At 46.9% G+C, this 141,642-nt stretch overlaps 5 protein-coding genes and 1 long non-coding RNA gene across 13 annotated transcripts in view; 2 read left to right on the forward strand and 4 right to left on the reverse strand.

Moving 5' to 3' along the window:
• Positions 41,594–54,081, reverse strand: LOC110395647. Of its 2 annotated transcripts, none has more exons than XR_002436541.1 (2): positions 52,829–54,081; positions 41,594–42,587 (listed from the first exon to the last, which is right to left on the reverse strand). It is a non-coding gene; the product is annotated as an uncharacterized LOC110395647 (long non-coding RNA). The 2 variants fall into 2 exon arrangements; XR_002436542.1 differs by lacking the exon at positions 52,829–54,081 and adding an exon at positions 52,276–52,384.
• On the forward strand, positions 52,479–61,142 carry CCDC167 (coiled-coil domain containing 167). The gene is made up of 4 exons (XM_021390284.1): positions 52,479–52,636; positions 55,732–55,826; positions 58,204–58,256; positions 60,278–61,142. Exons 1-4 carry the CDS (start codon positions 52,598–52,600, stop codon positions 60,379–60,381), a joined length of 291 nt encoding a protein of 96 aa, XP_021245959.1. The 5' UTR covers positions 52,479–52,597; the 3' UTR covers positions 60,382–61,142.
• On the reverse strand, positions 61,144–86,941 carry CMTR1 (cap methyltransferase 1). 4 transcript variants are annotated; one of them, XM_021390281.1, is made up of 25 exons: positions 86,755–86,940; positions 86,224–86,319; positions 85,580–85,721; positions 83,006–83,148; positions 80,641–80,799; positions 79,284–79,376; positions 78,477–78,548; positions 77,739–77,833; positions 77,563–77,635; positions 77,168–77,366; positions 75,033–75,151; positions 74,701–74,797; positions 73,349–73,481; positions 72,634–72,813; positions 72,166–72,222; positions 71,140–71,197; positions 70,460–70,528; positions 70,155–70,286; positions 69,513–69,635; positions 68,700–68,791; positions 67,998–68,066; positions 67,410–67,457; positions 66,739–66,851; positions 66,091–66,199; positions 61,144–64,412 (listed from the first exon to the last, which is right to left on the reverse strand). In XM_021390281.1, the coding sequence occupies exons 3-25, from the start codon at positions 85,707–85,709 to the stop codon at positions 64,280–64,282; spliced, it is 2,496 nt and encodes an 831-aa protein (XP_021245956.1). In that variant the 5' UTR covers positions 85,710–85,721; positions 86,224–86,319; positions 86,755–86,940; the 3' UTR covers positions 61,144–64,279. The 4 variants fall into 4 exon arrangements, 3 of the variants coding, with proteins under 3 accessions (XP_021245956.1, XP_021245957.1, XP_021245958.1); XM_021390282.1 differs by having other exon boundaries at positions 86,224–86,941; XM_021390283.1 differs by lacking the exon at positions 86,224–86,319 and having other exon boundaries at positions 85,580–85,719.
• RNF8 (ring finger protein 8) lies at positions 89,880–103,515 on the reverse strand. Of its 3 annotated transcripts, none has more exons than XM_021390369.1 (8): positions 103,308–103,463; positions 101,973–102,101; positions 99,651–100,391; positions 98,618–98,680; positions 96,645–96,734; positions 96,083–96,190; positions 94,868–95,072; positions 89,880–92,983 (listed from the first exon to the last, which is right to left on the reverse strand). In XM_021390369.1, the coding sequence occupies exons 1-8, from the start codon at positions 103,395–103,397 to the stop codon at positions 92,838–92,840; spliced, it is 1,572 nt and encodes a 523-aa protein (XP_021246044.1). In that variant the 5' UTR covers positions 103,398–103,463; the 3' UTR covers positions 89,880–92,837. The 3 variants fall into 3 exon arrangements, with proteins under 3 accessions (XP_021246044.1, XP_021246042.1, XP_021246043.1); XM_021390367.1 differs by having other exon boundaries at positions 90,941–92,983; positions 103,282–103,515; XM_021390368.1 differs by having other exon boundaries at positions 90,941–92,983; positions 94,861–95,072; positions 103,282–103,515.
• Positions 103,468–120,578, forward strand: AARS2 (alanyl-tRNA synthetase 2, mitochondrial). 2 transcript variants are annotated; one of them, XM_021390365.1, is made up of 22 exons: positions 103,469–103,721; positions 103,854–104,042; positions 104,331–104,476; positions 105,250–105,444; positions 105,990–106,134; positions 106,579–106,724; positions 107,016–107,124; positions 107,714–107,752; positions 108,500–108,611; positions 109,166–109,293; positions 110,011–110,164; positions 111,962–112,131; positions 113,116–113,229; positions 113,627–113,767; positions 113,979–114,116; positions 114,664–114,773; positions 115,966–116,074; positions 117,496–117,621; positions 118,033–118,143; positions 118,980–119,063; positions 119,184–119,294; positions 119,669–120,578. In XM_021390365.1, the coding sequence occupies exons 1-22, from the start codon at positions 103,503–103,505 to the stop codon at positions 119,831–119,833; spliced, it is 2,961 nt and encodes a 986-aa protein (XP_021246040.1). In that variant the 5' UTR covers positions 103,469–103,502; the 3' UTR covers positions 119,834–120,578. The 2 variants fall into 2 exon arrangements, with proteins under 2 accessions (XP_021246041.1, XP_021246040.1); XM_021390366.1 differs by lacking the exons at positions 119,184–119,294; positions 119,669–120,578 and having other exon boundaries at positions 103,468–103,721; positions 118,928–119,060.
• Positions 131,804–141,642, reverse strand: part of TMEM151B (transmembrane protein 151B) — a 13,306-nt gene continuing 3,467 nt past the window's right edge. The window contains exon 1 of the mRNA XM_021390370.1: positions 131,804–141,642. This exon is cut by the window's right edge and continues 3,467 nt beyond it. Coding sequence (XP_021246045.1) covers positions 138,798–140,465 — 1,668 coding nt within the window. The 5' untranslated portion in view covers positions 140,466–141,642 and the 3' untranslated portion in view covers positions 131,804–138,797.

The raw sequence follows: 141,642 nt of genomic DNA on the forward strand, positions 1-141,642 counted from the left end.
CTGTGTATCTGAAACTCCTGTCCCTTTTGATGTAATAATATTTGAAGTTAAAGCATTCAATAACTCACCAGGGCAAAGGCAAAGAGTTTTGGGGGCTGAGAAAACAGCCTATGGGGGATAAGAAACAGAAGGAAGGAGCCCATGTGAGGAGCAGAACTCTGGGGATAGCTTTGCCTCTTTGTGCACACACATATAATCCACTCTGTTGTGACTACCGTTTTGCAGATCATACTTGGCAGTTAACTGTTTTTACACCCAAGCTGAAATTTCTCAGGAGTTCCAAATGGATATATGCTACTTAATATTTGACACATACTACTCTTCCCCTCAGGAGCAAGTTGCATTCAGAACAGCAGTGCAAGCAGACTGCTCATAGTCTAACACCCAGGGTATGGGTGCCCAGGGAGGCCTGCAGCATGGTGACATTGTCTCTGAGCTTGGTTGGATCCTTCTGCTCATCGTAGATTCCATTCTCCGATTTCTTCCCTGGTGACATTTTGGGTGTCATTCAGCACACAAGATGGAAGGTGTTCAACACGATTCTGTTTTATCCACATCTTTCCAAGTGCAGCTCCATATCTTATTTGCTGTGTTTCAGCTAAACCCAGATGGGTTTCCTCAAAGCCTTTTCTAAGCTCTGCTCATGATAGCATTCGAGTGCCACAGGTATTAATGAATTGTTCATCAGCAGCTTCCCAGCTGAATTAGGTGTTTTTATTATCTTCATAACTGAGGAACTGAGGGACAGAAACAAAGCCAAATTTATTCAAAATCCTCATTAATTTGGCAAGCTGGGTTTGCAATGATCTTAAAGTCTGATTTTTCAGGGTTTACATGAGATTTTATGTGTCCAAATCACCAGTCCATCTGGGTATAAGGGATAGCACAAATAAGGCTTGTTCCTCAGAAGAGGAAAAATGAGTTGCTACCTCACACAGCCTGTCTGCTGACACCAAAGAGCTCTTTCACACCCTTCCCTATGTGCAGCTCTCAGAGAGGGAGCAACCTCCCGCAGAGGGCAGAGATCTTTTAGCGACAGTGCAGCACAGTGCTCTGTGGGCTGAAAACTCCATCATGATATGGCACTGTAAGAGCTGCTCAAAACTTCCTCCGTAGATGCTGGAAGCAACACCAGACTGGACTGCAGGAGCCATGGGATCACAGAGCAGTCCAGTTGCAGATGGTCTCTACGGAATATACATGGGCTGGGGAGTGCTCAGAAGTGCACATTTTTTCAGTGGGGCAGCTTTAGCTAAGCAGGGTGGTATTTTACAAAAATTGAATCCTCTCTCCAACACATAAGCTTGCACTTTCCAGACACTCATCTGTCAGAATTTTGTTCTGTGTGGTCAAAACAGTGGTGTTTATTCTTCCCCTAATCTTCTCTTCAGAAATGAATGGCCCACTTTAGTTGAAACATTAAAACAGCCTGAGGCATATTTCCAGCTCTGAATACCCCAGCTTGCACAGTTAACATATGGATCAACTTTGGAGCAGGCACAGAGGAATCAAGGTTTGGAAACTAATGGCTCTAGTGCAGCAATGAGAACAGGTTTAAGCAGAGTCAGGCTGGCAGTGAAGCTATAAGCTTTCTAGCTTCATTCTATTTTGGGTTTCATAAAAGTGACATTGTGCTGCTGTTGGAAAGCCCAGAGATGACACCAGACCTGTACTGAACCAGAAGGCTTTGCTGATATAGCACAAAGATCCCCAAACAATATTCCCTTAATTCCTCCCTCTCCCAAGGCTAAGGCAGGCTCAGTCACTCTTGTACTTCATTTCCAGACCAGCTTTTATTTCTTCCTTTTGGAGAAGACTTGAACACGTGGAAGAGACCTTACCAAGGAGGCTTCTGCGCTCACTGGGAAGCACAGCTCTGCCACCTGCCTTACAAGTTGGGAGGACAAAGGAAATTGAATGCTGCAGACAGCTTTCTTTGTGCTCCAGGGATGGTTCCTTCGTCTGGAGGTTCTCCACACACCCCTACCTTCTTCTTTGCTTCAGTTTCTGCCAATTTTCACTCCATTTGAATTCATTTTAAAGACACTCTGTAAAGCCTCTCACAAAGGGTTTCAGAATGTGTTCCAACAGGGGCCATCAAAAAAAAATCCCCTCCTTTATTATCCCAGCTGGAGAAAGCTCTGTTTCAGTGCTCTATAAAACAGTTGTGTATCATGCCCAGAGGGTCTTTGCTGTGCATTAAAGCCCAGGGTGGGTGAAATGTCAGCTACAGTTCAGCCAAGATGGGGTCCCTTAGGCTTTGAAATGCAGTCAGAGGCTCCCTTAATGTCACCCTGTCCTCCTAGTGGGTATAAAAAGGACACAGGGGGCACCAAATGATGAGAAATTAACATAGAGGCTGTGTTCATTCTTCCTCAGCCTGGAATGTCATCACTCCTAAAGCGTTACAAACTGGCAGGCAAGCCAGATACAGAGGCCAACTCTGTTAGTAGAAGCCTGGAAAGCACATGGAGAGGACACGTATCATTGCCCCCACGTCTGCTGGAAGTTCGTTTATTAGGAAATCTCAGAGGAATTTACAAGCATAAACTGGTTATACCTAAAAGTTGATGACTGGGACCAAATCCTCCCACGGTCCCCCTAACCACAGACCTCAGCCACTCCACTTCCCAAGCAGGATTGTTCTCTGAGGACCACATAGAGAACACAAAGCACATTGAAGGGAGGTAACTTCTCCAGACAGCCAACAGCAGAGAAGAAATGCCAGGACTGACACGAGCCGAGTTCTTGTACTCAGCGCTTAGACTGTGGCCAAATCAGAGCCTAGGATCTCAGTCCCCTGAGTCTGGCCCTGACGTCGTCCTGTGCAAAGCTTTGTCCAGTGCATTGCCTTGGACGTGTGCCTGGTTAATGGATAAGACCCACCTTCCTCTGATGACAGCAGACAGACTTGAGAGATGAACCTCACATGGCTAATCCTCTACCTTTCATGTGAATAAAAAGCTCTGTCAACAGTCCTCAAACAAAAGGAAAAAATAAAAGGATGGTTTATATTTAGCTGATGCTGTGTAACCTGCGGGCTGCATGCTAATTAGCTGCGGAAAGTAATGAGCTTAACCTGAAGCATGGGGGAGAAAGGTGTCTAAAAACAAAGATTTTATCCTAATTGTTGAGACCGCAGAAAATTATTTCTGCTGGGATATTTGTTTGTTTTCTTGTTTTTATGGGGAAAATCATATGGGGAACTCCAGTAGATAATGTCAGTCTGGTAAATATCCAGTCTCCAAAGAGCTGCTGCATTTAACACTCAGTGTTCCTGTCTGGGATTGCCGGAGAAGCTAGGGCATGAACTAGTGTTACTGCTTGTGACCCATGAAACTCCATATCAAGGTCTACTGAAAACAACTTTCTCCCCTTAATTAGGAAGGACAGACGGACAGCAAGACATCCGACTCCAGTCAGGGTCAGTGAGGAGTTTGAAAGGATGTTACTCAGTGGGATGGGAAATTGATTTTCAGCTTTTGGTCCTATCCAAAACGTCATTCAATTTTCAGGCTTTAGCTTTTCTCTTCTAAGCTTTTTTCTCAAAGCATCCAAAATAGTGGATAATCTTCATGAATCCGTCTCTGACAAAGTTCTTTCATTTCTCCTCTCCTCCACTTCTCCTAGCCACGGGGTGCACAGTCTACCCTCATCCATTTGAAGAATATGAGAAGCAAATGAATCCTAATCAAGTCTCTCAGGACTTCAAGTTTTCTGCCACGTCTTGGGGAGTTTCTGATAGCTTTTCCATGGTATCAAGCCCTCTGCTAAAATACAGAGACCCTAAAAGTCCCAAGAGTTCCATCTACAGTCGGAACCGCTTGGGCATCCCAAGCTGTCAGGGTTCAAGAGTTCCCAGTTGTCCCACTTGGCCTTTAAAGCTCCTGCCAGAAAGAACAGCTAGGCAAATACTTCGCAGCAGAGGATCTGAAAGGGCTGGTGTTGCTCATTTCTGGGAAACCAGAAAGGCGAATGCTGGGAGCTGTGGGCATGGGAAATGCTATCTCCATGGCATCAACATGGCAACATTGTCCAGGAAACTCTCCCCAGCTCTATTACACTCTTTTCTTTTCCAGTTTGATGTTGTTGAGGAGTGTTGAGTCTTCACAGATTTCAATGAATGAGGCAGTTTCAAGTGGCCTGTTTTACCTGCTTATGCAATCATTTTTTTGCCTTGGATATTGGGTGGCAAGCAGCTAGGAAGGTATAACACAATATCTTAGAACTTGGGTCTGTGTCCTGGTGTTCAGGGTGAATTTCAATAAACAGAAACCCTTATTCCTCTTCCATCTTCCAAACATGCTATGCAGCATGTGGGTGCTCAAATGCAACAGCTTAAGGACTTGGATAACTCCAAAGTTCACAAAGTCACTGTTTGAACTGTGTGAACATGAGCCACATCATACAAACACATGCTGAGGAGCCTGGATTGCAGCGACATTGCTGGCCATGAGACCAGAGCCCCAGCTCAATTTGAGATGTTCTGGCACTTTGTCCATTGGACCAAAGGAAAGGGAATTGCATCTAATTGCATCCCATTCCAAATGGGATGGTGCTTAAGGAGGGAGTAGGCAAAGGAAGTTCTGACAGCAAAAGACAGAGGTGTAAATAGGAAGAACAGTAAGGCAAAGTGACCTGTTACTACCCCGGATAACAAAGGGACAAGGAATGGAAGATGCAGGAATAGTGCTATCAAGGTTAATATAAACAGGGTAATGCCTGTTTATATTAAATATACAGATAGCACGGTTAAAACCAAACGAGCAGCTCTAGAAATCTCCATGATGCTGAAATGAGAGGCACTGTGGTGCAGAAGAGGCTGCTGAGCAGGCTGCATTATGCTCCTCTTGGTGCTATAATCTCTGCTGGATGCTCTGCAGATGAAGGAATGGGTACACAGCCACTACTTCAGGTGTCCCCCCAGAAGACAGTACTAAATATATGGGCCAAAGAGGGAGTGCTAAACCCACCAGGCAAGTGTACTGAGTCCAGACATACCATGAGGGCCTTCTGCAGCACAGCAAGGCTGAGGGGGCAAGGGGACCACCCAGGAGCTGGGATAACTGTCAGAGTGGGACTGGCAGAGATCTCACTGTCAGTGCAAAGAACTGAGGTGTGAATGGAACGGTTTGGGTGAGACAAGTGACAAGCACGTTTGGGATGGGGGCTGCACTCATGGGACACAGGATCCACTCTGCTGCCATCTCTGGCTCCTGCAATCCCAAAGTCTCCTTCCCAGTCATCGTGGGCCAGCAGGACCCAGAGGGGCATTTTGTCATAGCAGATCTTGTCTGAAACAGCACCCGACCCTGGGGAGCCTCATCTGGCCTGTGACTGTCCCTGCGGGCCTTCTCCTTCCCTCCACACTGCTCCTCCAGTCAGCGCTCGCTGCCTCGCTCCTTTCCTGAACTAATCATTTTCTTGAGCAAACACAATTTACGGGGGAGGTAAGGGAGGGCTGCGGAAGGGAAGGCTATTACTGTTCTCTCTGGGTAAAGTGGGCCTCATTACGAGCTCTCTCCATGGCTGGTCAATACTGTTTCCCCGGAGGCTGAGGGACATTTCATTATTCTTCACATTACCTTGTTCATCTCTTCCACGTTTCAGGGGGTATTTATCGAACGCTTTGCATAAGCAGCTTTGGAGCAGAACAACACAGGGGGAACATGGACAGAAAACACCGCTGTCTAACGTTCAGCACCAGTGGGTTCTCCCGGCCCCAGCCCCCCCGCCAGCAGCCACCTCCTCCTGCTGCAGTGCCACCATTCTTCTGAGACATCAATGGGGGAACTGGAGGCCTCAACCCTCTGCCCCAGTGCTGCGCACAGAGACAAAGGTGGCAGTGAGGGTGAGGGAGGGGGATCTGCTTCTGGCTTCACTCCCAGCTGCAGAAAAAGTGTTTTGTCTATTGTATAGACAATGCACCACAAGTCCCGAGGTGGAGCCAAACACAAACTCATAAAGCAACTTCTGGTCAAATTACAATAAAATGTGTTAAACTGCTGCTCACCATGATTATTTTCCAATTATGTTCAGTTTAGCTCAATTACTTTCCCAGTGCTGCTCAGTGAATCTTCTCCATTTTTTTCCTCCTAAACAACTGCTGCACGTTTTTCTCTCCCTGAGGCCAGCCCCAACCCTCTGACAGGGCAGCAGATACTCCCTCCCACGCAGCCCATGGCTATTCAGAGGGACTTGGGTGCCATACAAACAGCCTTCCTGGAGAGGGAGCTTCCTTTGTTCACCCCCACACAGACCCTAAGACCCTGTTCTGGGTCCCTCCTTTCCCTGGCATTGCACCCACTGGGATGGCTCTTTACCCCAAGGGGGTCCCAGCAGCCCTTCCCCTCGCAATGCAGCAGCAGGGCTCAGGGGACATTAATCCCTGACTCCTTTTGCTTAATAACCCTCACTTCTGGCCTTGCTTTTGCACAGGCCTGGGAGACACTGGGATCTCTCTTTGTTTTGGATGCATCCCTTTTCAGAAGGTTAATTATGAACACTGTTATTCTATGGCCCTCCTAATGTTAAATGGAACAAAGGTTAATTGATGTGATTACAGCTCACGAGCTGAATTGCAGTCCTTTGTGGGATGGATGATTTCAGGCATATGGGCTGCAATTATTTCTCCCACTTGGCTCATCTAGGTTTTGTGAAACCCATACTAGGGACCAAATGATACTTAATGGCATGAAGATAAAGCAGTTAATAGTTACAGAACTCCGTAAAGTTTAGTGTTCCTAAAGCTGAACTGACTGCCAAAGGATGTATTTTGAGCAGTGGACATGAACGTGCAGTAATGGCCACAAAGAGTAAGACCAAAGGCTCATCTATTTGAACTGCCTGCCTCCAAATAGCAGCATAGAACAGGGCAGGCACATTGAGGGATTCCCTCAGATTACTCTCCCAGCCACATTTGCCTGAGAGATGTCCTGTGTTGCACATGGCATTCCCGTGCTTCATGCTTCACAATGGAGCAATGGAGTTTTCCTTCCCAGGGCTGTCTGGTTGCATTCAGGTGCCACAGGCTTTCACAGCTCAGCAATGTCCCTGAGTGTGGAGCCACCTCCTCTGCTCTCCTCAGAACCCTCAGTCCCAATGCCAGGAAAGAAGAGTCATTCCTTGTTCTCCTGCTCCACAGCACTCATGATTTCATAAATTCCTCTCCTCACCTGTCTCTTCTAGGCAGGGGAGTACAGCTTCTATCAATCATTTCCCGAACTCAAGCCACCCCACACCTCTGGCCATCCTTGCCGCCCTGCTCGGAGCCAGTTCAGCTCTACTGTATAAAATGCACTTGAGCTGGAGAAACCAGAACTGTGTCCCCTGCTCAGAACATGGGCGGTGACACAATGATGTGCTGTGCTTTGCTTCGTTTTCCTTCATGTGAGCTTCCTTCACCTCCCAGCCATCCCACTGAACTTCCGTGCAACAGGCTCAGAAGATCACAGCGGGTTTGTGGCAGATATACAGCCTGCTGTGGCCTGAGGCACGGATGAAGTGCTTCAAGAAACCTAACAGACCCTCCAAGTACTGAGATGAAAAGACACTCCTGCACTCAGGACTTCCAAGTCGCTTAATAGTGTCCTCACAAACAGCTCATTCGTTACTGTCAAGTCTCCATAAGGGCTACAAAACAGCTTGAATTAGAACAAAATACTCCTGAGTAGTGCGGAGTTTTGCCTGCATGTCATTCTTACCACGTACATGAAGCACAGTTACAGAAAAACCTACAGATTTTCCTCGGTCCCTTCCTCCTCACTTTAGAAATCCTCTCTGAGCAGAGAACAAGCACAGGGACCGTGAGCCGTGAAGGGAGAACTAGGAACGATTAAGAAATTGTACTTTCTCAAACGGTGGGCATCCTCCGGCCTTACAATGGAAGTCAGTGATCCTTCTATTAAAGGAACCCATGTACTCATTCGGGATACACAAGTATTGAAATTCCACACCGTATTTCCCTGGGTTGCTGGAAAGACCATTTCCTCCAGCCATGCACTAGGATTTCAGACGTGTTCTCTGAATTTCAATGGTGACCATGCAGATGAACGAAATAATGCACATTTTTGATGGCACATTTGGCTAGAATGACATTAAATTTACAAGAATAAATTCAATTAGGAGAACCATTCATGCCCCAACATTTAACTTATTTACACTGAATAAACACATCAGACAAACCGCTCTCCAGAGATTATTCACAAATGCTTGGCAATGGGAATGTACTCCTTGGTGCGTGTGAGTATAATAAAAGGAAATGAATAATTGTTGCAAAATAATAATTATTTTGCATTTATATCAAATGTTCTACTTGAGGATCTCAAAGCACTTAGGTGAAAATTGATATGATGCTGCCTTCTTTAATATTAAGCACTTATCTATATCAATTTACATGTACAGCATCACTGTGTCATCAATTATACTGTGGGCATCGGGATACCCTCTCAGGATCCAGCCTCACTGCCCAAGCAAAGGCAAAGCATAGCCTCAGATGCCACTGAAAGAGCAAGAGGACCTGAAGGCACGCATTGGGTGTTTGCTAGAGGCTTTGTACAATGAAATGGAACTGCCAGAACTCATTTCACAAATGGCTGTGGCAGGGTGGCTGACTGTTCTACGGTGCTGCTCAGCACAGGACAGCTTTTCCCTCACCGCCCTCCACCACAGCTCCTTTTGTTTTCAGCATCACAGGCCTCCACTCTGCTTCCAGCTAAGGGCTCCTCCAGCAAGTCGCTTCAATAGGCTGCTCTAAAGCACAGCCCTGCAGCAGCAGAGAGAGGATGAGATCAAATGATGGGGAGAGGCAGAAGAGAGGACAAGGAAGGAAGGAGGAGATCAGCAGAGATGGTGAGGAGAGATAGGGAGTGAAATAGGTTCAGGATGGATATTAGGAAAAAATTCTTCTCAGAAGGAGCAGTGATGCATTGGAAGTGATGCTGCCCAGGGAAGTGCTCAAGAACAGTGTGGATGTAGCACTGAGGGATGTAGTCTAAGGCGGTCAGGCATGGACAGGTGGTTGGACTAGATGACCTTAGTGGTCTTTCCAACCATAATGATTCTATGATTCTACGATGGAAGGATTGTTTGTATGCTGATAACAGCATAGTCTGAGCATATCCTCCTCACCATGCCCACCCACACGAGGACTTTGCCATCTCCGCCATAACCAGAGGAGGGGGCAGGTGGACAAGCCGTAGTCCCAGAGGCTGGACAAGAGGAGCCACCCACAGAGAAGCCCTTCTCATTCCTGCCAGGAAGATGCCAACTCGTCCGTGCTCTGGCCCCCTGAATGTGGACTCCCTTCCTCCTCCCAATTCTCTGCCTACATGCCCAGCCTACCACAGGAGGGTGCCTGGGAACACCTGCTCCCCCGTAGGGCCTTGCTCAATGGGAAAGATGTCCAAGCACCCGCTCCCTCAGATTCCAGCAGCATTTGGAGGGAGGATGGCCAACACAGAGCAAATCCCTGGCCTTTTCTGTTCTCTGTCTGAAGGTTCATTTGCTCAATCAAGCCTTGGCCACGGCTCAGCAGAGATGCCCAGGGTCACTTTATCTTGCCTGTTTGTTTGGGCAGCCAGTCAAGCAGCTAGCAGCAGAAACAATGGGATTTTCTCCTTTGTGTGTGCAGGCAAAATTAAATGTGATTTGAACTCGCTGTTGGCTCTGCACCAAATGAGCCCCCCAGGGCACGAGTTGTCAGGCAGCTGAGGCGAGCAGCACTTCCCAGTACAGTGAAAACTTTTCCCCGCCACGGCAACATGGGGAGCACGGCCAGGAGATTGCCCTGCACTTTGAGATCACCTGCTCATGGGAAGAGGGAGGCCGGAGCGAAGGCTGGCTGCCTCCATCCCGTTGCTCCTCCACCTGTAACCACAGCAGGAAGCACAAATGCCCACCTCCAGGTGCTCAGAGATGCACCTCCAACAAGGTTCCCATGTGTTTGGGTGTCCTCCCCAAAACTCACTGGACTCAGATGCTTACAGTGATCTGCTTTGGGCAGCTCCCAGCAGCAAGAAGGTGTCCTTGGTGCTCTCCATCATTGTCCAAATATAACATCCACCCTGCAAAGAGGCTGGTGGTGGCTTCCAGGAGCCTGAAGCTCTTGCCTTTCACCAGCTGCCCTGGGAAATCCAGTCCCTGGCTGTCTCAGCAGATAGCTGATGCCTTGCAGTGCTGCACCTTGAAATCTGCAGCAAAGGGAAGTGACTAAATACAGACATCATTCACACTCCAGTGGGATCATTCTGGTCTTTGCATGTGCTCAAGACTCACTTAGCCAGCTGCTTTCCCCCACTGCTGCCCTTCCTATCCATCCACATTTCTGCCAGGCCTGCTGAACGTTACCATGAAGATAATGCGATCTGGTCCAACTGTTAAAATCACTGCCTGCACACAAATTTCCTGTTCAAAATGCCACCAGCAGGTACCAGAGCTTGCCCTTTCCAAGTCAGGCTTGGTCCAGCAAGCGATCACTCTTCATCCCTCTCCTTCCTGCTCTGCTGGCTCAGATACAGAAGCCTGGGACTAACATTCACAGGGCCAGGCTCACCATTTGCAGACGAAGACTGCAGACAGGAAGTGCCCTAAGCTCTCAGCTGAGGGTTGTTACCTTAATTTTGTAGCTGGAGTATCTTGTGGTCAAGTAACAACACAGACATGCTGCATCCATTCCTACAGGAAACACTTGCTCCGTAACCCCAGCCTCATGGCTGTCCCATGCCCATAGGGCTACCAAAGTCCTGCATCAGGTGCTGGCCAGGGACACTGAGGCCACCTCAGTTTCTGGAAGTGCTGGCCAGAAATCAAAAATTGGCCAACTTGATGGCTTGGCAGGGAGAGGAGTGTGCATAGAGAGCTCCATCACCCAGAGAAGCATCCCCCTCCCCCTGGCCAAGAAGGACCCCATCAAAGTGGCCTTGGGCCTTGAGATCTTTCCTTCCTCCCAGAGCCATCCACAGGAGGGGTTTGTGGGGGAGCAGCACTTCGCAGAGGGAGAGAGGGAGAGAGAGAGCTCATTAGGAGAGAAAATCAAAGCCGAGTGTATGCTAATGGGAGGATTAGGTGAGGAAGGCAGCATCCCAGGCAGCCGGGACGCCCCTCCTGCCGGTCCCTGGGGTGTTCATTATACACTGGTATTTGCGAGGCTGCACAGCTATCCCATTAGGTGTCACTCCCCACCACCCTTCTCATCGACGAATCCCCTCCCACGGGAGCCCAGCTAATTTGCTCGCCGTCTATTGATCCCGGTGGCAAGTCACCATTAGCGGCAGCTCCGCCTGCCTCCTCCTCCTCACCCACACCCAGGAGCGAGGGGAGCGGTGGGCTCATTACTGGCGTTATGGGCAACCAGAGATGAAAGGTGCCCAACTCTCCCTGAGCCCGCTCCCCATCGCAGAGGGACCCTCCTTAGCCACCAGGCTGTCAGCGTCCCCCTGATTAGTGAATGTTTTCAGGCTCCTTCTCCCCCGCACTCAGCATATTGATTAGCCTTTGTTTGCTGCTTTATGAACCCGTGCATTAATGGGATGGGAGCTTGTAAACGAGCATTGGATTTCCTTTTAAATCTGGCCAAATGAAGGAAGAGCAAAGTGCTCACAAGGGGGAGGGTTCCAGCCCCTGCCCCATTCTCACCACTGGTGCTAGGAGAAGGCACTAGTCCCCATGAGGAAGGCAGAAGGGAGCCCTCCCGGCTGGCAGGCAGTTTTCTAAGCAGAAAGCATTTGCTGCAAGGCAGGTACTTAACATGACCTGGCAGTGCTATGCTCCCCTGAGCGCAGTGGGAGAAGTTCTGGGGGAATGCTGGAGCCTGGCCACAAACCATGGCAGATCAGACCCTTGTGGTTGATCCTTTTGCTGTCACTTATAATAAATGTGCTTATCTCTCAGTTTTCCAAACCACTCCCATTATTCTGAATGCGAAGTGGATTCGGTGAAATGGTGGAGTGCTGCCATTCTCCCCAGGAGGAAAAGAGGTTGAATCGCATGAGATATATGGCGCATTCAGTCCTATTTGCTCAGCTGTAGATCTGCCTGTCTTAGCCTTTCCTCAGCCATCCATCATCCTGCTATCAAACACAGCCAGGACATCCCTTACTCCTACAAACTGGACAGACCTGACACCCATGCAAAGGCCTAAGGTGGTCCTTCCATTGGCTAAACCTCCCAGTTTCAGTTCTGCATCCCCCTCTTGCTTTCTTACTGCAGTTTGATTTATGAAGCTGTGAGGCTGCATTTCAATGTCACTGAGGAGGATGTTTTGGGGTCATCTTGTTTGCAGATTTCCAGTTGGAAGATACATGTGGGAGTGTCCTCATGAAGCTCACAGCAGCCGCTGGTGTTGGGAACACCCTTACCCACAGATACACCTCTGTTGTTCAATCTAAGAGTCATTCTTTCAGCAGAAAGTCAGGAGAAAGCTATTAGAGTCGCTGGAGCTAGCTATTACAGGGAAATATTACTGCTTGTACTAAACTAATGAATTGCTTTTCCTTGCAATACTCTAATGTATTGCTTTTGCTTGCAGCTCACTGGGGCTTCTCAGGGAGCTGCAAGTCTAAAGTAAAATTGCAAATACACCTTCCCTCATGCCCAAAGCCTGCTAAGAGTCCCAGCTCACCCTGAAGCCCAACAAGAAAATCTGACTTCAAGAAGCTTTGTTGATCAGCATAAAATTAAGTCTTGAGGAGGCATTCTGCTGGACCAGCAGTGATCAAGAGGACATCACGAAGACCGATTTTCCAGAGATAGACCTTTGGAGCTGGTAACCTCACTGAGGGATTTTTCATCTTCCCATCTGGACAGATAGCAATAGAGTAGAGAAGCGCAATGCCAATTAATATAAAGCTGGGGCAGAAATCGCCAGCCGTCTGTACCAGACCCAAAGACTCGTAGAGGAAGAAAGAGAATGGACTGGTGGCTTTCACCAGTGAAGTTTTCCTGTGTTTTCCTGACTTGAGAAGTCCAGAGATCACAAAAGCAGCTGCCACCCAAATTTTCCTTCTCAGTGAATAAGACATGAGGAAGGGGCATATTTGTGCATACAATCCACAGATAACCCAAAGCGTCCGGTGATGCTTTCCACGGGGTTCCTGGCTGCAACCCAAATGCATCTCTGAGACAGGAGGCTTTACCTCCTGAGACTTTATAAACTTGCTGTATTCCCTCAAGGGTAACTCCTTCCCTTGAAACTGCAGCACAGCTTCTGGAATGAGCTCCGTCAACGAAACACTGTTATTAGTCAGTGTCTTCCTTCCTGTTCGTAGCCTGTCCTGCTGCAGCATCCTAATCCATCCACCCACATATCTAGACACAGCAAGGCAGTAAAAAAATTACACAAGTTCAGGGGACCTTTGGAGATGACTTTCTGAGAAAATAACTTATTTTTATTATTATTATTCCTGTTGTTGTTATCTATTTCTTCGTCTGCTGCAGAGCTTTTCCCCATCCTGCAGTAAATCTGTCATCAGCCTCAATATTGCGCACTTGTTATCTGTGCAGTGACACAGGCAGACCTCAGACCCAAGCCAGGACTCCAGTGCTTTGTGCCATACCTACATGAGGCACAGGGATACAGCTCGGCGCGTCCCTTCCCGCAGCACTCCCTGCCTCCGACTCCAGCAGCTGGTTCCAGTGCTCCAAACCTGTCTGTGCCATTACATCCAATCCAGGAACAACCAAGGAGATAAGGGGTAGCAAAGAAGTATGTGAAGAGGATCAGAGCAGAGCACAAGTCAGGCTGAGGTAACACAGAGGCACTCTGAGTGCTGTAACACACTGCAGGTGGGAAGGCAGCCACATAAATGCAGCCGCAGCACAGAAATCAAAGCCTGGCACTAATGCCTGTGATCTTTTTTAATCTATCGATTAACTCAGTGATCCTTTCCATCCCTAAACACTGCTAATCTGTTACTCTGCGAATAAACGGGGAGCAGGGAAGAAAGAAGTTTTCCTCTCGGGAACGCTTCTCAAGGTTTTATTGTTTTTATTATGCCGAAGCAGACTTTTGAACTGTCTCATGAAAGAAAAAAGTATAAAAGAAAATAAAAGGAAAAAGCCCATAGAGAAAGTGTCACTCCTCTAACAGCCACGGGATCCAAGTACGTAAGGGGAACAGTATGTGCCAGGTTTCAAATCCCTGAATCTGATAGGTCAGAAAGCTCCACTTGGTGATGATGTATTACTGAGGCAGTCTTAACTTATGGGGACAACTTTGACGTACCACTTCTTACTGTGCGTGCAGCTGCCACTTCCAAGTGGCTGCTGGGAGGATTTGTCACCTATTACAATGGCACTTCATACTCAGCCTGCATATCGGGGGCACCGGTCACCTTCATGGCAGCACCAGATGCGAGTCTGGGGCTGCAGAGGACCATAACCCGCCTGAATGGCTCATCTCACCCAGCCAGAGCCATCGTAACATCTGCACATCGGGAGGAAAGAGACTGGAGGCAGCTAGGAACAGCGCTGGGACCTGAGTTCCCATTCCCACTGGGATCGCCCTTCTGGGTGTCAGCACTGCTGGCCATGCCCCACAGCACAAAACACATGCAGGAGATGTTCAGCCCCAAGTCACCTTCTGCTTCCTCATTCCCTCTGAATCCACCCTACATGCCCAAGTTTCCTCTCTCCCCCTCCTCCTTGCTCCCTTTGAAGTCTCCAGTCGGCCCAGCTCCCTTCTTCCCCTCACGCCAGGGCCAATTTATAGTGTTAATTAGTGATGAATTAGCAGCGCAAATCCCATTCGAAGCCCCAGACCCACTACGATGAATTCCTACGAGGGACCTGACAAATCTTATGTTAATATCTTCCTTTCCTTCATCAAGCAATTACTTCTCACTTCATTTGCCTGCAAAGGCTGAGCCCACACCCTCAGCTCATGTGCTGGAATGTGAGGCTTGACTTTGTCAATTAATTATTGGATGGCCTATATCATGCTGTTAGAATATTAAAAAAAATAATACATGTGTAAGTAGCTCCCTAATTATTAAATTTCAACACATTGGCCATTAAAGTTCTTAGAGGGAATACTGACACCAGCTTTTCCCTTCCTGAAACTTCCTGCCATTCCCACCACTGCTGAGTCTCTGCCTGCTGATTCATGGCGATATTGCACCCTGCCATGAGGAATCACAGAATCATTACAGTGGGAAAAGACCTCTATGATCATCTCATCCAACCACCAGCCCATCCCCACCATGCCCACTGACCATGTCCCTCAGTGCCACATCCACATGGTTCTTGAACACCTCCAGGGATGGTGACTCCCTCACCTCTCTGGACAGCCTGTGCCAGTGCCTCACCACCCTTTCTGAAGAGTTTTTCCTAATACCAAATCTGAACCTCACTCCGTGCAACTTGAGGCCATTACTTCTTGTCCTATCACTGTTACCTAGAAGAAGAGGCCGACCTCCACCTCACCACGACCTCCTTTCAGGTAGTTGTAGAGAGCAATAAGGTCTCCCCTGAGCCTCCTCTTCAGACTGAACAACCCCATCTTCCTCAGCTGCTTCCCACAGGACTTGTGCTCCAGACCCCTCACAACTTTGCTGCCTTCCTCAGGACCTGATCCAGGGCCTCCGTGTCTTTCTTGTAGTGGGAGGCCCAGAACACAGCACTTGAGGTGCAACTTCACCAGTTCTGAGTTCAGAGGGACGATCACCTCCATAGATCCAAAGCCTTCTGAAGTCAAGGAAAAGATTTATATTGCTTTCTGTGGGATTTGAGTTCTTCCCAAGGACTGTTGTGCTGCTAAGACATAGGTGCTTTAGGGATCTACTGGTTTTAGAATAAAAAACTTTAGGAGACAAACTAACACAATGGAGACCAAAGATCCTCCTGCCACCGGAGTGATGGATGGAGTTTCAGGGCAGAAGAAACAGCCTTTTATCATTGCCCTTTCTCATAGCATGGCTTGCCAAACTGCAGTCAGCAGCCCACAACCTGGCATCTAGACCAGTTTTGTTGATCAAAGAGCTGCATCCCAACCTCAGTGCTATGAATTGTCCATATCCAAAGGGAAAACAATTTTCTTCTCTGCCCAAGCTGCCTGAGGACAGGATTCAGTTGCAAACAGCCTCCCACTCCCTTTCCCCAAACGAGAGTCTGCAGCCTCTCTTGCCTATTCCATGGGGTGCCTCTCCAATGGGGGAGCTCTTGGCTGATAGCTTGCATCACCAAAGAAGCCAGTACATCTCTGCAGCTCCCAGTGATGGTCCCCTGTCCTGTGAACTCCTTTGTATCTCTCTTGGATCAGCAAGTAAGATCTCCTGGTGCTTTGTTGGCTCTACGAGCTGCCTATGTGACTGATGTCAGGGTGTTTTCTGTGACATCAGAATATCCCTCAGGAGGGCAGGGCTTTGAGGGCACCCCCAGCTATTCTTCTTCTGCCAGCATTCAGAATGAAGCTGAGCTCAAAGCCTCCAACCCAGCAGCACCTGCATCCTGGCCCCACACCATGCATCACAGAATCATAGAATCCCTAGAGTTGGAAGGGACCTTTAAAGGACATCTAGTCCAACTCCCCTCCAGTGAACAGGGACATCCACAGCTAGATCAGGTTGCCCAGGGCCTGATCCAGCCTCACCTTGAAAGTCTCCAGGGACAGGGCATCAACCACATCCCTGCGCAGCCCGTTCCGGTGACTCACTGCCCTCACTGTAAAAGACTTTTTCCTTATATCCAACCTCAAAATCTACCCTCAGGGCTCAGGTCTTGGAGAAATAGTCTGGAATGAAGCAAAAGCAGTCTCAGCTTCAGAAATACCCCTATTCCTCTCCTTCTCAAAGGATTAAGGACTCTGGAGCTGACTGCCCTGTAAGCAAGGAGCACCCATCACGGGCACCCAGAGACTGCAGGGCCCACTTTGGCTGCAATATATGGAGCTCGGGGATCCTTTTCTTCCACTCACTTCCAGTCTGGAGCAATAAAAATGCCCCTCTGTTCTCTGCCGCTGACTTACAAACCACAGCTTGGCATGTCAAAGAGAAGTGAGCAATTAAAGAGACAAAGTGCTGAAAAATACATAACAAAAGCCCCGCAAATGGATACTGGGAGCCTGGAGAACAAAGGCAATGCTCGTTAATGACGAACATGGTTTAGTTAATTTTTAATAGTCCATAACAGAAGAAAGGGATGGGAGAAGCATGCCGGTGTCAGGCAGGAAACTCTCCTCCCTGCGACAGTGAACAGGGCTCCAAGCGCTCACTCTGCAAACTTGTGAAGCCGATTTTCCACACTAAATCCCCAGGTGAAAATCCCAGATAAACTGAAGCAAACCATATCCTACACACCTAAACCCCTACCCCTAGCAGCACCCCATGCCACCAGCCCCTGCTGCAGTGCATGAAGAATACAGATTTGCTCTGTGTGCATGGACCATGCTGGTGCGGGCATCCCAGAGAGCCAAGAAATTCAGAATCATCGCAGAGCCATCAACAGCATCACAGCTATCGCAGGGTTCGTCAGGGAGAGGAGCAATCACACAGCATTAGGACAGCACCAAGCACGCCCCACTCCTGTCCCCAGTGCTCCAAAGGCTTGGTCCCACAAAAGCAGAGTGGTCTCCATCCCACCTCCCCGGTCCAGCCTCCAACCTCTGCAACAGGGAAGCGGGCACGGCAGGTCCCAGGCAAGGGATAGCAGAGGGAGGGAACGGTTTCTCCCAGGAGCAGCAGATTGCTAAGGCGCCGGAGAAAGAACTGTCAAAAACTAATTTAAAAACGTAGCGTTCCGCTTGATTTCATGTCTCAACATGTCGCTTAACAGCAATTTAGTCGTCCCCCCCCTTCCTTTCACAGAGACACTGACACTTTTTTAATAAAAAAGCATAGAGGAGCTTCAGGCACTTTATTAAGTGCACAGCAAGGGTGCGGGCACCCATGCCTCTGCCCTGTGCTCCCTATTAGTGTAATGAGGATTTCAGGAGCATGGCAGCCAGCGGAGCCCCCTCCCCGCCTCCAGCCGACCTGATTTCCCATAGCACATGCTTGGCTTCCTCTGGAAATCGCATCTGCAACTGGTGCCCAGGGGTGGGCCTGCCTGGGTGAGAGGCATTCAGCACACCAGATCTGCCGGCAAGCTTAGAGAATTATTAGAATTTCTAATTTTTTCCCTTTACTTTTTTTCCTTCTTTTCTTTTTTTGGTCCTTTTCCTTTTTCTCATGTCCCCAAGCCACGCCGTGATGCAGGAGCTGCTGCTGCTGCCATGGTTACAAACCCAGCTCTCAGCCAGAGTTTCCAGAGGGTGCAGAGCCCTCGGAGCCGTGTGCCTCACTGACCCCATACAGGAGGATGGGCTGCCTGCCACTGTCCCCAGCCAGCCGATTCCCTGGCTACCCCTGTGTTGAGTCTCCCTTTCTCAAACTTCATGGCTTGGAGTTCTACAGGATGCTTTTGCAGCAAAAAGCAAAAGCTAAGCACACTAGCTGTGGTGCTGGTGGGAGAGCTGTGACATCCCAGTGGTGGGCACAAAGCATAGCTGGAGTTTGGGTGTTTGCTTTGGGACTGGGGACCTCAAGAGCACACAGAAAACCCGTACAGCAAGGGGCAAACAGCCTTTGGGATCCTTCAAGCAGCTCCTCCCATGGCCCTAAGAAGATCTGAATGCAGTTCCCAACTGGACTAGGAGCAGGCAGTCATCCTGGAAATCCCAACCTGATCCCACCACAGGAATCTCAAGGGAAGCCCTCTTTTCGCACAAGCATCCCAGAGCCATATCTACACTACAAGCAGCCCCACCAAGTCTGCCTCCAACCTCTGGATGCTCTTTGCACTCCTGCAGCTTAGCCCATCCCTCAGCACAACCCCAGCCTCCGCAAAGGCAGCAGGCTGTGGAGCTGCAACCACCACTCCAGGCTGCCAGCTGTGGGGAGGCAGGGGTGCTCTCCTCGCCCAGATGAGGCCACAGCAGCTGCCTGTGCTCGGGGTACCAGAGCAGCATCTCCTCCAGGCAGGGATGCGAGTAACTATAGTAACTGGCTCGAGCTGCATCCCAGCTCCATGTTTGCCTTGCCCTGATGCTGCTTGTGTTCATCTTCAATGCTCCTTTTGTGGCTCACTCTGTCTTTCTCCCGACAGAAGGTGGAAAGCATGGTTTTGCAATGGTGAGAGTGCTCAGAAAGCGCAGTGCAAGGGCTCACGGCTGCCCCCCAGCACACACCAATGAGCCACTCGGTTGTTCCCAGAGCCATCTAATAACGCAGCCCGGGCACCACGCTTAATCTCCGGATAATTTAATTCCTCACCCATGCAGTCAGGTGATTGCGCTTCCCCCAGCACCTTTTGCAGCATTCATCCAACCCTTCGGGGCACAGCGGCTGCTCAGCACTGCGGCACCGGGCACCAAGCGGCCCTGCTCCCTGCTCAGCTGGGACTGCTCAGGTAACACATTGCAAAAGCATCCAAACGACTCACACGCTGATAATCGGATTTGAGAAGCACTTCTGAGGAGGGATCTTGGGCTCTTGACACTTTTGAAATGTTCCTCGCAATAATTTAAGAATGTCTAAACTACCAATTACGGCTTGATTAACAGTGGTAAATAGGAGCCCTGCATTCTGCCATCCTTCTTTCTGCATCAGCTAATAATGACAACTGCACCATGGGCTGCCAGGGGAAGCGTTTAATATTGGAAGACATGATTTATTTATTTTTTTCCTTTTGTGCTTTAAAAACAAAATGATGACACTTCTTTCTCTCCAGTTTTGGCTTTGTCATGCCAAGTGGCATGTCTGACACCAGCTGAAAACACCTGGAACAGTTCTGATAGGAGCAGAGCCAGCTGCCTTTTCCTATTTCTCCGGGACTGGGAAGTGTATATTGGATGTGAGTGTCTCTCCTCACTAATAATGTTATCTGAATAAATAACCGGTGGTGGCTCTGACCTGGCTGAAGTGTTTGCTCTCTGCCTTCTTTTGCAGCATTTGATTTACAGGGTCTTCCCTTGCTTCACACTGATTCTTATTTTACTTTAGCCTTTTTTTTAATTCAATCATTTCTTTTCTCCTCCCCCTTTCCCTTCCCTCCTCTACCCAGACATTCAATCACAGCTGCAGCTGGGGGGCTGCGGCCGAGATTTTCACCTGCTTGCACTGGAAGCAGAGGAAAACTGAGAAGCAGCAATGAACATATAAAAATCCACGTGCCCAGATCCCACCTCACCCTTACTGTGCATTGGGAGAGGTGGAAAGTGAAGCAGCACCATGCAGGGGATGCTTTGGGCTGGGTGATGGTGAGGTGTGGTGTGTTGATGCTGGGCCCTCCTAACTCCAGCATTCTCCAGGCCCAGCCCCCTTCCTCTCTCAAGTCACTCTTTTGTCCCATGATGAAGGTCAAGGCTGTGTCGCAAGCAGATGGCAGTGATGGATCCCTCTTCTTGAGGCACTGGGTGTGCTGCAGAGCTATGGCAGCACCCATCTCCATCGGGCCATCACGGAGGCCCTCCATCGTCTCCTCATCGTCAGTGAGGGGAGAGCACACCTTGGGATGCCAAGGGCGTTCCTGGCAGCGGCAGCGAGGAAAGCGAGCTGTGTGACAGTGATGAAATGTGAAAGCAGCTGCTTTTAAGGCCTTTCATCCATCATCCTTGTGAGCCCGCGACAGTGACAACGAGAGGGCGGGTGGGACAGAGGGGGAACTGAGAAAGACGCATGGAGTGGGGAGTTGGCTCTGAAGGCTTGGCACAAATTAAAAACAAACAGCTCTTCCCTCTGCCTGTGCATTTCAGCATCCCCTCCTGCCTGCACAAATAACCTGTCTTTGGCCAGCAGCGGGGCCTGGTGCTGGTGGCTGCCAAAGAGGTGACTGTGGGTCCATCCCCGCCACCAATCCAGGCCTCAGACCCACAGACAGACGCACACCACAGCAGAACGAAGCCCACACTGCACCTGCTGGGAAGCAAGGCCTGCTGACAGTGCAGGCCAGGAGCTCTGAGCGCCATGGTGGCTTGGGTGGCTCCTCAGCCCCAGGGGCCTCTGCAGGGTTTGTCTGGGTGCAATGTGGCAGTGACATTTTGGAAGAGGAGCTGGTTTCTGTTGCACTAAGCGTGCTTCACAGAGGTGGGGTGTTCATCTCCAATCAACAGCTTTTTCTGGTAGTTGTTAGAAAATACGGGTAAATCAGGTTCTGCTTTTCCCTACAGGAAGAAACTCCTAGCTTTGCGATACGGCCACTCTCAAGCTTCTTCCAATTGCTTGGAAATGGGAATCTGCTGTGGAAGAACTTATCTGCTCCCAAGGATCAGATATCTGAGGATATCCCAGCCATGCCATGTACAGAGAACTACCATGGTAAGGAAGCGTCACACAGCAGGTGAGAGTGCTGGGGCAGCCAGTGATGTGAATGGGTCACTGGATGAGATCACACTCAGTGCCCCTTAATGAGCTTTTGCTGGAAGAACTGGAAGAGCAGGAGCTTGAGAGCAGAAGCTATTTTCTTCACTCCCCAGAGAGCAGGGAACAGCCAGGCAAGGGGCAGCCTGCTAGATCCTGGTAAAAGGCTGCGGATGAAAAGCAACAGCGAAGTTGTCGTGCAACTGTTTGCATTATTTTGGGCTCAGATGTTTGCAAATACATTGCTCAAAATTGATCTATTTCTTTTTTTTCTTAGACAGCGTGTGATAAATGTGTTAATTTTGCATTCAGCTCTGGGAGCCGAGAGGGGGCTGAGAGGAAGAGCAGCCAGGAGAAGTGACTCGCTCTGTTAGTGTGGAACTGGGTGAGCGAGCACCCAGCTTCCCATGAGCGTGGGGGTGTGTGCAAGTGACTAATCCACACCTCAGGGTCCCCAGGGTCTTCCCACCTGCATCTCCAGGCTTCTGGCAGACACTAATGAACTCAGCCCTGCAGCCCCCAAGGAAGATCAGCTGCTCTCTCTGCACTCCACTCACAAAAGATGGAACCAAGGCACAGATGGAGGAAATCCCTTTCCCAAGGATGCATGACCCATCTGTGGCAGAGTGTAAGGAAATCTTGCTCTGCCCTGTCTCTTTTTCCCACACTGAGCAGGGCTCAGCATTCACCCTGTGGAGCTGGGGTGGAAATTTCCCTTGCCCATGTGCCGCTTCTCAGTGGACCTCCACATCCACAAAACCCCACAAGTGTCCAGGAGCCACGCTCTCCTTTCTTCAAGCAGCCATCCTGGGGGCCTGCAGCAATGAGGTCCTCAGTACAGGAGGACCATTGGAGCATGTCCAGAGAAGGGCCACGAAAATGATCCATGAGATGGAACACCTCTCCTATGAGGACAGGCTGAGAGAGCTGAGGCTGTTCAGCCTGGAGAAGAGAAGGGTGCAGGGAGACCTGACAGTGGTCTTTCTAAAGAGGAGCCACAGGAAAGAAGGGGACAGACTCTTTAGCAGGATCTGTGGTCATAGAACGACGGGAAATGGTTTCAAACTCAAAGAAGGTAGCTTTAGGTTGGATATAAGGAAAAAATCTTTTACAGTGAGGGTGGTGAGGCTCTGGAACAGGTTGCCCACTGATGTGGTGGATGCCCCATCCCTGGAAACTTTCAAGACGAGGCTGGATCAGGCCCTGGGCAACCTGATCTTGCTTTGGTGTCTCTGTTCATTGCAGGGGAGTTGGACTAGATGGCCTTTAAAGGTCCCTTCCAACTCTAAGGATTTTATGATTCTATGATTCTATGACCTCAGGCCAGATGATGCACATGCCATAATCCCTCCTGAGCAACACGGTGTTCTTCAGGATTTCCACAGCTCCTGCTGTTCTTGCTTTTTTTGCAGTGTCACTTTCCATGCCAGAAAGAAAGACAAGGACCATGGCAAGCGCTGGGCTCTTCATGGTGATGTGGACAGCTGAAAGTGCTTCTGAAGTCCCAATCACTTCAGAAGCAAAGCCAGAAAGACCCTTGGGGGGAAGATTAAAGTGAGGCAGACAACCCTGCAAGGGCTTTTTTTCAGAAGACCTTCATCCAGGGAAGCTCAGGGATGAGCTGGAGAGCTCATCAGTGGCAAGGGCAACACTGCAGCAGCAGCAATTGAAAATCAGAGTGGCAGGAGAAGGAGTGCATTTCAGGAGTGGTCCTGAGCAGGAGAAGGAGACAATTTTCAGGGTCACTGTCTCTCACTGAAATATTCGTTTTGGGGTTGACCAAGCCGAGTCATTGAACACTGTGAAAATCAGGAAATGATTTCAGCTGAGGGGAAAAAACTGAGGAGTTCAAAAGCTCTATTTCAACATTTTCTGAATTACTTGTTTCAGGTTTTCTTGCTGAAATAACCATTTATTTTTACAGATCTCTAATAGTCCATTAGACTTTTTATTTTTAAATCCCTAAGCAGAACATTTGCTTTCAAACTAAGTCACTTACTCAACACAAGATGATTTTTCTGCTTTTCATTTCAGCAGGAAACCAAAAAATAATGAATTTCACAATGACCCCCAGTTTTTCTTTTTGTTCTTTTTTTTCTTTTTTTTTTTTTTTTTTTGAATGCTGCTATTCCAGTAGCAAACCAAAGGAGTGCTTATTTGCACAGCTATAGTCAAATGTCACATTCCTCAAATTCTCTATTGACCAGCTAAGGGCAAAAGACGACACAGCTGCTTAGGAAAGCATGCAGCATGTGGTCCTGTCAAACACAGAAACCCAAGCTGCTCATTGTCTTAGCTAATTGCCAGGCGGAAGACTGTTGCAGATCTTTTGTTAGTAGTTTTGGAGTGGAATGAGTTTTGCGGGGAGGACAACACCATTCCTTCCATAACAGACATTTGCACAGGATCCTCCAGCATCCCTGGATCTTGTCCCTTCGGTGGCCAAAGTAGAATAGGGCAGGCATGCACAAACCCTGCTCTTAATCCCATTTCTCTCCAATCATTTTCAGCGCAGGGACTTCCCGAAACAGAGGTAATTTCTCTGTGTTTAGTAACTACCAGTGGATTTTCCTCTTTTAGACTTAATGGAAACTTTAGCATAATGTCCTGAAGCAAAGAGTGTAGCAGAGTAATTACCTTTCCCAGGAAGAGGCATGTCTTTTTGCTTCTTTCAGACCCAGCTGTTGCTATATTTGTTTGATGGCTCTTGAATCTGGAAAACAAGCTGATATCTGATGGCACTGTCATCCTTAAGGCATCTTGGAGAATGCTGTGACCTGATTCTCAGATCAGCAAATCCCCTTCTGGGACACCAGGTTGGAAAAAAGGAGTTCTTATCTGCACTGAAGCAAAGTGTAGGGTGAATGATAGAATCATAGAATCATTGAGGTTGGAAAAGACCTCTGAGATGATCTCATCCAACCGCCAACCCATCACACCACACTCACTGACCATGTCCCTCAAGTGCCACATCCACGTGGCTCTTGAACACCTACAGGGACAGTGAATCCACCACCTCCCTGGGCACCCTGTGCCAGTGCATCACCACTCTTTCTAAGAAGTTATTCCTAATATCCAAACTGAATCTCTCCTGGTGCAACTTGAGGCCATAACCTCCCATCCTATCGCTACTGCATTCAGGAGACCAAAATTTAGGCAGGATCCTAAGAACAATTCTGCTCCATTTTTTTGCAATGACTGTTTTGACAGTCGAAGTCTCCTCGCTTCTCCAGACTCCTCTCACACGCCATGTCCCCACCCTACAGCTATCCCAGCATCCCTCATCTTGCCTTATGGAAATTGATTTGTGTCTCCCCCCAGACTGACCCAGTACTCTAGATGCAGATTCACAAGTGCCAAAGAGCAGACTGGAGAGTGTGCACCTTCCCTGGGTTTGCAAATTTTATCTTTGCTCTTACATGAACTTCCTGTTGTAGTTATTGCGGGTATCAGCTTGGCAGCTCTACACTTGCTCTGCCCATTTCCTGAGCTCTACACAAGCCAGCTCTAGTCCAGAAGTCAAGTTGCCAGGTTGACAATGTGTGAGACTGAAATCACCAAGCCATGCTGAGGAGATGGGGGCACGACAGCTGAAGCTCGGTGCTAACAGTGGAAATTTAGCACATGTGTGACCAGAGGGGAGAACTGAAAGCAGGGGCTCACATCCATCTGCAAGAGAATGCACAAAGCCCCCTGTCCTGTGGGTGTGCAGTGGGATAAAGATCTCATCCTGCCTCACTCGGGGCCTTTCACCCTCTCAGTGCTGGAGATCAGAATATAATGCAAGAGTAAAGCTTCTCACAGGGGAACTGGGTGTTTTAATGAGTCACTTGAGATGCAGAACCATGAATGTCCAGGCATTCCTGGAGATGTTTTAATAAATAACAATGAAGATAACAATTTAAACACTGTGAGCAGGAAATGCATTATTGAACATGCATAACACAGTACAAACTTAGAGCCTATTCAAAGCCTTCAAAAAGCAGCCAAGCAAAATTCAGATAAACAGAAGCAGGCGGGCACATTCGTGCTTTAAAGGCTGTCTGTGGGTTCCAGAAAATGAGAACCGCAACTTTGACCTGCAGCAACCTACAATATCCCTGCGCCTGCCTGCTCTCCCCATCTTTCTGCTGGAGCTGACTTGCTCCCAGCAGGGAAGGGAGGAGGATGTGTGCGCATGGAGCAGTTCCTGGTGTCTGTGGGTCTGTATTGCTGTCCAGGCTGCAGCCTCTGAGCCAACAGAGGTGCTCTCCCAGCAGCTCTTCACTGCTTTGGGTCCGCTTAGAGAACAGATGTTTTCCCATTTTTCCTGATGGTGTAGGATCTCTGCACCTCAGATGGGTGTTCCTGAGTCATTCTCAAAAGGAAGGAGGGTTTGATATCAAAATTCAGGAAGGTTGGAGGACTACTAACTGCATGTAAACATCTACGGGACATGCTGGTTCTGGAGGTTGTCACTTGGATTGTGCAGCCTCCTAGGAGAGGAAAGGATCCAATGAATGGTGTTCAAAAGAGCCACAGCCAAAGCAGAGAGCTCTGCTGCTCCTATAACCAGCCTAGGATTACAGGGAGAATTCAAGGATTGCAAAGAGTGCCAAGGGAGCCGCATTACTGTGCAACAGCCATGCCAAATTAGAGCGTGATCCTTAGCTTAAGGTCTCAGTTTTAACATCCAAAGATCAGTGCAAAGCACAGAGCGAGATAATTAAAATTTTACAGTAACACAAAGGGAGGGGAAATCTTGAAAATGTCTTTAGATGTATTTCTTTTTTTTTTTTAAATGACTATAAAGCATGACCTGAGTGATTTAACTCAATACCTGTTGTTGGCTTAGAGCTAAAGGCATTTACGAAACTGAGCCAGGCACATGATCTTTGCAGCTTTTCTTGTTTGCATCTGCTATGACAGGAACAAACTCTTCTCCTTCCAGCCTTTACTTTTGATCCCATCATGCTGCTCCCTGCCCAGAGGGGGCAGAGCACAGAAGGGATGGTTTCTCCCAGGAGAAGCAGCGGCTGAGGGAGTTCAGAGGTGAGGGACAAGCCAGCGGCTGGGTGATTGCAGGACATGGGAAGCAGATGCTGGTAGCCCCAAGACAGAAGTGAACAACAGGGTTTTCCAGCAACAGCACAGTGTGCACAAGGCATTGTGCACAAGCCTGCCCAGTGTTTGAAGCCCAACACTGCTGGGTTTCTCAGTTTTCTGCTGAATAGCTGAGGAAGTTTTTATTTAAACTTGGTTTCTGTTGCCAAAGGCCCTGCTGTCTGGGTTGACAGAGAGTATTCCTCAAGTAGCTACTGAAGCAGCAATCTCCGACATGCTCCCAAGACCTTATCTGTGCCAATTCTGTTTAGATGGGGCTTGATTTTCCTCTCACTTACACCTGCTTCACAGCAGGGTAACTCCACTAAAAAGCCTCCTCATTTACGCCCGCAAGAGGAAGAGTCAAGGCCATCCCCTGCAGGAAGGATGCACACAAAATACAGAATGCACGATGTGCTATAAAAAACAATCCCTCAGCTGCCTCCACCATCTCAGCACAGAAGCTCCTCTCTCCAATGCTGTTTTTAATAAAAATCTTGCGGAGAGGAAACTGCCTTCCTGAGCCATCACGCACAGAGACTCATGAGAACTGTTGGGTTGGATCATGACAGTATAAACTGGTTTATTGCCAGAATAAGCAACAGATGCCAGCAGCGTGACACGGAGCGAGTATTTGGCAGTTTGTTCAAATACTCTGACAGCGGCAGGCATTTTAGACTCCGACAGATAAGAAATTGGCCAGCAAAATGCATTGATTGAGTATGTGGGCTGTGGAGTCTGTCCTGCCACCTCCCTGAAATAATGCAGGACTGGTTCCAGGAGCGTGTGCAGCTCCTGCAGGGCAGAGCTACTGCTGGATGCCATACAGCCAGTAACTTCACTTCTGGCCATTCTTTAGAGAGATGGCATTTGTTGTGGGCTTGTTTGGGGGGTTTCAGAGAGAGAAAGTGGTTTACTGCCATATTTCACTGTCTGAGCCTTTTCTTTTGCAGATAGACAGTGCCTTTTTTGTGATGATTGCCACCATGGAAACACCACCCAGAGAGGGAGATGTCACCATCAGGCAGTATAATGGAGCATCCCTCTGCTAGAGAGAGATGGATGAAGTGGTGCAAGTGTAGAGTAAAGAAGGCTGGGGTGAGAAATTGATAGGTAGGTAGATAGTCAAGTAGATAGATAGGCAGATAAGTAGGTAGACAGATGGGTAGGTAGATAGGTAGGTAGGTAGACAGATAGATAGAAAGCCATGCTGGTTGGCCAGCACCAGCACCACCTTAGTAACATCTGTCTCATTTTCACAGCTGGGTACCTACCAGCAGGGCCAGGGGATGGAGTGCAGATGGCTCATTCTGTGTGTGCTTCTCTGTGAATGGAGAGCCAGGTGGGGTTTGTAGGTGAGGCTTCAGATCCCCTCTGAGAGGCTGAATCCCCTCCACCTGTGAGTTGTAGGATCTCATGGGGACACAAGGATTGGGCAACACCCATCTGGGGTGCTGGATCGTAGAATCATGGAATCATTTGAGTTGGAAGGGACTTTTAAAAGACCAACTAGTCCAACTTCCCTGGAATGAACAGGGATATCTACAGCTAGATTGGGGTGCTCAGAGCCTTGTCCAGCTCGACCCTGAATGTCTTCAGGATCATTAGAGAACAAGAACAGCAAATTCTTGAACTACATCTCCACAGAGCAAGGAAGCTGGGTGGAAAAATGCAATATCCTGCTGAACAGAACTGTGCTGGGGAGGGAGAGTAATCAGGCAGAACGAGAAAAGCTCCCTTCTGCCTCCAGGCATGGATGTGATCAATGATCCTCGTGGAGCAGGGCACCGCAGGAGGGAGGTTTGGGTGCTGCTGGGGGAGAAATGCAGGCTGCCATGACACAAGGCTACAGCCGAGGGCACGAGCACAGGAGCAAAGAGTATCCCCTGTCAATGTGGACAACACAGATGTCATGTGGAACAATTCTGGATGGTGCCACCACCCCCTCACTGTCACCACCGCCTGCCCCAGCCCCTGCAGGAGCCACATGCCACATTTGCCATGTGGGGGTTTCCATTTCAGACACTGTGATTCAACTTTTCTCTCCGGATAAAGTTATTAAGGCAAATTTGATCACAATGACACATGGATTACAGTGTGTGTTGCAGACTCTAATTCTGTTTACTGTTCTGGGGGAATGGGCAATTATTACAAAAGCCGGGACAGAGTGTTTTTAATAACATTTCTTGTTAAGATTTAATTACAGGAAATTGTATTTTCTTAATCACTGAAAACTCAACTGCCTGGGAAAATTTTTTATATAATTTCGTTTGCAGTTTATTAAATCCTTAGGTTATTTCTTTTCTGCGGCTTTGTTTTAGTCACTCACTAAGTGCTCCTTAACATGTGTAGGAGCAGATTGCTCAGAAGCACAAAGAAACGGAAGGGAGCAGAGTTGGGGAGGGTGGGCTGGCCTTTGACAAAGCAGATTTCTGAGCAGGATTTTCAGGTCCTAAGGTGTTCTTCAAAACAAAATCCAATTCAACCACTTTTCTGCCCAGTCCCTTCCTACCCAACATGGTGCCTGGGATGCTCCTCATCCTCCTCCTCACCTCACCAGCTGAGCTGTCACTTCCCAGAGTATCCAGGGAACTGCCCTACAGAAAGCATCTCCATCCTGTTGGGCAGCCACCTCATCCCATCCATGCTCATGGATGGTCTGAATGTCTACCTCCACCTCTCTGCTACTGATGTGCTCACCCGTCTATCTCCCTTTCTCCAACTGTGCTTTAAGGTGCTGGTTTTCTAAATCTTTGAGGTACAGAAGAGACAGCTGGGCATTTCTCCTCTGCTCTTTGATGCGCTCTTCTGGTGGCCTTTGTTTTCTATTCCCAAGCAGTAGTAAGCCAACTAGAGAAGCAGGGATGTAGAGAGTGCTGAAAGCACAGGGGCCCAGCACTGTTCCATCAGTGTGCCCTGGTCTCGGCCCAGCTGGAATTCTGGTAGACTGGCACAGGGATCTCCCCCAGCCCTGGAGACAAGAACCTGCTGAGCAGCCTGTGCCCAGCATTTCAAGAGAGAAGAGTACATAGCTGTTGAGGTCTCCTCTGTGAAAGATGAAGCTGCAGGGTGATGTTTGAGTCCAGAAAACCTGCAAATCCTAAAAGGCAATGCACATCCCACATGCTGAACGTGGCATCCCCTGGCACCTGTCTCAGAGCACTCTGAGCACCATTAGCTCAGCACTCACAGCTCTGTCCCTGCTCCGTGGCGATGACAAGCAGTGATGTGACAGCTTTCCCAAAGCACTGTACCTTGTATTTCAGGACATAAATGTTGAAAAGCAGCACCACATACAAACACACAAGTCAAACCCTCGTGCTAAGCCTCTCTTGTAATGTTGTTCAGCCCCAGCAGATCCCAGTGCACTCCGCTCTTCCAGCTCTGGCTATGTGGATTTCAGTCAGGGCTGTTTCTTCCAATTCATCGTCACCTTTCTTTGTCTGGTTTCTTAAATCAGAGCAAGTAATTTCCCCCATGAGAAACTTCTGTGTTCACAGATCAGAGACCTGTATTAATTAAACAAGGTGGGCTTAGGTGGGAAGAGCATGGGGAAAGAAGGAGGTAGAGTCCTCATCCCCATTGCTTGCTGCAGGTGATAGGAGAGAGAAAAGCTGTCAGCAGAACAGATCCTCACCATCATCTTGCTGCCCATGTCCTTCCTGTCCACCTCATCGGGCTAAGAAGCCCAATGATGCATGACACGGGGAGCGCTGATGCAGGAGCTTCTCCAGTGGCTGTGTGTGTGAGCCTGGCACAGGTCATATCTCAGGGTGATTGCCTTTGAAGGATCCTTGCTACTAAGGTCTTGCATCTGTCACAAGGAGTATTTCCTATCTGCTGGGATTTACTCTGGGTTCCTGGACCCAGCTGAATCCTTCCTACCCTATCTCAAGCAGTCACATCAATCTCTAACCTGGCTTCCAGCAATATCCGCAGGGCAGGACCTGTCAGTGGGAGCGCGTGGGCTTGCACATCATGAATTTCAGCTGGGAACTCGGCAGATTACTTTGCAGAGCTACAGCATCTGAGGTCAGAGGTATCCCCTCTCAGGTCACCCAGGAGTACACGCAGTGCTGGCCCCAGGGCTCACTCTTGAGGGTGCACCCTTCAGGGGATGCAATGGACTTGCAGGCTTCCCTCTGTGAGAGCTGTGCTGGGAGACTGCAGGCATGCAGCAACATCTACAGAAAATCAGGGTGTACTGCAGGCCTGACAGAGGAGCAGAGCCAGCAGGAGCTAGGAGCCAATCAGTACTCTTCTAATATACATCAGCCTTCCACATCACCACCTTCCCATGGCAGCCAGAAATGTGAGAGACACATCTCAAGCGCCAAGCAGTAATTAGAAAAGGCGAAACGCGAGCTTGTTTCCATATCTTCGTATCACAGCTCTGAAGTGAGGGAGGCTGTGGTGCAGTGAGTCTGGAAACGTTCCCTGCAGTCTTCTGAGCCGTAGGAAGCTGCAGCTTTGCCTGCTTCCACAAGGGAGAAGGACACAACGGGCTTGGTGTGACCTGTCTTCGGCACTGGTCAGTTCCAGACTCTTCCAAGAGAGACAGAAAGAGAGCTGAAGGCATAACCTCCTCCCAGGGAAGCTTCCCCCATACCAGAGCAGACAGCGGGCCACCCTGAAGCCACCTGAGGCCACAACTAAGCAAGGGCACAGTCAACCTCCACACTCCCAGCAACCAGGCCTACTGAAAGGTGATGCCCCTGCATGTGAGCAACTTGGCCACCATCACTGGTACTGCTCTGCTGTGGGGTGCACTGCCCTTTCTGGCTCTGGGTGCTCCCGCCAGCACTGGTAGGCTGAGCCAAGGCCAACATCTCAGCCTGGCTGAGTGCCTATCACAGCCAGGAAAGCCAACGCATGCAGCATATTCACGGAAAGGAGAATAGCTTTGAGTAATAGCCACAAGTGCAATGGCATCATTACTCTAAGCCGCAGCCTCGGGGCTGCTGCTGCGGTGGCTCTTTGTTTGGCTGGGGAGATGCGCTGTGACACTGCTGTTTATCTGTGATGCAGGGAGCAGAGGAGCATGGATCCCCCCATGTCACGGATTCTTGTCTCTTAGCACAGACATCTTTCTGTTGTTCTTTTACTGCTGAAACTGTCAGTAAAATACACACCTCTGTACCAAAGGAAAAGAAAAGAAAGAGATGACACTTCTCATCAGACAGATACATCGGTGTTTTGTTGTTCCCTTCGGCTTGTGATTAAGTGTATGCCACAGCTTCTCCATTAACTCAAAATGAGATGTAATAGTGACCAGCATGGGCACATTGGGCTGAGCATCTTGCCTGGATGAAGGCACCTGAACATCCTCTGCCTCCATCCTGTGTTCATACACTTCCAGCAGTGTGAGCTGGGCAGCAGTGGCTGGTCCAGTGTTCATAGCAGAGGTTGGGGTGGGTATGTCCAGGCCTGACATGGACCACTTTCTCAGTCAGAAACCTCAGTTCTGCAGAGGCACCAGCCAGGACAAAGGAGGAACAACACATCCTGCTCCTCAGGCTAGTGACAGCTCCAGGAGAGCTGAGCAAGGCTGAGGCAGAGTGACCCACAAAGGCTGTGAGCCGCCATGCCACGTTTTCTGGTCCAGTATGAAGAATGGCTTTGGCCCACTGTCTGTGCCATCAGAGGGCTGTATTTCTCAGCTGATTGCCCAGCGGTGTGGAACTGCCAAATGGAGACATTTTCCCAGAGAGCACAGTTAAAGATATTTGGTATATTATGGGGAAAGATAACTCTCCAACAGCAGGAAATACTGCACAAATCCCCAGCAGTGAGAAGGGAGCATCAGGGAGGCAGCCCAGGCCAATTATAGTGACACATTTGATTTCCCGAAACCTAGATTTACAGCAACTTAGAAAAGTAGGGAAGATTGTATTATAAGTCTGCTATGCCTGTGCTTCTTTTCCAATTTGGGAAGCCAATAGGAAAAGGTGAACTTTCAGCAAGGGCTTAAAAATGATGATTTAGAAAAGGAAAGGATATAAAACAGAACAGTGACTTGCTAATACCAAGAGACCTTCTCTGAATCTTGGGGTTTGGAGAAATACCCTAAAAGCTGGATTTGTCCTTGGCAGTTTAACAATACAGGACTGCAGCTGAAACACCTGAGCCCAATTCCCTGCTGCCTCTGGCAAGCAAATGACCATATCCTATCACATGTTGACAAGCTCCTTCTTAAATCCCACTAGAGTTTCTTCTCTCTGTTATATCCACTGGGAAACTACTGCAGAACCTCACAGCTTTCCGATGCTTACAAAGCCTTTTCCAGCTTATTGCTATTTGAAAGTACTCCTTCCAATGGCAGTAGCAGTTCCCAGTCTTTGCTGGAAATGCCTGATTTGAAAGGACTAGCATTTGACTTTCTCCTGGCTGAGTCATTTTCACAGAGAAACACAGGTTGGCTGAGGCCGGCAGGGACCTCTGGTCCATCAGGCCCAGCCCCTGCTGCAACAGGGACACCCAGAGCAGGGTGCCCAGGGCCGTGTCCAGGTGGTCTCTGAAGATCTCGAAGGAGAAGACTCCACAGCCTCTGGGCAGCTTGTGCAAGTGCTCCGTCAGCCACACAGTGCAGAAGTGCTCCTGGTGTTCTCTCTGAACTTCTCCTGTGCGCCAGTTTAGCCCATAGCTTCTTGTACTGGCACTGGGCACCACTGAGAAAGGCCTGGCTCTGACCTCTTGGCATCCTCCCTTCAGGTTTCTGGGCACACTGCTGAGAAATTAATCAGCTTTCCAGCCAATACGTAGGACCCCCAAGGTCTCTCTCTTCCTGACCATTTCAAAGACATGGGCACCCAGATTATCACTGAGCTTTTCATAAGCAGTTCCTAAGTATCAGACTTTACTACCACTCTACTGTTCCACTCATCAGAATGATCCATTCGTTCTGCATGATATTCTGATTCTCTTGTGTCCTGTTGATGTCTCCTGCCTTTGTGTGAATACCAAACTCCAGGAGAGGACAGCTATGCTTTCATTAATGAAAATACTAGATCAGTCTTCAGATTCATCTCTAAGAAACATCACTAGACCTTTAAGCCTTGTCAGTACACTCCTGTGAAACACACTCTGCTGTCATATCTCTCTCAAGACAGTGTTTTTTACTCCACTTGTCATCTCTGCTGATCTCAAAATCCTTCAGCTCCACTGATTTCTCAGTGGCACCCTATCAAAAACATATTTGAAGTGTACAAAGATCTCCCACGTCTCTTTTGTCTAGAAAATCAGCTGCTTTCTCAAAGAAAGATATCAAATTGCTCTGCCATCATCTGCCCAGGACAAAACCAATGCTTCATTGTATGACCTTTTCCGTTTACTTCCACTAATTTGTCCATCCTTCACAAGTTGCTCAAAAGCTTTAAATATTGCTGAGGTCAGACACGGGCATGTGCATGCCCAGAGCACATTTATTGCCTTTATTAACTAGAGATATTACCTGTGCTAATCTCTAATCAGGTATTATTCGCAGTTTGAAAGACGTATCAGAGCTCCATGCCAGCTGCTCGCCATTTGCATGCGAGTCCTCCTAGCATCTGGAAATGCTAATTACCTGTGCCTCCCAAACTGACTGCATCCAGCACACGAAGTTGGCTTCCACCCTGGCTGTGATCTGGTACCTGATGCTCTCAGCTGGCCATCAAAGGGAGAAAACACAGTGATAATTTAACACAGCCGCCTCCAGCCAAAAAGCAAACTGAGAAAGTCTGGGGTGGGAATGAGAAAGTAGCCGCAGTGGTATCTTGTGCCTCGTGGGTGCAGGAGGCTCAAGGGCTCTCATGGGTGGCACTGGGACTGCTTTTCCATAGGCATCATCCCTAGGCTTGGTCTAGGGCTGTGGGGAGTTCCAGGACAGAAGGAGATGTTTTATTTTATGCCCTGCTTTAAGAAAGGCTGTTCAGCTGGCAGATGGGTAACTGTTGTGGCGAAAGGTTGTGTTAGAAATTAAGTAGGTTAGGAGTAGCAGATCAAATTAAGAGAAAAGCACGCTAGTAGCTTGGCTGAGGAACAAATGAGGACAGCATGTAGCATCGACAGTTAAAATTAAACATGCTGTCCTCATTTGTCCCTTAGCTACCGAGGCAGGGCTTTGTAAATGTTGCTGTTAGATTATCTTCTGTGCGCACATAGAAAGAAAGTCCAGAAAGTATGCGTGTGATGGCCTAACTCTCCAGAAGCTGTGTCATCAGTTTATTTCCTCAGGATGCTGGCTGTGTGTAGGCATTAGGTAGATGGGTATAAAAGAGGTGTCTGGCATCATACTGGGGATATCAGAATATGCCTTCGTCTTTATGTCTATTTCTTTCCCTCTCTTCCTCTGCTAGAAATCCTGTTGTAAAAAGAAGCAGTTTCTTGTGCATATTCAGTGCCTATCACAATGGCTGTTTCTAATGACATCCATAAGGACTCTCATTTTTAAGTTTGACAGCTCTCTACAATTTTTATTTTTTATTTTTTTCCCTCTCTACACTTAAGCCAAATAGATATCATGCAGCAGGGTGAAGATGTTCAGACACCATTGTCCGAGTTCATACCCTTAGATCACAGCAGTGCTTTCTAAGCAATGTCTGTGACCACTAAATACTCAACATTAATTATTCTCCCATTTCAAACTTCCAAATCAGGCTGAACCCTGCATAAGAGTTCAGTGCTTCCCATGCAGCACAAGACATCTGTATCTAGGCAGACAAATCCCACCTTTGCCAGTGCAGGCTGCAGAGCTGCACAGCTCACTCTAACATAGGCACTCCCCTCTGTGTTGCCCCCCAGGCTGTGCTGTCTGCCTTGACTCCATCTCTTCTGGCTGTTGTAGGAAGACTGGCTCAGCACTGAACTTTCGATGCCTCCTCAATCCCATCCCAAACCACAGACAATCCAAGCTGGATGAGCTGGGCACTTCTTGTGGAGTACAGCACATTTCATGAAACCATCTTAGCCCCATCTCCAGACAGGTTTGAACACAAAGGTATGTATCTATGACGCTGCTGATGAACAGGGGTTGATTAGGTGTGATTAGCCATTATAGATTATCTAGTGCCAGCAAGACAGAATGTATGTTTAAGTGCAATACTCAGATCCATATATTAAAGTCCCTAGGTGCAACATTAACAGGAAAAAACAGGAGAGAATTCTGCTGGGGGTTACGAGAGTCGCTGTTAAGAAACCACTGTTGGATTTCTGATATAGCAGCCTACAGGTATGGAGAAGGCTGCTGAAAGGCAGATACATACACATACAAAATCAGTATATTAAGAGGCAAAAGACTCATTTGACAGATAGCGAGCTTGAGAAAATGAAAAGGAAATGGGATGCTAAAATGTTTTACGTTACATACTCATCACAGAGAAGGGGAGTTGTGTTTTTAATGAGCAAAGATGTATCATTTCACTTACCGACCCTTCCAGCCGATGATAAAGAGACTTGCTTTAGAGCAGCAGGATTAAACAAGGTGCAGATATGGATTATAAATTGCTATGTACCAAATGTGAACAGATTGCCCTTAAATGTCATTCTTACATAGATAAATCAATCCTAGTTGAGAAGAGCAATTCAGCATGGGAGGAGATGAAGGAAAAGGCAATGTACCTGGATCCTCTTATACCTCATGCAGGATGCAGTTTAACTCAGAAATCTGCCCCAGGCTTTACCCACCCATGAGGTCATTTGTAAGGCCCTGGCACATGCGTTACCCTCTCCATGGTGCAGAAGGAAGCTGGACAATATGAGGGTCTTGTGCTAGCCCCCTGCACAGACCACACTAAGCTGCTTCTGCCTCCTGCATCTGGGCTTGAACCACACACCATGCACTAGAAAAGATGGCAGCATACCCTGAAAACAATTTCACGCAGTTTACCCAGTTCATGCAGAGCTCCCCAAGTCTGAAATGTACTCTTGCCTGGGCACCAGCCCACAGCAGCTCTGCCACCCTGGGGGAGCTGCCCTGGGAATACAGAAACCCAAAACCCCTCTCAGAGCACCATTCATGGTGAGAGAGATGAGACACAGCCTTGAGTAAAAGAGCTTTGCAAAGAAGTGGTTTCACCCCACAGCTCTTGCGTCTTCTATGGAGGTGCAAAGGGCAGTGAGGGATGCATACATGAAGGCTTACCTCTGGTTAGCATGGTTTGTGCCACACCTGGGGGCCCACAGCAGCTGGTCTGTGTGTGCATTGAAAGGGTTGGGAAACCTCTGTTTGAGGCATTGCCAAGAGTGGAAAGCATTGCCAAGAGTCAGCTGTGAGGGACTGTCTGAGCAAGTAACGACACTGCAAGGAGAGAAGACTCCTTCTGAGCACCCATATGAGCACACCTGGGTGGCAGAGGAGTATGAGAAGGCAGCTGGCTCTTTTCAGGCAAAAAGGTGAAGAGATCTTAAAGGGCTACGAGAAAAAGCGCAGGAACAACTTAATGAGTTCACAGATCAGGAAGGAGAGCCTTAGTGGCTTACCCAGGTCTTCTAATTCTTATAATATTTCATTAATATAAGCAACTGTACTGAAGGAGGATTAGAGGGCAGTAAAAACACATCCGTCTTTAAAATTGGCATTAGTGGTGATCCTGGGAATTACAGACCAATGAGCTTTACTCTGAACTAGGCAAATTAGCTGAAAAGATAATTAAAGTGCAAAGAATAAAACATCTAGATGACAGTGATGATATAACAGGAACAAACCAACACCACTTCAGCAAAAGTATTCACGCCTCACACGTGTAATAGGATGCTTTGTGCATGTCAGCAAAACAGCAGATAAAGGGAGAGTGAGGTGGTGGCTTATCTGCGTGTTCAGAAAGCCTCCATCCACACTCTTTCCTCTGACTGACGCTGTCTGAAAGCAAAGCAGTCAAAAGTAAGATGTAAGCAGCTATTGAAGATCAAAACCAGGTTCAAAGAAGTGCTAAAACACAATCAGTGGTCAATCTGGTGAGGGATTTCAAATGCACCAGCACCTGTATGGGTAATAGAATTAACAAATGATCAAAGAAGTAAGAGTTTAGCAATCTCTTCTTTCTGCAGCTTTAATATCAGAGTACCTCTGTCAGCTCTTCAGATCACATAAGAGTGATCTGTCTTGGAGAAACGAGTTATCCATAGACTTTATGTGTTTCTACCATAGACTTAATGCTACTCAACGGATAGGAAAATGGGAGTCTCAAATCCTCACCTCCTGGAGGTACCTTATTTCATGAGCATCTCAACTTGCTTTGTCCCTTAAATTCTCAAACCACCTGATTAGAAAAGGAAAAAAGCTGGAAGCTGCATATGCTAAGTATTTAAAAAAAAAAAAAAAAAAAAAAGCAGTTAAAATGAATTTCAATCCAAAAAAAGTCTTACCAGCAATATGACTTCAGAGACAAGTTTACATTGGAACTGCCTCCTAACTTATGGTATGTTAGGGGACTACAGCCACATAAGAATGAGCAGGTCCTAACGCAGCAAGCAATGCCAATGGGCAGCACACCATTCCTTGCTAGATGCGGCATCTCAAAAGGTGTCCATAAGGCCAGTGCCACCCAGGCCGTGTGCCGCCAACATCAGCACAGTGTCTGGATTCATAAAGGATGGGATTTAAAAAAATATTTTAAAAAAACCTTAAAATGGCCTTTCCTCCGTTCATCGCTTTGTCATTTCAGTGCAACCCTGTCTGATCCTGCTAGACTGAAGCCTAGGACATGGTGAGTTCCATCTCCTGGGTTTGACTATGACAGCTCAGTCGCCAGGATGCCACAGCAGAAATAGAGCAGGTAACAAAAACAATTAGGAGGAGCAAGTACGACCTCCTGAATGGGGAGAGAGAGAGACTGAGGCAAGGTGATGTAGAGAAGGATGAATAAAAGTGATGTGAAAACCAGGTATGAAATACCTGGAAGGGCAGAAGTAAATAATCCCCTCACACAGACTGTCCAATACAAGAACAGAGGACAGAGGCTTAGCAGCATTCAGAACAGGAAAAGCCATTGATATGAATAATGAAAATATCCACCGTTACACTTGACAGAATAAAATCTTTCTGTAAGGGGTTTTAACTCATCACTGCCCAGTGTAAGCCCTCCGCTGCCTGACTGGCAGGAGGGAGAGTAGATGTCTGCTGGGTGCTGATGGAGGCTGCCATGTCTGCCTCTGCAGCTCTTGGTGCTGGCAGGAGAAAGGGGATGGAAACCAGGCAGAGGGAGAGCGGAACCGCTCTCATATGGTAATTCTAATGCACTGGTAGAAGGGATTTTAGCTGCTTTTCATTTCTGTCTCCGCTTTGTTCAGCCATCTGCTGGTTCCTGCAGCCTGAGAAGCCTAAGGTCTCTGGAGGAAAGGAGACTGCAGCCTGCTATCTGCCAGATGAGGCTGTTGCTTTATCTCCTGCGAATTTGACCAAAGCATCCCTCTCTGACAGAAGAGTTGGCCAGTTTTCAGCTAATCGTCTTGACCTCATCTGTGCCCCTTAGCGTTTTCAAAGGAAAGCCAAAGTTATAAAATACTTCAGTTGTCTGAAGATAGAGAGCAAAATGGTGCAAACGATCATTTAATGGATTTACAGAGGAGACTGGACTTGTTTCTGTGCCATTTTGCATCCAGCTTTTATCCTACCGCTATCCTACTACTGCTCAGCAAAGATGGCTCCCAGTGAGATGAGGTGCATTCTCCCTCCTGTTCAGGACAGAGCATGCCAGAGGGACGTGGCCCACCTGTCCCAAAGAGGAGAGCCACTATGGATCTTGTAGGCCTTCATGCAAAGGCCACAACTCCCTGTCAATAATATGTCAGCTCTTGCCTCTGTGGATCATCTTCCATCCCAAGAACACAAAACATTTCATTTAGATTACCTACGCAGCGCAACATGCCGAGGAAGCAGGTGGGTGAATACCATCTCCATTTGGAACCGAAAAATTAACCATGTGAATTAAGCAGCATGGGTGAGCACAAAATACACATCCTTAAAACATCCCTATAGAGCCTGCAGGCTGCAATTACTGCTCCATAAGCCGCTAAAAGCATTGCAATATATAAACCAGGCATCCCTCCACCTGCATCCTTCCCCCTGCAAGGCTTCTTCAGCACATACTGCCAAAGCACAGCTGGGCAAATGGTGCTGCTACCCCACAGTGCCATAGCTCAGCAGGTAACAGGCACAGCCCAGTTGTGGCTTCTGCCCCAGCACAAGGACTGGGGAATGGCCTATTGCCACCAGCTCTGGTGTTCTGCTTGGGGGCTCCAGTGAGATGTGGGTTTGACTCCTGGGAGCTCAACTTATTTCCCCTAGCTGAGGTGAGGACACGCACAACTGCACCCTGATGCCTCTGCTCCCAGACACCTTTGTTCCCAGGTATTGCTGAGGGATATACTGTAGCATCAAGCCTACGCGGCACAAGGGAGTGAAAATGGGCAGGACCTAAAAGCATAATGCAAAGCAAATAAAAAGCAATTGTTTGCAATGGAGTGTTATTACAGCATTAGAAGAGGTGCTGAATTTTGCCTCAAAGAACCATGTAGTATGTACCAGGCATGGGGAATAGTCCAACACCCACAGGGGTTGTGATAAACCCAGGAAATTATTAATCTGTTTAAAGAAAAAGGAAGAAAGAGATAAAAACATTCTTCCTACAGAGGATAAAGTGGATTTCTGTAACTCAAGTAGCAAGGTATCAGTGCTGTTTTTGTGGATTACTACAGGAGATTATGTACACGGCTAAGTAGGATGAAGTCAGACAAGGGTTGACTGTCTTCTGGGAAGACATGAATTAAAGAGATTTTGGAAGATGAACAAAGAACTCCAGATAAGACTCTAATGGATCAGAGAAGACCACAGCCATGCTGTTGCTGCTTTAGAGTAAGAGCTACCTGGGGGAGGCTTTTCATCAGCAATTAACCCTTTTGTCAGTAAACCTCTCTAAAATGGGTTGCAAAGCATGGTGCTATTGCACTGCCTACAGATTGTGCCTTGCAATGCCTCTTCTCATGCTTTCTTGTGTTGCCGAGACAAAGGTAGCCAGCTGAAACTTCAAGGAAGGCCATGATTTGTCCCCAAGAAAGTTGGGGAAGAGCACTGCTAGTGTCCCTCTCTCTGCCTTGCTTTGCATTGGATCTGGCTTCAGCTCTTAGTGTCCCACTTTCCAAAGGATGCTGGATTCCTTGCTGGCCACAGCCAGAAAAGAGATAAATTCCTGTTTTTTGATACCTGTACCTACATCCTATGGTGTGAACTGAGGCCTTACCCAGCTCACTTCACACAGGAGCTGCCATGCATTTGCCAGGCCTGAATAATATTTGCTGACAAAGATTTGGCTATGTAGAAAACCATCTTTTTCAATAGAAGCTAGAAGACCTGAATCTCTTCCCACCTGAATATAGCAGAGGACAATTAACTATTTTTTGCATGAAAAGTGTCCTTTACTGAACTTCAACAGGATGGGAAAAAGTTAAAGTAAATAACCTCCAGGATCCCTCCACTTTGCAGCAGGACTTGGCCAGGTCTCAGAGTGGCTATCTGAGCAGGGTCCCTGGGTAACAGATCCTGAGGAAGTCGTGCTCCACAGAAATGCCCATTCTTGTGGAGGGGAAGACACTGAGAACCAAAGGCCAGGAACATTTCTGCAGGACAGACAAAGCCTCCTGCTTGGTGCTGAGGAACTGAGCTCAGTGGAGAGGGGAAGGGAGAGCAGTCTGTGATGGCTGATGTGTATGACTGTTCCCTCAGCTGGGAACAGCACAAAGTCCTATGGCTTGTTTTATGCAGGCAGGATGAGCTAATGCTTTGTCTAGTCCACAAATCATTGGCTGGGCCTTCAAGTCTCAGAAAGAGCCATCTTTAGAGTGGCCACAGAAGAGTCATCATCTGCCTCCCATCCATGCATGCCCGTCCCAGTCAGGCTGGAGCATGACAGGGGTCATATCCAGCCAAGGACGCTCCAGCATCCTCTGAAGACCACTGCTTGGTCACCTGCAGAGCACGATCCTTCTGCCAGACCTCTGACAATTAGAAGCACCAATATCACTGAGAGTATTGTGGTGCATCACATAGGCATCAAGTAGGAAATACACTGCACTTGTGCCTCAGTCTCCCTAGGCACAAAAGACCAATTTTTTTGCCATGTTTCCCAAGCAGTTGCAACCCATTACTAATTAGTGTCTGCAAAATGCTATCAAGCTTCTCAAAGGGAAGGTGCAAAAGAAGGACTAAATATCATTAACAGCTTTATTTCACACGCAGCAGAAATTTAATGAGGTGTTCGCTCCTTGTGAACTGCAACTCCTGCCCTGCTGAGACAATTCTGCTTTCATTGCAGGTATGGCCCACATCTCTGTTCCTGGAGCACTATTGTTTGGGATGTTACCCTGCAAACAGAACCATACTAGCTCATGGTGGTTGCTCCCTCGCCAAGGCTGTGGAGCTGCCATTCACAGCTCTTCTGCTCATTTCTCTGGAATTCCTGGGGTGCTGCTGACAGGAGATGGAAACTGGAGGGGGAGAGTCAGGAGATATTTCAAAGGAAGTGAGGTGTCTGCTTCCAGGCTCCTAATAATAAACTGCAATGGGAGTCAGAAATCAGCTAGTATCAGTGTCTGAGTTGAATGGCTCTGAAGACTTCTCCAAGCAGTTCATCCAGACTGTTTCTGTTGCCAGTCCTCTCTTGCCAGAGCTTTCAAACGGCAGCTTTGGGTCCCTGCCATTTACAAGTGCTGGCAGCCATTCAGGTCTGCAAGAAAAGTCATTAAAAAAAAAATTGCTCTTGATAATTTAAAAGTCAAGTCTCCCGTTGAACACCTTTGTAGTTGGAAGGAGACTTGCCTCAATGCACAAAGTTCACAGAGTGGGTCTTACTTCTGCTGGCATACCTACCGCCTTTGTATGCCAAACATGTGCCTGCTGGGGACAAGGACACAGTAGGTCCCATCCAGTCCCCAGGCCATTCCAGGACAGTGCATCCAGGGCTGGGTTTTGGGGACTACTCCTGAAGCTGGGCTCTGCTGCACCCTCTACACCCCAGGGCCTCCCTATCCTCTCATTTACCTCAGGGCTGCAGCTGCCACACACTGGACTCCCAATCATGTCATCTTTTCCTGCTCGGACACGGGGCATCATTGGAAGCAGAGGGGTTGGACAAAGCTGCCAGGGCTGCTTGAAGCCAAGGTAGTCTACCAAGGAAAGTGTTGCCTTCAGTGCATCCAGTGGATCTGCATATGAAAAATCCCAGCAGAATGAGGATCACTCCCTGGGTCCTTGTCTATAATCCACTGTGAGTTCCGTTGCTTGCAGGGACCTCCAGAGGCTTCTGAGGCATGCTTTTTCAGGGAAAGAACTAAATGACAGTCATCTGCAAATTTCCCTACATCACACATGCAATGTGGCGGGAGGGTGTCCCTGTCTGGATGTGCTCTGGGAAAAAGACCCAGACTGGGTCCTTCTTCTTTAAAAGAAGTTACGGCAACCCTAATGCAGCAGAGATTGGTGCTTTGGGCCAAAGTTTCGAGATTTTCCAGTGAGATACAAGACATTTTATTTATAAAGCCCTCAAAAGGGCATTTGTCAGTGCAGATGAGGTCAGTAAGGTACGATGTTGGCCAGTCTGCATGTGAACGAAGGGAAAGCAATCCCCTTCAAGATAAACTGCAGAGACAAATGCATGGAAAACGCTCAAGAGCTCTCCACCTGAAAGCAAGACGTGGCTAGGTCGTGTTTGTCAGTCTTAGCAGCAGCTGGTACGCAAAAGGGCTCTCTGTCTGTCTAATTGCTTCCTTTTTCAGAGCATTCCCCTGTTTTGTGGCACTTCTCCAGTCTCTCCCAAGCCCCCGACAATGTTTCTGAAGCAGTATGCTTGATGTCATTTCAAGGACTGGCCATTGGAGGTTGCAGCTAAGTAGTCTGGCTTATTTCCTCCTTCCTCCAGGTTGCGAAACCTGGGAACAGTTGAGTCCTTTTGTAAAGTCATCAAAAAGCATTAAATCCCACCAGCATGTGCCACACATGCTTCAAATCCCAAATTAGAAGAGAAAATGTGTGCCTTGTGCTGCAGCCACCTTCCCCTACTGTTTTCCTTCATATTCTGGCCTGCCAATGCTGCTCCCATGGCCAAGGCACTGGCTGCGAGACACAGCCCAGGGCAGCACAGCAGCCACTGGTATCTGGCTGCATCCTAAAGATGTGCATTCTGCCCCAGTTTCACAGCCGTCAGAGGAGCACGGAGCAGTCATATTCTTCCTGGGAGATAAATGAGCCAGCCAGGGTAGCTGCCTTATCCCTAATGCGTGAGGCGGGAGAATTGCTTTTCCAGATGCTCTAGCTGCTCTACCAGGAAAAGACAGATGAACTTTTGGGCATTTAAACCCTTTCTCAGGTCTGAGATACATGTAGAGAGAACATCAGGCAGAGGATGGAATGGAGAAAATGGTACTGATTTTTAACTTATTTCATTAATCACCCAGATAATCTGAGACGAAAAGGCAGTGAGGCTATTAGCTTGCCTCACACAGCCACTGCCCCTGCTGTCCTCAGAAGGAAAACCCTGTAGAAAAGAGAACTCCTCTTTCACACCAGCATTCTGAGAGCTGAGATTCCACCCCTGAAATAAGCCAGGGGTCCATCAAATTGTGCCTGAAGCACCTCCCAGCTCAGCTAAAAAGTGGCTCAGACTGTATTCACACTGCTCTGTCAGAGCAGCCTCCAAAATCTGCAATAAAAGGAAAGGGTACATCCTGCACCCAACCAGCATAGGTTGTACACAGGGCTGTCAGCCCTCAAGTACTGTTGAGAGACTAGCTGCAGGGGTGAGCTGGAACGGGTTCCCAGTGTGGGCAGAGAACCTGTAAGCATTGCATCTGAGCTGGGTTCAATTCCTGCTCCCACAGTCAGGGCTGTTCTGGACCAAGAACTGGACCATCATTGCCCCAGTGCAGCAGCCCACAGCTGGTGGCCTGAGCCCAGCTCCTCCAAAGGGACAGGAGTATGGCTGATGCTTTTTGAAGTTGAACCCCATCTTTGGGGTTCACACACAGCTGGTGCACTTGAGCAGGAAAGGAAAAACACTCAGTTCTTAGCACTGATTTTAGGAAGATGCTTATCTTGGGAGGCACATCCAGCAGTCTTGCTTAGGGGAGAGAAATGGGGGTGCTTGACCATGGGATCCTCTGACACCTCCTGTTAGGGACCTGCAAAAGCTGAAGAGGTGCAAAGCATCTCTGAAACAAGGACAATGTCACATTGCCAGCAGGCGGAAGGAAGTGGAAACACAGCCCTATCTTGCTAGCAATTTGACAAGAAGTGTGCTCATGCTGTGCCGGAAGAATCCCAGCAGCAATTGACAGGGAGGATTTCAATCAGAAATCCATCTCCTATAAGGACTGCTCTTGGGGCCAAATGAAGAAAGCAACCTGCAATCTACTTTGTATTGCTAAGCAATAATGTGGCCGGCTGAGATGGAAAGCACAGCTGAGAGAAAGTGAAGAAGTCTCCCAAACACTGGGGAGAGTGGAAACCGTCAGAGCACTGACTGCTGTAAAATAGGCCAACGCCACTTCAACCAACTCTGCAGTAATCAGAGCCCAGCTCTCTCCCCCTCTACATTTGCCTTGTGACATTCAGCTAGTGAGCAAACGTTTTCCCGACCACAGACTAGATTTAAAACCACTTTGGCTGCAGTTTATCCCAACAAATAAAAGAGCAGGAGTTGGTCTGAGTGCATGACTTGGCTCAGCAATACCGGCAGCCAGTTCAGTGCAGAGCTGCTTCTGGTCTTAGCAGGATTAGCACCCAGCAAACCCACAACGTGATGGATGAGGCACTGCCCAACCATTGCTCTGCGTGGTTCCTAAACCACAGGAGGACTTCTGGCCAAACCAACAGAGACACAGACCCTGATTCTGCCATGTATCACCAGGGAGGAAGAAGCACCCTGCTCTCCTCACCTTTCCTTCTCCATCCCCATTAAGCATGATGCTTGCCACAGCATCCCCTCAAAGCCAGGGCATGGTCAGAACAGACTCCCAGTCTGCCTCAGGACCTCTGCTCTTCCCGAGGAGCCTTGGTAGCCCCAGTTACACCTCTGTATAGGCGGGTAAAGTCTCAGAAAGTTTTATATAACAGTGGAACCAGTTCCCAGGAAGCAGTATTTGTGCCATCTTTTTATATTTCAAGCCTGTTCCAGCTCTCTTATCTTCTTTTTTTTTTTTCTTTTTCAACACTAGCAGCAGCAGTGTACTTAGCCTGGTAAATAATGCATACTGCTCTCGCTGCTATGCAGACAGACAAAGGCAGGTAGTGTATCAAAGAATAAAATTGTACAGCGAATTGCAGTGTAATAGCTGTAATTTAGTGCCCTGTGGGTGATCAGAGATTCAGAAAGTATCAGAGACCCATGCTCTGCGCTGACTGGCAAGGTGACTGGAGATACAGCATAGTGTTTGACCCCTGGATTGTTTCCAGCCTAAGTGAAGCCATAAAAAATTCAGGAGACCATGCTGTCTCCCAGCAAAATGGTTTGTGGGGTGGATAAATAGATGGATTTTGTGTGTACGCACACACAGTATTTTTATGTGGGCGCACAGAGATAATCAAAGAAACACTGATCAAGACCCAGACTACTTATATAACAGAAATGCCTGGGGATGCTGGGGGTGTATCTGGGTTGGTTTTTATTTTCTGCTTACAAGAACGAAGGGAAGTCTTCGTTAGGGCGCCAGCTGGATCCCAGATCAGGAAATCTCAATTCATTTCACATACGGGCTAGAGGCTAATGATGTATGTGTGTGTCTCTCTCTGATTTCGGCTCTTTGGCCATCTCACTCTTGGGGGCATCCAGATTTCTTGCCAGGTTCCAATTTCTGGAGCATTTGTCTCCACCAATAAGCCAGGAAAGTCATCTGAGGAAGCAGAAATGATGGTAGGAGACATAATGCTATTTTCAGACTCGCTAGTAGCCCCTTGATCAGAGGCAGCGAGCTGCATGTTCTCTTGGAGCCCAGCAGATACCTGGAAGAATGTAATCAAGCTCCGTCTACCTGAAGAAACCACAAGCATGCAGGGATGCAAAGTCACCTCCCATTTGTAAACATCTCAGTATAGGAGCAAACTTCTTCCTTGTGCCTGTTTGGGGCACCTCTGTCTTCACAAGTCTCTGTTCCATTGCCCAGGGGAATCAAAAAGCAAGGGATCAGCACATCCTCCTAGGAGCACGGGGTCTGCCTACACGCAGTGAGCATCAAGCTGAGCAACGGGACATCAAGGCAGGACCACGGACAGTAGTTAGCACAGTTACCATGCCCTTTCTTTTCAAACATCCATCCGGAAAACCACGGAATACATTACAGGGCAGGTCCCTCATCAGTCCCGCAGGTGAGGACATACTCAGCCTTACTTACACACAGCAGGTGGCTGAGCCAGGGAATACATCCTATGTAGTTGTCCTCTGTCATAACAATTGACAGCTCTGTTTGCATCAGCCGTGGCACTCAGCAGCCTTTTCACCACATGACAGGCTCACAGAAGAGACCATGTAGTAAGAGGCACAGATTTGGCTTCTCTCGCCTCTGACAGCAATGCTACAAAATCCTTGCGCATTCTGCTACTCCAGCAGGATCTAGAATCTTGTAGGACAAATTCCCCATAGGACCTGAACAGAATGCAGTGCTGCTGATGAACAGCTGATGTGGTTCAGCTTCCTCACGCCTTTCACAGCATCATCAACCAAGATCTGAGGTAGGGCAGGTGAAAACGGGGTGGTGGGAGCCAAGAATGGAGGTTGTGGGCACCAGGTCACTGAGCTAGAAACCAGTTTCCCAAGACCAGAAATGTTGTTGCTACCTCTGATGCCGAGACACGTGTGAGCTGCACCTCACCAGGCCATGCTCAGCAGCCTAAGTCACTGCAGCCCATTTGCCTAATAAGCAATTTTCGATTTTCTTGAGCCCCTTCAAGTGAATAAATCTCCAAGAAAAGCTTAGAACCTTGTGCAGGATCCCCCCTGTAAAACATGGCTATAAAGTCAGTCACCCAGTTTTGAACTGGCATGGATGCCAACAGGGGTCTCCTCAAATGACCCTCCAAGCTTCCCCACACATCAGAAGCAAACTCATCCTGAGGAGCTGTGACAGTCACGTTTTTCCTCATCTGATGCTTGCCAAATGTTAAAAGCAGGGCAGGCTGTTCCACTCAGCCATGCCCTGATTCAGAAATACACAGCTCCCCGTGACTTCCTGGGCAATCAGTGAGGCCCTGTACTGTGTCTGCACCATGGCACGCGTCTCTGTGATGGATGCACCTCTGCTGGCTGCAGAATAAACTCAAGTCACAGGGTTGTGGCCCCAATAACACAGTACTTCATAAAGCTGCTTAGGTCTCTCTCTCTGTTCTCAGATATTTGTAAGGAACCCATCCCCACAATATATCTAAGCACTTCACAGTCTATCATATATTTCTTCCTGTTACTGTGCTCTTATCCATGCTCAATAGATAGGAACTATGGCTGCACGGCTTTTCAGACTCGTGAGGTGCTGCAGCACGCTCATCAGAGGACAGCAATGCTTCCATAGTACAAATAACACGAGTGGCTGGGGCAGGCTCAGAAAAATGCCTGCAAACTAGCACCTGGCATAAGAAAACCAGGGCTGGTACATCCTGAGTGAACAGACAGAGACTAAAGCAGAAGGGCATCTCCAATTTTCAATAATGCATTTGGGCAAATGGGTACCCCAGTTCTCAGGTTTTCAGAATGGGACCCACCAAGTGGACACCATGAATCCCTCTCGGATCGCATCTCTAACAGCCACTGTTCCAGTTCTCCTGCATTCTCCAGACTAACACAGCATGACTTGGAGTTCAGCTTCATTCAGTATCAAACTGAGATCTATGATTACATGCTGTGTCTGGCTCTGCGAAAAGCAGGACTCCATCTGTTCCCTGCTGCAATCACTGCACTGTGTGGATAGTCAAGATCTTGCATGAGGCGCACAACTCCTCAGAGCTCCGCATGTTTGACCGAGCCATGTAGGACACAGGATTTCATCCAAACAGAATCTACTGATGAGGGCAGACATCATCCCTGGCTACAGAATCCTTTCTTGGCCCCACTCTGTATTTCACCAATGCCAGTTTTGTCTCCGGGTAGGTTGTTTTGATTAATTTCATTTAATTAATTCCATAATCTCAAGCTGTTCCCAGGATCTGTGTGGAGCTCATCAAGGTGGAAGCAGAGAATATGATGCACAAAAACGAAAGATACACTCGACTGGTTTCTCTATATATATCTTCCAAGAGGAAAAAAACCACTCCACAGTAGAGGAGCATCTTTCAGCCTGCAGAAGCCTAGTGGTGCTATCTGTCACTCTTCTGTTACCTGGTGGCACTTAATTCTGCTGTTGTCCCCACAAGGGGCAGACATTTCTGCACTGGAATTCACCACCTGGTCATTATTAGAAAATTGCAATTTCATCCCTGCTTATAGGGCCTGGGGAGAAAGGAGTGGAGAATATATGAGTTGGTCCTATAGGAGGGAGATGGGAGAAAAGCAAAGCCCTTGTTGACGCAAGCATCTCCAAGGACAGGGTATTTGCCCAGTTTCAGCTCAGCATGGCTTAGCAGCCATTCATCAGCTGTTCCCGAGCTCTTTATCATCCTGCTCCCCATATATCAGATCCAGATCACAGCATCTCTGCTTGTTTTCTCCCTCCTGCTCACTCAGTCCTTCCTTCCTCCAGAAGGTCAACACACATCTCTACTCCAGCCCTGGTGACATTTTCTGCCAATTCCTTTGTGATGGGTATCCCGTCCCAGTGATCAGCTGCATTTGACACAGCAGGGCTGCAATGGGAGAGGAGCAAAGGCACTGGACTAGGCACCTGCTGTGCTGGGGGAATCTGTTCTCAGAAGTTTCGGGAGATCCCCTCCAGTTCCACAGTTCACAAGGCACTGCCTGACAAGATGAGAAAGGAGATGCTGGAGGAGTGGAGGACTGCTCTCCATAGCACAGTCAAAGATAAGAGGCCAAGGCCCTGGACTCAGGGCTAGCTCAGCTACGTAGTTGCTGTGGAGACTGGGCCAGATATTGTATCGCTCTTCACATCTAAAAAGTGAGGTGCCGGTCTCAGCTTCCTCTCAGACCTGTCAGAGGACTGATCCATTTGTGCTTAGAGAGCACAGTGAATCTTGCAGATGGAGAAGGCAAAAAGAGGTAGGAAGGCTGTAAATCAGGAGTGCCCAGGAACATTCTCCTAGACACATCCTGCAAACTAGCACTGAATGGCTCACATCCACATTATTAAACTCCCTTCACCTCTGAAACAAAGTGACCTCATGCAAAAGCCTATTGGGAATGGTAAATCCTGATAAAATCCATATCATGGCTGAACGTTGTTTCAGATAGTCCTAGTGGGACCAAGCCAAATCATGCTGAGGGTGTGCTGACACTTAATACAGATGATTGAGTTTGTATTCTGGGAACATTCCCTGACGTTGTTTGATTTACTAGTAAAGTCTTAATTAGTAGTGAAGACTTAATGCCTGTTCTATTAAATTACCCTCAAAGTCAGCACTGCCCTGATAAAAATCAAGCGTCCCTAAACCTTCATGGAAATATTGTTTCTTCAGCTCTCAGTCATTACCTTTCCAACGCCTGAATGAATGTGGAACAAATTATTAAATAACCCAGGGATAAAAAAAAAAAAAGGCAGCTGAATGAAAACCAAGAACAAATCATGTCAAATCAGTTAACTTTCTTTCTTTGCTGCAGTAACTGGAATAGTGGATATAGCAGGAGCAGCACTGAAAACTACTTTGATGCATAGTAAGGCTTTTTGAAAGAATCCAGTATTATATTTGTTACGGGTATGAACTCTGAAAGTAGTTACCAGTATTCTACAGTTAGAACAAGAGGACTTACTGAGATCAGTTCCAGAGATGCCACACTAGAAATATTGAGTATTTTCTTCAATAACTTACATAATGAAATACAGGGATGTACCAGTCCTATGTCTGGAAGAGCTTGCAAGATTCAGCACTGCAAATCAAAAGATCTTGACAAACTGGAGAAACATCTCACAATCAGTCAGCTAAAATTCTGTAAGAGTGGCATAAAATACTGCATTGAGATGAATGAAAATTAAATGCACCAGTAAAAAAAAAGGGAGAAGAGGTGATTAGACCACAGCACTGAGGAAATGGATCAAGGAGTAACACAGATCAAGAACTGAATGCCATCATTGTGAAAATGTTGCATAAACAGGCAAACTTCATTCTTGGGTATGTTAGTAGGCAATACTTTATAGAAGACAAGTGAATATTTTTTTCTTTTTTACTTTTTGAATACCAGCAAGGTCTCAGTTAGAAAGGATTAGCGCAGATCGGGACAGGAAGAAGGTAACAAATGCTGATTAATTGTTCCTCATCTCCTGAGAACAGGTCAAGATGCAACAAGCTTAATTATGTTATAAACAGGAGGGAAACCTTCCTGGCCAAAGAGCAGTAGAATGGGTACCAAAGAAGTGGTAGCATCCCTGGTGTACAGTAAGGGAAGGTAAAGCAAACGTTCTCTTGGGGGGCATCAGTACATCTGATCCTGCCTCTTGGTACATAGATGGAATGTCCCATCAATGTTTCTTTCAAAAGCTGACTGAAAACTATCTCATCCTTTTCTCTTTTCTTTTTTATCTTTTTTTTTTATCTTTTTCTCTTGCAGCAAGCGTGCTACATAATCTGATGGCTCTCACAGCTAGAAACTTCTGATTTCCAGTTTAAATATGTGTGTGGCTTGTCAGCAGCCACCTGATATGGAATCATTCAAATTCATACTCATATATGTATATATTTTTTAAGAAAACCAAAAGATTATATTATTGTATGTGAAAAAAAAATCCAGAACTGTTCTTCAGGTTTCAAGAAGAAAAAGATTTTTTTAAAAAAGGAAGTTTCTTTCTTTCTTGTGTTAACGTGTGGATGATCTGAATGATATTACAAAGGAAATGAAGATGTAACAGAGGAAAAGGCTAAAGAGAGGGCGCCTGCTCAGGGCAGAACAAGGAGATCCAAGACCACGAGACTGGCATAATGAGGTTATCAGCCTGATGGATTCAGAAAGGCCAGGAGGAACAAGACATGAATTAAAATCTACAGCTTGTTCGTGGAGAAGGAACCACTTCCCCTTTTCTATCGTCTCAAAAGATATGACAAAAATGGTCACACTCATCTGCACACAAAATGGGATGTGTATATCTGTGGAGAAGCATGCATGTGAGAATTGACAGTACTCCTGTGAATCAATAGTCACCTTTGTAAAGGAGAAAATGCTTTCTGCTGAACTGATGGGTATTTCATCCTATTGCAAACCATAACAGATGGGTTTTCTTCAAGCCTCTATGCATTTTAAGATTCTATTTACACTCACTAAGCAAGTATTCTGTCTAAGAGGAGAAAAAATGACAGTCTCCTGCTTCTTCATTTTCTCCCTGCCCCAGTGCTTGTCTTTTCCCAGGGCCACTGGCCTCTTCTGTCTCTCCTGGGAGGTGGAAGTTCAGGCTCCTTTGGGTTCACTCCACAACACTGCTAAGCACCAGACTGGGAAGGTGAGAAAGGCACAGCTATTCTTGTACTGGCTTCTACAGAGAGAAGATTATACTGTTACTGACACATGCCCAACTAGACCAGGCTGCGCAACACGAGTGCTCAAAGAAGGATCACATCAGTGGAAAACTGCCTTTTCAGTCCAGACTTGCCCTCTGACAAGCCCAGAGGCTGTATAGCCAGACAGGACATTGTTGACTACTGCCGAAGCACTGCCCTGAGGGACTAGAGGGGTCTGTGAGGGGTGGGGACGACACGGCATGGCACCAAGGAGACCCATCTCAGCTTCACGGCCTGCTGGTCTTTCCCCGCTCACACCTCACAGGACCAGCTCAGGGCAGTGCCAACCGCAAAGCAGTGGAACCGCTGGGACTGCTGTGGGCCACCCTGCTGTATGTCCTTCGCTGTCTTCCCCGTCTTCACGTACACCCAAACAGTAGCAAACCAGGCTCCCTCCCCCCCGCCGCCATCTCTGAGCTAACGGGCTGAGAGGCGGGTAAAGAACGCCCTCACAAAGATGGCGGCCGTCTCACAGCGCGGCGCCTCACTAAGATGGCGCCGGCTGTGCGGACGTGGCCGCGCTCCGGCGGGGGGGCGGGGGCCGGTCTGCGCATGCGCGGCTGCGGATGGACCCGGGACCATGGGCAGGAAGCGAGAGGGGCTGAGCGTGGCCCGGGAGGTGAGGGCGGGTCGCGCGGGGCGGCTAGGCCCGAGGGTGTGGAGAGCGGTGCGCTGCGGCTGCAGGGATTGTCCCTGTTGCTCCCACGGGGCGTAGGTGGGGGGCGGAAAATAAAATCCCTTTTAAGTCAGAGAAAGCGAAGCTTGTGTTTCAATATTGGTTTCATAATTTAAACTTTAAGTTCAGTATTACCTCCTGAGCTGTTGTGATTGATAAAGCTTTCCGAAGGAGTCTCCATGTGCCATGATGTGTGCCAGTCTGAAAGACCTCATTCCGATAGAGTCATGCTTGTTTAACTGAAGTCACAATGCTAAGTGAATGCAGTTTTCTATATGGACACTTACCAGATTAGCTTGTGGTTACAGATTGCAGGTGCAATTGATGTGACCTGTTTTAAACTGATATAAAAGCCTCCATAATGTTGTGGTTTAAACTCCTTTCTTACAGCTTTGTAGGCTTTTGGCAGCCTGCCTCATTGACAGTCGTGGAATCATTAAGGCTGGAAAAGACCTCTAAGGTCATCTCATCCAACCACAAGCCCATCAGCAATATTGTCCACTGACCATGTCCCTCAGTGCCACATCCACATGGTTCTTGAGCACCTCCAGGGATGGTGACTCCACCACCTCCCTGATGGAGTTTTTAAGCAAACACTGTCCCTTCAAGACAAAAATAAGAGCTCTCAAGTGAAGCTAGCAGATGACAAGGTCAGAACAAGCAGGAAGGGTTTGTTCTGCCTATAACCTGTGGCTCACAGAGTCATAGAATGGCTTGGATTGGAAAGAATCTCAAAAATACTACCCAGTTCCAACCCTGTGCTGTGAGCAGGGCTGCCACCACCGGCTCAGGCTTCCCAGGGCCCCACCCAACCTGGCCTCAAAATGCCTCCAGACACGGGCACCCACAACCTCTCTGGGCAGCCTGTGCCAGCGCCTCACCGCAGTGTGATGCATTGTCTAACTCTTTGCCACAGGTTATTGTAGGCCTTAAAAATATCCTTGGGGTACAGACAACTGAAAAAAAAAAAAAGGAAAAAAAGGAAAAAGAGCTATTAAGTGCAAAGGGAACAACACCCTGTGCTCGAGCAGTGCCTGAGCTGCAAAATGTTGTGTGTGTATTAGGAGAAAGAGTTATTATGTGTAGTGCCTGAATCCTGCATTTGACAATGACTGATTGGTGTCTGTGTGAGAGACTAAGAACACTGAAGGGACATGTAGTCCTTGTTGACTGAAGCTGTTGTTGCTGGGTTTTTCAAAATGCAGTGTGGTCATGTTCGAGTGCTGTCCTGCAAAGCTGCTGAGCTGATTCAGGGGAGGCTCACTAACTGAATAGACTCAAGGCTGAATGAAGGAGACCCAGTGTAGGTTTAAGTGGGATCCAGCCCTTTCTCCTTTACCAACACAGGGGGCTGATCTGCTGGATCTATTTTAGACTCTGTAGTATCTTGCCTGGTATGTATTTTCTAGCCTGCTGTAGGTACAACATTTGTAAAATGATTTACCATGAAACGAATGATTCTGAGAGTGTGGTGAGAATGGGTGTATGTCCATGAACCAAAGTTAGCATTTAAATGTAAACAGTTCAAAAAAGTAATCTTTGCTGGACCTATTTTAATAATACAGCCTAATTTGTAGGTGTAAGAACTACTAATTCCTCTGTGAAAGGAACTGCTCAAGTGTGCTGGCAGGTGACAAGGCATGAGAAGGCTGCTTGGGGAAGGCTTTTCTTCTTTGCCCCCTCCTCTTCATTTGGCTTTGATCTGCTTTATGAGGGTCAGAAGACGAAAACCTCATTACCTAACACTGTTGGATGTCAATGTATGTGTGATATGGCTCTTCGCCAGTATCTTAATTAGGGAATTCATAAAAGCAGAGGGTGGATGCCAGTTCTTGAAAAGTGCTTTTAGCCTTTCTGCTGGAAAGAAAGCTTTTATTAATTCATTACAAAATGTATTAAAAGGGATCTAGCTCAACTCTGTAAGCAAAGCTGCTTCCCTCTCTCTTTTCGTCTGCCTTTATGCAAGCCATTTTGGGCTCCCTGCCCAACATAGTCCTGACAAGTGAGATTTGTAATAAGGGGGTAAGTCAGTTTGGACTGAAGTGCACTCTGGGTTCCTCTGCCTTAAGAAAGGCTCCAGATTAAAAGCAAGAACTGCCAGAATTCAGTGAAAGTGGCTCTAAGCCTCATCATACCTTTTGTAGTGAGACAGGCAGCTGGTCTGAGATGGCTGTGTACATATGAAGCTGCTGGGACTTGACTTTCCCGAGTTGCCCATGGGAAGAGGAAGGGCAGCTCTGTGTCTCACCTTATTTTGCAAGCAGGGAAACTAAGGGACTGTGAATACTTAACATCTTAGAATCCTCAGTCTTAACCTTCCTTCCAACCCCTAATGCCCCAGACCAGCCTGAAGAAAAGAAACAGCAGGATTTCAGAGGAAAAAAAAATATTTTGTTCATTCAGCAATCTGTTCCTCCTTCCTTGTCTTTCTTTCCATGTTATTATTTTCTGTCCCTTGTGCCCCTAGCTCAGCAAAGCTGATGGTGCAGTTCAATGGCAAGTGGTTTATTAGCAAATTATTGTTCTCCAGCAGGGGAGCCAAACTTTGGGTTTGATTTAAGAGCAGTAAAATCAGCTGCATCTTTTAAAGCATTGTGTGGAATCTGGAGATTTTTAGTCAGCAGAAAGTAAAAGCATTGGCAGCAATGGGCAGAATATCCTTTTGTTATGTCTCATGAAATGATGAAACTATGGGCAGAGAGTGTACTATTGAGAGTGACTGCAAACTGAGCAGGAAGAATAATTCTGGTGGAGGATGGGGAGGGCAGAGGCATAGATAATTTAGCAGTGGGGCTGGCATCTTGCTAACCAAAGCTCTTGTTTAATTGTATTATTTAACATGATTTTAAGCACTGGTTCCAGAGAAGGCATGGTGTATTGTAATAATTTTACTGTCGGAGCTGAATCCAGGAGACATACTGTAGTACCTCTTGCTGGGTGTTTGTGAGGGTTTCTAACAGAAGCACCTTTTCCTTCTGAATGGAGATAGAACCATTTTAGCTGAGAGAGGAAATGACGGTGACTGATGTGTTTTCCAGATTGATGAACTGGAGGAGAAGCTGTCACTTTGCAGGCAGAGCATGGAGGAGGTAGATCTCAAACTGCGCAGGGAGAAGCTCAGCCATGAAGGAAGGTATGGATGACCACTTCCAATCACAGCTGCGGCTGCACACTTCACTTAGCTTTCATCCTGCTGTGGCGCGGAGCAAGGATGGGAATGCATGCTTCCCCCTGACAAGACCATCTCCTCCTAGCTTGGAGAACTTGCCGGTGTGAGAAGTTCAGTGATACACGGAGAGAGCTTTATCTTACAGACAGCCTCCCTCTCAAACCTGCATCGCACTCAGCCAAGCAGTGCTCAAAACTTACCTGTTCATTAGCAAAGCTGGATCCTGTCCTGCTAGGAAACAGCTGTGTAAGAAAGGCGGAGCTCACTGCATGCTGCTACTCAAGCCTAGCTGAAGCTGCCTGAGTTCAGCTGGGGGAGATGTGCGGCAAGTACTGATGGCCCAACCAGGTTGTGATGAAACTGGAAAAGGGGCTGAGGAAAATTACTCTAGTTGTGCCAATGTTGCAAATATGTCTAGATATAGGGATGCAGTGACACACTGGCTTTCCTTGGGAAAGGGTAGGAGGACAACTGCTGTGAAATCTCACTGACCTAAAAAAGGCAGCTGTAGGCTTTTAAAACAGAAACTTAAGCCAGGACTTTCACCTGGATTTTGTAGTAGACACAGGCAGAATCTGGTCTTTCTCTAGAGTGTTAAGCAAGAGATGGTAGATCTCCCACATGATTCTCGAATTTGTGTGCCTGTGGATGTTCTTCCAGCATCCTATTGCTTTGCTCTTGTCAAAAAGGCTGGCAAATTCAATTGTAGGCCAAAGAAGGGAAAATTCCTGTTGTCTGTTTAGTCGTACAGAGCCCAGTTACAAATCATCCTTGCAGTGACGGCGTTTTCACACCCTGATATTTACCATCCTCAGCTTACATTCTTTATTCTTCCTTTCTACTCAGTTACCTTGGTCTGCCTGTTCATTAAGCCACTCTGGTTTTTTGCCCCTCCTTTATTGGAGTTTCATATTCCCCATTTGTATTTGGACAGGGTCCTGTGTCACCCTGTCACTCATCTCTAGCTCCCCATTTCACCAGTCTGTTATCTAAGCCAATTTATTTTATTTTTTTTTTACGCTTACTGTCTGTAATCATCTGCCACTGAAGTGACCAACCAACCAACCTATAGTTGTGGTAAATTGACAAGATGGAATATATCTGTATGATTTCTCCTTGAAACGTAAGAGCAAAGAATTAAGATACAGGAATTTTATGAATTCTATAACTTGTGTGGAATTGGAAGTGGAAATTCTGTTGTCCTAATCCATACTACTCACAAACCATGTCAGAAGGTACCATGATCAAAATTCCTGATGCAGCACGTAGTTCATGGAGAGCTCTGCTTTCCCATTTTGAAGCTCAGCTATCCATGTTTTCTTCCTGTCTCATTCTCAAATCGTCTTTCTTGACTGTGTTTCCAAAGCAGATTTCTAAGCAGCAGCTCAGCCTTGTTGGCAAATGTCTTTTCACTTCCTCCTGGGTGCACTCTGCATTTCCTTTCCCAACTGCATGCAAAAGCCTTTTACTCTCCAGCCTGCTTTCTTGCCATCTCTCACTTAAGGAGATGTACACATAGGTTTGGAATCTATTTCTACAACAGCTTCTTGCTCTGCCCCAAGGGGAACAACAGACTCTATTGTGCTTACTGCCTTCTCTGTCTGCTCTGAACCAGGAGATAATTTGTTGGTGCATTTTGTTTATATGCACACAATCTGAAAGGAGAGGCCATGTCCTCACTGCTGTAATGGGAATGCTGCTGCTCTCAGGCAATTTGTTTTGCTTTTACATTTTAAACTGTGTATTAATTAATCATCTTGTGCGAGGGAATTACTTTTTATTACTATTACCCTGAGTCTTCAGTCTACAACAGGTTGTTTAGCTGGTTGTTACTGGGCTTGGAGGATTTAGCTTGTTTCTGGGTTGACCAAGTTGTATAAATTGGATACCCCTGACAAAGAGATCCCAGCTTCAGTCAGTGAAATCAATTAGCATTCCAGCACTGAGCCACATGTGCCCGAAGGGCAGGATTCCATAGTGAGCATGTGTGGGTCCTGCCCCATCTCATAGCCATGGCAGAACTTAACCCACGTGAAGGAACAGGGGGAACACACGCCTGGACAGACGCTCCTGTCCTGCTGACCTGTAGCGACACTGTCCTGAAAGAGACACAAAAGCAGCCTGAAAGAAGTAAAAAGTCATCTAAGTCTGCCTCGTCTCTTTTCTTGCTCAGTTGGGATGTTCTAAACTGTCACCTACCCACAGTGTAGGGTGATGGGCTCATTCTGTTAGCAAATATTCCTGCTAGTGGGACAGTCTCTCTTCTATCATAGCAAAGCAAAAAGCAAAGAAATAGGCTGTGTTGTGCCTCACGGGTAATGAACTTCTCTTCTCATTACAGAAAGTCACTGGAGAGAGAGAGAAACCTACTAATGACCAAAGCTGACAACTATGGTAAGAGCTTCATTAAAAATGGTCCCCCTGGGCTGGATGGCATCAGTGCTGCAGCTTAACTTCATCTTCAAGCTCCTTCCACCTCTAACTTCTGCCTTTGAATTTAGGCTCAACCAAAGGGAGCAAGACTGGGGGAAATCTCGTTAGCCTATTTTGCATCTAGATCCTCCTACTCGAGCTGTGCTATCGTAAGGGGAAAAAGAATTAGGTATCAGCTGATGAGGGAGGTAAAAAATCCCTTTCACATTCCACAAGCTACCAATATTTATAAAATCTTAGCCGACAGATTGGCTTGAGAGCCTTTTAACAATTTCTGCCCTTTCTTTAAGAAAATAAATTAAAAAAAAAATAGAGGCTTGCTGAGCAATCTTTTAAATGCTGACTGGAGTATAGCCAGGTATACTTTCCTTGGGGAAGCTTCTTCCTGCATTGGTCTCTGGGGGCTATACTATGCATCAGCATAAAAGTTCACATTGAATTACTGCCAGCAGTATCGGAGCACCAGTGTCTTTCCCTGCTGCAAGTCCTGCTGCAGACAGTTAAAACAAGAGTCCCTCTGAGCTCCTGCATGTTTGACGGTATTTCCGTGCTGTTGGGGATGCTGCCTTGCACATTGTCATGCTCCTGTTGTTAACAGCCCAGATTTGTTGCTCCTATGGATTCTAGCCCAGGTTTCCTAGGTGAGCATCAGAGCAGAGCTGCAGTTGCCCAGAGCCCTACTGTGCCCAGGCCAGAAAAGCACTTGGAGTGAGGGCCACTCCCCAGGTACTCAGCCCACAACATGTATGGTTATAAGGGAAGATGAGGGTTCTGCCTCACTCGCAGGATAGGAGCTGGAACACTTAGGCTCCACCTAGGCTGCTTAAGGGTGGAAGCTGGATGAAAGGGGTCTGATTGGTATTGGCATCTGTGAGGGAACCCAAAACAGACCAGATACAGAAAAGTGTGTACTTCCACAATGGCCATAACCCATCAATGTCGAGGCTGCTCTGACAAGGAAGTACATTCACATAGCAAGCTAGAGGAAATTTAATCGCCTCCCAGCTCAGCTCACCGAACAGATCCACTCTGCAGCAGTGCAAGCACCAAAGCTCACCCAAGGGAGAAAAGTGTTCTTTAAGACTCAGAGAGTTGAAAGTCCAAGTATGGCCACTGAATTTGAATTTAAAATTTTAATTGATGTTAAAGCACTGTTTCCAGAAGAAAAACAGTTATTTTAAACACATTCAAACCTGTTCCCTAAGGGCCTAACACTACAGAAGAGACCGGCTGTGGCTGCCGCCTGTGTACCAGCAGTCAGCCATCACTGCAGCCATCACCAGAGCAACCTAACAGGTTGCTCAGACAGCAGCAACAGCTTCACCTAATGGTGATGGCTGCTCCTCCTGGAACAGAACAGACAGTACCTCTGCACGCAGCCCTTTTAGGTCATCACTCTGGCCTCTAATTAAATCCATGCTTGTTCCAGCTGACATACTTGAGGCTATGATTACAGTGGCTGGGTGGGTGTATGAACTTGTATCAGGTGAGGAACAGGGGCAGAAAGAACAGCTAAAAGCCTCTTTTGATAGCAATGCTAGTTTGTTTATTTTAAGTTAGTTAAAGCACTGGGAAAAGACTGGAGTGAGAGTCCTGAAATTACCTATAGAAAAGAGTAAAAATAACTTTCTGCCCTCTCCATCTTCTTCTTCCTTCCCTTAAGGAGAAAACAGTTGTTCCTTAGAACAAGCCCATCCTTAGTATGGTCCCAGAACAAGGTCATTTGCAAACAGGAACTGGACTGGGACTGAAGCAATCCTAAATACAGTTACTGAGATTGACAGGACGAGTGTTAGCAAATGAAAGGAGTTCCTGCTAGCCTCCTTCCTGCCCAGCATATTTTATGATTAGCAGACCTATGAGTTGTCCCTGGGCTAAGGTAGGTATTGTGCTAATAAAATGATTTTTAAAGGAGATACAGCAGCAAAACACAAAACAACATTCACAGGCAAAGGTTTGCTTGTTTGTTTTTTTTCTTCCAGAGAAAGAACTGAGTGTGCTTCGTAAGGAAAATCGCAAGAACGCTGCCCTTGCTGTGGCCATGGTGTTGTTGATTGCTCTTATTTACACCTGCTGGACAATGTGATTGCACTCAAGAATTCTCCCTGCTGACCAAATGACTCTACTGCAAGGAGCTCTTCCTTCTCACCACTGCACCTCTCCTAAGGGTGAGGATCAGCATTGCAGACTGCTGTTCTTGTTTATCCTCTCCGAGCCTCACTGTATGGAAGCTTTTTCTCTGAGAACTGAGGGAGCCAGAAGGCAAACTAGAAATCATATCATACTCACATGGGGAAAACAGGTTGAGCAGAACTCAAGCTGGAACTCTTACCCAACATGCAGTCAAGACCCTCAAGGCCTGATGCAGGAATGCAGTATGTTCTCCCTTTTGAAGAGGATCTCTCTGGTTGCAGACAAGTGCTCTCTGGCCAAGCTAGTCAGAACACATGCCACCTCCTTGGTCGTTGTGTCTCAACCCTAAGTTGAAGGGACACCAAGCTCTTTCACTCAAAGAGTAGCCTTGTGTGTTGTGGCATGGACACCATGTGTCCCCAGAACTGAGCAAAACAAAGATGGCTCTTTTTCCATTCCAACTTAAGAGGACCAGAAGCACCCTGCTTCCATAAAAACAGATGGGAGGTGGCTATCTCTTATGTGGGCACACAGCAGCCAACTTGAGATCTTCAGACTTGGGCTTTGAAAAGATCTACATACCTATCCTGTGCATCAGAGTTTGGTAACCATTTTGTGCCTCAAAGTCAACATTTGCAGAAAAAGATTTTACTGTCAACTCCCAGGGATGGAAGTGCCCTTGTAGGGATTTAAATAAAGTAATTTGACATTGTAGTTTTCAGCTTTTCCTTCCCCTTTTTGTTACCCCTCCAGTTTTTTTTTTTTAAACAGGCCTCCTCTCAGGCCACTGCTTAGAATCCTGTCATCCTGCAGTCTCCTCTCTATCTGGTCCAGTGACATACCTCAGGTAGCCCTGAGGGAGCACTTGTCAGGAAAGCCTTTAGAAGGGCACTACCTTCAACATTTTAAACTCTGCGAAGTGTTTCCCGTTGCCACACTAACACAGGCTGCTGGCCCAGATTTTGCGGGAAATAAAGTAAAGAAGCAGTGAGGTGAACTAAAGGGGCTGTATTGGTAATAGAAACAACAAAAGCATAGAAATCAACACAAAATGATACACAGCCTAATAACAATACATTGTGCAATTCACATACATAAACATTCCTTTCAAGAAGATGTTCATCGGCCTCCTTTCCCAACATAATCCCTCCGTATTTACCCTGCACCAAGGAAGCAAGTAGCATGGTGCCTCACACTTGCCTTCTTGAAGGGGGATTCAGAATCAAGGTTCAGTGCATCAAAAATAAAAATAAAAGCAAATTAAAACTGGGAGGAACTGGAGGCAACAGGGCAAACCGGAAATATCCATAAAAGCTAGCCTGCAGCTCATCAGGTTTCTTTTGTACCCTCGGAAGCCTACAAGCTCTGTAGTACACTTCCTAGTCACCCTTCTGCCTGCTGGCCTAGAGGAGACACAGAAACCCTGAGTGGAGCACATAATACTTACCAAAGGAGCCTGGCAAAGGGAGCAGCATGCTTTGCTGGCATTACAACAGCCTCAAGGCAGTCTGCAAAAGTGCCAGAACTCAAATTACTCATTTATAAAGCCAACTGCTCACAGGCCTGGAAACCACACAGTTGGAGGTGCTTTTTTTGCCCACTGGGAGAGAGAGTCCTCTTAATCCCTTGTGGAAGTGCTTTTGCCAGTAAAAAAACTGCCAGTTACAGAGCTCTTGTTCTTCAGGTGGGGGGAAGGAAGCCTGCCATTTCTCTGATGTATGTATTAGCTATACTTGAAAACAGGGCAAATCGTCATCCACAGGATGCAGTGACAACATGTAGTCCATCAGCTGTTCCAGCAGACCTGTATCTAGCCATTAATGATCACCAACATGGGAAAAGATGTTTCTATCCACTTCCATCACTTTAGGCTGGAGCTTGAGAGGAAAGAATAGCTCCCTTGCACAATATTCAGGGCCACTTATCCACAACCCAGCCTCCCAGCCACTCCCCAAGTTTTGCTTCCACTTTTCATGGACCAACAGACCATGCCAGCTTCTGTGCTGCTCCCCTAGCCAGGAGGTGTGGTTCTGCAGTGATTGAGCCTGCATCTGAATTTGCCTGGTGCGAGGACTTGTATCTGTTATTTATACCAAACTGTTAAAAGAAAAAACAAAAACAGAAAACACATGGTTTTGTGGAGATGATGCATTTGTAAAGACATGGAAATGCTCTAAGCTAAGAGAGCACGGCCACCTTGTAGGATGACATTCACTGCATGACGATACCAAGGACAAAACTTATGCATGATGCTGGACCTTAGATGGTGGATGAAAGCAGGACTTCTACAACATGATCCCCTTGTTATGGTCTCTTTGGGAGCGGTGCAAGGCACCCATCCTACCTATACAACTGGGAGTGAAAACTTCCATGTCTTACAACATAAAGCTCATTAAAATACTACATACAGATTTGGGGAGAAAAATAAGAATCTAAGGAACTGCTATAGTTCCAAGGAGACCTATAGCTTTCTTTAAGGCACAGTTCAGACTACCCTTAAATCAGTTTCCTCCCTGTTGTCAGTCTGTGTTTAAAAACAAACAAATGAACAAGGCAACTTTGCTGCTTGGCTGAAAGCAGTCAACTGTGTGTTAGCTTCTGATTTAAGTGGAAGACCTGGCAAAAGCCCCATGGAAGCCAGAACCGAAGGTAAATCATGCAACAGAAGAATACTTTTGAGCTCAGCACAAAATAACGTTAAGAAGTCTGTTGAAACAAATTTCATGCTGAGAGTGTCACAGCACTGTGTCTTCACCCCAGGTGTCGCTCCAGGGCCAGATGAGACATGGAGAGCGTCAAAGCTCACTCTGACATTTAAAAAGAAAGTCTGATAACCTTTCCAGTGGACGTAGTCAGGGGATAGGATTTCTTCTAATTAACCAACATGGTCAAAGTCAAGATCTCTCTTCACTGAAGCCCTGGGTCTTTTAACAAAAATCAAACATACCCATAATTTCCTCTAAACACTTCTAGCATCCCCAACTTCCTATGTCTTCTCTCCCACATCCACTTTCCTTCCTGAAGATTTGGGTAATAGTGTAAGTACCAAGAACCAAAGCACCTTGGTCTCAGAATTACCATGAGGCATAAACACTTTCATGAATTAACTGCAGGCTGCTGGTTCAAGATCAGTCACTGACCTGTAAAGGAGAAATCCCTGAAACAGCAGCTTGTAGACATCTGTGAAAATCCTGGCACTGAAACATCAAATTCATGCCAGAAAGTCTACGCATCACCTGTGCTGGCTTCTGCCCAACAGGATACCATCACACAGGAATTGCTGTTGGCAAGCCAAGTGCCTTGATAGCTGACGTGTTGGAAACACCAAAAAGAATTCATATTTGTACCCCAATGCTAGCAATCCCCAGTGAATTAATAGCCTCCACTGGGCAGTGAAGGCCTTTGACAAGGCCAAGGGGACGTACAGCTGCCAGGTCCGATGCAGGGTTGCATCGTTCATCTGCTCCTTTCCACTGCCAGGGAAGCACAAGCCTGGAGAGTCCTGACACACACAGACCTCCACAAACCTTGCTGAATATTTTAACAGGAGCAAAGAAAGCTGCTAGCCCCTTGGCCTCATGCATGCAGTAGGTCAGGACATAAGGGCATTAGGCCTTCACTCCAGGAGTCACCGTAAGTACTCCAGCAGCAGGCACTACCTGGGTCATACTCTTATATACATTGCCAAGTTAGAGTCTTGTCCTATGCCTTCTGCATATCATTTCCAGTTTAGATCACCTCCAGGGAATCAGCTCTGGAGAAGACTAGGATAGTTGTGGACTCTCTCAGTCTTGTCAGTCCCCAAAGAGCTGGGCTCAGTCTCTTCCCAGCACCCTTCAAGAGAGCTAGGGTTAGGGGTAGTGTGCTTGGATGAAGGATAGGACGTCCTCCTTTGATAGCTTCTCTGGATCTTGCCTTTTCTGAGAGTCATGCACTTTGACACCATCTCCCCACTCCCAGAAGAGGCGGCTGTAATGACATACACTGTAGACAGAGAGGAAAGCAAGATTAATATGGCAAGAGAGGGGAAGAACACTCACCATAGCCAGAAACTGCAATACAGAGAGAGCATCTCTTGCACTGGGAGTCACACAAAGGTGCTGTAGATCTAAAGAGTGCCTTAGAAAAAGACCAGTGCTTTCATTCATTCACCTTACAAACTCTATGGCCCATAAGGTACAGAAACTTCCAAGCCTAAGAGATTTCCATGGAAACAAACTTGTTAATTTCTAGCTTCGCTCAAGATTCAGTTCAGTATTTGCTGGAAGGAGACAGATCATTAGGGAAAACATACCTCCCCCCACAAGTTTTTCAGAAAATGTCAATGCAGGCAATAGAAAGGTCTTAATGAAGAATTTAGAAAGTCTGCCAGCAGCAGCAATCTAATCACTCACCATAAACCTACTAGAATCAGTAATAGCTGTCCTACGGATCTTTGCAAATGAACAGCTCTTTGTGCTGTACAAAAGCAGCTAGGATCATCCCTCCTCCCGTGTGAAATAACCAAGCTCCACTCAGCAGCTAAGAGTTCTGATCCTACAACGCCATCTTTCACTCCACCCATCAAGCACAGCCCTCTCTCACTGCACTGACACAGTCCCAGCCATAATGAAAACAGAGCTGCTAATTACTGCTGACACAGCAGCCTCAAGTTTTGTACAATTACTGACACAATATTCATAGCTTATTTAGTTCTACTGTTCTAACAAAGCACAGCGACAAGAGCACATGTCAATGGCTAATTACAGACACATTAGTATTCACTAAGCACAATACAGCACAACCCTTCCTACACAAGTGCTCCAAGTCCTCAGACATTCATGCAGGTTCACACTAGCCTATTTCTGAGTACATAGGCCAAACTAACTCCACACCAAGGCATGGAAGGAAAAAGCACCATCTGCCCCTGCTTTTACAGTTTTAAGCCCCTTCTTCTATTTAGCTGGTTAAAGGAAACTTAAGAATTCTTAAGAATACTACTGAAAAGTAAGTAAGGAGATTCAGTGAGAGAATCAAGAGCCCTATTTCACATCAAGCTCTCAGAGGCAAAGTCCTTAGTAGTGGCAGGCATCTCCTGAGACCACCTGAAAGCAAAGAATGCAGAACATCTCCACCCATGAGCCCTGACATGCTAGACAGACTCAACATTTGCTGTACTCAAGAGATTGTCCTGGCATAGTACTTAATGGATACCAATGGCATTCAGTAGCCACAGTGCTGACTGCCCAATGACAACTCTTTCCCAAGAAGACACTGCTTTTCTCCCTTGCTCCCTCATTAAACAACTCCCAGTTACCTACAACTAAGACCAGAGATTGGGCTAAATCAGCTGAGGCTGACTCTTCAGTTAACAACTTCCAACCAAGTACCTAAACATACAGAGATGTAACAGATTACAGTTACCAGACTCAGCCTCCACTTGCCGGGGTGCTGAGAAGTCCAGTCACTTGCACTCTGCTGCAGATAAAGGAAGGAAGTTGTGAGAAGATTTTTGCTATTCACAGCAAAATCCACACATCCAGATCAGCAGCTTCCTAAAACTCTGAGGTGTTGGTCTACGCAGCACACTCTGCTGGTGACCAAGCTGCGCTTACAGTGCAAACCCAGATGCAGCTCTCATTCCTCAGCTTCAGCTCTGGCAACTGCCATAGCTTATACTCACTGAAAAGGTGCGATGGATTCAGATGGGAGGTCAAACGTTGATTCGTTGGTCATCTTGTTGAAGAAAAATTTCCTCTTGAAGTTTTTGCTGTATGCCATTGTCCAAGGATCTGGCAGAAAAGCATCCCAGGGATTAGACAGAAGATGGAATGGGGAAAAAGGCGTGGTTATAAAGGCACATCTAGTGCAAGCAGGGACAAGAAATCTATAATAATAGTGATTCTCCTCTTACTCCTTTTCCCTTTCCTCCCTCAAAATCACCTACTTCCCAAGCTATTTTGCATTTACTGAGAAAACCTCCGTTCTCCCTGCATTTAAAAACTGACATTCCAAACAGGATATTTCGTGTATTATTATATGTTCTTAGTGAACAATTATGATATAAAAAAAAAGTCAGTTATATAAATAAATGGAATTACCCACACAATAGCTAATCCAACTGTAACAGAAAAAAACCATCGTAAAAATACCCTGAACCTTATTCCCAATCCAAGCTATGTTCACTACAAAACAAACAGTTAATCTCTAGCCACTGGAATACCACGATTAACTTCTTATTAAGTTACAGAAGGAGTAAGCTTCATCAATTATTTTTTGCTTGAAGATACAGAGAAAAGCAAGATAAGAGCAAGTTACTCTCTCTTCCTACCATTCACAGTCCGTACAATGTAGAGTCCTGTGGGTACAAAGTGCCGGTCATCTCGGCCTGTGTAGGATAGCCGGGGTATTCCCCCTGAACCCTTGATGACTTTCATCTCTAACCTGAATGTTGAGAGAAGGCAATAACAGAGTGGTGCCAAACACAGCAGCTCCTGTTTCTTCCTTTACAATCCTCTTGCATGCAACGTGCCACCTGCACACTCTTTCCAGACCATGACAGTGAAAGTATGACAGTATAAATCATCACATCCCTAGAGCATTCAGTCTCTTGCCTCCCCTGTGTGGCTAGGGAAAACAGGCAGAGCTGTATGTACAGTATACATCAGGTAGCAAATCTAGAATCACAGTGAAGGATCTGTGATGATCTACCACATTTAATCCAAATGGGATTCCCATTTCAGGTTTGAACTCTTAAACTTTCAAGCCAGACAGTTCTGCACAAATACTGTAGTGCAGTTGCTACTTCTATCACTGTGAAACATGTTGGCTATGTCTATGGTATTAGAACTCAGCAGGAAGATTCTCTGAATCAGCAGCATCTCAAGAACAGCAGTCACTACCTGCAAGAGCTGTACAAGCTCTTTCTCCAGGACTCCTCAAGCACATCTCTCCTATGATATCCATGGGCCCTGAAGTGCTTCAGTGTTGCTGGTCACTTACCTCACAAAAATTTTCTCCATCTCTTCTAGTCTGTACACTTCCTTCACTCTGGGAGGAAAGCAGAAGCAAGACAAAAACGTGTTGTAAAAATAAAAAAATAATTTTTAAAAATAATTGTCTTCTTTTTCTGTCCCAGCTGTAGGGAGCAGTCACGCATTCATTTTGTATAGCACAAGGTAGCCAAGCATGACTAAGGTCAACCTTTCTCCTCAGTCTAATGCCTTATTTCTACTGGCTTGAGAAAATGTGACATCTGTATGCTCATCACCTCTTTTCCACCATGAGCAGACAAGGACATAAAAGACATTGCAAGGATAACACTAACTGGGCACTAGACCTACTAGAACACACGTCTGAGATCAGCACCAACCAGTCCACCTGTGACAAAAGCATGAATACCTGATAGGTGAAAGGAGAGTACAACTTCTCCACTATCACTCTGTTTTAGATATTTAAAGAGCTTTCAGTCTTTTTCCAGTGAACGTAACAGAACTATGCATTTCAGCCTGACATCTTTCAGCTCCTTATCTCCATCCTCCAACACAGTAAAACCAAAACATGCAAGGCTGAGAAAGTGGAGTCACTCACCGGATCGGGTTCATATCTGGTCGGCTAGGTTTGGAAACCGCTTTGACAAACTTCTCTGCCAGTTGAATCCTGACCAAAACAGAAAGAGAATCCTACAATTTAGCTAGATCTTTGGCACACACAGAAGGTACAGTTTGATTAGACAATTCAACACTTGCACACTATCCCCACTGCTAGCCAAATAGGTACTGAGCAACAGGTGGTTTTTTCACTTCACTCTCCCAGTTCGAACACTCTCCGTGTTTGAGTGACACAGGCTGCTATACATTAGGAATGGGTCTCCATAGCCGCCTCTACAAGCTCGTGTGCTGCTGAACTCATCAACCCACAAGCAGGAAAATAAGACTAGTGGAAACATCATGATGCTAAGGAAGGAAACAGAAGAGCTCTTTCCTTCTCTCTAAGCCACCTATCCGCTATGCTATTCATACTCCCAGGATGTTCTGTTCATCCATATTGTGCCTCACCCCAGACTAAGGAAGGAGCTAGACCTGACCTCAATACACAGGGACATTACAGACAAAAGAGAAGCTCTACTTACTTCACTTCTGAGAGGGTTCGTTCACAATGCGTCTTTACAGAAGTGGTTCAACTGAAATGCACTCATCTACCTCTGTTCAGCCTTCGTCCATCAATAAAAACAATGTTTCTCAGTCATTCCTACTCACATAGGAGAAAGAAGCTTCTCCAGAGACTACATACCTCTGGTTGAAATGCTGGTTTCGGATGTCATTGCCATTCAGCACCAAGACATCAAGTATGTGTATAGCACTGATTTTTCGCTGGGCTTTCCCCTGCAGAAAGGCATAGACTTACTACTCAGACTGTAGTCTGTTCGTATTTCAGTTTTGGCTTATAGCCTGTTTTTTTTTTTTTTTTTGCCAGCTTATCATTCTTTTCTAGCAAGAGAGCAACTTTCCAGACACTAGAAGCAAGCAAATTCCATTGTACATTAACATGCCATCCTCCAAGAACTGGTGTGTGTCAACTACACAGTTGTCTCAATGGAAGGAGACACAGAGAAAGCAGGACCACAGTTATCATCATTAGCTCTACGGCACAACACTGCCTCATGAGGGAGCACAGCACAAAGCCCAGCATACCACAGCATCCTCATTTGAGGAGCCAGAAGAGAGGTAAACTCGAAGGTAGCAATATCTTGCATTGTGAATATACCTCAAGGATGTTCTGCCAAGGCCTGCAGTCACTACTGTGCAGTTATGTACCCAAACAGCCACAGATCACATTAAGTCTTAGTGGCAACGTCATCTTCTGTTGCACGTAGGCCAACAGCATGTCAGGTACAAAGGGATTTCAAAACAATCTTAAAAGCTCATCTCTCTGACACTGGTCAGAAAGAAGGAACTTAATCCAAAATAGTTTCTCTAAATGACAAATGCAAAAGACTCTCACCTGGCGCACACAGAACATTTATTCTGCAGTATCTTACAGAGAATAAATGAAATTGAATGTTATATTTGCAGCTGCTCAGTAAGAGAGAGAATAGCTTCCTACCTCTCCTTTCAGCTCATGAACAATCTCCACAGAGAGAAGGGTATCTCGTGGCAGCTCAGTTTTCAAATCCAGCTTAGTCCAGCGGTCTGACTGGCGACCATCCCAGGTGTAGATCTGTGATTTCTGTGTAGAAGGCAGAGTCAGATTCACCCAAGGCTTCATGAAGGGATGTGTGGAAGAGAGACCTCTGACTAACTCCAGAGCACCCCTCAGAGAATCTTTTCATCCTAGGCTGTCACAAGCAATTTCTTTGTGGGAAATTTTAAGGAGGAATCTTAATCTCTACCGCAAAGGAACAAAAACATTGACTCTAATCTGTCAGTGTCTTTTCATATCTACACAATGAACAAAAAATAGAACATCTTTAAAAGGACTGTGAAGATAATTAGAGACACTAGCAAGAGTACAGGTCACAGAGTGTAGGCTGGAATTATAAAAACGGGGTTAATTACTGTGAACAGCACTGAAGTCAGGAGAAAAAAAAACATACAATAACTAGCAGTGTTCAGAGCTGCTGATGAGGATTCTTCCTGACCTTTGAGGTCAGGAAAGAATGGGATGAATCTGCAAGGCGAAAATAGTACCACTAAAATGAACCAGCAGAACTCCTAGATGTAAAGTCTGACTGTTCTCAGGCCTTACCCCTAGCCCCAGGAGGAACTTCTGCTCACTTCCAGACACCATACACCGGTAATCGAACACCTGACGGATTTTCTCCAGCGTACTGGAATTCAGAGGAGTGGGTTTGTAATTGAAGGTATCAATGTCTGCGCCCTAAAGAGCAACATATAGAAAGGCAGGTTGGATAAAATACATCAACAGGTAGGTAAATGCAATTTTTGCACAGAACAATAATCCAGAACTAAGTTCTTCATCTTTTAATTACTGCAGGGAAAAGGTCTGTTTGCATGAGAGAGCTCAGAAGAAACTTCCAGGTAACGTCTCACCTGGATCAGTTCAAAGAACTTGGACTTGGGGTCTGAAGATGAGGGAGCAACACGAGCCTGATCAGGAATCTGGAAAAAAAATCCAAACAATTGATAATAAGGGTTATTCTTTCACACGTTCAGACAAACCTTTCTGGTTTCAATGTGTAGCAGACCATCCTGCCCCCTGAAACTACTGCTCTTGGGACTCCGGTTACTGGAGAAGTTACCTAGCAAACAAAGTCTCACATTTTTCTCAAATTTAATGTAGGCATGCCACTTTTCATACGAAACAATGGGCAGCTTCCAAAAGCTTCCAGCTACATCTTTGATTCCATCCACATTTCAATGAAACGCTACCATACGTATGATACGACTGCAGTCAAAGGCTCAGGAAAGAGACTCTTTAGATAACTCTACCACCTGGAAACCACTAGGTGCTGAGTTCATTTGGTATTCTATAAAATCGTCTCAATTGTAGCAAAGCAAGGCAACCAGAAGTCTGCTCAGTTAAGTCATATACCAAATTCACAAGCACCATCCTGTTTTCTTACATGAACAGCTTCAAATAATCTTTGTCTTTCCTAAAGGACAAACATATTAAACCTCTGGCTATAAAGTTTCATCTGCACTGCAGCTCCATTCCTACTTCATCACAGCAAGGATACCTTCATGATCTCTCTGCTTTGCAGCTTACTTACCCCCCATAACTGGAGACACTCCTTTCGGATTTCAGCCTGTCGTGGCTCAATCAGTGTCCTCAAGAGAAAAGGAGCAGACTATTAAAACAATAAAGTCTCTTCCTTGTTCTTCCAGCATCAAATTATCCCAGCCCTATCAAACTTGCATCTTTCAGTGTCTGGCTCGGGAACGACAAACAAGCAGCGCTCCTCAAAAGGTTATTCTCAAATAGGAGGATTTTGCTTCTCTCTCCACACATTCCCAACACCCTTGTTTAGCTTTGCTTCAGTATGCATTACTGATACACAGCCTTTATCTCAAAGTATCACTGAGGCATCAATACTTTCAAGTGAAGTGTTAGTATGAATTTATGCTTATCTCCAAGAGCTGTAACCTACTAGCCCTACTTAGAAAGAGCAGTGAAGACCTGCTGAAGGCAACACAAAAAACAGTGTTAACATTAGGATTAACTCTTAAGACAGTATCTGGATTTCAGGCTCACTCAGCTTTCTGTTATGTATTTTCTCTGAATGACACCCAAACTTAAAAGCCACATCAGAGAAACAGCTATAAGTTGCAATGACTTTAGTTTTATATGAAAGAAATTTTTGCCACTTGCTTTAGGTAGTTCTAGGTACGTTACTTAGATATACTGAATCATCCCTGGAAAATTAAGAGCTATGGACCACACTGATCTTAGGCGTAGAATTGAACGTACCAGCCAGGGTGGTATTGCTCATATTTTCTGTTCACAGTCCTGCTAAGAAGCAGGCCCACTTATTGTACTCAGAAAACACGCAACACATGGAAGCCATCTCAGTAAGGGTGGTAACCATCAACTTTCAGGACTGCAGCTACCCACACTTTTCTTCAAGCAGCTCAGGCAGAGACACAAACAGAGCTACCTAAAAGCACTATTAATTTTCCTGGCTCTAAAGGCCAAGCAGTGTACCAGCTCAAATTAAGAACACATTAAAGAAGGGCAAAGCAATTTGTTTATGGTAGGTTAATTCAATACCCATCAAAAGCCAGAGGAATATACTCACGTATCTTGAACAAAAGCACGAATTTTAGCTAGTGCCTTTATCTGAATTTTGCAGTGGCTGAAAGAGAGGAAAGTTTCAGTCAGAGAACAAGCTGATTATTGCCATCAACATTACTCTACACGGAAGACTGATGGAACAACTGAAGGAAATCTGTCTGACCCTCAAAGCAGTGACTGATCATCATCAACATTAATCAAAGTGATAAGAAGACCACTGGAAAAAAACTAGGCGGTAGCCTCCTTTCCATTCTACATAGGAGGACAGCATTCAGAGGCCAAATATTCCCTAATAGCATAAAGTATTTCTCTGTGCAGTATCCCTTTGCTCTGCTAAGCCTCTCAGGCAGCAAAAGCAGAGTAGTGTAATCAGCATCAACAAGCACCTCCATGAGTACAAGCAGCTACAACTGAAAGCCATTTGGGCTGACCTGCCTAGAGCCAGCAGCCCTCACTGCTCACAAGCACTTACTTTTCATTGGACTGGACAATATAATCATAGAAATCTTGGTCATCTTTGATCACATTCAATGGGACGACTAGATTGACATCCACATCAGAGTTGCGCAACTGGTTGAGTCTGATGTTCACCATGAAGAGGTATTCCCGCACATCATCAATCCCCAGCTTTAATCCTTTGCATACCACATACCTGCAGAGCAAGCCAGAGAGACAGTTTGGGTTCAGTTTTTTTGACATAGTCAATCTTCCTGCCATGCTCATGCTCAGAGTATCCCCAAGAAGGTGAAGTCTAACCAAAGTCGTTATATATCACCTTCTACTCTCTGAAAAGAGAGGGAAATTCAACCCTATTCAGAAACACCACAGATCTCCCTAAAGTAGTAAATCAATTGTGCTATACTTGACAGGGATAATAATACACATAATAATTTCTGGCTTCAATGGAAGCTTAATTGCTTCATGCAGAACAGAATTTGTTACATACTTAGTTCCTCTGTTTTCTCTATAGATGGAATTCAGTACAGGCAGGGAAAAGCAAGCATACTTTGGCAAATACTTCTTTACCTTGTCAGAAATCATAATTTGCTAGCCATCTAAAACGCTTCCTCCTCCAAGACAGCCGACAACTGGGTGAGGTCACAGAGCTTCCATTTAACCAAAACCATCTGTCATTGTAATTAGAGATCAAGCTTTCTTTAGTAATCCCTCATGCTCAAGAATCTCACCTCTCTGAGTTAGCAGGGCGGCTTGTCACAGGTTTAAAGATGCACACGCGCTCAAAGCAGCAATACAGCAGATAAACGAGCCCCACGCTGAATGGAGTAAACAGGTCAAAGGTTTTGCAGACAAAATGTCCTCCTAGAGCAGAGAGAAGAAGCACACCAGCATCAGCAGACTATAAAGATACATTGAGATATCAGGCATCTCCATAAGCTTATCTTCCGCAGAAAAAAAGATAGGTGATTCTGGACAACAAACCACCACCTAAAACACTTTTATGAAGTAGGACAATGGGACTCAGCAAACCATCTTTCCCATTTCTTTTCAACAAAGGGAAAAGCAGTTTTCTGACCATGCTCAAATCAACATGCATTCTACCTCAAGAGCAAGCCTTCTACCCACTCTCTACCATCCCTTCCCAGGCTCAAACTGTATCCTATGGTACTGAAGCATGCTATATAAAAGCCTTTGCAGAGAAGGGCTCTGACACGTGGACCAAGAAGCTTCACACTGGAGGAAAAAACTAACAGATACCACCTAAATAGAATAGAAAGAAAAACATCTATGACACCCTCAGACCTCAAACAAGTTTCCTAACTACACTAAACAAAAAGCAGTCAATCTTACAAAGTTATATCTACCCAGAGAACAAAGACTTCAAAAAGGTTGCTCCTTTTACCACATCACACTCAGGACTACTGCTAAGCAGATCACTGGCTCAGGTATTTCTGAACACGAGGTACAGGATAAATGATAACGTGATAATTATTTTTATCTTCTGCTCTTGCATGTATCAATGCCAAATGCTAACCAAACTCTGCAGAAAAAAGGAACTGTCAAAACCAGATACAACTATAATATCCATCGCTTGGTAACAACGGGGTATACCTGAGACAGCATGAGACATCAGCTGGTGTTGATCACAGAGAAGGCAGATTTAAAGGAGAAAAGCCACAAACTAAAGGGAAAATGAACTGAATTACTACTGCTCTGCTTCAACCAGCCTGCCAGAATATTCAGAAAGCAGCTGGTCCAACTGATACCAAAAAGCTCAGATATACTGTCCAGCAATCACACTAGTGACCTCAGCCCAAGACAGCTACATAACCTATTGTTAAGAGCTCTGAACTAATGCATTTTACCTCCTGCTCGCAAAGAAAAGCAAAACAGTCTTATTTTTCTGCCCTAGTTCATTTAGGTTTGTGACAACTATCTCAGAATGAATGCACACTCAATCCTGTGCAGCTCAGCCTCATGGCACAGCAGACATTATGGTATGTTAATAAAAGTCTACAGCATCCTTCTGCAACACCACTCACACCTTAAAGAAGGAGGAAGATTGATGGATAGAACATACCCGTCCGAACAATCGACAGCGCCATAAGAAACTGACAAAGCATCAGCTGTTTGCTTAGGATTTCTTGCAAGTTCTCCTGACCCTCCACAGAGAAGCCCTGCAAAGAATACAGCACATGATTAGCATTTTGATCACTCAAGCTAACAATTCTGTATGGCTGACTCGTGGAATCACGGTAATTTCTTTACAACACAAAACACTGCCACCAGGAATTTTAATGGTAAGCCTTAATTTCACAAAGAAAATACAAACACGTGTCAAGTATCTTAACACACACAGACTGAAGCACTAGTTTTGGTCATTAGTACAGGAAGAAAAAGAAAGGGACCAACCCCATCAGCCATTAAGAAATGCACTCCTTTGTGATCAGTATTGTCTAAAACAAAATTCCGGAAAGCAGTAATGTTCTCTGGGCGAGTGATATCTCCATCTCCATCAATCCCTCCTTCTCCTAAGGGGAAAGAGGAGACAATTACTAACACGTTTGCAAAGCAGACTAAAAGATCAGTACATACAGGTGATCTATTGCATTCAATTAGTATTTAGTCAGAAGCTACACAGACCTCGATAGGTGAATAAGCATTAATACATACATTCCCTGGTTCACCACTAGAGATGCTTGTTATCTTAGGAAAATTAGCTTTGACCACAACATCTGAATAAATAAAACCATATAATAACCATGCTCTAAAGACTACTTGTATGTTAGCTGCACCAAATGACAAATCCATCACTGCCCTCCTCTGAGTCAAGAACTGCATTACAACAGAATATTCTCAACCAAGGGGAAATGGCAAATAGTTGAACCTACTGAAAATGCAGGAGACAATTTCACCGAATGGCTCACCTGTTAGTAACATGTTTTTTTTACAAGCAAGGCAAAATTATTCACATGGTGCATTGGTAACCTTCAACTAAGAATTAGCATCAATCCAAAGAAACCTTATTATCTATGTCCAAACACAATCTAATCTAGAATTTTAAAAAGCAGCCTCAAAAAACATTCACATATAAACAAGTTTGTAAAGGAGGTAGGAAAATGGAAACATGGCTTTAGTTGCATGAATACTTATAGTTTTTTCATATGGCTTTTTTTTTTTTTTTTTTTTTTAAAGAGAGATACATTGTCCCCTAGGCTGGCAATTTAGAAAGCTAATCTAAGGTGTACTCTAGAGGTTACCAATTCCCACTTTGAAGAAGCCCAAACTTCTAACTGGTATTAGTCCCTACAAATCTTCTACAGCTACAACTTCTATTAACTGAAGAACTGCAAGACTAGAAAGCAGAAATATCAGGATGCACAACTGTGCTTTGATGACTAAATTCCTCATCAATCATCCTGTCACTAAGCAAAGTGACACTAGAATTTGTTACCATTCTTTACAATACAAATATCACGGCAGCCTACTTTCTTCCCATCACGGGAAGAGAGTTTGTACACATCTCACTAGACTTTACAGCATAACAGACAGAAATGGAATCAAGAAAATGCATCAAAGTCGTCAGGCTACTCATTTCTCTATGTATCATCTTCACAAAAGCACCAGTCTGCAGTGAGTTATGAAGATCCAAATGGTGCAACCATTAAAACAATGAGTTTTTCTGCTCTGCTGCCCTTGCCATGAACCTTCTTTTTAACAGATCTAATCTTGAAGCACTAACTATTCTCTAAGAGTTCACGGTTAGACGTCAACAGTGGCAAATTGGCTACCCTTTCTCTGCAGAACGCACACATTTGAGTTTCCTTTACGTAGTCTGAAATAAGAAGCAGCAAGACTATCAATTTCCCTTCCTACTCCAAAAGGCTATGCAGAAAGAGGGCAGGGATACATCAAACAATGTAACAAGCCATCACCCACAAGGTAAGATGCAGTAATTTTCTGTGTACACACACAGTCTGCTCACGGTCACGGTAACATCTTAAACCTCTTTAGATTAAACAGGTCATTTAGTCACAGTGATTCAGATATAGCTTCTATCTTTAATTTGCCGTATTTATCTTTACCGAGAGTCCGCAATCAATTACCAAAGCAGATTTACAGAGGTCTGATACAGAAGCATAATATCTGTCAGGCAAGTAGGGCTTCTATCTCTGGCTTTGCTAATAGTCTTTGGGCATGTCATCTCACTACTGGCGTTTCAGGATTACACAAGTGAGGAAAACTATTCTCAAACAAGCACGTTAAAGTACTCTGCAGCTTTCAGATGAGCTCAAGTACAAACTATTACATCAGGACACATTTTATTGGCAGAATGGAAAAAAGCATAGAAATGTGACTTGATGTGCAAGTTCACCAATTTCAAGTCCTTTCTCAAAGGACAGCCCCCTCCTACCTTGCAAAATTATTCTCCAGCATCAAGCTTCTCTTAAATCCCCATGCTGGTATCAATACCAGTTGCACTCCTGACACAGAAGCCGGAGCACAAGCAAAAACATCAGATAAAAATTTATGCACACTCTACGTACCATAGTAAGGCTCAAAGAGCTCACTGGAAGCAGAATAGAAGTCCTCAAGTTTAAAATCATTTGGTCCTTTCAAGGTCATGCCAAATCCTTTGGCGTGCCACTTTCGCCTCCACAAGACGTATTCAGAGAAGCCCCCAGGACCAGCACACACATCAGCAAAGTACAGCAGCTCTGCATCTCGCTCCTTTATCAAGGGCCTCTGCAAAAGGAAACTGAAGAAATTCTACTCACCCAGTAACAGCTTCCATCAGTCGATCCTATCAACCGCACTACTCAGCCAGAAAAACATCTTTCAAGAACCTGTTTTTCCAGCTAGTGTTCTAAGGATTCTCCTTTCTCCCCAGTTTCTCCACACTGAGATAGCACTGCTCTGAAAGTTAAAAAGAGGCCCTCACCCCCTGGTAGTCCTTAGGGTTTGTAAACATGTAGTCAAAGACATGATCCATATTTGCCATCTTCATTGCAGCTCTGTGAACACATAAATAGGAACCTATGAGTTTCAACCTTGGCTCCCCCAACTGAGAGTGGACATAGAGGAGAGAAGACCTACATAACCGGAAGTGCTACAGACCTGTTCAGAAAGAAGACTCCACGGATCATCTCATAGGGGTTAGATCTTGTTCGGGCTCTGCGCATTTCTTCTCCATCCAGCTCATCAAATACACTCTGCACAAACAAAAGCCAAATTAACCTGGACTTGACATAAGCTTGGGGGATAGATAAACATAAGGAGAGAGAAGCATGAGGATACGATGCTTAGCAGTCTATGCTATTGATTCACCAATATAGAGTGTTTTTCTGTCACATAATGATATCCACTCTTCTTCTAAGTTAGCCCAATTCTTACTCAAATTTAATGACACTGAAGAATTCTGTACAGACAGCTCTAGAGCCTAATAATACAGTAGATATCTCAAAAGCAGTCACAGGTGAAGGTATTTCTCTCACACATACATACACACACACACATTGAAATTCATAAGGGCATGATGAAATCTAGAAGGAAAGATGGAACACACAAGAAAAGAAAGGAAGTTTAGTTCCTTAGCTCATTCAAACCTACAATCTTGCAGTAGAACTGACTAAGAAACGGACAGCACCATTTTAATTCATCTCTTTGAAGGCTGAGGTGTAAAACAGGTCACTGAACAGAAAGTAGCAAACAAAATTCCAGGTCACACCAGTGGCACAGATGTGAGAGAGAATGTGCTGAGCTCCTGCTGATCACCTAAGTAAATTACTCAGACTCCTTCAATTATTTAACTTGCTTCCACAAAACTTGAATTCCTCTCCAAGAAAGGGGACTCACCTTGCACCGCAGGACATTAAGTAAAAGCTCTTCATTGCAGAACTCTGTTTCGTCTTCAATCACCATCTTCCTCTGGAGCAGGATGAGAACACATAACAATTAACAAATATGCTAAGAGTAATTTCAGAGTGCAGCATGAACTTGTGATGGATGAAGCCTGTCAACCACATACTAGGTGTTATTAGCAAGAGCATAACCAGTAGGTTGAGGTGCTATTCTCTCCTACTGGGCATCTTACAACCACACATGAAATACTGCATCCAGTCTAGCACTCCTCAGTACAAGACAGACACTGACATACTGTAGCAAGCCCAGCAAACAGGCCACCAAGATGACAAGGGTGTAGTAGTATCTGGTGTGTAAGAGACTGAGGGAACAGTCTGTTCAGAATAGAGATCAAAAAGGGAGATCCTATTCCTGTTTGCAACTACCTGAACTTAGGAAAGAGAAAGTCAACCTAGGCTCTTCCCAGAGACACACAGTCATAGGATAAGAAACAATAAATACAAGCTTCAACACAAAGAATATTCATTAGAATAATTTTGACAATTGGTTTATCAGACTCTGAAGTAGATGCCCAAACAGGCTGTGAGATTTCCATTCTTGGAGATATTCAGAACTCAACCAAACAAGGCCCTAAACAACCTGATCTAGCTGGATCTGCTTTAAGCAGGAAATTGCAGTAGCAACTTCCAGAGTTTCCCTCCAGTCTAGGCTATTCGATGACTCTTTGATGAGGCAATTGTTTCAGGCTGAGTAATCATTCCTGTGTCTTCCTAGGCTAAGTACTAGGATCTAAGAAACTACCTTCCCCACAGTCATCCACTCCTTCAGCTCCTGGGCATCAGGGATTTCTGTGGTACACTCAAGGCACCAGTCCACCTCCTCATAGGCACTAGGCTGCAAACAAAAGACATGGGAAGAGTCAAGAAAGTTTTTGCTAGCAAAATGTAACAGCCAACTGTTTCTCAATTCTACCATAATGGGCGAAGCCACAACTTGTGGGCCAACCGTGTAGGTTTTTTTTCCCCCTTGCCTAAAACATGCTTCATTTCTTTGAATAAATGCAAAACAAAACAAACAAAAAAATGACCACGCACCACTTTCCTCTCATCTGATAAATATCAATAAAGCTATAGCCTAGTACTCTCAAGGTACATTTTAGAGACAGAAAAAACTCCTGCAGTGCTTCACACATCTGTTTTTCCAGTTCTTTCTGAAAGGCTCCCCCAGTTCCATGACTTAATTCAAGGCTTAAATATTTTGAATAACCTAGGGAAGGAATTCTTTTGCCAGTAGAGTTCATAGCAATGCCACCTCTTCACAGACAGGCTGTTAACATCTTACCTTCTTATGTTTGTTATAACATCATCATCCACAAGGGCAAATGATAAATAACATCTAATTGCTGGAGGATGCAGAAACGTGGTGAAGAATGACCCCTAAAGCAATGAGTCTACAGAACACATTTCAAATTCCTCCTCCTAAAGGAACAACCTCTGATATTATTTCTAATTACTGAAAACAATTCAAAGAAAGGAAAGAACAATCCAGTGCAGCATAAATAACTTGATAGCACTGCTGCCCTTGACTCACACTGGCTGGGGCCTTTTGGCTTGCTCTCCAGCTGACCAGATCCCTAGGATTCTGTGCTGTGCTTTCTTTTGGCTTGTTTGTTCTTTAAATACAAACATATTGCAATTGTTGCACATCTAACAGCGTCAGAACTAGGCTTTACTTTCCTGACAGCACCTATTTCAGTTTTCTTCCCTGCTGAAGCAAGGGAAGCTTGACAAGACACAGGAATAGGACATCTCAGCATTCTTTTGAGGATCATTATACAAACACAGAATAAGACACTTAAAAAATATCACCTATACAAGTATGAAAAACAATGACATACAAAATAAAACAAAACAGCTCGGTAACAGTTTTCCATCACGTTCACTACTATAAATTCAGGAACGAATCATACAGATCACAGCAACAATCCATCTGAAACTGATTTGGTGCCAGAAAACACGCTATCCTGCAACAAAATAGAGTCTGGGTCTACCCAGCTGAGTCACTTGACAGTAGCAGTACGTCAGCACTAAAAAAACATTCCCAGAGGGCAAATCCTGAACACAGCAATGGAAAGGTACTCAAAACAGTAAATACTTACCTCTGGCTCATCCTGCCAATCAATATTCAGCTCCCCATCAAACCCTTTGAGGGTTAGTCCAAAGCCTCTCCTTCCCTTCTGATTGGAGGCCTCAACAATATCCTTCCTACCTTGGCCATATTTTCCCAAACCTTCTCCTTCCCGGAAGCCCATCTTGGCCTACAAAGACAGAAAAGGGAGCACAGTGAGGTGAAAGGATTTGGGATTACATACTGCAACTGCTATCAAAGACTAGCCTGGAAAAAGAGCCATTGCACTGGAGTGACTTGGAGCCAGTAACATCAAAAACAAACAACAGAAAAAGCTAGATGTAAAGAATGACACTTGAAAATACAACGAATTAGGAAAGGAACAGTGTGCTCCAACAGACAGAGACATTCGTCACTGTGTTCAGTGGGTTTACAAACCAAAGACGCTGGCACAAGAAAAAATTCATATTGTGATATTATTTGTTGTGAACATGCTGTCACATATATTACAAGCATCAGTTAAAATTCACCTAATACTCAGAGGAGGAATGCAAGACATACTGCTCCTCAAACACACTCCCACCTCTTCACTTAAAAGGAAGATGTTCATTAACTGATACTTTAACAGCTGCATTAATTTTAGCAACAATAGAACAACAAAAGCATGAACGTAGTCAGTGTCACTCCCTCCAGTATGTATCCACAAAACAATAAGTAAATAACAGACTTAAGTAAAGTTTCAATTGGATGAATAAATTATCCATATACTCCCTCCTGTGAAAAATAACAGAAACACTGCTTATTATCAATCTGTACGACAAGCAATACAGTAATATCAGACAGGTTTTATACAAAGGTACATGGTGTTTTCCTTCTGCCTTTGTTACTTGGCTTTGAATTGTGCGAACTGTCAGTCTTTGAAATACATACATCAAACGTGACAGCCACTGAGCCGACCACAATACAATTCTGAGGACAGAGTTTTGAACAGAGTAAAGAACTATTTTCCTTTTACCTACCTAATGCTACCAACTCATCTAACCAGACACTCAATCTTTGTATTCAAATTTAAGAAACTTTAAAAAGAAAAGCCTTCTGAATTCAGAGAGAACCCTCCAAGAGAAAAACAGACTTGTGCTAGAATCATCAAGCTGCAGCCCAGCTACAAAAACACACATGGACAGACTCCGAACAATCAGTGATCAGCAACAGGATTTATTCACAGAGGAGCACAGTCAGCAACCCCCAGCCTTTGGACCCCAATGAATTCTGTATTTAGCAAGATCTGAAATTTCCCGCTTGATACAGACGTATGACACAGCTGGCTAGCAGCAATTCATCTCCTGGAAAGGCAGTACCTCCCTGTTCCCAATTCTAGCGGGAACTAACACTTCCCAGTTTCTAGAAGCAGACTGATCTGACTTGGCAAAGGGCAGTACATGATGGCACACCACCATGGAGCTGACTCCCACTCCTGAGAAAGCAGCATAAAACAGAGGGAGACCCCAATTCAGTCTTCCTTTGAGTCCTGGACTTCCTGTCACATTTCAAGTGATACACAAGTGTCTCACCATCCCCTGTTGCCCCAGGACTATAATTTTTATTTCTCTTATCATGAATAGAAATTCTTTCAGGGTTACGAGGTACTCCCAATATCACAGTGATGGAGTTTGCATAAGGAAATGTGTAACAGCAAGGACTCAAAGAAGCTTCACTTCTCTAGAGCTTACTGTTGCCTTTATAGTCAGAAAAAAAGTTGTCAAATCTGAGACTAACATGAGAAACAGTCCCTGATTTCTTTAGAACTTCCTAAACACTCTTTCTCTCCTGTACTATCATTACGTAATTAGGGGATTGGTGATCATCCCTAAAGTTTAGCTGTTACAGTTACTACTGTGCACAACTCCACATGTTTCCAAGAAACCTCTGGCCCTATATAAACTGGAGCAGCACTACTTGAAACAAACACCTTAACAGTTAAGGTAATAATTCTACAAGGGTATTCCTGTCAGCTTCCAAGACCAAAATGTATTAATATCAACCCTAGAATTTCTTAAGGTCTTTCTGACAGAATGTTAACTTAAACATAATTGCAAAATAACACAAGGTAGGACTTTTTTCCAGCTCAGCAAACTGCCTTATTCAAAGATCTCTTTCTTCACATTCATCGCCCTGTTTCAGCACCTGGAACATGAATCAACTTTTTTTTTAATAAATTCCCTTCAACAAACCTCTCTCTGCCTCTCTGAACTGCTTACTAGATGGATCAAAGAAGCAGAGAACCCTGCTACAAGGAGGACCAGAATCAGAATCTCAGAAGATTCTGTCTTTTCAGAGTCTTTTCAGTTTGTTCTCATCAGGTATTAACAGCTTGGTCCAAAACTGTTTTGACCTACCATGAGCTTTTGGGAGACACTGTTATACATTGAGTAGCGGGATGAAGTACCCTCCACAAGAGAGTCTTGTTTGAACTCATTGTTGAAGGCAAGTCTTTTTTCATCACTCTCACTCTCAGACCCACTGCTGCTACTGGAAGACTCTGAAAACAAGAAAAGTGAAAGAAGTGAATACACACAAAACAAACAAACAAAAGAAAAAAACCACCACCACCAAGACATCTCAATAATTCCATCAAGAACTACACAATATGACGCACCAGGTGTGTGGGGAGGGAGGCCCTACAACCCACTGAGTACTTCCCCTTTCCCTGCGCTGTGATCACAATGAGGATGAAGCAATGGTACAGATTTCCTTCCAGAAATTTATCTAGCACCACAGCAGTCCTACTAAAGTCAGTACTGTGGGGCAGGCCATAAAGGCTACTGAAGCAGCAATCCAGAACAAGCATAGCCACACTCTTCATTAGATCTCTGCCTCTTGAGCCCCTCTTGTTCACTGACTACTAGAATTCATTCTGTGCTGCTCTGCACAACTAGGTGTTGAGTCATAAAAGTTACCTCAAGATAATCATTGTCAGCAGAGATTATCTTTCCTTGCTTATCACTTATGAAGGAATTAGGTAGCTGCATACATGTATTAAAAAAAAAAAAAAGACAACCTAGAAGAGATTGAATTTTAAATCTTTTCTAGGTAAAAAAAACCAACAACCAGATCTCTACCTTCCTGTTATGGATAACTGAATGCCAGTGAAGTAGCAGGAAACAACTGGAGAATTAGTAAAGAAATGTCATTACCAAGGTAAATCAGTAAAGGTCATTAGCGAAGAAAGTGAAAGACACCACAGTGAAATACCTGGCTGTAGTTGTAACTGTTTCAAGGCGTTCAATCTCTGCTGTTGAACTATCAGCCTTCAAGATAGTACCATGCTGGAGCTTACTGTATTAACCTTTGAGACCTTCAGCTCAAAATAAAGAATGCTATGATGTAGCACGTTTGCACTAGTATATTCCCATCTTACTTTTCAAGCATCTGTCACACAAGTTACATTTCTCCTTCAAAAAGTTCTTAGAGATTAACAGGAACAAAAAGATTTTACTTAGGGTCAGTCGTTGCTTTCTGCTTCAGTTACCTTTGTTGCCTGCTTTTGAGCTGCATTTTGTTTTCCAGAGTTCATGATGGGTTCTCAAACACAAGACAGATTACATAATCTTCAGAAAGTCTCTTTGCAACTCTTCCTGCTTTCAACATTTCCAAGGACACGTACACACACCATACCCTACCACTGTGACTACTCAAGCTGACCACTCACTTTTCATCCATTTCCCCTTCCACTTTTGCTTTTTTCTGTGTTGACACCCTTTTCTTACTAACACTTGACTACTATGGGAAATACCAACACTGAGAAGTACAAAGAGTGTGAAGTAACACTAAGTACCATCCTGGAAGAAGTTAAAGCACCCCACATCATGGACAGCAATTGTGTAGGGCACTCTCCTCATCTCTTTATACTACAAGTAAGAAAGCACTCTCCAGCTTGGGGAGGGGAGAAGGGAGGAAATGAAACAATTGATTTAGGTAACTCCGAAACAGTTATTCTTTCTGAAACAAAACACATGTGAGCTTCCACAACTTACCAAAAAATATTTTCACACTGATCCAATAAAAGAGACGGCGTTGCAATGCAGGAGAATATGACAATGTCTAATGTGTCTAATGTCTTGTGTTCGTTTGTTTTGTTTTTAATTAAAAAGACATTAGACATTATCATGATTATTATTCTGTTACTGCACAACAACTCCTCAGTACTGAAAGCTTCCAAAACAAAAATATTTCCTGAGACTGAAGAGACTAATGCTATCCACATATAAAAAGAATTTTACAGCTTTTGGCCATGCACTTGTCTATTTCCTACGTCTGCATTCAAAAAATCCCCAGACCAAAGTGTTTATGTGAAAATTTTTTTTAAAGCTTAAAAAAAAAAAAAACTGCCACCAAACAAATTTGTGAATAAAAATGACATCGTTTTTCTACTAAAGTCAAAGCACAGACTTGAAGTTCTGGCCATCAACCGGGAGATGCCAACCATCATTTGAGTTGGAAGGGACCTTAATGGCCACCCAGTTCCAAACACCTGCCATGGACAGGGTTGCCAAGCACCACATCAGGCCGCTCTGATGCCCAAATAGCCTGGCCTTGAATGCCTCCAGAGTCACAGCATCCAAGGCTTCTCTGGGCAGCCTGTGCCAGCGCCTCACCATCCTCAGAGTGAAAAACTTCCACTTAACATCTAATCTAAATAACCCTACTTTTAGTTTAAAATCATTCTTCCTTGTCCTATCACTATCAGACCATATAAGAAGTCTCCCTCCTGTTTTTAAGCTCCCTTTAAGTATGGGGATGCTGCAGTGAGGTCTTCCCAGAGCCCTCTTTTCTCTAAGAGAAACAAGTCCAGCTCCCTCAGCGTTTCTTCACAGTTGAGGTGCTCCAGCACTCTGATCATCCTCATGGCCCTACAATTCCTATTTGTTAGTTAGATTCCCCACAGTAACACATACAACCTCCAACTGTACCTTGAGTAGTATGATTACTAAGGTGAGCTTCATCATCTGAAGTAGAACTGAGGGTTAAACCCAAGTCTTCTACCTTCTTCTTCTGCTTCTTTTGGGGGCTGCTAAATTCAGGCTCAGTTCTTCTTTTCATTTTTTTTTTTCTGAAAGAAGATTACACTTGGTAAACACTACACAAATTAACATTCCTCTTCATGCTGAAGGGTAGGCGCACAACTCATACCAGCAGCATGGCAGCACAAGTCACTTCATGGATTATTCTGTATTATGCTTCACAACCAGAGCTGTCTTTGGGTAAAACACTGGGTTTTTTGAACCTACCTAACAGCTAGTGTAAGTAAACAAACAAAATCTATCCAGAAGCTCACTTGTAACTAACAACTTTAGCTTTGCATCCTTTCTACATCCTACTTACTATTAAATGCTAGTAGATGAAGACAACCCAGATGTCAGCACATAATTTACATATATGACAATTAACGTTACTATTGGATCAAAGATCTGTTTAATCCAAACACACAAGAAATGAGCAAACAAGATCAAACTAACGGAGAACACACAGAGTGGAATCGGGTTCTCACAAGAAATTCAGAACAACCTGATCTCTTCTGTACGAATACTGATTACAAAAGGCTTTTCTACATTACCTCTATTAGAGTTCTGTTATAAATGGGGACTCAGGGGGTGGTTTCCATCAGGAAGCACTGGGAAGATATTAAGCTTCTGGATGTGGCAGATAAACACTGCATTAAGACAGACAAATAAGTAACGTTTCAGACTAAGTTAACAGCACCTACCTGGGAAGGCCCACAGACAAAAAGAGCCAAGAAACAGGTAAAGAGGTGAAATGCTTGAAATGCTAGCAGAACTTTCATGCTACGTATACAGATCAATACAACCCTACCGGCGGTTATTACCCTACAGGGGAACGCCGCACCAGAAGAGGTGCCCCAGGTCACTGCTTCCAACCACTTGTTATCAAGCTCATATCCGCAGACGCGCACAGCTCAGCCTAACACCCGTGCCTTTATTCATCCCCAGGAACAGCACTTGAAAACCGTCCCGCTGCACTACGGCAGAGTCCTTTCGCGCGGATCTCTGCTTACTAAGGGTTTCCTTTCCTTCCTCTCTTGGCTCTCCCTGATGCCCCGGGAGCTGCTCCTCAGGCGCTGCCTTACCAAGGGGCCGCGCTTCCGTCTCCCCCCGACACCTCAGGGCCGGCGGCCGCAGCCCAAAGCCTCCCTTCGTCCCACCTCGCCGCTCCGCGCCCCTCTCCCGGCACGCAGCTCAGAGGCCAGGCTGCGGCTCCGCAGCGCTCGCGTCGGCACCGCCCCCGCCGGTTTCGTTTCCCCGCTGCCCCCGCCCCGGCCCCTCCCTCCGGTCCTTCCGCGCCCGCCGGCGCGCTCCAGTGACGCAATGCCCGCCGTGACGGCACCGAGGGCCGCGCTCCCTCAGGCGCGCCGCGGGCAGCTGCGGGGCCGGAAGTGGAGCGGCTCTCCCTTCCCGCCTCAGCGAGGCCCCGCCGCGTCGCTAAGCAACGGCTGCGCGGGCACGGCCTGGCCTGTGGGGCCCCGCTGCTTTCCCCGAGCTGAGCGGAAATACGCATTTAAAATGTTTTCTGCGTGTATAAAATACATACGTGATACTTAAGGATACGTACGGAGCGCTGGCAGAGTCGTTAAGGTACCTGTTATTCAGCCTGATGGCACTTGGCGAGGGAAGAAGCCCTCCGTGCTAATGGCAGAGCCCTGCCCAGCAGTACCGCAGCCTCGGCCATGGCTGCGGGCACAGCCTCGGAGCGCGATGACTCCTGCAGGCTGCCCGGCCCTCCTCGCAGCCTGCCTGGCCCCGCCGGGCACCTCTCCGTGAAACAAGTACAGCTCACTGCCAGAACTGGTTCTGTAAGGCCAGCAGTGCTACAGCCTCTCACTGCATAGAAAGCTAATGCACGCCTGTGGCAACACCTCATAAGGACTTGTGGCACTAACGGAGTTGTCTTCTGCTTCGCACGAAGTTTGAAACCCAGGGGCACACACCTCAGTGTGCGCACCTCATCTTAAAATCAGCATCAGTGTGTAGACATGCTGCCCGCTACAAGGAAAGAGTAGTTTATCCAGCTGATATGCACCTGAGTACATGAAGTTACAGTGAAAGGAAGAGCGAGCAGAAAGGAGAACACTGACTAGCCAGAGTAAATCTTTAGGGGAAAAAACAACAACAATCTGGCGTGGAGATAATTGAAATGTAGGACTATTAAATTGGTTATTACCTGTTCTCCAAAGTTAAATGGCAGTTGTTGCTGAAGCTCACAAAGCACTAGGGTGATAGATTATATGCACAAGAGAAAAATGTTTTCCATCCTGATGTTAGAACCCACAGAAATGCAGTAGGAGTTTAGCAATGTCAACAATACTCCCATTCATAGAATCATGGAATGGCTTGGGGTGGAAGGGTCCTCAAAGATCATCGCATTCCCACCCCCTGCCACAGGCAGAGCCACCAACCTCCAGATCTGGTACTAGACCAGGCTGCCCAGGGCCCCATCCAACCTGGCCTTGAACACCTCCAGGGATGGAGCATCCACAGCCTCTGGGGAGCCTGTTCCAGCACCTCACCCCTCTCTCTGTAAAAAACTTCCTGCTGACATCCAATCTAAACCTTCCCTCTTTGAGTTTAAAACCATTCCCCCTTTTCCTATCACTGTCTCCCCTTGTAAAAAGTTTATTCCCCTCTTATTTACAATCTCCTTTTAAATACTGCAAAGCTGCAATGAGGTCTCCTCGCAGCCTTCTCTTCTCCAGACTGAACAAGCCCAACTCCTTCAGCCTGTCTTCACAGGAGAGGTGCTCCAGCCCTCTGATCATCTTCATGGCCCTCCTCTGGACTCTCCCCAACAGCTCCACATCTTCCCTGTACTGGGGGCCTCAGACCTGGTCGTTCATCTGTAGGAGCTCTTTCCCAGTTATTCCTGATGGCATAGATAGTGTCTTCATCATCAAGCTACATGACACCTCTCTCCCAAAGATAACAGCGAGTCTTGAACATGCACCAAGGCTGCTATGGATCAGCTGTGACCAGTTGTAACCCAAATCCTGTACGCAACACTGTAAGGGAAGTGTTTGATGCCATGCCAAGATAGGTAACAATTCAAATAATGACATCTCTGAGACACCCACTTAGGAGAATGACTGCAATGGAATCAGCCCAGTGTTCAGGACTATTACTCATGCATACAAAGAAGAGTTCTTTATAGCAGGTTCACAACCTGCAGCGAAACAAAAAAAAGCATCTAGGTTCTCTAATCCAGCCAAGTAGCAGTAAGAAATGTTCTTAAACTGTTGGAATAAACAAAGCATTGGTATATCCCTAATAAGACAATTTATAGCAATTCATTTTATTTTTCTCCAATATATGTAAAAGATAAAGGTTTGATTGTGTAAGGAAAGAAATTGCACTAGGCTTGCACTGTCTACTAGAAATTCATGCCAAATCTCATGTACAGGGGAGTATTATTTTGCCCTCCAATAGTAATTTTCAATGAATTACTTCAACATTTAATAAAGATTTAAGAAGTCATCTCATAAACAAGACCCATCTTCACAGTACTCAAAGAAGCAGGATCAAAGTTGCAGCAACAGCACTACTTAAAAAATTAAAATAAAAATACTGATATTCCTCCTGTGTAATCACCCACTTGTCTGGATGCCCATGCAGCAAATACTAGGGAAGGTCCCACACAGCCACCACAGAGCATCCATCACTTACACAGGAGGAAGCCAACCAAGTGATTTCAGTTTAGGCAGAGAACTTAGACCTTGAGACAGGGGAGAATGGCTTGCTCCAGTTAATCACAGAAAAAGGGGCTTTGGGTAGTCACTTAATTTTCCCAAACGTAGGTGAGCTATATTCAAATGCAGCATGTTTTCAGTTAATGAATCCCAAAGCAGTTTCCAGTAGGAGTAAAGAGACTATCTTTAGAAACTGTATAACTGAACTTTTCTGAAAGAAAAAAAAAAAAGTAGTACTACCAGTTTTGTTGGAGCTGGAAGGGGAAAAGATGGAAGAAAATCACTGATATAACAGAGGTGTGCTTGACCTGCCCATAAAGGCTTTTTGTGTTGCAGAATCCTCAGTCTCCCCAAAGTACTGCAGTATTTCATTATCTTTACTTGAGACATTTGGAGAAAAAAGTGCTACCATTATAGCAATTCAAAGTAATCTCGTTACTTTTTATGCTAGTTGGAATGAACCTGGAAAAGCGAACTACTCACTCTTTGAAATAGCTTTCAATGCATTTGAAGACTTACAGCTGCCTCAGCTTTTTTTTTTTTATTATTTTTTCAGAGACAAAGAGAACTGGAGTTTCTTAAATCTTTTGCATGAGGTCACGTATCTGAGTCTTCACATCTTTCTGTTTTTCCAGCTGGTCCAAATCCATCTTGAAGCGCAGTCCTTAAGATCAAGCACAGCACTACTATGCTGGGGTCCTGTTAGTGCTGAATAGATTAGGAAACACCTACTGTTACATATGACTTACCCTAATTTAAATGTTTGGATACATATCTTTGCAGCAGCATATTGCTGGAGTTAATAGCTCCCTTATCCCATTCTCTGCAACTGCTATCTGGCAGATTTTTTCAGTCCAACTACAAAAATGCAGAAGTGTAAAATGTTATATGCCTGATCATAGCCAACTATATGGTCAATAAGAGAAACATCTGCGCTTTAAATCTTTTTACCACTGAAAACTCAGCAGCACTGAAGGCACTAAGCTGTGAACAAAACTTCAAATAGTCTCACTTAGGTTACCTTTCCACAGCTTCTTTATGAAGCAGTATCAAGAAGCATACAAAAATTTAAGATACCTACAGTTTAACTTGTCCTCTATCAGAATAACACTGTTCTAGCACGTTTTCTTCCCGACAAATAGGATAGTGGAGTACCTTCATCATAGCTCATATAATACTTGGAACTCACTTCCATACGTATAGTCAGCAGCTCTGTATCAGATCATAGTTTTCCCAAGGAACTTAGAGAACTGGGAGGAAGGGTCTGCTTTTGTCAATGACACGCTTTTGCCAGTAAGCAGCATTATTGCTTAGCCTCTCTCCTTGAACCTTTACAATTTAGGTACCTATTGATAAGTAGAAAAAGTTTATTATTCCATGTGTATCTTGGTGCACCTATTGGTAACAGTTTAAAAGGCTAAGTATACCACTTTTATACGTAGGGTGTCTCCTTTCACTAGAATATGAAGAATATTCTCTATATTCTAGTGAAAATGGCATGCTCTCAAAGCATACCAAAGAAGTACTCCGTTAGCAGAAGAATCATCTTTTTCTAAAATATGCATAAACACCAACATAAGAAAATAAATGTATTCAGCAAAATGAAACAGGGAAAATAAAAAATAAAATAAAAAAAGCAAAGCAACATGGAAGAGGTACACAGTACAAGAATTCATAGTCCTAGACAACCAGAACATTCTCCTCCTACTTCTCTTCCACAGGAACTCCTGCTCCAATGTCAGAGTTTTTCATTAGTGTTTTGTGCAGTCCTCTTCTCTCAGACATTCTAGAGAGCACATATGTACAAAAGAAATTTTCAAGAGCCTGTATATTTTAGAACACTAAAAGGCCATGGGGAAAGTTCAAAAGGTAATAGCTCAGAGAAACCTCACGTTAAGATTTTAAGAAAGTTGCCTGACCACATATCAGATAATTTTCCCTTGTTTAAGTCCTATCACTCAAACCTGCCAGAATGCACTACTTTCTTAGGAAAGCATTATAATTCATGCACTTTTTTAATGGCATCTTTCTTTAGTAGGAAAAAATAAGAGATACAATTGTACGTTCTAAATTACAGGTAAGATAGCCACTGCTAACACAGGCTTGAAGAGTTAGGACATCTTTTATCAATTCCTGCATACAGTGTTTCAAATAATTTTAAAATAGTCGAACTACTTACAGCAATGAAAACGTGAAGCAAAGTCATGAAAAAGAAACAATCTGGGTTTTCTCGAAAAATTCAACGATAACTAGGAGAAAGACAGTGCTTGTACCAAGGAAGACTAATGCACAAATGGATTTATATTTTCCTTCTTCAGCAAAATAAACACAGGAACAAGAAAGTACGTACAAACAGCCAAATAAATATTACAGATGAGGGCTTCCCTCATCCTGCTCTAACAGTGACATAACAGGCCCATGTAAGAGCTAAGTCAAAAACATACGCCACTGAAAATGGAATTTAATAGACAATTTCATATTACTTCATAGATGTGATAGGATGAGGCAAGACTTGCTTTGTCTTAGAGATGAGTTAAGAGCTCTGAGGGTAGCAAAGCCATAGCTCAATAGCAATTTTTTGTAAACAACAGAACTAAATAGTTGCTTGTGGTTGCCTGCAGATGCTGCTTAACTACCAACAGCACATTTCATTCATTCATTCAACTAGTAGTAGTACTTAACAAAGAGGCCAAGATTCCCCTCTGCTGCTGAAGTCATTACTAATAATTTCAGGATGTGCCGTTTCACAGTTCTAAAACTCTTTATGCAAGGAACAAACCAAAGATGTTGTATGAAAAGAGCACAAACTAAGGAATACTGGAAGATTTAATCTTCTCTATCCCCATCCAATAGAAAATGAGTAACATCAACTAAACAAACAAGCCAGCAGCTCAGCTTACTTTATATTTAAGCACTTAAGGCTGACATGGTCCATAACTCACCCTTTAACTTAATGGCCAGAAAGCCCTAGAATGACTCCAGCTGACATGGAAGTGAAGAGGAAAACCCCACGTTGGTATGTTTTTCTAATATAACCTCTCCTGTTAGCTGGTGCAAATGACCAAGTTATCAAATATCTTTTGTCAATCTCCCTGCTGGGTGAAGGGAAACTGGTATACACATTTAAACATGTCATTCACTCAGGAAACAGCAGTGATGCATTCAAATATTTACACCACACTGAGTATGTCAGAAGTGATCTTGGAAACCTAGGTTTTGTATGTCAACCATCTAGCATAAGAGCTGTTTGTTCTCCCACAATCCCAGTTTTGTTTTAGAGATCAAGCTTCTGTACATTCGCTTAAAAAATAAGGTCATTCTTCTAAATGTTACTAGTTCTCAGCTCCAGTTCCAGCTTCTTCATAGAATCTCTCCTTCCAGATGTCCAGTCCACTCATCCAGCAGTAGTAGATCAAATACCATTAGGTTGTTTCTGGTCAGCATGCAGGCAAACCAGCCTGCGGTTACACTGTTTAGATAATGCAGTAGCTTTCATTATAGTAAGAATCCTCCTCAGAGTCCTCACTGTCGCAACTGCTGATTGACAAGATGGAGCAGATGGAAGGAATGACACTGCTGTCATTGTCCGTGGCTCGGTTCGCCAACGCATTCCGTTTCTCTGCATTCAAAACAGATATAAAAATTGGTATTAGTCCCTGTACTCTCAAATGCTGCCAAAAAAGCTAGTTTTCTTTGAATCTTCTAGCCTTCGACTAACAGTTTGTATTAGGTCCTTCAAGCTACAGGGCACAGGAATTTTTTTGCTTCAATTTTCAGCATAAAAAGAACATTCTCTTTATTTGTTGTTTTAAGTTTCCTATATGCCTCTTCATGTCAAGACAGCGCAGATGAGGAAGAGACATTCTGCATCCCTTCAGTGGCACACAGTTGGCAGAAGGTAGTGGTTAGTTATTACAACACCTTGCCAGGTAAGAAAGGAGGATGCAACAAAACGTGGTAAGGAACCTTCAACAAGTAATGGCTTTTCAGGACTCTTAAGGCCCTGTCGAAACCTCCATACCTTTAAGAGCACACACTGTTATACTCGTGTCCATTATACTAAAGTTTATTATGTGACTGGGCTTTCCAAGTGCTACTTCCATCATTATTTCAATTTCAACTGATTTTTTCTTAGGAGTTCACACTGAATTAGACACATGGCTATCTTCATCTGAATCACAATGCTTCCATCACTGAATGAGCAGATCACACAGAAACAATTCTTCTTTCCTCCCCAAGTGCACCATGGTGAAGCTATATGATTTTCTATTACTAATCATTTTATCTAATTATAGCCTACCTTCACTTGATAGATGCTATTAGCCTATTTCCTTTTTGTCTGAACAAGCATCAAGACCGTATTTTCCACCATGTGAAAACGAAGTGTGCTCCAATAAAGGCAGCACTTCATCCAATCACCATTAGATACCTGATGAGACACTTCAATAGCGCTACAGCATATTCTGCAGAAGTGCATATTATACAAGAGCAGTATCAGTTCTGCAAAGGTAAAAGCAAATCAAGAAGCCATGCTGGACAACTTCCGAGCAGCACAGCACTTCCTGAGGGAATCAGACTGGCTTGGTTAAATAGGTGATGATTTCAGGTTAGAACTAACAATGTTTAGTCATGTCATTCTATGCCACCATGGAGAATCTGAAGTATTTCAAAAGTACCTTTCATTAGGAAGGATTTCAAAAAGGCTTTACACACTGCAAAATAAAGGATCATGCACTCACATCTACAAGGGGGAAAGCAGGACAATTATTTAAGGGAACACAACAATAAGAATTTGTTAAGGGGTAGCAAGAAGTTGTACATTTCAGCACCTAGATACCAGCATCAATTGCTCTAGAAACAACATTGGAAGGGGTAAGCAGAAGAGGAATACCTCCATACTGGAATTTTACTCACAGCCTGCATTGTCATGATAGTCTTTTAGTTAAAACAACTTTTTGTGTTTAGATAAATTCCTTAAGAATTAGTATGGGAGAGCAACTGCCATTTCAGCCATGCATTCATTTACATGACATATTCCCAAAATTCCCTTCAGAGATTCCTATAAAAATCTAGCATGTCAAAGATAATTCAGACTTTATCATTAGGCATTGCTCTGCTGAGTTTTTGCAATGATGTAGTTGACAGTTTAATCAAAAAGGGGAATCTTTTAAGGCCCAAGTTTTGCTCTTCTTTAGTGACCTCTTTGAAACCTTTTACAACAACCTTTAGTATGGTTAAATCTTCCGGCTGGACTGTGAAATTCATACTGAAGTCTTTTTCGGAACTTTTTATTTTACTTTACTGTGCAGTAAAGCTAGTTACACAATATATCTTAAAATCATTTCCCCATCTCGATTTGCTGATTCTACCAATAACAAATATCGTCCAGTATTTCTGCTGCATTTTCTGAGCATCTCCTTAGTATATAGGTGCCAAAGAAAGTTGTACAAAATAGATGAAATGAGAGATTGTACTCATCATGCCACATCCACCCACCTCTCACCTTTCCGCTCTCTGATCAGGGTCAGGCGATGCTCTTTCATTTCCAAATCCAGATTTTCTACCATCCTGTCAATGCAGTTATCCAGCACCAGAGAGCGTGTCTTTGACTTAATCTCCTGCCTGCAGATAGGGCACTCCACTTTGCGTTTCGTCCATTCGTCAATACAGTAGGAGCAGAAGCTGTGCGCACAGTTCAGAGTGACTGCCTGTGGAATTTAAGGGAGAGATACTTACGACAGCACGCTCAAGCAAGCATCGTAAAGAAAAAAAGCCTCACTGAAGTCAGAAAATGTTAAACAAATACCTCCTATAGGGAAAGGCTGGGGAAGAAGCCCAAAGGTCTTTTCTTTAGCCTTTGTAGGGGTTGCATGTAAAATAACTCTCCCATTGCAGAATACAGACAAGTTTACATGGTAGTGGATTCACCATAATCACAGCAAGTCTACAGCTAAGTCAGAAAAACTAACAGAACAAATGAATTGCATTATAATATCCCCCAATTTGAAAAGGTCAAGTTGTGGAATAACTCAGATAATGTAAGATAATAATAATAATAATAATAATGTAAGATAATAATATTCTGCATCTGAAGTCAGAAACTAAAATTCTAACCAAGCCCTAGATCATTTTAAGAAGGCTAATAGGTTTCCTACAGTAGAAATGAATTGAATGAAACTGAAATTCTAGTAAAAAATGAACAGATAGAACAAGTCTACATTTCAGGCATCATCTGCCTATAGCTTCCTAAATTAGTTTCTCTCTCTCAAAAGAGTTTATCTGAACAACATAAATGGTTTAGAACTTGATGAACACTGCACCCCCCCTTCCCTTACTAACCTGTTCTTATACCTAATGCTGAAGCTGCCCAACCCTAGTCAACTTAAAGCAAGGTCTACCACAGAATGCCCGAGCAGGCTGTCAGCAGCACCTCAGAGCACCAGTTCAAACACTATTAACTCCTGCAAGCCTGAATGCATCTTAGGATTAAGCATTCATATCTATGCAGGTAGAGACGTTAAAGCTGAACTTCTTGCCCAGAAGAATTTTTAGAGCAGACAGAATGGGTTTCTGGACCAGCCCTTACCACAAGTCATCTTGTTGGGTCTGTTAATTTACAGAAGTAAAGAAAAGAAAGCTTGACTATTACTTTTGCAGAAGTAGAGAAAGCTTTTCAAGACTCTTCTTTACTGGCAAAGCCATACTGGCTTAAACGTACCTCTATGAAGTGCTCAGAACAGATTGTGCACTGCAGCTCATTCTCTAACACATCATTCATCTGATTCAACACTTCTTCTTTTTGGGCTCTCACTTTTTCCTTCTCCACCTATGGAAAAAACAAATACGGTCAGTTATGAACAACAAGGATCGATATAATAATGGTGGGAATTGCACCTGTGGAGGAATACAGTACAAGTAGAAAATCATACTGCTATAAATTTTTCCATGTCAAGTTTGTGTTTGTTATGTACCCAGATTTGTAACCTCCTCCTCTTTGAAGTTACAGCAGTACTGAGAATATTCCTGCCCGTTATAAAGTGCTTGCAAGAAAGAGTAGCCGTTTACTAAAGTCCCCTTCAGCCTACTGATGATCCCTACCCTCACCCTCCATTCTTGCATATTTCTGTGCAAATTCTGGAAATCTGAATCAGCTGCCAGACCAAGACAAGAGCTTTTCACCACAGAAGGCAACACACAGTCAAAGCAAATGGTAAATAAACCATTTATTCTGTCACAGCATATCATATTTCACTTATGGAGAACTTGTTTTTATTCCTTACCTTGGTTTCCTCCAGTTCTTTATTCTTGGCTCGAATTATCTCCTCAAAATCTTTTTTACTACGGCTCAATTCTTCCATCAGAGCATGATGCTGTAATGATACCATCCCAAAAATAAGAGTGTTATTCTAAGCTACCCTATTAAATATACGTGGCTCTAATCATGAGGTTCAGCATACTCATTTCTCCTGTCTTCTCCTAAAAAAGCAACATCTGTCTATATGAGTTGGAGTGTTAAGTTAAGGCAGTTTACCCTGAACTTAAAACTGCAATGTAGTGTCAGTTATTTATGACCTTCCCAGCGGCATGATACTTTTCATTTCCTCTCTCAAGTTACTCTTTCTCGTCTATCTTTAGACAACTCCCTTCTTGCAGTGACACAAAAGACACACCAACTCCTGTAGTTTTACAAGATAAAAGCAAGCAGCATTAAACAAGAAAAACGTGCCATACAACAATGAATGAGAAAAAAAGGCCTAAACTCTACAGCATATGTTGTTCATAATAAAACTCACTACAGGACATGGTAGTAAAAATCAACATTTGACAATAAGTGACATGCATGAGGCACAGCCATGTCACTGCAGAATGAACCTGGGCACCAGACGGTACAATAGGAACTTCTCTGAACAGAACTTACTCCAACTACTGAAGTTCCCTATGCTTATCAAAGCAGCTGTATTTTGTGTACTTTGACTCTAATTGGAGTTGGCACTTAAACAATATTGGGTTCTACCAGAAATAATAGGCAGGACTGTCACAGGACACAGAAAAGAGACAAGAAGAAAGGCTGTTCACATAATTACTTTTAAATATATCAAAAACATATGAATAAGCTTTATATGACATGGTGGAGTACTGCAGAGAGGAAAATGCCCAAAACTATCACCTCAAAGTTTTCAATAATTACCTGGCTTTCTGCTGATTTTTCCCAGCTAGGACTGGGGACAATTTGCAAAGTAGTAGCAAACAACCACTTCATAACCAAGAGAAACACCTACACAAGCAACCAACACTCAAAAGGCTTTGGGCTATTATTACAGCTTATGAATGTTCTACCCAGACACAGCACATTCCAGGCACCACTCCACAATCATAAAATTAATGACACCAGCTGCTATTGCAGCATTCTGGATGCATGTGTTCTTACATCTTTGCTCATCTACTTTGATTGTAAACGTTTCAAAACAAAGATTGAGCCTTCAATATGGTGTGCAGTAGCACATAAGTTCTTAAAGAAAACTCAACATAATACTTCAGTCACCTCCCAGTATCACTGAATAACAGAACGCAGGATTTCATTCCACTTTCAAAGCCTGTCTTAATAGGCCACTCCATTTTGAAAGGCATGTTAAAATTCAGCCTAATGGACTCCAAGTGTTTGGCAACATCTGCTATTTACTTTACATTTCAGTTTGGTTTTCTTGTCACTATCTTGACTGCATCGATCACATTTGAGTATCAAGGTGTATTTGACACACAAGTGTCATGAAAGCCTGTCAACATACACAGCAGGGCTGGCTGAATCTCTTTCTGGATTAGCCTTCCAAAACAAAAGACTTTTTAGAAAGAAAGCCTAGAAAACCTACGCAGGTGACAGTCGCTCCCAAAAACATTCCTAACCAAGGCTAATTCTTTTTTCTGTTGTTTAAAACCACCAAAGCAACTTTCCCAAAACAGATAACCAGAGGACAGACCTCACAAAAATGTCCACCAGCATGCTGACCAAATTCAAGTAGAATCACAACAGCTGCTTAATGCTTTCTAAAAGCACACATTCTTGTGTTATCTGCTGGCACACAGCAACTCCCAAAAAGGGAGGCCTATCACTTTCTAACAGTAATTTGGTCTGTAGAAGATGAAGACCACTCGAAATGCACTTCAGGCAGAGTCCTCGTCTTCCACCAAGAGGCCACAGCAGTAAGATTTAACAATATGAGTTACATAGTTAGACCAAGTAGACTTAATTACTTGCCTCTTGCAGAACCTGGGCCAGCTGCTCCTTCAGATTCTCTCCCCCATCTTGCCACTTTACTCCCTGAAGAAAAACAAAAAAACAGAACACCAAAACTAGACATTTTTGCAGTAAGAAAATTATAGAAGGAAGAAAAAAATATTTGAAGATAACACAGGAATGAAAATGACTGTTTTGTACATTAGCTTATATACTTAAAGAAACAATACTGATTTTCAGCAAAACCTGAGAAGGCCCACTCTAGCGATTCATGTGTACTACTGAAATTAAAGCTATCATTTACTGTGAGGAGCTAAAATGAACGTAACGTTTACAGTTCCACACTTGGAACAATTCCATGTTACTCTAGCTCCAAAGACACTGCAATGCTCACAGAAGCCAGAAAGTCAGCAATAGCTTACACATGAGAAAAAGCTGCAGCTCTACCTTTGAACACATTTAAATAGGTCAGACAGTGCTACAGCTTCAGGTGAACTTCCCTTTATCCTAAGCACACAACTCCAAACCTCCTGTACTTCTGATACAGTATCTTGCCTTTAGCAGCAGACTTTAAAAGGAAGTAACTGATGAGTCATGAAAGTAACTCCCAGATGAATTATTACTTATTGAATACTTACTTACTTCTTCCTTTAAACCAGATTTCAAATAAACCCAAACAGAAAGAAAGACTTGTAGCTTCCTATCTAAAAAAAGTTATCAACATACACATACTGCTTGAAGGTACTTGCAGGTAGCAAGGAGAGACTATTTTTCTCATGTAAAAAGAAAAAAAAACAAAAACATCATCAACAACAAAAAAATCCTCTTTCCTCAAGCTCTGAATTGAGAAAGACAAAAAATGATGCACTTGCTTGGAAAGGAAATGGATTCCCCGTGTGAACTTAGCATTAATTCAGAAACAGTTGTATACTAGAAAAAATTCCCACTTCAGGCAAGTACTTTTTAATTTGTCCTCTTTGTAACCACAGAGGATCAGAGAGTTTTAATTTTATAATTAAAAAAAAGCTCAAAACACACAGACCAAAATGATTACCTCCAGCTTCTGCTGCTCTTTAGAGAATGTCCTCTCCAGCTCTTCCACCTGCTGCTGATGCTGCACTTGTTCTGTGCATAGCTTGTCCTGCAGCTCTTGCAGCTCCTTTTCCATTGCTAGGATCGTCTTCTGAGCAGCCTTCCTGCGCTTCTGCTTTGCATTCAGAACTGCTGTCTGCTTCTCCTGCACTTTGACTTTTAACTTCTTTATATCTATGAGAGTTTTCCTCAGCTTTTCCAGGCCAGTCCACGACTGAGAAAGTGCAGAGCGTTTCTGGTCCTGGTGAGCAACAGCCACAGCTTTCTCAGCGCGATCAGGGCTACCACGCGCTGGACCGCCATCGTCCTCACTTGATCCAGGAGAGGGCAGCCTGACGTCCATCCTGTCTGTCAACTGTTTTGCCTCTCCTACTCTTCCCAATGGATTACTCAAAGGTTCACCACCACATGACACTCTGTCTCTTTTGGATCTGGAATTTGAAGGGCCTTCTGATCCAGATGTCTCCGATTCCTCCAAAGTAAATTTACGTTTAGATCTTGAGGTCTTAGCTTTCCCCAGGTCACTCCTTTGGGCTAAAAAGGGTCTGATTTTCTCCCACTCCTCTTTAATTACTTCATACTCATATTCAGCAGTCTCTCTGTTTTCCAAAGGCACTCCCAACTGGATGCGGTCTCCTTCTGCTATAGGATAGGTTTTTGAAGGATCCAGACGCTGTTTATTAAGCCAAACTCCATTTAGACTCTGAATATAAACAAAGAATCAGCAAGATTCAATATACAGTTACAAAGTCAACCTCAAGTTATTTCTGGCAACTGTAAACATATCCAGTCTCTGCAGTATTGCAGACAGAACAAGCCACCTCTTTAAATAAACCTTGCAATACCCAACCTAATGGCTCAATGCCCCATTTATTACAGTCAATGCATTATATTTTATTTGCCTCACATTATTACTACATTTTGAATTTTTGTGTACAAGCACTAAGAACAAAATTAATATATGCACTTGTACAGGTGGAAAAGAACTAAGTCTAAGGGAAAGAAACTACCCAAAAGCTTCGGAGGAAATAAGAACTAGCCAACCAAAAAATTTTGTAATACATCATTGACAAGAACAAAGAACACTGCAGTAATTATTCTTGACAATGTCACCTGAAATCCAAGAAGAAACTAGAAAAGAAAAATGAGCATAGCTTGCACTGCCTAATGAAAGAAAAAAAAATGAGACAGTTCTCATAAATACAAGGAAAATATAAACAGGGGAAAGGTTCTTCAAGAGATTATGTTCTAATCAGAAAAAGGTGTGGTGTTTTTTTTTGTTGTTGTTGTTTTGTTTGTTTTTTAATTAGGCACTAGCTCAAGAAATAGTTTTGAAAATCAGAGAAACAGAGCTGCCCTCAAGACGAATGCAGAGTCATTAGCAACTGACATATCCCAAAAAGATTTGACAAAACAACTTCACAAAAATGGTAGCAGTGATAACATACAGCTATTAAAGCTAATCTACCATAGATATTTCCAGTCATACAAACACTGTAAAATTTCGAGATTATACAGTTACTGCAGTACAGCCTTGTTTAAGAGTAATTTTAACAGTAGCCACTGCCTTCATTTTTGGCTAATCTGTTGTTGACCTAAACATCCTTCAAGACCGTATGACGTATTGAACATTTTTTGCTGTACTGGTGCTATTTTAAGGCAAGTTACTGATTCCACAGCTTTCAGCACGATTGAGAAAGTGCAGAGTTCATGATTAAAAAAAGAAAACAGATCACCACGGAGAAAGACAGACCTAGCTGAAGACTCTGATCTCAACACTTTTTCTACATTCTAATCAGCTGAGGAGAATTTTAAGCAGAATACATTTGAAGATAACGCAAAGCATGCTTTTTCCTAACAATAGATTCCTGCTGTAGTTGGTTATAATCAAAGCAATTTTGTCACTGCGATAGCAGTGTGCCCTTTTCTTAGCAGTACAGGAACACTATCTTTCTGAACGCTACATTTTATTTATCTATTTATTTTAAATTAGAGGAACACAAAGTAAGTTCACAGACCGCAAAGTGCTCTGTGTAGGATTGTAATTGTCTGAAAACGTGAGACCAAGGGACAAGTCCACATAAAGAAAGCAATAGGGCCTGCATCCCAACTGCAGCAGACCAAAGCTTCCTGCTACACCTGCACAACAGACACGATGTGCTTCCATGGACCTTCCATCACACTTATACGATATTATAATCAAAGATCATACTTTGTTTGATCCCAAACAAGGCATTGTCTACAGTGAAACTAAGAGTAAAAGGTCTTTAGTCAGTCTCTGTACCTTATTATCCTTAACAGTCCACTGCCCTTCTGCATTTTGCTGGAAAACACAGTGCTTACGAGAAATCATCAAGGGACAGGTCTTTGACACCAGCTGGTACGTGAGATCTAATCCTCGACCTACAGTTACCTAAAAATGAAGCAGTTGAAACAAAAAATCAGCAAGACAGTAAATAAAAACCATATGAACTCAATATAAGTACAGCAGAAAGCTACCTTGATTAGCATCTTAAAGCTATTTCTTAAGAGTTCGGAACTGTATGCTATTTTGTGTTGTTGGGTGGTTTGTTTGTTTGTTTTGCTTTAAATTCAAGAGTAACTAGAAATTGAAGTTTGAAGCACTCTCTTTCTCTCCCATTGATAAAAATTTGATTGCTGCAAGACAGGTTACAACCTTGGTTTCAGAGAAAATTTTCTCAGCAGCAAAGCTGCTTGAAGTAACTCTCACTCCATCCATGCCTTACCTCATTCACATCCTAACTAAACAGTGTTTCTTCAAACCAATGCAATAGCGTGAGTCTCAAAATTTTGTCTTTAGCTAACAGCATCTGTACAACTCTCTGTAAACAGGAAAGAGACAGGACAAAAATAGCCCAGAAAACTGTCATCAAAAAAATGCACGTGCAATTGTTCCCTTAAAGCACAATACCTAAGCTACGTGCTGTTCATCGCCAGTCTGAAAGTAATCTAAATAATCTGATTAGAACCCAACCGCATCTTCTGGAACTAGCAGGCATAAGGTCATGGTACAGTTTCATAGTATCTTGTTCAATCTGATCTAATTGCAGGCTGCCGTTTAAGGTACAGCTCTGCTCTCCTTCTCTCCTGCGAAATATCACCACCCTGCAGAGTGGTGCAGCAAAGAGAGCTTCACTTCAGCGAGATTCTCCGTGCAATTTGTAGAGCCTGTGCTCCAAGTCTGGCACATTCCCTCACGTGCACCTGTTGCTGAGTATGTGTGCACACCTCCTGGCTCCAAATCCCCCCGAGAATGCTTTTCCCTGCGTCCTACTGAGACATAACTGAAGCAGATGCAAAGTATGACCTAAGTAACTTAGGCATAAAAATCGAATGCACTGTGCAGTGCTGACCCCGGTAAGCGAGGCTTTTTTCCCCTTATGCTATAGTATGTAGACGTGAGCTGATGCTAAGGACTGTAACAGCGAGGGATGCAGGAAATTAAGCTTCAGTCCCCGATTCCCCCCCCCGTTACCGCCGCTGACAGAAGCCGGCCCAGCCTCAGCTTTTCCCCTTGTTTCACCACCGGGCTCCACCACGCCCGCTCCAGGAGGCCTTCCCCCCGACCTCACCACAGAAGATCCGCCGCCCCGCTGACCTGCGTGCCGGCCTCCAGCAGCAGCCAGCCGCCGCCCGCCCCGACCCGCCGCAGGCACCATGCCGGCCGCGAGGCCCCGCGCGCCGCCATGCCGCGCTCTCTCCTGCAGCGGGTGGGCTCGCGGCGCTCCTCCGCAGTCCCGTCGGCCCCCGCCTCTTCCGGAAGTCGCTGGGCCGACTTCCGCCATAGGCCGACATGGCGGCGGCCGGCCCGCTGCGCTTCCCGCTGCTTGCGGTGCGGCGGCCCTGGTCCTGCTGCTCCTTCCGCGGGGCCGCCTGTCCGCCCGCGGGGCAGATCCGCGCCGCCTTCCTCCGCTTCTTTGAGGAGAAGCACGGTCACCGCTGCCTGCCCTCCGCCCCAGTGCGGCCCCGCGGCGACCCGACCCTCCTCTTTGTTAACTCGGGGATGAACCAGGTGCGGGCGCAGCCTTTCCTCCCCTCGCTCTCCGGATTTCCCCCCTTTCCCTTCCCTCCCGGTGTGTGCTTTGGGAGCCCAATCCTGGGCAGCAGCCGGCAATAGCAGGTGTTTCTGTCCCATGTTCTCTAGTTCAAGCCCGTTTTCCTGGGCACGGCGCATCCCCGCAGCGAGCTGGCGCAGCAGCGGCGGGTGGTGAACAGCCAGAAGTGCGTGCGTGCCGGGGGGAAGCACAATGACCTGGAGGACGTGGGCCGTGACACCTATCACCACACCTTCTTTGAGATGCTGGGGAACTGGTCCTTTGGGGATTACTTCAAGGTGAGGCGGCAAGAGCAAGTCCTTACCTGAGGGAGCATGCAAGCCTTCTTTTCTTAGAGCATCATGCTACCCTGTGATACCAACACTGCGCTCTGTCATGGGTATTACAGCTCCAAACTCTGTGGCATGAAGCAGAGGGGGTCGGCTGTTATGTTGAATCACTGCAAGTGCTTACAGAAAGCAAGCTAGTATGTGCTTCTTTGGTGTCTGACGGTCATTCTGAAGAATACTCTTGTCTCACTCCACACTTCGTATTTCTGTGCTTCCTTTCTGTTCCTGCCTACTCAGGAGGAGGCGTGTAGCATGGCCTGGGAGCTCCTGACGGAGGTCTACAAGATCCCAAAGGATCGTCTCTATGTCACATATTTTGGTGGAGACTCCTCATTGGGGCTGAGCGCAGATGAGGAGTGCAGAGATGTATGGCTCAGCTTGGGGTAAGTGTGCTAGAGAAGGGGCTCTGAGCAGCAGATACTGATGTCACAGTCTCCATAGTCTCTCATTTGCTCTTTAATTGATGGAAGTCAGATGTGGGAGCCAAAAATTGGGTTTTAAACTCATTTAGTTTCTGTTTCGTTTGGGTTACTAAAAGTTGGACTCTTCATCCTCTGGAGCATTTCACCTTTAAACTGCTGCTCAGGTGCAATTGGTCTGTGTCTGTATACCTCAGGCTGTCTAACCTGGATGCAGTGTGCAAAGGATGTCTGTGATCCTTTACTTCCTCTCCACAGGGAGTTGTGCAGTTCGTATTCTGCTAGCAATTGCTGCTTTAATGTGAGGATGAAGCCACTGCAATTTGGGAGCTTGTTCTAGGCTGTATGTGAGCTTTGGACCCAAGACAGCCAGCTGTGTGCTATTTGTAGTGGTCAGTCCTGTTCCTCACAGTCGTGTCTTAGCTCTGGTACAATTCTTTCCAAGGAGAAAAGTGGCTCCACCAACTCAGTGGCACATCTGTGTCCATTAGCAGGAGCTAGGCTGGTTTTGCTAGCCATTCTGAGCAGTGACTAGGGTCCTGTCTGGTTTGGTCTAGCTTATTGCTGCTAAGGAGGCAATTCAGTGTGAACAGAAGAAAACAAGTCCTAATGCGTTTGGATACCGAGTTTGTAGTAGTCAGGAAGGGTCTATCCTTTTAACTTTCCCTGTGATATAGTCTAATGTGTGCTTTGTGTGCACGCACCAACGCTGCCACTTCTGTTGTTTGCCTTTCTAGAGTGCCTGGCAGCCACGTACTTCCTTTCCCAATGAAGGACAACTTCTGGGAGATGGGTGACACAGGTCCCTGCGGTCCCTGCACAGAGATCCACTATGACCACATGGGTGGTGGCAGAAATGCTTCAGCACTGGTGAACCAGGGCAGCCCCGATGTAGTGGAGATCTGGAACCTGGTCTTCATGCAGTATAACAGGTACCAGGCATCTCCTCTGAAATTCAGAGCCTTTCCCTGTTGCATGCCATCTGAATCATACACATATAGCTTTGGACACCTCATTGCTTTCCAGGAGGTGGCAGTAGAGGAGCAAAGGGGAAGCCGGGAAGACGTGTCCGCCGAGACTCATGGTCCGCCTTTGTTTTGTATTCAGTCCTCCTTCAACTTAGTCTGCCTCTCCTTCCTCACTTCTGCATCCCAGGGGTCTCTTCAGGTCTGCAGCAGTGTAGAGAAACTTGCAGGGTGAGAAGAAGGCTTTGGACCGCTGTTTAGGGAAACCCTTTTCCCCTACATTGCAGTATAGCCTGATGGTCTGCTGACCAGAGCCTGGTTACCTGACAGTGCCAAGGCAGGCTGCTGTTAGTCTTGTCCCTGAGCAATCGTCTGTTGGATTACCTGCTGTTTCCATCCCCTGTCACTCCCCTATCACTCTCCCATTCTCTGTAACTCAAGTACATCTTTTCTTTGCCCAGAACTGACCAGTGCTTTTTTTCTGCCTTTTATTTTTCCTAACTTGCTGACAGAGAGGTGGACGGGAATTTGCTACCCTTGCCTCAGCGCCATGTGGATACGGGAATGGGCTTAGAAAGGCTGGTGACCATTCTGCAGAACAAACACTCCAACTACGACACAGATCTCTTCACTCCCATCTTAGATGCCATTCACAAGGTGATCCTGTTCAGAGTCACAGCTAAGTGAAAGCTCTTCCAGAGCAGGCTGTTTGCTTGGTGCCATGCTACGGCCTTGCCTTCTTTACCTATGTTGTTGTGCAGTATTTTGAGACGGGAGGTATGTCTGGCCAGGCCCACAACAGCACCAAGGGGAGCTCAGGAAAAATTTCTCACTGGAAATCCATTGGTTTAGCAGCATTGATGACCCATTTTTAATTCAAAGTGTCTTGGATTCCTTAGGGCCAGGACATTGGCTGACGCATCTTAGGTACAGAGCTTTTGGTCTCTAACGTTCTGGAAGGATTGAATGAATGTATCTTTGATTCACGGAGTAGTTGAGAAGCATGATGTCAAATGTAGCTGGCTACCTGTTGCACTGGAACTTTCCCTTCTGCAGCCATTCCCTTCTGCTGATCTGTCGTCTCCTCACTTCCTCTTTTAGGGCTGTGGGGGGCCCAGATACCAAGGTCTGGTTGGGAATGCTGATGTTGGGCATGTGGATATGGCCTACCGCGTGGTGGCAGATCATGTGCGGACCTTGTGCGTGTGCATCACTGATGGCATCTACCCAGGCCTCTCTGGAGCAGAGTAAGGATATATGAAAAAAGCACAGTGGAAGAAATTAGGTCCAGAAGGGAATATGAGCTAGGGGAGAGGTTCTAATGTGGACCAAAGATACAGAGTACATGACAGGAAGGTGAGAGCCAGAAAGAGGTTCAGATCTGCCTCTCATCATTGGATTAGGTGTTGAGTATGTGGAGCAGCTGACCCTTGGCAATTAGGTCAGGCCAAAGAGGGGCAGTGTGTGGGGTGTGCTGGATTGTGGGAGCTGGGCAGGGATGCTCACATGCTGCTTGGGGAATTCTGCCCTGCTTTCAGACTGGTGCTGCGTCGGATTCTGCGCAGAGCTGTCCGCTTTTGTTCTGAAGTCCTTCATGCTCCACACGGGCTCTTAGCCTCCCTCGTGCCTACTGTAGTGGAAGTGCTGGTGAGTAAAAACTACTGCTTTAGGGAAGATGAGTATCACACATTCTCTTCAGCTCCATGTTCCTATCCTGTACACTGTCAGGAGACAATCTTGGACAGAAAGGTGTTCCAGGAGGGTATATCTGGCGCCGTGCATTGCAACAGTAAACATCTCTTGTCTCTGGATCGTTTGTGATGGGGGACTGTTGCTATTGTGACAAATGATAAGCATAAATATATGCAAGCACACACTTGTTTCCTGAGGGCAGCAGCTTCCAGGCTGTCACATCTGGTTAAAGCTTTCTGAAGTTGGTCCCTGTGATTATTAACAAACATCCTAAATGGCAGTGCTTTCTTCCCAGCGTGAACTGATGTGTTTGCCACAGAAGTGCTGTGCAAGGGTTAGCTGAGTAGGGTCATGGGGAGATAGTCAGGAGACAGCAGCTATAAGTAAGGTGTGACTCTCCCGTTGTGATACTGTCCCTGAGGCACTGGGGCTCCCTGCATACTCACCTTCATGAGAGACCTCTATAATGCTTGCGACGTTCTTTGAGATCCCCCAAGGAAGCTGCTGAGGATGGTGTTATCTCTAACTGATATTCGCTCTACAGGGAGATGCCTATCCAGAGCTGAGGAAGAATGCAGACCAGGTAAGCAACGCAGAAACCCCTGGAAAGAAACCTTCCTCTCTTATGGACTTTGTGAGGCTCTACTCTCAGGGGCAGAAGCCAGCCTTTCACAGATCTTAGCTGGAGGATTTTGCGTAGCTTACTCCAAAGTGGGGTTCTCATGTATAGGCTGGGATGTGCTGGGAGCATGTCTGCATCATAGGTGCTGCCTGGGTATGCGAAGTATCTTTGGCAAACTTTGTTGTGGGAGCACTATTAGGTCATTAACACAGACTCCTTGTTCTCAGAGGGCAGCTGTTGCTCTGAAAAAGCTAGGGCAGCTATTTTGTTGAATGCAAGTACAGTCTGTTCTAGCCTGGGTACCCTTTGTCCAAAGTGGCTTGGGGATTTAAGGCTAGTCCCTGCTTGCTTCTGCTGACAGCAGCTGTGAAAGGCAATTTCTCTGTTTCAGCCATGCAATTTTAATTGGGTCACAGATAACGAATGTATAACAGGGAACATTTGTCAGCTTCCAGCTCTTCCCAGGTGGATGGTCAATATTATCAGGGACAATGATAGGAGGAACAATGACTTTGGCACTGTGTAATAGTGCATCGGAGCCACATAATGACAGATGCTGGTTCAAGCAGACAGAGCGCCCATTAGACATCCACTTGATTGCTTTGAGCTGACTCTAGCAGTGAGCCCGGAGGTGGCAGGGCTGGGCTGAGCTGAGCTGGAGAGCTTCCTGAGGTGTTATGGCAAACCCTTCTTCTGTTCTTTGGGCAGGTCATGGATATCATCAATGAGAATGAAGTTGCTTTTCTGTCCTCCCTTGAGCGTGGGAGGCGCATCATTGAGCGAACAGTGCAGCAGATGAAGCCTTCCGCGAATTTCCCAGGTAAGCCTCCTTTCTCAGCCAAATTGCACTTCAAGATGGTTTGATCCCGGTCACTACAAGCATTGCAGCCAAAACTGTAGCTACCTCCTCCGTGTGTCTTTGACGTTCCAGCCCTGGGCACCCCAGTGCTGAATTTAAAAGCAGATACTGCTCCTTTCTCCGGACTGCAATTGTTTCTCATACGTCATTCTCACAACAAACTAGGTATTAGGAAAGTTAGAAACTCCCATTGCTGCTTTATTTATTGATTAACTGGATTCTTACAAGACTCAGCCGAAAGGAGGCGCTCAGGGCCCAACCAGAGCAGCTGCCTGCTTAGATGTGCTGCATTGAATGCTGGCAGAGATGTGGCTGTGTGGCTCCATTTGTACACAGTACCATACTAAAAATGGTGTGGTTTCTCTGCCCTTTCTCATTATCAGTGTATTTGCACACAGCACATGTGAATCCAGTTACCAAATCACACATCAGATTGGTCCCACTCAAGCAACTTTGGAGATGCCTTTACTTCCTATGCTCACGCATAGTTCATATCCTTCATTTTTGTCCTACAGCTGAAGTAGCCTGGTCTCTCTATGGGAATTTGGGGTTCCCCCTGGATCTCATTGACTTGATGCTTGAAGAAAAGGGAATCCGTTTGGATTTAGCTGCTTTTAATGAACTTGTTCTAGAGGATGCTAAGGTAAGAGAGACTTTTTTCGTGATGATAATTTAGAGCCTATCCTCTCCTGTGAGCACAGAGGCAGAATTCCTGTCACTTCTAAGGCTCCTCAGATGCATCACAGGGCCATGTGCCTTTTCTTTGAATGGGAAGTGAGTCTGAAGCAGCAGCTGGGTCCCACTGCCCTTGCCTGTGGTTGTAGGACTGAAAAGTATTTTCTGGTGATTCTTTACAGATCAGTATCAGTGCTGTATGATATTGGCTGGAATGGAGGTTGTCACAGAATTACATATGTTAGGGGCAACCTCTGGTAGTCATGCAGTCCAACACTACCAAAGCAGAGCCAGCTTGGACAGCCCAAACAGCAAGTGATTTATGAAGAGTTTAAGTTCTGTAGTGCTGGAAGACTTGTACTGCCTGCCCTGTACAGTAATCAGATTAAGGCCTTGCTCTTCTGAGCTTTAATGGCCTGGAAGTTTCATAGCTGTGCAGCAAGCTGTGCAAGTAGTGTTATGTTAGCAGTTGCTTATGGCTTGCCTCAAGGCTAGCATAGAGTGCTACTGAGTGCTTGTAGGGCTGGAAGGGACGGGTTGGTTTAGCAGTAGCCTGCATCAGCACAGATGTAAGCTAGCCTTTCCCAGGAAGATTGCAGAAGCTGCTTCAAGCCCCAAAGCTCCAGTTACTGGTTTGGGTTTCCCCAGGTGCCTTGCATCTAACTTTGGTTTTGCTCTGCTGCAGCGGAAGGCTCGTGGCCAACAGGAGGGACGACAGCTGGGGGGCACAGACGTGCACCTCGATGTACACTCTCTGGCTCAGCTGCAGAGAGACAACATACCTGCTACCGATGACTCTCCAAAGTACTCCTACAAGCTTGGGCAGCATGGGCAGTACGGTAAGTGTCAAGATCCCATGTGTTAGGCAAACTGCCTAAGGGAGCTGGAATCCCTCATGACCCTGCTTTTACTACCTGGTACATGCAGGAGGACACATACCTCTTAGTTCAAACCTCTCCACCTTTCTGCTGCAGCTTTTCTTGGCCCTTGTAACTTTTCTCAAAGTAGCTGCTATTGTTATTGCTAGGCTGGTAACAAGGCTGTGAGAAATGGGTTCATCTTACCATGTGATGCTGAGGCAGTGACTGCTCATTTTCTGCTAGAGGTGAATCCGTCCCCAGCAATCAGGCTTCTGGGTGTGAGTGCTATGGAGAATGAAGATTATGCAAGGTGTTTTGGTAGGTGCATAAAGCTGTGCATTTCTTTGGCAGGCCGCTAGATGCCAGTGCAGGTTTTTTATCATTTGGGATAACGGGCTGCTGATGCTCTAGGGAAAGCATAAAGCTAAACCACACAGAGTGAGAGGTGGTGTGGCTGTTGCAAGCAATTAGAGATAGCTGTGTACAGCCTGTTATGCAGTGTACTGATGGCAACTCACATCAAGCAAAAAGTGAGGTAGTTCAAACTTTACAGTAAATGTGTAGTTCAAACTAGACAAACTACAACAAGAGCACATTAGATGAAAAATGAAGGCGTTGGCTGAATTTTCCAAGCTAGCACTATCTTGCTTCATCAGTCACTTAATCATGGCATAATTCAGGTTGGAGGGAATTCTCTGAATGTCCAGTCTCTTGATCTAAGAGGGATCTGCTTCACAGTCAGAACAGGTTGCTCAGGGTCTTCTTTGGTTAGGCTTACAGTATCTTTAAGGATGGAGATCCCACTGCTTCTCTGGTCCTTGTTCCATTTTTTTATCACTCTTTGTGTGAAAGGTTTTTTCCCTGTGCACAGTCAGAATTTCTTGTACTCTAGTTGTTGTCTCACAAATGCCACATACAGAGGTGAATAATCATTTTCCTTGACCTGCTAACTGTGTGTTTGTACAGCCCAGCAGGTAGCAGTCTTCCTTCGTGCAAGGGCACCCTGCTGACTTGTGTTCAGCTTGCCCTTGAGAAGCCCAAAGTTGCTCTAAGTCCATTTCTTTAGCGTGCCAAGATCTCTCTGAAAAGCAGCCTTACTCTTCAGTGTATCGGCTACTCTGACCAATTGTTGCCAGACACAAGCAGGATAAGTGTACGTCCCATCCTGTCATAGACAGTCATTAGTAAAGATGTTAAAAGATGTTGGCCATAATATCAGCCTCCAGGTAGCTCTGCTGGTATCAGTTGAACTTTGAAACATTGAGCAATTTTCTCTGGGTCCCAACTGTCCAGCCAGGTATACATTTGCCTTGTGGTCCACCTGCCCCGTCCATATCTCCTGAGTTTGATTTCAAGGATGCTATGAGAGAGTAGCTTGCTACATCAAGGATCATGACCTCCTTTGTCCACCAAGCCACTCATCTACTTGTAGAAGGCAATCAGGTTGGCCAAGCATGCAGTATAACACAATGCAGACACATCCACCATGTCTTTTTCTCTTGAGCTCATGTTAACCTAGATTGGGTGTCCCTGCTCGGTTACCTCCTACCCAGCAAGTCTGTCACTGGTGAAGTTAGAGGTGACTTGATTCTGAATAGCAGATCCTTTGTCCTTTTGGCCAATAGTTATCCCTCTCCTATCAAGTCAAAGGAAAGTGCCAGCTTTCATTATAGAGTGGATGTTGGCAGGGATGGCACAGAGAAATGGTGCCTCCTTTCATGGTGTGATCTGACAGGGTGCTCACACTGATTTCTGCCGTCTTTTTCCCCTTGGCAGAGTTCAGCCCGTGCCAGGCCACCATCCTGATGCTGTACAGAGATCAGGCTCTACAGAAGGAGGTCGGGGCAGGGCAGCACTGTGGCGTCATCTTGGACAGGACTAACTTTTATGCAGAACAGGGTGGGCAAGCCTCTGACCAAGGTTACCTGATACGCTTAGGACAGCAGGTGAGACCCTTCGCTGGAGGAACCCAAAGTTTCCTGGATACTGAGGCCAGCCAGAGTTGTCCAAGAGATGGGCCATTTTACTGTGTTAATTTGCAAGCTGCTAACTCTTGACAGTTTCCTCGTCCTTGCCTTGGGTTTGGTGGGTAGGGGAGAAACAGCAGTAATCTCATAGAGGTGGGTCTACTGCTCTGGTTGTCTCTCCCTCAGCTCTTTACAATTTCTTCTTGCTGTGAAAGTCTTGAAAGTATTCCTAGATTTCCCTTCAATATGTTGCACTCTTAACAGCTAGGGCAGCAATGCAAAGAGAATGCAGTTAATAATCAGAGAGCCCATGAGAAGAATAGCTGGTCTCTGCCCAGTTCTAGACAACTGCAGGCAGTGCCTGACCCAAGACATTTTAGAAAAACTCTTACTCCTCTCAAAAGCACCAGGAAGGATCTCTATTTCTGAGGCAAGGTTTTTCTACCCTTCCAGAGGAAGGGCTCTGGCCCTAGTTACATGGGATGCACTATTTCTTCCCTCCTGCTTTCTAGCTCTTAAGAATCACCTTTGGGCACTGATGCTGCCTTTTCAGCCTTACAGAATGTGATAAGCACGTCTTCCTAAGCTGAAGGGGGGATCGAGTTCCTCTTGCCAGCCTGATGAGGCAGAAGTGACACCTTGGAAGTCTGGGACATGTGCCTTGGCAGCTGCTGTCCATTTTCTCTTGGGCAAACATCCCTGTTAGGAAAATTCATTAGCACAGTTGGTGTGGCTGCCTCTCCACTGCCGACTGGCAACCTCAACATGTGCAGTGATTGGCTGGATGCAGGGAAGGGATGAGGCACTCTGGTTATGTTGGCTTGTCTCTGCTTTTCCCATCCCTTTCCTGTCTCATTGGACCCAGTGAGAGTTATGTTTCCCAGCGGGATCAAGCAGGCATCTGGCACAGGTTGTTTGATGTTCTCTGTGTCCTAACTCATTTTCCTCTTTCTCTTTGCTCAGGACATACTCTTCCCTGTAGAGTCAGTTCGTCTCTGTGGTGGTTACGTGATCCATGAAGTCACTGCTGTAGAAACCCTGCGTGTTGGAGACCAAGTGCAGCTCTTTGTGGATGAGGTAATCTTAACCCTTGCCTTGCTTTGAGAATCTTGTGATATCCTGAGTAAGCTAGTCATATCGGAGCCTTGTCTCTTGTATTCGTTACTGTTCTTTATTACAATGTGCAGCAGGAGGGGGAAACTTGCAAATGACTTTGTCTGTAGTCTGCTATGAGCTGTGGGTCTGTCTGGAAGTATCCAGCCTAGCTTTTGCTGTTTTACAGAGGTGATCCCATGGGGAAAGAAATTAGATCTGCTCTGTAACATAAATTCATCTGGCAGCTGTGCTACTTGTTTTCTTCACCATCATCCCCCATCCCCTCACATACAACCTTTCCCTTATCTCTTTGTGCCATCATTTGCTCCCCCAAGCTGTGGAAAACAAGCACTCCATCCCAAATTGTCTATGCTTTCAGGTCCAGCGGCTGGCCTGCATGACAAACCACACTGCTACCCACTTGCTAAACTTCGCACTCCGCCACATTCTGGGTGACAGCACAGAGCAACGAGGTTCCCATGTGACAGCAGAACAGCTGCGCTTCGACTTTAATATCAAGGTGACTGGACTTGTGTTTTGTTGGTTCTCAGTGATGCTAATGCCCCAGTACTGGCCTTCTCTTCAAGGATTTTTTTCTCCTCTCACTGTAGTCACTTGATCCTCACTATTCCCTTTTACAAGCAGGGAAGATGAGACACGGGAAAGTGACGTGTCCAAGCTCCTCCTGTGTTCTCAGGAGGCTTCTCCTGAAGGCAGACTTACTTCCTCAGGGCCCTGTGACCGTGGAGCAGCTGCAGCAAGTGGAGCAGGTGGTCCAAGATGTGATCAAGCGAAATGAGGCTGTGTATATGGCTGAGGTCCCACTTGCACTGGCAAGAAGAGTTCAGGGACTCCGTGCTCTAGATGAGGTATGGCAGGAGGGCAGGACACTTCTTTCTGAGCCTTCTCTTTCAGCAGGAATCATCTGGGTCATAAAAAACATTGAAGCAGGAGGTTTCTGTAGGGTGATTGATTCTTAAAACTCAGGGGGATAAATGGGATGGAGCTGCCCAAGAAGGTTGTGGATGCCCCGTCCCTAGAGGCATTCAAGGCCAGGCTGGATGTGGCTCTGGGCAGCCTGGTCTAGTGGTTGCCAACCCTGCACTCAGCAGGGGGATTGAAACTTGATCCTTTTAAACCCAGGCTGTTCTATGATTGTATGAGATCTGAGAAGCACCATATTGTAATGTGTGGAAACTGGTGATGCACAGGCTTTCTACTCGCTTCTTCAGACTAACAGCTGTTGGTGTCATCCAGTTATTTTTCTCCCCATGGTGGCTAATTGTGGTGCCCCTGACACTGAAATCACTCTCGAATAAGAATAAAGTAAGGCAGGGATCTGAAGCCCCGTGGTTAGTCTGTAAGTGCCCCTGAAGGACTGTATGGTTAACTGCTGATCCCTGTCTCCTTTATCAGGAGTATCCAGATCCAGTGAGGATAGTGTCCTTGGGAGTTCCTGTGGAGACTGTGCTAACCAGCAACTCTCAGGCTGCAATGCAAACCTCTGTGGAGCTCTGCTGTGGGACGTAAGTGTCTTTTACTAATAGTCCACAAAGGTTTGTTTGTGGGCTGACTGTGTCCTTGTAATTCTCAAGTTGTTTCCCACCCTGATGCCAGGACCAGGCCTGTGTGAGGATCAGTGCTTCTCTGAGGATCTCCCATACAAGACCTCGTATGGGAGCACTGGTGGCTGAAGTAGGGAGAGATATTTCCAAGTTCCACACTCTGTTCCTGTGCAGCCAGGTTTCCTTACCTGAAACAGGCACACAGTAGGCTTGTTGTGGAGCTTTCAGAATGCCAGGGTGAGAAAACAATAATGAAACGTAGAGCATTTTTCCTTGTTTCATGGTCCAAAATCCACTCGAAAGCTGCAAGGCTACAGCAAAGTGTGAAACAGGATTTGTGTCCTGTCATACTTGGTGTGGTTTGGGGCTTGCAGGAGGTCTTCAGAAGTCCCTGCAGAAGTCTCTGGGACAGTTGTAAGAACTACTGTCCAGTCTGATTATTTTAATTATTTTAGCCCTGTTCCAGCACTAGAGTAGAAGAAGAGTTAACCTTAGTATGATGCTGACATGAAAAAAATGGAAGCAACTTGGCATTTGAGTAAACAAAGCTGGAAATGAGCAAGTTTCTAATCATGTGGGAGGAGCAGGACAAGAAACTGCACGGGAGTGGAGATGATCAATTCTAATTAAGCTGTCTGAAATAATTGCTTGTGGTAACAGAGTCACTGAGACACTGCAGTTTTCATATCCATTTTTGTATAGCCAAGGAAGAAAGGGAAGGTGTGATCAGTTCCCTATGTCTGCACAGCAGTAGTATGACTGCAGACCAGTGGCCTGTGTGTGAGCTGATCTGACAAGGGAGTGGAAGAGCTGGAGATGAAAAATGGCTTTCTACAAGGTTCAGCAGCGGCTGAGTAGAAGGAAAAAATCCCAGTCCATCCTACTGTTAGAGGAAAGGAGATCTTGGCTACTACATACATTTGTCAGTAGCCTGCTGGGAAGGTAGCACAATGGCTCTTCTGGAGTAGGCTCGACTCTGCTGTCTCTTGCCTGACCAGATGTCATCAGGAATTTAGGAATGGAAAAGGTTTGAAGCTGTTGGGACTGAGTAGAGGCTGCTCTACTGGAGACGTGTCTAAAATGAAAGCAGTCTTCCTGATTTCTGTTCCCAGAGAACAGCTTGTTTCTTCCCTGTTCTCTGTCAACTTTGCAGACATCTTCTACAGACAGGAGCTATGGAGGATCTGGCCATTGTCAGTGAACGTCAGCTTGTTAAAGGGATTAGTCGTGTCATTGCAGTGACAGGGAGACAAGCCAAACAGGTAAGAAAGGAGAAAGTGAGATTTCAGCCCAGTCCAACTTTATAGGTTCCTGGTTAGACGATTAACTTCCCTCTGGGCTGGAGCGTCACTGCTATGTCTGATCTCACTTTCTCCTTTACCCTGGGACACAGTTCTGCTGCTGTCCCTCACTGTTCACATCCACTCCCCAGCTGCACTAGACTTCTGTCTCCTTGACCTTCATTCCTTCCCTCAGACCCCCTTTTCCAAGATAGAAATTTGGCACAGAGTATCAGGAAACTTCTGGACTAGAAATTTCAATCACTGGCTAGGTATTTAAAGGTGTAATCCTTTGTGCTTTGGTTTTACCTCCTACCTATCACAGTTGGACATGTGTTTTATGAGTACAGGGCTCTGCCCTCATTCTTACAGACTTCTTTCTTCTCTCTTTAGTCTCTTTCTTGCCAAACTGTAGTTCTGATCTGATAGGGTCTTTATAAAAAGTAAGCAACCTATTATTGTACCTATGAGATCCCTGTTGTATATGCGGAAATGTCGGGCCCTGCGCCTTGACCGTTTCCTTAAAGGCTGCAGTCAGAGTGACCCACTGCTGGTGGAACTGGGGAGACTAGATGGAAAGCCCACCCCGGCAAATCTGTTGCTTTTTGGCTGGCTGTCCCCTGCACCTCTCTGTTCCTACTGTTGTTTTTCTTAATGCAGAGAAAGGAAAATCTGCAGGGCACGTCTGCGTACTTTGCTGGAAGCGTTGACCTGAAGAGACCCTGAAAGGAGCTATGTGCATGTGTTAATTAGGGACTGGGAGACTGCAGGTGTGCAGGAGTAACCTGGAATGAGGGATGTGTATCCTAGATAGGTAGAGCGGTTCTCTCTGTCCACAGCTTTTCCTTTATGCTCTCTGCTGCCCTGGTCTCCCAGGACCATTGTGGACACAAAGATCTGTCAGAGAGGAGATTTTCCAAGCCATAAGAGTTTTCACTAGTGAAAGAAGCTTGCATTAGCTTTTGTTGGTAAAAGCAATAAGAAATGCACCAAGGCCAGCTGGACTCATCTTTAGGAAAAGTCAGCTGATGAGATTTCTTTAGTCTTAATGTTCTTTAGTTTCTTCAGTCATTAGTTTCAAGAATGCATTTGTTAATGCACTAAAAAGTAAAAGGGCCTCCCAGTTTTTTCCTCACTGAAATCCTGGTGAGGGCTTCTTGCTGAAGAAACATAGCTACATGACAGCTTGGTCCCACGAATGTGACCATCTAGCATTGGCTGCAGATCTACAGAGGAGCTCTCTATTCTAGAGTCTCTTAGGGACAGTCATTCTTAAAGACTGACTGTAGGTGTCTTCCCCCTGGATACTTAGCAGCACTTCAGTGCCACCTCCCTGTTTTCTCCATCCCTGATTGTTCTTTCTGTTGCTGCATCTGAAACGTTTTCTCTCTCCCTCTTTCCAGGCCCGAGAAGTAGGTCAGTGCTTGGCTATGGAAGTGGACTCTGTCTCAATACGGATGAAGCAGAGGGGGAGCACCTCTGTTCTTGAGATGCAGAACCTCTCCAAAGAAGTGGGACAGTTGACCAAAGTAAGGATTACGTTCCATACAGAAAGATCCCAGCGTTGGCTGGCTCTCTTGAGGCAACATGACTTCCCTAGTAGATTCACATATTACCGTGGTCAATAGAAAGAAGCTGCTACTTGCTGGTGCCTCTTTGTTCATAAAGATTTCAAGTAATGTCTTGGTGTCTCTGCTCCCAGAGGGAATACCAGAGGAGGCAGCAGTGGGGGAGAGTTAAGCAGTAAAAAAAGGTTTCCAGGCTTTTCCCCAGGTTTTAGATGCCCAGCTGAAAAAACTGTCACAGTGAGTGACTGGCATGATCAGGTAGAAGTATAGGAAGGTCTGGAAAGAGGACAGGCTCCAGTCTGAGCTTCCAGAGAACAGGTGGTTTATTTCTAGGTACAATTTAGTGTCTTTACAAAATAGACTGTCTTGCAGGTGGTGGCTAGCACTGCAATGCCCCAGTGGCAAAGAAAAGAACTACAGAGCATCCTCAAATCGCTGCAGCGAACCGCCAACACGGCCATCAAGAAACTGGAGGTGCAGCAGGTACTGTGACAGCAGCACACTCACTGTAGCTTGCTAATACCACTGTGTGGTGTACACCAGTGAACCTGATGTCTTTGTCACAGTTCACTGCAACTCAGTGACTGGAGTCCCATCAAAAGGCAGGGGAAAGCGGGTGCAATCACACAGTGCAATGTGAGCCCTGTGTTGAGTTGATTTCACTGGCATCAACCAGGGTCATTGTTTATAAAATGCAGTGATTAACTGTATTTCTGGTTGTGCAAAATCCTGATGCCTGTCTGTCAGTGAGGATAGGACTTCTTGCAAACACCAACAGGTAGATAGGCATTGCGTACTTGTTAATACCTGGAGAAGATGACCATGCCCTTTACAAGGTCATGCAGTAGAGTGGCAGAAGAGCCTTTCTCCCACTCATATGGATGTTGCTGTGGTTTCCCACTGTATTTGTTACTAATTTACATGATTACATTAAAAATTCTTTTGAAATGCTTACTGGAGACTTAATGTTCTCATTAAGACCTATCCTTCACTTAAAGTAGCAGTATCTTGCCACGGGAACCTGCCTCAATACAGGTGGCAATGCACAGGCCAAGGAGAGAGACTGAGAACTGAAAGTGTCACTGTCTATTTCCCTTTTGAAATCTCTGCTCGCTTTTGAGGCAGGAGGGTTGTACAGATCTCCTTGTGGAGATTTCAGTCTGCCAGTATTACTTTGACCTCTGCTAACATAAACATCCCCTCTGTCCTACAGAACAGCACTTCCACTCCCTGTAAACGTGTGCTGCATGCTTATGTACCCATCCAGGTCACCCTGTGCCACCTGTAGCCCCTCAAGTGCTGTGTGTTTCCTCCTCCAGGCTGAAGAGAAGGCACAAAGGCTGCTAGCAAAACACTGCAATCAACCTGTCATTATTGATACTGTCCCAGCTGACTCCCTGTCTGTGAGTAAAGCACATTGCTTGTTGGCCCAGCGATACCTCAGATGCTGGATGCAGTCAAAGGTAGCTGCACAGCAGTCTCCTTTGCTGTAGCCTGACCCTGCCTTTTCCTTCCTCTCCTAGATCCTAATGAAGGTAGTGAACCAGCTTTGTGACAAGTCACCTGGCTCATCAGTCCTGCTGCTCAGCCCTCAGGATTCTGGGGAGGTGCTCTGTGCCTGTCAGGTGTCCAAGGTAAGCAGAACCCTGGTAGAATCACAGGGAACCTGCCTGCAGAGAGGGACTGGGTGCACTGCTCAATAGGTCCCAGCTGCGTTTTTTCCTGGGTTTCTACCCAGTGTCTCTGGTTAATTATGTTAGGGAATGACCAGAGATGACTGTACTGGGACCAGATAATCTTTCAGTTTTTGCTGGGCACAGATACCCCTGGATCCTCCAGGACAAGTTTGCCCAAGGGCAGGACAATAGTGCTAACACGTAAGCTCAGTTCCCTCTCAGTCATGTCTCCCCCAGCCTAGTGAGGGTCCAGGCTGGGTGAGGGGAGAAAGGTGTTCCTTCTTCCAGACTGCAGAGTGCTCCACAGACCAAAGTGTGTGTCTCTTCCCCAGAATTGCCTCCCCGTGTTCTCTGCTGCCGACTGGGCCGTGGCTGTCTGTACACAGATGGAAGGCAAGGCAGGAGGTTCTCCTGTCGTCGCTAAGGGCAGCGGAAATGCCAAGGGCATGCAAGGAGCCCTGACTACTGCACTGGAATTTGCTCGGAGTAAACTCTGAAATAACTGTGAAGCTTTGGTGGCAGGACAGCTGCAAGCTACGTGGATACTTGATGCAGAGCGCATGTTATACTGTGCTGATCTGAAAGGTTTAGCAGCTCCCACAGTGAACACTGCTGCAACCACTGCATTGGAGCACTTGGCATCTGGCCATCAGGGATGAGCAGAGAGTCTGTTCTTGATACCACTGACAGAACGATGCTGCCTGTTTTCAGCATGGGTGTATGGGGAGTCAGTCTCAGAAGGCACCAGCTTCTTCTGGAACAGTGCAGTTCTTGCCATAAGACCAGCACTGGGAGGCTCTGTGAGAGCATGAGGAGATGACTGTCTTATCTCAAAGCTATTAAACAATGGAGAGTCCTTGGAACAACTGGCCAAATGCTACAGGAGCTTGTGACGTGGCCAGAGGGGTGCTGGAGAGGGTATGGGGGGCAGGGACGACTGGGACAGTTCATGCCATCAGTTAAAAGTACTGTTAATGCCTGATGTTGAACAGCTGCTGTGTTTCACCCTAGCCACAGCAGTACCAGATATGGGGAGTGGAGGGGATGCTCTGTCTTACTGGGAAAATGCTTTTCCCATTTGCTTCTGCATTCATGTTACTATATTAATAGCTGCTGCTAGAGATGATGTCTCCTCTTGGTACTGGAGAGTAGGTGTGTGAGGAGGAGGAGAGGCTGAGCTGCTTCTGCATCATACTCCAAAAGCAGAGCCTGGGCTTGCCAATAGCAGCCTTACAAATTTAACCTCCCTTTGTGCTTTTTTTTTTTTCCTTTCAACTTTAAAGCCACCGACACCTTGTAAGTTTTTGCCCAGCCTCTTAAGGTACAGGGATCTGTGTATGCTGACCTTCAAGGTAATGTCTCTGCAGGCAGAAAAAATGCAAGTTAAGCTGCCACCAGCATTCACCTGGCCAGCCAAGGGCTGCTGCAGCAGAGGCTTCCAGAGCAGCGGTGGTGTTCTCAGGGGCTTTTTGAAGGAATCCTGTCTCTGCTGCAGGAGCTGATGGGCTCTCAGCACTGGGGAAGGAGCCTGCTGAGATGAGTGGGCAGCAGTGACACAGCTGCATGACATCCCAGCTCTGCTATACTTCACCATGAGAAATAAGCCCCAGGTGCCCTGAGCAGAGGCACTAGGGGAAAGTTTCTTCTTTCTGACCCTGAAGGGATTTAAGTAGGTCATCAGTGAGGTCACAGCACATCCAAGCCATGATCTTGCTGTAGCTTTGTAGCACAAAACCTGCCCTGTAACTGAAGGAGAGGAAGCATCTCAACCCACCAAAGAGCAGTTGTGTGGAGGCCCCAGGCTGGTAAAGTGGGCTGCTGCGGTAGAAATGCTGGTTTCTGAGATGTGGCTGTGCTGGACCATCGCTGATCCCAGAAGACCGCATTTCATGCTGTTCTCCTGGCTAAATCCCAGTGTGCAGAATGACGTTCCCTCCTCCTGTTTTCCTGCCACAGAAGGACAACATGCTCATGTCCCATGCTACAGGCATCACTGCCACCTTTCTCTATTTCAGCAGTAGCTAGAGCAGTGCTCAGCTGGGAGAGCTTGAGGCGATGAAACACAAGTTTTAAATACAGATCTCTCACCAAAATAGCAGCCTACATTCCCTTACATTCACTAGAGATCTAAGGTGCAAGCAGTCCCTGTGCATGCATTGCAACTCCAAACAGCACGGGCTGCATGCACATGCACACACACACACACACACACACACAGGACAGTGGGAAGTGGGAAACTAATTAAGAAGTGATGAGGTTTTTTTTGCTGTGAACAGGTGCTGTCAAGTTGGCAACAGCTCTGTAAGTCCAGATGGACCCCCAAGGTCCCAGAAGGGCATGCACAATGCATGTGATTGGCAGCCCGGATTCCAGGCAGCTACCTGACTTTGTGTAAAGGACCAACCAAATTAGGCTTTTCCCAGCTGGAAGAGCTGCACATGTGGGATGAGAAATGGGGCTCTGCAGGGTACATAACCCTCTAGCCCAGCGGCCATGGGTCTCTGTCCCACTCTCTGACAGCGCAGCAGCCTCAGCAGAGGGCTGGGGTTGGAGGGTAGGGAGCCCTGGACAGATTGGTGAGTAGAACCAAAGAGGGCTTGCTAGGGAAGGCATCAGGAGTACCTGAAAGGCAGCCTGCATGGAGAGATGGTGGGGCAAGTTGCTCAGGGTTTGCTAAAGAGAGGAGCTGGCAGCAGAACAGGGAGCACAGGCCGAGTTTCTCCAGCTGCATGTGTAATCCCACAAGGGCCATCTCCAGCCTGTGTCTCAGGGACATCCCCAAGACTCCTGGCATTGCTGCAGGCCTGAGTTTTGCACACTTCATCGAGCCAACAGGAAGAACCAAGTTGGATGTGACCCATAATTGTCCAGCTGCACTGGGGCCGGGAGAAGCTGAGGACCACTGTCACGCTCAATAGCAAGATGGGTCACCCCTTATAAACTGGCTCAGTGACATCTCTTCCTAAAAGCGGCTGAGGAGGAAAGAAAAAGTAGGGGAAATATAGGGAGCAAAGCCTGTGGGGAGCCTTACGCCGCCTGACATGGGTCAGAGCAGCCCCTGGCCCAAAGCACCTCTCCAACCCCAGCCCTGGTGGCCAAGCCCCAGGGGCATGGCTGGGCAAGAGATGGAGAAGCACAGAAAGGCATTTCATGGGGGATCCCAGAGCTCACCTGTGCTGCCTGCCCTTCATGGCCGGCCAGCTCACTTTGTGAGGATGACCATGCTTTGCAGTAGGCTCTGGAGATTCAATTACAGCTGGTGTTTCTGTGCCACTTGCTGAGAGCAGCAATTGACTGGGCTGCAACCCGAGCTCCTCTGGAAAGCATTGGGAAAACCCAGAAGGTAAGCACAGCTACAACCACGGCCAGCCCTAGGTGCTGCGCTGCTGCTGCCCACCACATGTAATGTCTCCCCTGAGACTGCAGAGGGGTTGCAGGGAGGCCTGACCTGTTGTGCTGGGGCAGGCTGACTGCAGTTCTGCACTGCACCCTGTGCCCCTGTAGCTCTCTCCCGCAGGGGCTGTCATCCTCCGGGCCCTGCTGCCATTTCAGCCAGCCGTGACACTCCTGAGTCTGCACGGGCATGGGGTTGCTATTGTAGTCCTCAGCACAGGTCCTGGTATCTCCATCTCCCTCTGGTCCTCGCCCAGCCTCCCCTCATGCACCGCCCCATTCCTCTGCACCAGAGGTTGCACGGGTTACAGCTCCAGGAACAGGAAGATAAATCAGAAGCTACGTAGACCTTCTTTTCACATGGTGAGGAATTATTTACACTCGGGTTGGGATTTGCTGCTCTACTAATTTTGTTGTCTCCTCACTTGTCCCACATTGCAGCCAGCATTCCCTGCCTTCTCCCTTCCCTCACTGCCCCCACTCACACGCTGCTTCCCCCAGCCCGCTTCAGCCCAAGGAAGGTGAGTCCTCACCTCAAATATCACTGAGTTTTATGGAGAAAGAGGAAAGAGATACAAAACTGTCTGACCTTTAAAACAGCCACGTTCTCACATTTCCTCCCCCATCTCAAAGCAGCTCTTTGCTCTGCTGTAACCTTCTCTTCCCTGTCCCAGCATTTATTTATAAGTGCTATCAATAATTAAGGAGCTGCCTGCCTTCCTCGGCTGCAGTGTTGACAGAGGCACCGCTGATGCTTCCTGGCTCAGCGTGGCTGCTCTGCTCACTCAGGCTTTCAATTCTCCTCCCTGCCCTGCTGGAAGCACAGCGGCAGCCCACCCAGAGATGGCTGCAGCTGGGCCAGCCCTGCCACGATGAGCGCTCCCTGGATGCAAAGAGAATCCAGGTGGCTTTCCCTGCAGAGAGGACAAGAGGGCACGAAGAGGGGGCTGGGGCTCTGCCACCCATCACTGGAGGGAGGGCAATGGCAGCTGGCAGCTCCTCAGCCCCTGGCACCAGGCCGTGCGGCCCCGGCGGGGACGAGGTGTATGGGGGGAAGAGGGCACCGAAGGACAGCATCAGCTCGGCAGCCCCCGGCAGTGAGCTCCCAGGCTGTCCTACCCCATCAGCGTCCTCCTTCCGCCGCAGCGACCGCGCTGACATTGTCCTCGCTGCACTGGGCTGTGTTCTCCCCCAAGGGAAGGGGCACTGCCCTCAGCTGGAGCAGCCCCTGGGTCTCTGAGTTGCTTTCTGGCAGCCACATGAGGGAAAGGTGCTGCGCTGCTTGCCTTGAGCTTCCCCAAGTGCTCCCCATGCAACACCACCTGGGCTGGAGGACTTGATCCTCCCGCCTGCTCCGTGTCCCTGCATAGCACCTACCCCAGCTACAAACACTTTGTGTTGAACAAAGCACAGCACAACAGGGAGAGGCTGGAATTAGGGCAGGAGAGGAAATGATACGCATCCACAAGATGAAATGCACATCATGGACCAAGCAACGCAAGAGACTACGCAAAGCAAAGGAAGTATCTCCATGGGGTGCTGGAAAACAGCCTCCTACCAGCTCTCATCCCCAGCCAGGGAAGGGAAAAGCTTCACACCTGCTCTGAATGCTGCAAAGGCTGCAAGAAACACAACCAGGAATAGAAGGCGCTCACCAGATCCTGTCCCTCCTCTGCGTGGAAGTCCCACCAGCATTCCTCCGGCAGCCACAGGGCTGTGGCACCAACTCATCCCACGGGAACAGGGAGGAAGGCTAGAAAAAGTGTTTGGTGACCCTGGTGACCTCCCTCACAGCCCAACCTGCTGCGCCTAGCCTTATTTCTGAGAGCATCTCCTGTGCTCTACCAAGAGGCTTGTCTTCCCCATCCCCTCCAAGGAGCTGAGTGGCAGCAACCTGGCAGCAAGGGGACCTGTGCTGCAGGGAGAGGAGCCGAGGGGCTTGCTGCAACACAGAAGTGACAGTGGAGACCCCAGAGAGGCCCCGGTGCCATGCTGATAGCATTCCCTGAGTACTGAGAAGAGCCAGCAGAAGGTGTCAAAGTCCCTTGAGGAGAGAAGGGATTGCTCAAGGGATCAGCCAGTGCTGAGGCAGCAGCAGCTGTGGCTACATCCTCAGTTTTATCTATTAATTACAACAGCCTGCAAGCTGGGCACAGGGAGAGCTGTAGGCCAGGTCCTCTCTTCTCTGGCATCTCCCAGTCTGGAATTCTGCCAGCATCCCCCACCTCAGTCCCACACAGCTAGGGCTGAAGCCTAGGGAAGCAGGGGAAAGCACGACAGCCTGAAGTCTGCATCCATTGGTAGAGTTGTGCTGGTTCTTCATCATTTTTCCATAGCTTAAAGGGTGGAGAGGAAGGGAGGGGGGCCTGGCACAGCTCCTGCTGGAGCTAGTTTGCCATCTGGCATTTGGATGCGATGTAAAGGGCTGAGTGGGAGTCAGCAGAGAGGCCTGAATCTTCTGGCCTGACGCTGAAGAGATCTCAATGAGAAGGAAGGAGAGAGCGCTCCAGCAGCAAGGAGAGGAGCTGCAGACAGGAGCTGCTGGGTCCCTGGGCACAGCTCCTGCCTGCCCGGAGGTTTTCAAGATTCTGTCAAGAAAGCATATGATCTTAAAAATGCATTTGAAATACAAGAAGAGCCAATTAAAGTATCTAGCCTAGGGAGTACCAACATCAGAAAATGCGTCCACCCTGCCATGAGCAGCAAGCATCCTATAAGGAAGGTTCACCATAAGGTTCCCCATGGTGGAGTGTTGCCAGCTGCTGAGCCTCCCACCTGCCAGCATCCTCAGGCTCTTTAGTAGGACCATTCCCCTCACCTCCTGCTTGGCTCCTGTGTCACAGTGGAAAGGCCAAGGCAAAATGAGCTTCACTGCTCTTGGCACCCAGGGGTGAGCTTGCAGGACACACTGGGAGCTGAGCACCGCTCCCCACCATGCGCTGCAGGCAGCAGCTGGGCTGGCTCCTGTGAGCAGGGCAGGGGGCTGGAAGGTGGAACCAAATCCAAGCTAATTAAGGGTAATTACTGCTCTTCCCAGGAAGCGGTAGGAGACAGAATCCACAATCAACTTCTCTATTAATAGCTGTCAGCAGCTGTGCAGTTCCTGCTGGGACCCAGGGAGAGCAGAAAGCTTTGGAGGAGAGGCAGCACATGTGCATGTAGTGCTCCCCATTCCTTCAGTGCTGGCTTCACAGGGAGCTATTTCCTCTCCTGATCCTTTTACTACTTCCTCTAGGACTGCAGAAGATGTCAACTGCTTTTTAGCAGCATTCTCCCGCAGGAACCAACAGGAGGAATGCCTGGAGACAGGGCTTTGGATCTCGTCTCCACTCCTCAGCATCTTCATTTTGTCCAGTCCTCATCAGTCTGGCAACTTTCTGTGCTTCTCTGAGCTTCCCATTGAAACAGTACAAGCCGCTTTGCAAGGAGAGTCCCTGGAGGCCAGGACAAACCACCAGCAGGCAAACTTCACCACCTGCCCACACAAATCCCCTTTGTGCCTAGCACACATTGAATAGCAAATGCCCCTCTCACTCAGTCTCCAGCCGTACTCCAGGAGTGTGCTGGACACAATGAACCACACCTGACAGATTGGGGTGCCCCACGTAAGCCATTAAGTGCAGAAGCCACACCATACAGCATGAAGAACTTGGATAAAATTGTGTCCTAAATCACTGTGGTGACTTCTGGCCATTGTGGTGTGACGTGAGGACAAAAGGGGCTGCAGGAGATGCCGTAGTGGAGCTGGCTGGGAGGACTCATGCACAGATTTTTTCCCCTTCCACTGCTGCTCCCTCCAGATGCCACTCTGAGCACACAGCCTGCCGCTTGCTGTGGGCAAGAGCCTTGCCAGATGTGTTGTGCAGTCCCTGAGGAGGCAGCTGGTGCTCGTGTCGTCTCATCAGGGAGAAAACCAGCAGCTGATTAGAGGCAAGGAGAGCTGCTGTGCTGCAGGCTGCAGGAGGGAAAGCACCTGGGCAGCCCAGCCACCTCCTCTGCTTGGGCACAACACCACACACACACTGCCCCTTGGGAATGGCAGCGGTCCCTGCCCAGTGACACTGCCTCAGAGTTGCTGCCAGGGCTGTCAGCAGTCCTTGTGCTGTGTGCTGCTGGGAGAGGACTCCCCGTGGGCTCCTCTCCCTCTCACAAACCTGAGATTTTTGTGCCGCAGAGATGGTTCTCAGTTACGAGCTCAGCTCTGTGGCATATCAGGCGAGGATTTTCCCTTTTCTCCTCTTCCCATGGTGGTGCGGTGCTGCATTATCCCTACAAAGCTCGACTACCAGCAAGTCCTTACAAAGACAAAAAGAAATCAGAGTGGGAGAAGCCAGGCAGGATAACACGTTCCTAGTTTCATGCCTGGGACACCAGAAAGGTTGTCACCATACAGCCATCAGCGCTGACAGTATCCAAGCCTCAGATGCCCCGTGGGACGTGTTCCTCTGAGCAGTGCACCGGCTCCGCTCCAAGTTTGTTATTGCGATATAAACTTCTACCAAAGTTATGCTGTCCTCAAGCTCCAGGCAAAGGCGATGATGCTGGCAGTGCACAAAGGCACCAGAGACACTGCTGTCTGGGGCAACTGGTGATCTGACAGAGAAGGGGTGATGCCCCCTGGGCCCTGGGGGCCAGGAAAGGGTGCCTCTCTCCGCCTCCCTCCTTCAGATGCGAAGAGGAGGAGTGGGAATGGGCGTTTTACCCTCTAAACTTAGCCAGCTGCATTTGAGCCAACATTGAGGAGCATCAGTGCCTACAACTGCACACCTTGCTGGAAGACATGCATGGAAATAAATGTTCAGGTAGTCATCAGAGGAAGAGTTAACGCAGCTGTTTTGAAGGCGCTGCTCCTTGTTTTCAGTGATTCAAGATCCGATTGCATCCCGTTCCACAAGTGACTGCAGTACTCGGGCCAAATTGCCTCTGGGATCCCATGGCTCTGGGCAGACACAGCCAGACCCCACTGGACCCCAAAGCCTTCAAAGCACAGCATCTGCATCTCAGTGCCACTTATGGTTGTGTATTGCCCTCATTCTTATTTTCCAAGATCTGGAAAGCCCTGGAGGTGTTTAAACACCAGCCTGACCCACAGGCTGCCTCGCTTGTCCCCAGAGCTAGGGGACAGCAGCATCACCCGCCTACAGAATGAAGCGCACGGCTGCTGAGGTCTGGCTTCACACTGCTGACAGTCACGCAGCACGCCTCGGGATCTTGATGCATTTTTAGACCTAAATTTCTGTTGTTTTGCTGTGAAGTCTTTAGGGTAATCTCGGGTCACATTCATAACATCTTCGCAACCAGGAGGTGTATTCTAAACAAAAGTCAGTGCAGCTTCCCAAAAACTCCAGCTATCTCGGGACTTGCGAGAGTATCATGAGAGCTGGCACCAGCATCGTGTGTGCTCCCACAGGGCACGCAGCGGCTGAGCTAGCGCCATACCCACTACCGAGCGCGTCAGCACTCTGACGGTCACACTTCAGCCGGAAAATCTGTGGGCAAATACCAAAATGCTTAGATCTGAGAAAGGGGAAAAAATGTGATCCCTTTGTTGACTCGATATATTGCACAGCACTATGTCTGCAGTCCCTCCGCGTGCTGCCAACCTCGCCGTCCCAAAAGCCCTGCCCGCTCCCCGCGGGTGCCCAGCTCGCTGCTGCCGGGCTGGAGCCACGGCCCGCCCTCCAGCCACCGCGTCCCCGGATACCGTCGACCGCCCCGGCAACGGCCGCGTCTCCGACGGTGAGGGGCGGCGGGTGCGGGGCCGGGAGGCTGGGGAGAGGGACGGGGAGCAGGGCTGCGTGTCTGACGGGCTGGGGGCTGGGGGCAGCTCGCTGCATTCCGTACCACCCTGTGTGCCCCCTGAAGCCCCTCCCGGCAGCGACCCTCACCTCTGCTGGTGTCACCCAAGAGTGTGTTTTGGCCCTGGGCGCTGGCTGGGCCGTAGAGGCTACATGAGCCATATTCCCAAATGGCTGCCTGGCCTCATTCTGCCTGCTATCCAGTTACAGACAAATTCCATTATATTTGGAGCTAAGTAGATTCCTCGTCTGACATGCATTTTTTCCCCTTACTTAAGGCCCATTGCAGAGACTCTTTAGGAGCTGCAATATGCTGTCCTAATGGATCCTTAGCATCAGCCCTTCTGTACGAGTGCCAGGGAGCGCTGCGGGGCGGTGCTGCTGGGTGTGGGACCGCCGGCCTGCGTCTCCTCTCACTTGCCCACAGCGAGCGCAGCACAGAGGCAGGGACAGCTGCCAGCACGTCCAGGGTACTGCAGCAACGTCCTGGGAGCGTCCTCCGGTTTTGAGCTTTGGTGGGAATGCCACCTCAGCCAGGGCGTAACTGTACTCAGGGTGGATCAAAAAAGCAGGGAGCTTTTACATTGGAGCAGATGTCCATTCCCAGAGCAAAGCAGGTGCAACTGAAAGGCTGGTTTGCTGTTTAAATATGTGCTCACCATCTTCCAGCCCTTTTCTGACCACAGAAAAGCCATCAGAAGCCCCATTTAGCTGTGACTGGCCTGGGGGACAGAGTGACACAGATGCTTTTTGAATAGGATGAAGGGCTGAGCAAGGAGAAAGCGTTTTCCCCAGTCACCTCACCTCTGTCAGTGCCACCTCGCTGCCATCCGGCTGTGCTTTGCCCTTCTGCAAAAGCCCAGCAAGCACCAGGAGCTCAGTTTTCAGTGGGGTTGTGCAGTCAGGTCTCTCCTCTTTCCTCTCAACAGCAGAGGCAGCAAGCTCGCAAAGCCCACTACAAAGCTTTCAGGGAAAGGGGATCATGCTGGCTGAGGCAGCACGAGCTGCGACAGCAGAGAAGGCATCGCAGGGCTATAGGGCTGAGGGATGCTGTGGGACGCAGTGCTAAGGGGTGCTTGGCTTCTATGCAGGACATCATCCTTTTGACTCTGCCCTTTGCCCTGAGCCATCCTCTTGGTCTTGTAGGAAGCTGCCCTCACTTCCAACGCTGCCAGCCCACATCCTGCCTGATGCTGTTTTTAGTTGTCTCCAACCTGTATGGCCCAGTAAGGGACAGCATGGCTCTGCATGCCTTAACAGAGGCTGAGCAAGCCTGGATACTCCTATTGGAGCCAGGACTCAAGAGGCAGGCTCATTGCTCATACCCATCAGGGCCTCCGGACAATCACCACACACGTGGATGTGACAGCTGAGAGCGCTGCTCCTGAGGTTGGGGTGGGAAGCAGCAAATGGGAAAGTTTAGCCTGGGAAAGCTCTGCAGAGCTAACAGGACCGAGCATCCTGCCTCCTGCTCCAGGCTAGTTCTTTAAGCTCTTATCTGCTGATGCTCAGGGTGGGTCTGGACAGGTCTGAACCATCTCATCAGTTAATGGATGTTTGGAAGGAGTTCAGCTTGAGAGTAATTTTGCAAAGTATTAAAAAGTGCATGCACTTATAGTGAGCATCTGTCACCGTTCTACGATTCTATGTTGCATTGTTTGACCCATGCAGCATTTATTGTGCTGCGATGTTCCCCCACAAAAGCCAGCCCTGCCCAGGAAATGGCACCCAAGGGAGATGAGGAGCAATGTGCCTAATCCCAGAGCCACCCATCCCCACCCAGCAGGGTGCTGGAGACTGAGGGACAGGGCAGCACAGACTCCTCGCAGGTTATCCTCTCTGTCCATGCCATTATGCAGCCTGAGCTTGAGGACTCCTGACATGATACCCAGAGGGAGTCATTAGCATGTGTCATATCACTGTGTGCTGCATAAGGCTACGCTCCTTCCACGTCCTACTCTGGTCAGCAACGTTTCAGGCTTGGGAGAAGCCTTAGCCACTTGTGGCACTGTCTGACGGGCTCTTTCTCACCTGCTGCAGGATGGTGGGAAGCAGCTGCTTGAAGGGCTCAGGTGTAACCAGACCCTGACTGAGTTTGACCTCCGCCTGGCAGAGGTGGACGAGGAGAGCGAATACCTCATCAGCCAGATGCTGTGGGCCAACCGGGATGCTGCCCGCCTGAAGCCTCTGCTGCAGCAGCCTGCCAAGCCTCTCTGACCAGAGAGCTGCAGCAAGCAAAGAGCTAAAGGTACCACTGTCTGCTCGCATAGTGTGTTGGATAACCCACCTATCCCTGCATGCGTGGTGGCAGGAGGCTTCCAGCACCTCAATCCAACCCCTGTCCTCAGGGCAACACAAGGGTTCGGGTGTCTCCCAGCTCTGAGCGGCCCCCACACCCACAGACCCACTGCTGACAGCCGCCTCCATGAGTCATCTGAAACTTTTATTACACCGATTTGGTTTACAATCTTTGTACTTTGATATTTCCAACAAAAAAGGCAACATTGTGATATACTGTTTGTACATATATAGAGAGACGGACAGAGCTAGATCATATTGACATAGTTGAAAAGTAAAAACTGTTCCCAGTGCTCACAAAATAATTTGTTCGCCACATACCCGCTTGTGCCTTGCTCTGCCTGACGGACACAGGCCACCCGCTTGATGCCATCCATGGCCATATAGATCAGAAAGGATCAAGTGCGAGGCTGTCCCCGCTACCAGCAGCCACACGAGTGGGGCCCTGCGGGTCACCCCAAAGCCCTTGCAGAGCATTGTAGTGCCATTCTTAACCATTCATGGATGCTCTAGAGGCTACATCTGCAAGGAAATATAGCCAGGGGCAGCTGCTGCGAAACCTTCCCACCCGAGATCCTCCCACTTACTTGTTTCCCATCCTCGAAACCGAGGTATTGAATAGATTTGTTTTGTTTTATTTGCATTTACAAAGTATTTCCACTGAATGACACACCTGAATGAGATGAGAACTTGTGTTCAGAAACAGCAGAAAAGACCCAGGTCAGCTTCAGGCTGAAGGGGGGGCTCCAACAGTGTGGGTTGGCTGGGGAATTGATGGGAGCGTCTGGTCCTGGGAAAGCCTGCAGGTAGCTCCAGGTACAGGGCCATGCTGGATAGCCAGTTGTGCAATGAAGGCTGGTGCCATGAGGGCAGGGATGGGATGGCAGACACACCGGCCAGCACAGCCACCGAGGACCAGAAAGAAAAGGGCTTGTGAAAAATGCATCACCAGAAAAAGTGTTGAATTGCTTTCCAGGATGCTCTTGGCTCCCTTTGCTGCACGCAGCCAAGACTACCAGCACCGTCTAACCACCATCCAGGCACGCTCCTGGGCTGCGTGCCTCCTGTGAACCCCTTGGACACCACACGAGACCAGCAGCCAGCTACAGCCAGTGTGGAGGCTTCAAACTGTGGATGAACTGGTAAAAATTAAAGCCCCAACAGCTGATAGCACTAGCAGTTTCTCCAAGTGTGATGCTGCCATCACCTGTGGGTCACTTATCACCTTCAGGCTGGGTTACAGATGTGAGCAGCACCAGCTGCAGGCACCCATGCAGGCTGGGAGCATCCTCCTGCCCATGGGGCATGCGTGGTTCTGCGCCAGACTGATGGGGGGGATGGGAGGAGGAGGCAGGGGAATGATGCATGTGCCGGGGGCTGGCTGGCAGTTACGGCAGATGGTGAGCCGTGCTTCGTGCAGGCATGGCAAGGAACTGGTGGCGGCTTCCTGAGCCTCTTGGCTTCCGCTCGCAGCAACAGAGGCACCGGTTTGCAAGGTGTCATGCTGGCATATGTCGCCAACAGGACGGCAGGCTGCTTTCAGGCACCAGCTGGGGGTGGAGGTGCAGGAGGATGCATGGGGATTGGTACTGCACTCAGCACCCCTTTGCTTCAGCAAGGCTGAATTTGTCCGTGTTGAACTCCATCCCTGCCTGCCGGCTACCTGCTGGCCATAAGCACAGCCAGCCACAGTGTTGCTGAGTGGTATTTAGCCACAGGGGAGGGAGAAGAGGGTTGTGTGTGGCCCATGGGATGGTGTAGTAGAGACGGCTGTGTCTCCTGACAGAGGGGACCCAGCCCAATCCCTCCTCTGGTGGCAGTGGAGAGGGCTGAGGCCTGAGCTGATGTGTCTGGGCAGGCAGAAGCAGCACAGAGCCAGGCCCCACATCAGCCTCCCTGGGCAGAGGGGACAGCTGAGACGTGAAGCGCTTCCTCCCTGCAGGCTGCGCCCGAAATAGCCAGCCCTGTCAGATCCCCATCCCTGGCCGTGATGGATTAGCCTCTCCCAGACACAAGGCAATTTATTCATTAGTGACATTTACACCTTGTGGCTGCATTATCCATTGCGGTTTGGTGACACGTGCTCCGGCTCTCAGTGCTGGGCCTGGAGGCCCAGCAGTGTTGCTCTGACGACACAGCAAGGCCCGGCCTGGCCACCTCAGCTGGGAAAAGCCTCCTGCTTGCAACGTGTCTTCAGGCAGGAAGGGCCTGCCCTGAAAGTCCACTTTGCCCCAGGTCTTCTCCATCCTTGACCCAAAACACAGCTGCTGCAGTATAGCAGCCTCCTGCCCTGCCTTGCCTCATGTCTCCCACAGAAATCCCCTCATTTGCAAAGCCTCTGACAGATCCTCTCAGCCAGCCTCCGTGGGTCCCCTCGTCCCACACAGCCCCAGCAGCCTCCTTGCCTCTCCTCTCCTCAGGCAGCAACACAAAAATACCAAGGACTTCCATATTCTGACTTCGGTCTCTTAAACTTATCCCCACAAAGCTCTGAAGTGCCCTTCTATGGACGCTCAGAGAAGCGCTGTGCAATTCCCCAGGAAAGTGATGTATGCAAACACAGGGCATGCAGGTGGTGCTCAGCAAGCAGTGCTCGGAGGCAGTGCAGCCAGACTGGCGGGTTGCTCCATCAATACGCTTGAGTCACTACAAGTCCGCCAGCATTTCCCAGGAGAGGACTGGAATGGGGTGAGCTCGGGGCCCAGGAGGAGCTGAGGGGAGAGGGGCAGTTTGGGAGCTTGGAGGTATGTCATTTCACACTGGATTTAGGAGGGTGAGAAGAGCTGGAGAGCACTGGCCAGGGAGCAGATCCAACAGGTCTCGCCTCTCAGCCAGCCAGCGAGGGATTAGCTTCACCTCAAACACAGCCTGTTCCATGCTTTTATCCCTGCTCTCTGCCAGTCACTGCAGCAAATGTGACACTTTGCACCATCTTCCTGCAAAAACCAGGTCAGGAGTTTCCTCTCACACATCACTGAGCAATGCCCTGCCATGCTGCAGCCCACTCACTACAGGAACAAAGGGGACGTACCAGACCAAAGCCACCAACACATCCAGACTTACCCTTGGAGGTGCATCCAAACAACACCCAACCACTTCTCCCTGTGCTGAACCAGAGGGAGGTCTGCTTTCAGCTGACTTCCTCTCTGCACATGCTCTGGAGATGTGCACAGACTCGGGTGTGGGTCTTCCAAACCTTTTCACCCTGACAGTTTCACAGGCTGCCACCCAAAGTCTGAAGTCATGGCATGTCGACTGACAGCACTGCTAATGGACATTTGGACAGTGGGACTGATACAAAATACTAAGTCAATCTCAACACATTCTAGCTAGGCTTTTCTCTTTCACTAATGTAGCTAAGATTGCAGAAGCAGCTTGCATTGATGGAGAGTGAAAGAACCTCGTGTCTGTGTGAAGTTACTTTGCTCTATGAAGTCCACTAAATTATAACCACAGCAGGCGATACATCCACTCCCAAAGTTCGAAGGATTAGGGAGGCTTCAGGATGGGCACCGATTTCTCACAAGCTTCACTTCCCTGGAAGTCTGAGGTTTACAAAAAGCAACCAAACAAAAGGCCCCAGCAAAAACAGTCTCCACTGGAAGGAGGGGAGGAATAAAAGCCAGTTAGCTTTCCAGCAGCAGCTGTGCTTATTCTCAGTGCTGGACAGACATGCTGCGTATTGTCACGGGCTTCTCAAAACTCAGCAGTTCCTGGAAGTGTTGCATAGGTGGCTGATGTTATCTGATAGTAGAGCCTGGTTGTGGGCTGCAGGAAGAGGAGCTTGCTGAACTCCACAAGGAAACTGTCCTTCCCAAAGTGAGACAGATGGTGCGAGGAGGGATGGAAGAAGGGGAGGCCATGAGGCCATGGGTCTTGCAGGTTCAGTTCTGTCCTTGGAACCTCGTTTCCCCTTGCATGTAGAAAGGCTGCAGTCCTCTGGGAGAAGGCTCCTCTCCCAGCGCAGCGCAGGTCAATTTGCTCATTAGCTGGCTTTTGAGGGAGTAAACAAGATCACAACTATGAGCATAACGTTTCCCTTCATGGAACAGCTGTGATGGAGGCAGCAAAGCATAACAATTCAACCCATTGCTTGAAAAGACAGTAGAAATTCAACATTCATTCATGTTGGCCAAGTCCCAACATGAGCTCTATGCATCAAAGCAACACTGCAACAGATCAATTTGTCTGGATTCAAGGACAGATCATTCTGAAGAGTTGCTTAGCCATGCTCACACTGGCATAGCACCACGAGCTTCCAGAAAGTTACACCAGGAGTGAACACAGCCCATTTATATCTGTCTGAAATGTGACTAAACACCTTTCTCATTTTTCCAGAATGCCAATGGAAACAAGAACCCCGGGTGGGCTCAGCCCTAAATATCTAGTGGACTCCCAGGCCCTATGATACAGCCTTCAGTCCCCAGGTACACCTGGCTCAATGGAAATGATAGGCCCACATGCAACGCAGGAGGCAGTGTTACCAAACAGAGCTAACACCTAAACCATGACACATTTCTGTGACAATACGGATCCAGACCGTTCTCATACAGATCCATCTTCATATTCACACAGACCTTATTGTAACCACTGAATATACATGAAACGTGATTAGAAGCCCATACCACAAGTTGAGAATTACAGTTCTTTGGCAGCATGTCTTCTTAGTGGTATTGCCATGTCTTAGAAATGTACCCTACAGGTGCTGCAGCAGAGTAGAAGCACATTGCAGCAAGGTTCTGCCCTGCTGGAAGTAGGGCAACATCCTGGTGAAATTAGACAGCAGTACCGAAGCCATAATTGGAAAGGCTGGAAGGAGAGCTTAGAAGGTATTCTTTTCACAAGCTAATATCAGCAGGCAATGATTTACTGCCATCACATGCTACCTAACTTTCTTGAGTTTCTTCTTAATAAACCTCATCCTGCAGTCCCTTCCATGTAGGCATTCACAAACAGCATTGGAGCCTCTCAAGCATGAATGGAGAAAGACAACAAAGAGGGCAGGGGTGTGCTGGGTCTCTAACGTCCCTTTTTGGGGAAGAGGAAAGGGAGAGGGTTGTGCTTGCTTGGAGTCAAACAGCTGCTTCCCCAGCACTAACCCTGAGTATTTGCCTGGAGTGTGATTCTGGAAGGTCTGGGGTTGGCCAAAAGCTGGGACTCCTTCTCCCTGTCCTTATGAACAACTCTCTCTGAAATATCCCTCCTTGCTGTGGTTTGTGTGACGTTCGGTGGGCTCAAGAAGTAACCCCAGGCTGGTTGGTTTCACTGCCTGGTCCTCCATCAGCGAAGCGCTGGGTGCTGTCTGGGAAACTTCTAGTGTGTGCTGAAAGACAGATAAATGGGTGGTGACGTGCCCTAGGGCTCAGCTAACCCAGAGCCCCTCGCACGCTCGTTCTCTCTTTCTTTAGTTCATGAAAGCTGCAGAGCTGCTGGCAGCTACACTGGCAGCCAAAGGAAACACCAAACAGTGCAAATACATTTTCCAGCCATGTGACAGGGTAGAAAAGCACTCTTCTTGGAACATGTCAGCAATGTGAAGTGCCAGGACAAGACGCTGGCAGCACTCCCACCTCCCCTGTGCTGGTGTGGGAGGAAAACTGCTTGCAAGTGCAACACTGAGTCTGACTCCTGGCCCATGGAAAGCTGCAAGGGGTCAATGGCATATTGAGAACAGCAAAGCCTTCCGGAGTGTGGGGCAGTCTGCTCCTGGAGGAACCACATGAAGAAGCCCAAAGAGAGCCAGGGACCAGCAGAACTCTAAAGGACAGGGCACGGTCCCTCTTAGGAGGACTTTATGTGCCCTAGGGAACTAGAATGCTTGCCAAACCTTTTCTGAATCCATCTGTCCAAGGCACCTTGGAGGCTAGAGGTACTGCAGCCTGATTTAAGCAATGTGTAGGAGATTTCAAAGAGACTATGTTGGAACGGACACAAATTCCTCACTAGTGACCCAGTGCAGCTCCACTGACTGAATGTCTCCTGATTCACCAGGACATAAAAGCCCACACACACTGTGAGGACTCTCAGCACTGGCCTGCGCTTGCATTATGCCCTTGGAGAGAGAAGCACAAGCACCCAGCAAGCCAAGGGTGATCACTGAGCATGGAAATCCCAGGGCAGCCAGTGGGGCTGTATCCACTTCCACCTAGTCTGAATGTGTGCCAACAATACCAGGAACAAAAAGCAGAGGAGGATATGCCCACACCAGAGATCTTGTGCTTCCACATTCTCACAGAGGCCCTCTTATTTCACATATCTATGCCTGGTAGCGAAAGTAAGGGTAGGTTACAAGACAGAAGCATAACAGAGTAAGATTTTAAGGGATTTTCTGTTCAAACCACTGTTGTTTGGAGTCTATCCCTTGAGATCCAGGAGGACAAAATGACTTGAAGGGCAAGAGATACTGTCCAGGGCACACAGGCACAAACAGCAGAAGGAACCGCTCTGGGTGCAAATCCTTACAGATCCTGGAGATGTGACCTCTCAAGGCTTGTCTGTGTATCCTACAGAGATGTGATGCTTGTTAGAGAAGGATCCTGCAATAGGTCCAGTTTCAAACCTAATTCACTGGAGATGATTCTCTAACGTGGGCTGACCTGGTGGAACAAGGCTTCTGCACCCAAGACCCCAAGACCTGCAGGCAAAGCATGACTGAAAAAACATACTCTTTGTTAATTGGTTGGCAGGACAAAGAGTAGCAGAACTGAATACAATGCCTTGCTGGTTTACTACTACATCTTGCACTTCTGACAGTGTGAATGTCTGAATGACCAGGTGCTAATGGACTTGCTCTTGCGACCCATGACATGTTGCTCTCGGCCATCTCCTGCCCCGATGGGTGAGGGAAGCGTGGTGAGGCTGAGGAGCAGTGCTGTCTTTGCTCCCCATGTCCCCAGCCCGGTGTTCCCAATGCTCCAGTGTTTTTGCATTTCTCCCACCCTGCCCCTAAGAGCTCCCTGCCAAAACCACACTGCCAGAAGCCTGCAGCTTGGTATGCAGCCAGAAACCAGCCTGATTTTATGCAAAATTCCCTCTTGCAGACATGCACCACCCTGCTGGACTACTATCAATAGCTGAACTGCAGCTGAACCGACCAGGGCCTTCCTTGATGCCTGTCTGAAGCTATTAGGGGAGGAAGGGACCTCCACCAATCAACACACCAGCTTGACATCCACGCGCTGCTGTCCCAGTGCCATCCCTTCCCCTTCCCCAGCTCACCAGGGATCTCTCGCTCTCCTTCCAGCTGAGCCCTCCTCCATTCAGCAGATCAGTGTTGCTGCACTCAGGGCTGCCTGTCCATGGCCATCCCAAACATGCAGTCCTTTACCCAGCGGAGGCTGACCCTCAGAGTGCCAAGGCTTCCTAAGGAGCTGCACCTCAGGTCCTTCAGAGGTGATGAAGTGAGAGCATGTAACAGCTGGAGCACAGTCTAAAAAACAAACAGGAAGGGTGGGGTACAGCCAGCAGGGGGAAGCTGGATTTGTGGTGCTCAGCCTTCTCTCTAAGCTGCTGGTCAGCACCAGTGCCCGGGTGCCCTGGGCCTTCAGACATGGGTGCACAACACTGCTGCCCCACCCTACCAGGGTCTGGCTGCAGTGGAGGAGGGCGGCGAGATGCAGCAGGGTCTTTCTGCTGGTTGCTGCTTCCTCCGAGCATACGCCAGCCTGGGGATGGAGCACCCACTGCAGCAGCCCCCTACCTGCGCCAGGCCTGTTTTTTCCTTCCCCGCTCTGGATCTTGACACTGTGAATTACGGTTTTAGGATGATTTTTTTTTTTTTTGCATGTGGCGGTCGATCTAGTGTTCTGTGCCAGGTCAGGGGAGCGCCATCACTCACCCCTCCAGGAGGTCAGAGCCACTGCTCCGTCCCACCTCGTCCTCCTGGGCCACCTTCCTCCCCAGTGCTCCTTTCCCAAACCCCGCACTGGCTCGGGCCAGGCCATCGGTAATGAGATCCCACTGCCCTCCGCCTTCACAGTGAGGTCTCCACGCAGGACCCATTGCGGTGGAGGTGACGGTGGTCATGGTTCAGGCAGCCTTCATTGCGGTGCACAATGAGAATGGGGAAATAGAGGGCGTCCTGATAAGGAGGGGGGTCTTCCTCCTCCACCGTCACTTGGCTGGAGAGGCGGGTCTGCTCCGTGGGGCAGCTCTGCTCATTCAGGCTCCCGCTCCGGCTCTGCCAGAGGCAGCTGCGCCGCGAGCCATACAGGCGGCCCAGCGAGAAGCGGCTGCTGCTGAAGGGGATGCGGGGGCTACCGTTGCAGATGCTCAGGGCGCTGCGGGAGAAGATGGAAGAGCTGCTTATAGTCCTGTGGCACCGCTCACAGTTCTGCCTGTAGCCCCCGTAGCGGCATGCGGAGTAGCTGGTGCAGCCAGACAGCCCCACCAAGTCCATCAGGACGGCTTCCGAGTAGCTGGGAACCAGCTGCTGGTTGGATCGGATGTGCCACTCCAGCTCAGTGCTGTCCACCGTGTTGACGCGGGGCATCCTCCGGCAGAAGGAGCGCTCCTCAGCCGGTGTCACCGCCACGTAGTCAAACCCAAAGAGTTTCTCCACATGGTAATGGACGTAGGAAGTGCGGTACTCATTTAGCACCCGCAGGGGCCAGGATAGGGTCAGCAGAGCAGCCACCCAGAAAACATAGTGGGATACGTACCAAGGCAGGTTGTCTGGATCAGAAAAGGCCACCATGTATTCCTTGAAGTCCACGTTTTTGAGGTGCATCCCCTCCCTGGCCTCCATGTAGTCATCCAAGCCCTCGTTCTCTGTGAAGAAGCGGGCCCGCTGGGTCAGGTAGGAGTTCTCCGACTCCACGTTGGCAAAGCTGAAACACTTGGTGAAGCGGAGCCGCGTGGCCGGGTAGCTCTCCAAGTCAATGAGATCCTTGGAGATGTCCTTAACTCCACAGTTGGAATAATCAAACTCAGCCTCTGCCACGTGGGTGTTGACCCGCTCATGATACACTTGGGTGGTGGTGTAGGCATCCCCATTACGATAGCGGGTCACCTGCCGGGTCCTCCGGACGTAGTGGTAGCTGATGGCCTTCCACCAGATGCACGGGGTCGCCTGCTGCATCCGCTGCACTCGCTCGTGCACGCTTTCCACATCCACTTTGTACTGCAGCTCATTGCGGGTGTAGCAGTGCCAGCACTCCACCAAGTACACCACATAGAGCATCACCAGGAAGGCCAGGGGGATGTAGACATAGCCATTGGAACAGGGGCTGTCGTGGTACATCATGGACTTGCCCTTGTAGGCGCTGTCAAAGGTCAGCCGGGTCACCTTGGTGACGTGGCACCACGTCATGGCTCCCATGCAGCCATACATCAGCAGTGACAGCAGCAGGCATTTCCAGTGGGACTCTCGGCACAGTGACTTGCTGAGAGACTGCTTCACCGGCCGCTGCTGCTCCAGAGGGCCGGGAGAAGGGGAGAGAGAGCAAGAGGAGAGGTCAGTAGGCTGGAGGAACAAGAGGAAGGCAAGCAAGCAGCAGGATGCCGGGGAAACAGGTGTCAAGCACTGCAATATGGAAGCCCATGGATCTCCCCTGCATGCTTCAGCTTTCTGCGCCAATCCTACCAATGCAGCCAGGTCCAATGATGGGTCCCCTCCTTCAAACACCACACTGAACCTCATCCTACAATGCCTGCATCCCCTTGCATGCAAGTCCCCTTTTCCCAGTCACTACTCATAGTTCAAGTTCTTCCTACCAGTACAGCACAAGTGGTCTGGGGTGCCCATAGCACAGTGACCTGCTGCAGGAGGCAAGGCCTCTGCTTGGTCATAGCCATCCTCACTCCACCACTTAGCAGCCCAAAGGCTCCAAAGTGCTTCTGAAGTGCTTCATAAACAACACAAACAGGAAAGTGCTCTTCCACAACTGAAGTGCAGCCACCTCTGGATGGAGAGAAGGCAATATTGAATACCATCCTAAAAGGTGCTCAGACTGGAAGTGAAGAACACCTCACAGAACTGCCATAGCTGGGAGAGAAGAGACATAAGGCATGTCTGGCAGCAAACGTAATTGTGTGCACTGGGCTTCAAGTGAGAAATCCTATCTTTCTTTATGGAAAAATTGCTGTCAGGTCTACAGCAATGATTAAAGGGCAGGATTTCAGCAATAGCACTTCTTAAAGTGACTGCACTGGTGCATTCACCAGAGCCATCACAAAGACCTGTGAAATTCCCCCACTAAGGAAACCTCTGACGCATCCTCTAATACCCTGAAGTCTTGAATATTGATCCATCACATTGCTTGTCTGGTCAATGAGACTGACATTATCAAACCCAAAGGAATGACATGCAAATAAGTGATTTCCTTTCTTATAGAAAAGACTTTGTCCAGCACATGCCACAGAAGTCACTAAGCAGCTTTCAGCTTTGCCCTCCATCTCCAACCACATGCAGCATGGCTTCAGGCACCCTTCCCTCTGCGTGCCTTACTTACACCTTGAGCCCAGCTACCCTCTGGAAGTCAATGCCTAAAGACATCAGAGCCACGCTGCCCTTGCCTGAGCTCACCTGTGCCTTTGCAGGGCCTAAAGCCAGCTGTAATGTCACCACTCATGGCAACGATCCTCAAGCCTGGCCTCATCCCTTCTCTGTTCCTGGGTGTGCCAGCAGGATCACCGCAGAGCCAGGACAGGACTGAGGGAATGTGGAATCCCTGCAGACTACGACTTCACAGTCCAGGCACTGTCCTCCTGCTTCCAGGCCACTGGATGCCAGAAGCCTGTCATTTGAGGATCCCAAAGAACTTAGTGGATTCGCACTGCCAGGAATGAGGAGGTCACTTTCACTCTTGGCACAAAAA

The sequence above is a fragment of the Numida meleagris genome, chromosome 3, assembly GCF_002078875.1.
Source record: "Numida meleagris isolate 19003 breed g44 Domestic line chromosome 3, NumMel1.0, whole genome shotgun sequence".
Lineage (NCBI taxonomy): Eukaryota > Metazoa > Chordata > Aves > Galliformes > Numididae > Numida > Numida meleagris.

Bases quoted from the DNA above. Each gene is read 5' to 3' on its own strand.
- CCDC167 (XM_021390284.1), top strand. From the start codon at position 52,598: ATGGGCAGGAAGCGAGAGGGGCTGAGCGTGGCCCGGGAG. The intron at 52,637-55,731 runs GTGAGGGCGGGT...TGTGTTTTCCAG, and splicing joins GGCTGAGCGTGGCCCGGGAG to ATTGATGAACTGGAGGAGAA. The intron at 58,257-60,277 runs GTAAGAGCTTCA...TTTTTCTTCCAG, and splicing joins GACCAAAGCTGACAACTATG to AGAAAGAACTGAGTGTGCTT.
- CMTR1 (XM_021390282.1), bottom strand. From the start codon at position 85,709: ATGAAAAGAAGAACTGAGCCTGAATTTAGCAGCCCCCAAAAGAAGCAG. The intron at 72,814-73,348 runs GTGAGATTCTTG...CTTGCTCTGCAG, and splicing joins CGCCCTGCTAACTCAGAGAG to GTATGTGGTATGCAAAGGAT. The intron at 70,287-70,459 runs GTGAGACGTTAC...GTTGCTCTTTAG, and splicing joins AGTTCTTTGAACTGATCCAG to GGCGCAGACATTGATACCTT.
- RNF8 (XM_021390367.1), bottom strand. From the start codon at position 103,494: ATGGCGGAAGTCGGCCCAGCGACTTCCGGAAGAGGCGGGGGCCGACGG. The intron at 98,681-99,650 runs GTAATCATTTTG...GTTTTTCTTCAG, and splicing joins AAGAGCAGCAGAAGCTGGAG to GGAGTAAAGTGGCAAGATGG. The intron at 92,984-94,867 runs GTGAGAGGTGGG...TTTTGAATGCAG, and splicing joins CCTGATCAGAGAGCGGAAAG to AGAAACGGAATGCGTTGGCG.
- AARS2 (XM_021390365.1), top strand. From the start codon at position 103,503: ATGGCGGCGGCCGGCCCGCTGCGCTTCCCGCTGCTTGCGGTGCGGCGG. The intron at 110,165-111,961 runs GTAAGTGTCAAG...TCCCCTTGGCAG, and splicing joins TGGGCAGCATGGGCAGTACG to AGTTCAGCCCGTGCCAGGCC. The intron at 116,075-117,495 runs GTAAGAAAGGAG...CCCTCTTTCCAG, and splicing joins CAGGGAGACAAGCCAAACAG to GCCCGAGAAGTAGGTCAGTG.